The sequence below is a fragment of the Gastrolobium bilobum genome, unplaced genomic scaffold (genome assembly GCF_033153095.1).
Source record: "Gastrolobium bilobum isolate Gb01-03AN ecotype WA unplaced genomic scaffold, APGP_CSIRO_Gbil_v1 utg11941, whole genome shotgun sequence".
NCBI classification, from domain to species: domain Eukaryota; kingdom Viridiplantae; phylum Streptophyta; class Magnoliopsida; order Fabales; family Fabaceae; genus Gastrolobium; species Gastrolobium bilobum.
In genome coordinates, this window is record NW_026898164.1 from 219,958 (window position 1) to 364,136 (window position 144,179).

The following is a 144,179-nucleotide window of genomic DNA, read 5'->3' on the forward strand; positions in this document are numbered from 1 at the left end:
AAATATTTGTCATTTTAAATTACATAAACTTATGTCATTTTAAGAAAGAGATAAACACAAAAAAACCCAAAATTGCCATGGAACCTGGAACCAAGCAAAAATGGTTGTTGTCTGGCTCCTTTTGTTACAGGCAAATCTAATAGTTGAAAAGCAATTTTACTGTATCCAAAAAAAAAAAAAAAAAAAAAAAAAAAGCAATTTTACTAATTTGAATGAAGGACTCGGATTATGCCCAGTTGATTTTTCTTCGTTTTTGTAAAGCAAATTTGTTAGAAAAATATAATATTGAAAATTATTAATTCACCTTTATTTAACAACTTAAATTTTTGAATTAGAAATAATTTATTATATAATATTAAAACTTTCGTTATCAAGTGGTCAGAAATTTTGACAAATGTTATCGCAAAATCACTTCTCCTGCACAGCAAATGTGACTTCTCTTGTTCCACGCACTTCAATTTCCACACTTTACTGTCTCTTTTTTCTTCCTAACTTGAGGTGAACCCCGCCATTATTATGTCTGCGGGAACGGCGCCACTTCTTCTATGACAGAAGAAGAAGTGTAAAGCCCGTTTGTTATTAGATATTTATGCTTAATTTTTCTGCCAGTATAGCATTCCAGGGCAAAGCCTTCATTTCTCTTTTGTGAGTCTCATTGCCTTTGTTATGCGAGATTTATCTGCTTATGCCAGGTCACGTCATTCACTTAGTGACCTGGCATTCACTTAGTCTTGCACCTTTTGTCACTCATATACGGGATTTATTGTATTAAATTAAAAAATAATTTCAAAAGTATATTAAATTGATACTTTTTTAAAATATATATATATTTTAAGTTATTTTTTTATTTTTAGTTAATAAAATAAAATTAAGAAGTAAAAAAAAAAAAACGTGTCGGATGCGTGTCGAAAAAAGTTGACTGCGTGTCGGAGGAAAAAATTTATTATGATCCCAGTATTTGTTCTCATTCCAATAAGAATGCAACACTTGTATTTAATTTTTAGTTTTCTTTTTTTCTTTTTTTCTCTCTCCAACTTTTTCTTTCTTCCTCTCTCTTCAGGCCCACCCAATAAAAAATGCTCCTGGAGCACTACATTTCCGCTCGTGTCAGAGCGTGTCGGTGTCCGACACGCACAATTTAAAAAAAAAAATGAGTCGGTGCTTTAGAGGGTATTGTTACAACCACTTAGTGTTACTACCAATCAATTTCACCGTTAGATCGATTATGTTGATCCAACAGTTATATTTATTTTCATCTTTGTATGATTATGATTTATCATATTTAATACTTTATATTTATTTTTATCTTTGAATGGTTATGATTCTCCATATCTACTGCTTTCACATTAAATGTGAGGAATCATAACCATACAAAGATGGAAATAAATATAATCGTTAGATCAACATAATCGATCTAACGATAAAATTAATTGGTAGTAACATTGATAGTAACACTAATTGATTATTACAATATCCTACCTCATAAAAAAAAAGACAAAAACTTATATATGAAAAACATTGTTTCACTTAAAAATATAATTCCATATCTTCTTCTTTCTCTTCTCAATTCTTCCGCACTGAAAAAATCAATTGATCGTAAAGAGTTTAAGGTGTTGAGTGGCGCAGAGAATGAATGAATCATCCACCATTTCACATAGCGAAGAACTCATTGAAGATCTTTTCAAATGTTGGAAAGATCCATAGCGTGGTGTAGTTTATGGTGGTATGATCAGGGAGCTTTTACTCTCATTTAAGAGGGCACCTGGTCAAAAACCATTGTGAATAATCTTTTACAAGGATGGGGTAAGTGACAGTCAGTTCTACCAGGTTTTGCTGTATGCGCTTGATGCCATCCTTAAGGCTTGTGCATCCTTGGAACCTAGTTACCAACCTCCAGTAACATTTGTCGTGGTTCAAAAATGGCATCACACTATACTCTTCTCAAATAATCCCAATGACAGAAACAACACTAATAAGAGTGGGAATATCTTACCTGGTACTGTGGTGGATTCTAAGATATGTAATATTGTTGGAGATGAGGTATCTGTCATTGCACCCAACACTCCATCCCTTTATGAAGCTCATTTCGGGATTCCAATGGCAGGAGCTGTACTGAACACTGTTAATATTCGGTTAAATGCATCAACAGTAGCTTTCCTTCTTCGTTATTGTTCAGCAGCAGTTGTAATCATGGATCAATAGTTCTTTTCCTTGGCAGAAGAAGCTTTGCAAATCTGGTATGAGAAAAGCAAAGGCTTTAAGCCTCCAATTTTAATTGTCATTGGTGATGAGAACTGCAAACCTAATGAACTCAGATATGCTTTGGCCAAAAGAGCCATTGAATATGAGAAATTTCTTGAAAGTGGTGACCCTAAATATAAATGGAAACCTCCAGAGGATGAGTGGCAGAGCATTGCTTTGGGTTACACATCTGGTACCACTGCTAGTCCTAAGGGCGTGGTATTACACCACCGAGGGGCATATCTAATGTCTCTAAGTGGAGCTCTTATTTGGGGAATGCAGGAAGGTGCTGTGTATCTGTGGACGTTACCCATGTTTCTTTGCAATGGCTGGTGCTATACTTGGACACTTGCAGCTCTCTGTGGGACAAACATTTGTCTTCGTCAGGTAACAGCAAAGGCAACTGCATTTGGGATGTCATGTATTTTTATCTTTGACCCTGATATTGTTATAACTCAACCTCAAGGACGAGGTTGGTCTGAAGGAGGATGGAATGTAACGATAATGGAATATAACGGTAATGAGTATATCTCAATAACTAGTACTTATAGCAGTGCTCCTATAACAGTGTCCTTATTTTAATTCCTTAATTGTAATAGTGTTTTCTATTGTAACAACCTTCATGGTTATAAGTAGGTGTGTGACTCTTAGGAAATGATATCAGAAAATTGTTGGAATTTCTCTTCTCTCTCTCGTGACTCTTTCTCTCTCAATTCCCTCTTCTCCTCTTCTTATCCTTTCTGCATTTCTTTTCTCCTATAACAACCGTTACATAGCACACCTCTGTAGTGACTGTTACTGATCTTTGTTTATTTCTTTAATAAATTGTTTAATTCGTGCTGCTATTTATGAGAATGGTGCAGATTGAATTGCCTTTGGTGTAAATCGGAGGATTATGATTTCGGTTACGTGTCAGAGATCCTGCATGCCTGTAGTTACTCGCCGGAAGGACACCTTGAAAGCTTCGACGCCGAATTCAACCGCCTCCGAGAAATCTAAGAGTGAGAGAGATCAAACCATTGCCACGTTTGAGAATTTCAATGCTACAGATGTGTCGTATGGATCATTCAATATATTTTTTATTAAATATAAAAAAAAATTATATTATTCTTTTTTTATAATTATTTTATCATAGTAATATTTCTGCAGTTAATACAGATAAGTTATCTGTGTTTCTTCTTAAAATAACATCGTTTTGAGATTGAAAAATTAAATTATTATAATTATAAATACAATAATAACCCTGAAATAAATTAAAATTACAAAAATACCATAATTTTCGTCCTAAAATAATGTTGTATTAAGTTTAATGCAGATAACTTATCTTCCGTAACTGCAGAAAAGCGAACCTTAATTTTATTTTATATTCCTATATTTATCTTTTTAATAAGAAAGTATCTAATGCATGCGGGAATGGATCATCTTATGAAAAAGTGGTCTTGTTATTGATCACAATCACTCATTTAAAAATTATACATTTTTCTCTCTCTTATCTCATCATCAATAAGTGATTATGATTAAATAACATGATCATTTTTTCACATAAGAAAATCAATTCTAATCTAATGTTGTTGTACCAAAAAGATGCCGGCATAGAAGAGTGTTTTTTAAATGAAATATTGTCTTTTCACTGTAATAACACAATATTTTATCATTTATAATAACAAATATGTGTCTCTTATTAAATTTATTCTCAAAACAAAATGTATCTTCTTTTATACTTAATAATTCTCAATAAGAGTTAATAGATTATGAAGATAGTTATATATATTTATAAATTTTTTATTTACAAACTACATTCAGTATGAGTTGTTATATTTCAATCAAAAGTGTATGATCAGTCATACTTAATAGAATTTGTAAAAAAAAAATTGTAAACAAATGCTTTCCTGTAGATTATCATTATAATGCATGTCTTAGGATACACACATATATATTTATATATATAGGACTTTATTAATCTCCTTTTGCATAAGATACTTATATTATGTTGTAGAGAGAAAATGGATGTGTCCCATAATTAAAAGAAAAAAGAAAAAAAGAAAAAGGTAGAGTACCAAAATCGAAGTGAGAGAACATGAGAAAAGTTATTTTATGTAAAAGAAGAGTAATATTTTCCATATATATATATATATATATATATATATTATCACGCACACCGTTTGTTTTTCTTTGACAACCATGAACCATCCATCAAAAGAATTGATAGATTTTGTTTTAGTAAAATTTAACTTTGTGACCAATAATATCTATTTATCTTTTTTCATAACATGTTTGTAACGTCATGCATCGACTCGATCCAATACCTTTTATTATATCAATGCAGTGAGAAAATTAAATACAATTAATACATCCAATACCTTGCATGTCTTAGGACATCCTAAGCTTTTGGTTGGTATATTAATCAAGAATTATGAAGACTACGACTTTGGACAGGTAAACGCTACAATTTCTGCCCTATAAACTGGATTTTAGCATATAAGATGTCGTTAAAGGAAAAACTAGGAATAATGTACTTATCCATAAATTCTAAAATTTTGATATACTAAAGTAGACATCTTGAGGTTTTCAAGATATACTATTTGAATAAACATAACTCAAGATATGATTTTACGAAATTTACTGCTCAAAATTAGATTTTACAACCACAACATCCAACTTCACCGAATTACTGGGAACAAAGTTTCCACTAAAAAATTATAAAAATTTTCAGAATTAAAGATAATCCAATTAGTTTTCTGATAATGAAAAGTTCAGCATATTAGGACTCATATAACTCAACTTATGCAGTTATTAAAACAGTTATTAAAAATAGAATTGTTGTCGTCTAGACATTTGACTTGCAGGAATTTCTGGAAATATAAGACAACTGAAAATCCTTAAAATTTTCAAATTTGGAGGGCTTTAAGTTAGCTTTACATAGTCATAAATTTCATATAATTTAGACTTCTATATCTTAAGTTATTGTCAAAAGAGTGTAGACTGTAGAGATATTACCTAATAACCCAAAAAGAAACATCTATTTGCTCAAAATCCAAGTTTACAATTATGTTTGGAGTTACACATAGCTCCATGATTTAATATTTGTATAAAACGTATCAAAAACATAGTTTATATTCATCATTCATGCCTATAACTTACATAACACGACATTACATTTCAATTGTATACATAAATTCATACTCTCTATATAATATACCAAGAGTTAACATTCAATATGCAATAACATTGGTTGCAGTCTATTTAATCGCAAATAGTCAACGACATGATTTTCAAGCCTACTTTATTATGTGCCAAATCTCATACAAGGTACAAATAATCTCCTTAGCTTACATCTCTTCATAGCATAAAGTTTTACATTCAAGGAGAAAGTACGCATCCAAAACAATTTCAACAATAATTAGAGCACAAAATAACTAAACATTTAGCTTCCTTTTTCTCTTGAGGTAGTCACCATTTCATTTGCTCCTGAAAAACAAATCCCATAAAGGAGTGAAATATGCTTCTGAGTAAGCCACTAAGAAGTCCCTATATACTTGGCCCTCAGCCAACAAGTCTAGGGACATCTTTGCAATAACCCGCACCATGGTTAGTTAAAACAAACATGATTCACTTTATTCATGAATGCAAGGACAACCATGATTATTACGATGTTAAAAGTGCATAAAAAAGTGAATAAACATAAACTAAATTTGATAAAAAAGAAACTTTGTTTTCAGTTATAATTATCAAAAGAACAAAATATTGAACTCCTACAATAGAGGTTTTAAACAACACCCTTTTATAGATCAATTACAAGTCAATTCAAAATTCAAAATATTAAAAATGAAAAAATTCCTAAAGATAAACATAAATACTAAAACCAAGGAAAGAATATAAAAAATTATAATTGACTACAAATCAATAATCATTAAACAAAACTAAAGTAAGAAACAAATAAAAAAAATGCGCCTAAATCCCAAAACAATGTACATGCATATGCATGATTCTAAATCACTATACCCTGCTAGAAAAATATTCGTCTTTGAATATACTTCAACTTCATTGATGGTAGCTAAAAGTGGGCAGAACCCATGACACAATATTTGCTTAAATGAATCAAATGCTTCCTCATTACAAAAATTCTGCACAATACCAAATATAATAAAAGTCCACATATCACTTGAGGCTAACACCATCATCTATAATCATCAACCTGAAGATCTCAAGACCACCATTGTTTGTTCATTCTTACGTGAAAACCCATATTTCATATTATTTTGAGTTACCACCTAAGAATCCATAATAACGATCTTAAAATTATATTTCACCAAACTAAATGAAGAATTCAATGCCTTATTTGCAAGGCCCTATTGAGCAAGCCAAAAAGACATCATTTAGAGCTACTAAGTCTTTCACAACCATCCCATTAAACACCTTACATGCATCCTCAACTTTAGCGCATAAAGATTTGATCAACAACATGACCACAAGCTTTGAGAACATATAGAATCACGAATATGTTGTTGGACTTCAACCCTTAAGTTGTTTGCATCTCATAGAACATGATAAAAGCGCATTCTTCACACTCTGGTTCTCCATCAAAGTCGTCAAAGACTGGATCACCAACATAATCTTGCTCTCCATCAAAATCATCATAGATTGGATCATTGTCTGTTCTTCATCGAAATCAACATAGATTTGATCATCATCACAATCTCATTCTCCATCGAAGTCATCATATATGAGACTATCATCATAAACTAAAGTTTTAGAAAATCTCAATCGTCATCTCACTATCTTAAAAAATGGACTGATTTCTAGGCCATACTCCTAATGTTGTCCCCAATTTAGAATCCTTAAATGATTGAGTGATTGGTGTCCCCCTCTTCATTATTAGATGCGTCCTCTGATTCCAATTCTTATTTGGATTGAATGTCCAACTTTGTCTATGCAAGTTGTCGCTCCAAATCTAGGATTCACTTTCTCTGCACTTCCATAATTGTCACTCTAAATCTTGATTTTTGCCTTTCGATATCTTCATTTCCAATGTCCTGCAGGTCTTCCCAACACGGTTATCCGTCATCTTATCCACGTCTCATGACATCATGTTTCCACCATCCACGACCTCCACAATTATGTTCAGTCATTGGTTGAAAACAACCTAGTGCTCTTATACCTAATGATGTTAGAAGCACATAAAAAAGTGACTAAACAAAAGAAATTGGATTTCGTAAAAGAAAAACTCTTCATCCTCAATTATAATTATCAAAATAAAAAAATATTCAACTTCCACAATAAGGGCCTTAAGCACTCTTTAATAGACCAATTACAGGTCAATTCAAACTTTAAAATCTTAAAAATAATAAAAATTTCTAAAGATAAACATAAATACTAAAAACAATAAAATAATATAAAAAATTATAGCTGACTACAAATCAATCAACATTAAATACAACTAAAGTAAGGAAACAATTAAAAAACAACGTATGCATACATTACATGCACAATTCTAAGTGCATCAAATTACCATTTGATTACTTAACGCGATTCATACAAAATTCATTATCTATAGTTATAGTAAACTTATCAATCCATTGTATTACTTATTCCTACCATCATTTACATATGTGGCAAACAATAACATCATCATACCATTAGTTGCACTCATGGAAAACATTACATTCCATCAATTGCATTCATGGAAATCGTCAATAATTTGTTGCACAACATTACTATACTATAATTTGCATCCATAACAAACATTGTTTTCCATCATATTGGGCCTCGATTGTCTACTATTCTATGTGTTGAACTCAAACACCGATGGATGTCCCCATCATTTTAGACAATCATTCATTCATCGTGCATGTAGCACCAAGGTCACCTTATTTTATAAGAATCATGTCTCTTTCATTCTTTTTCTCAATTACCATGTATGTGTATGTGTGTGTGTGTGTGAAAGGTTATATTTACAAACTCTTATAAACTCAACTATATATTTTTGGGAATAGACTCAGTTAGGAATGCATTTTCGGGAATACATAGTGTAGTTTGTAAATAAAAAGTTTATAAATATAACCTATCCCTATATATATATATATATATATATATATATATATATATATATATATACAATCTACAAACACGTTCGTCAATGGCTCATACACTTCCATGATACAATGACATCTAAGATTGCTATTCGGCTAATCACATGGAAACACCACCATTGATAACAACAATTGTTTAGCAATTTCAAAGGAGAACTGGCTTGACCACTATATGGAAATCACTCGCAACATTAATCATTTAAAGAAGATATAGTCTGTAGTGAGTTTTTAACAAGAATGCATATGCATCCTTGTAGGTACAACCATCATTTTAGGCATCTAAGTTATCCACAAATCAATATACATATATTCAAAATTGAGAATGCATGTTACTTCAAAAAATTTGGATTTTGGATATGTTAAAGTAGATATCTAAAGCTTTTTAATGACATATAGATCATACAATTTGGATTAGCATAGCTCAAGATATGCCTATTTTAAACATGCTTTCCAAAAAAGAGTATACAAACAGAACAATAGACTTTGAACAATAGCTGGGACCAATTTGGTCACTATGAAATTTCTATATTTTCATATTTGAAGAGCTTCCAATTAGCTTTAAATTGATGCAATTTTCATTTAATTTGGACTATTCTAACTCAAGTTATCATCAAAATGGTGCAAACATGTCATCTAGTAACCATAGACAACACCAATTCACTTTTCATTTGTGAATAACCAAACAAGGCATTCATAATTTCTACATAAACATTTCTAAACATCAGCAAACACCATCTTAACTTTAGTTTCAACATGTATGTAGGATCTCAGCCCAAGCTCTACACTTTATCACACAAAACACTCAAATTTGGTCATATGTGGCTCGACTTGCCACTATTTTCTATACTATGCTAGGCAATTTCTCAAACACTTTACAAGCATGCAATTAGTTAGACTACATGTTGGTTAAAGAATAAAATGGGTATCCCACTACCACACTAACTACAATAAAATCTTGGATCATGGATATCAATGTCATATACATATATCACACACACACACACACGCACCTTATCACACACAACAAAGGAAGACAATCCCAAGAGTACCACTATTGTGACATTAAAATCGAGGAAGCAAGGAGAGAAAACAGCGTTCGTAGAACTTACTATAACTTGATTCCTTCACCTAGGCTGTGTTTCAGCCTTTTCAACTTTAAGGCACCCTTTTTCCTAGATTTTTGGATGCATGCAATGGTTTTTTCAAATTTTTTATCTTTCTTACAACAAATGCTTCAATCAACAAAAAATGAAGGTAGTGACTAGTTGAAGGAAGGTGGTCCAATCACATGAAAATGGAGGATTTTCTTGGCCATTCTTGAGGGGAAATCACGATATGCATGGATAAGACAGAAGATGTAGAGTGTCTTTTGTTGATGAAGATTAGAAAATGGAATAGAGGGAAAAAAGATGGTAACCATAAATGGGTTTGGGAATTTTCTAAGGTAGTTTAAACCCCATTTAAGTTTTTACACACAACTTACATTAAAAGTTTATTTCTCATACATAATAATAAATAATATTATTTATTTTATTCTTATCTTTTTTTATTATTTATTACTTCTTTATTTTGACATTTCATTTGTTAGAACTAATCCTATGACACCATTTTCATAAACCCATTACTAGTGTTATTAAACCCGGCTCGAACCAGTCGATTTGACCCGAAAACTGTCACACAATCGGTCAGAGTCAGTCACGGATCGACCATGCAATAGACCCAGTGAGAATCGATTCGACACAACCTATTTTTGGCAAAAATTGATGACCCGACCAATTTTTTTTAAACCGGTTGAACCCGTGGATCATGTAATTTACATTTTGTATTAAAAAATTGTTGAATGTTGTGTTTTTACACTAGTATCAGCAACTCAAATCCCTAATTTGCAAATACATGTATATATATATATATATATATATTTAAGTATTTGAATATTTTAATAAAATATAAAGTTGAATATATTTATCTGGTTAACCTATTTAACCAGTAACCAATTAGTTGAACCTGTGACCCAATAAACGAGTAACTTGACCGAGTTAATGACCGGGGCAGGTTTAATGACATTGACCATTACTCTTTCTTACCCACAAAACCATTATAAATTATAGTTAAATGAAGGTGTGATACTACTTCCTTCATTTTTAAAACTTTGTCCCTATAATTAAAGAAAAATCACTTATCACTACTCATTTACCAATATCTTCCCTAATTTCTTAACTCCGACGGTAAATGAAAGATCTAGTAAATAAGTCAGATGTAAATGCTAAATTTAAATTTCAAAGTTGTTTCACGGGTAACCAAATACTTTATATGCAGTAATACTAGTTTACCTGACTGCACACCAACAGATGCAAAATAGCCAATCAAAGGTATAAATTTGAGTTACTGTTTTAACAGAGGTTTATGCTAAATATTTTGCAATTTGAGACACCAATTAGATATAAAAGGAGATAAGATTTCTTAGAATGTATTAAAAGGCACAAGAGTTAATTTATACACTTAGTTATATATCAAGCAACAAGTGTTATCAAACAATCAAACAAATACACTTAATAATATATCAGATAGTCTTGAGAAACATTGATATACGAATCAATCTAGAAATTTCAATAGGTCAGTTTAATGCTTACAAAAATTCTAACATTTATTGAGACTTTCAAGTGCAAAACTATAAAAGGAGATAACCAAACCAAATTGAAAACTAATTTGATAAAAATGTCAATAAAGTGTGTGAAAGTATAGTTCTCACAATATAGCAATGAATCAACAAACCCAAATTTAGATAAGTTTATGCACATCTCAATCTAAGGGGTCCTGAAAGTTATACTGAATCAATATAATGTGCAATTGAGGTCTCAAGAAAGAACAGAAACAACAATACACATAGTTTCAAATCATATGACTCACTATGAGGTACAACAGAATAGATCAAAGTAATAAGATCATCCACAAATACAAGTATTGAATTTGGGCCAATTAGATCAGTACACCAAACTTTAAGTGTAAGCAAAATTAATAATTGATTTGCACTTATATGGACAATGCAACATAGATATCATAATTTTCTTGTAATATGACTGACTAACTCAATGAAACCCTTAACATTCAATCCATTTTTCTAGTTGGATCGTAATCAAATGCTATGTTCTGAGATAAACCCAACATCAAATAAGAATCAGATGTCTGGTGTACAAAGGAATGCAAAACTAAGTTCTCTCATGCTAATATCATTATGCTAAATGGAAATGCTAAAAGGATTCTTTAGTCAAGACTTTATTTAGCAGTAGTATTAAACTCTTTTGCAAGGATTCGGTTTTTCAAACAAAATTGCAATACAAAATCAGGTCAGGCATACACAATTCTCTCAAATGTAACCAAGTTGTACATGGTAACTCTCACTTAATGCAGTTTCAATACACAATCAATTTTTTGACAAAATCATTATGTTCAAGAGTCAAAGTGCACCTAATTCTCGATACATTGTTAAGAAGTGTACCACTCAATATATGCATTTTACACATCAAGTATATACTTCTGCTCACATTCATATTCATATACTCCAACAATTCTAAATGCAAGGTTGGTTATTCAACCCTACATATTGTGCAGTCGAAAGCAACCCTCAATTTCCAAAACATGACTAATGTATATTTACATACTATATATTTACATACTAGTATTTGTTAATCCAACAATGTCCGATGTGAGAATTATATAAGGTATTCTCTTTTTACTCACAAGATGATGAACTAAATTTTACAGCTACCAAAAATGTACAAATGTTTTTAAAGAGGTATTTATTACTTGTTTACATATACCTTTTAGCCAAATAGTCAAGTGTGTGTGTGTGTCTTATATATAAAAGCAATTTGAAAACTTATGCATTATAGAGAACATAGTCTACTTTTAAGAATGCTTGTCACTAAATTGTCCCAAGATCAGCAGATCCCCTAACATACGACATCATATTTTTGTGATTATAACCTAAGGGAAACTGAATTTTACATGAAAGAGTCCAGAGCATAGTAGCTATATTATCACCACATACACAACTTAATGCAGCTACGAGAAAATACCAACAAAGAATTCACTATGCCAAACCAAATTCCAAGAAATGATTCCTATTATTAATGTCAATTCAAAATTAAAGATCTCAATTACTTTTACAAAGCCTATTTCAGATTTTCAGAACAAATTCAAATTTAGATTGATAACTTTAGTTAATTGCAAGGAAATATTCAAGATTCCATTAATACAATTCTACGGGTTGCAAATTTCAAAAACAATTATATCAAATTAACAATGTTATAACATCTTGGATATCTTTGCAATTGATGTCTCAATTCAAAATAATTTCGAATACAAGACTTACAACAAAGGAAAATGAATCAATCAAGTAATTTTCATTAACAACTATCGAATTAACATATTTATACAATTCAATATACAAACAAGATCTTTCAAAATCTGATTTAAACCAAAATAAAATATTCAAGAACTTATCAGACTTTGAATAGGAAAATAAATGCAAGCACGGGCTGAAAATTTCAGGGAAAAACATATCAATCTCTATATGAAAAACATGTGACAACAGAGATGTAAATGATTGCTCACTCTACTCATCAGATAGAAATAATTTTTTGAATTACAAACGACTCCAGAACTCAAACAGTCACAATCTTTAAGAAGCAAAGTAAGTGTTTAACCATTTATACATACAGCGAGAAAATACATTCAACAAGTCACAATCTAGCAGAATCATATCAATTGCAAAAATGTGTATTCTTTTGTTCCGATCATGGAATAGATGAAATAACTAGAAATGCAACCACAACTACAATTTAAAATCATGTTTGCTTTTATTCTTTCGCAACATAATTGCAATATAAAAACTTGGATAAAAGGATAATGGATTACTAAGAGAAAAGGTGAAAATTTAAATACTAAAAAAAATTAAAACCTAATTCTTTATTCTTTTAGACTCTTTCTTAGAGTCAATGTATCACCAACAATTTAAAACCTAAATGAAAATCAATACAATAGAACTTCAATATATGACTTGACTCAAAGACAATAAACATCACCTTTGTACAAAATTAGTTAGGGTTAGCGACACACAGTCACTGTAATTGAAGGCACAACTTTATTGGTTTGAGATCTTTTGAATCACTATTATAAAGGCATGAACTCATTTTTTATGATCGCTCAATCAATAAACAAATTTACTCTCTTTATAAAAAAGGATGTTCAATCAACAAGATTTTATTTTTCAGTTCATCCCTGGAGTTGAATACCTCATTCAATAATTGTTTTTGATCAAATACAGGGGAATCAATAAGGCAAAGCCTTTATGATACACCATATCTGACTAGATCATTGATAGAGAAAATATATATGCTATTTCATGAAATCTTTATTTTGATTCAAAATCATGGTGTAATGTGCATTTTCTTGTCCTAATCATGGAAGAGATAAAATAACTACAGTTGCAAAAATAATTATTGCCCTGTTTCGATCATGGTATGGATGAAATAACTATTGTTACAACCACAACTATAATTTGAAACCATGTTAGCTTTTTATTCATTTGCAAATCAATTGCAATCATAGTTGCAATTGAAAACCTTAGATCAAAGGATAATGAATCACTAAGAGAAAAGGATAAAAATTCAACAATAGAAAATTGAAACAGACAACTTTATTCTTTCAGACTCTTTCTCAGAGTCTCTGTATCATTAACATTTTAAAGACTCAATGAGAATCAACACGATAGAACTTTAACACATGACTCGACATCAACACACTCAACATCAATAACAACATCACCTTTAATCCAAACTAGTTAGAGTTAGGCGACATAGATGACATAAAACACTATAATTCATAATTGAAGACACAACTTTGTTTTAAGCTAAAATACCACATTTAATGATTGTTTTCACAACCAATATCACGACTCATGACACTAAACAAAAGGAGAAACCCTTTTAAAGCTCTAGAGCCTTAACTCCAGATTCAAATTTCGCAAAGCAGGGTCATCATCATTCATGTCAGCCCAATTAACAAACTCATTGTTATCAATGGGTTTATCCAGCAGGTTGATATATGCCCTAGTTCCATCAATTGGAGACACTTCCATCTCTTCTTGGTGAATTGGTGGAACTTGAAACTGTGCCATTCCATTTACATTATTCCCAGCAGATGACATATCTTGTGGTGGAAGCTGGAGTGGTTGAAATGTTTGTGAAGCAGCAACCTGCAGGCTAGCATAGGAAAATGAGTTTGTTCTTGGCTGAGGCATCACCATAGGTTGTTGTGGGGGTGCTTGAAAAATCCTAGTGTCAGCAAAGTTTCGATTTTCCTGGATTAGCATTGATCTAGGAAAATTAGGTTGCAAGGGGTTGGGAATATGTTGTCTTTGGGAATTGTTATGATTTGATGAATTTAGCCCTCTAATGGCAAGATTTTCTTGAGCCATGTGATAATCAATATGGACCATGAGCTCTTGAAAGCAAGGGAAACCTTGGCCGCAAATTCTACATGCAACAATGTTATGCTCAGGGCGTTGTGTATAATTGAAGGACATTGTGATGATTTAGGTCAAAAAAATTATGAAAAGGCACAATGTGAGCATTCAACTCCTCAAATGAGGCTTTTTATAGCAAAAAAAATGTATATGCACATTAATTGCTATTTTGAATATTTGTGGTTACATTTATAGAAGTTTAATTATTGTCTGTCAGAACATTTATTATATTTGTCCAAATAAAAAGAAACGACTTGACTGATAATTTGAAAATATATTTCAATTAATACAAAATATTTAGTGTTGAGACCATATCATACTCTGAGGACAAGGTGATCGTAGGAGGTTGAATGAGAATACCCTCCAGATTATACCAAATAAATAAATAAATTATGGGAAAAATGTTTCTGCAGTTAATGCAGATAAGTTATCTGCATTTATTCCCAAAACGACGTCGTTTTAGTATTGAAATCTTAAAAATTATAAATATAAAGACTATTATAACTCTGAAATAAATTAAAATTACAAAAATACCATGATTTCTGTCCCAAAACGACGTCGTATTGGGCTTACTACAGATAACTTATCTGCATTAACTGCAGAAAAAACGAACCCATAAATTATTTTAAAAAAAGGATAACATAAACTATCATACTGCCCATTAAGGTATTAAATTCATTTTACTATGGTAATTATTTAAATTTCCAAAATATAATTTAAAGTTTGGCAAAATGTTTTCCACCTAAATGTTAAAGTTATTAATTGGCATTCATTCTTTCTCTAATCTGATTTATTATATTTGTTCTTCATTTTCGGTAGTTATTTAATTTTTTTATATTTAAGCTTGGTAAATGAAGATTAAAAAAAATTAAAATTTCAATATCAATAAAGTTTATCCATTATTACTAAAGCTTCTTTTGCCATAACATAATCTAGGATAGATTTACCCAGATTCAGGTCTCCCACCATTTAGAAACTAATTAATCTCGTTGTAGCTATTTTCTTTCTTTCCTTTTTTCTTTTTGGTAGGTTATTCAGTTTTTTATATTTAAGACATTAAATGATAAGTGAAAATTCATAAAAGCATTCTATATCTACTGTTTATCCATAATTACATAAATCATTTTTGGTATAACAATTCAAGGATGGATTTTAGCCAGATTGCAGATCTTCTAAATTAAATTACAAAAAAACAAAATCCTTTCTATACCAAGGAGCACCATAACTCGTCAGTTATTATTTAACCAGTATAATTTCATTTATATTTAAAAAAAAACCTGTTATGTTATGTCAACTGAAATTTAATAATTGTGTACAATCTATAACCTACAAATTCTAATAATGAAATATTTATATCTGAATTTATATTTATATTATATTTAATAGTTTCACACTTTCTCTCACCCCTCCCTATTTTTTCATCCCTATATAAATTAATTTTAAGGAAAACACTATATATAGCCATGGCTGTGTTGCCCAGGTGATGACCAAATGAGGTTAAACACCTTCCTTATTCTCAGTTTTGTTAAATATAATTTTTATTCTATCTATATATAATATATTATTCTAAATTTTATATTATTCTTAATTATCAAATCAGTTATAATATTATTTTGAATGAAATTTATTGAATAAATTGTTAAAGACTATTATATGAAAATGATTTTGTTTCAAATTATAAGAAAAAATTCATAATATAGTTAAGAATGAGCTAAATATGTGTGTGAGCAGGCGTGTGTGTATGTGTGAACATAAACTATATTGGTCATAGTTTTTCCCCCTTTAAATTGTATATAAAAGGTTAAGAAATGCATGTAAATTTGTCTAAAAAAAGTGAATTGTTTAATGTGTCAAATAAATATAGTGGTCTATATGATTATAAAGTTAAAAGTGTATCTAGAGATTATTTCATTCAGAACATTTTTTATTTAAAAAACAAAACAAACCAAAACCGGTTAAATTGTAATTACATGTACAAAAGAATAAAACACCAATAGAAATATATACATACATCATTCACTACTCTTCCATACTTCTCGCAAAAGCTCATACCGAACAACCTTACGGCCTCCTTTTACCACAGCAAAATTTTTCTTAGATGCAAGTGAGGAATCATCCATGCCAAGAGTAGAAAGGGGAGAATCTAATTCATCAAGTTCATCATCACTGGTATATAACTTTTTGAGCACAAATGACCCACTTCTTAGTAAATTTTGGGTTCCCACTTCTTGTAGCATGCCCACAATTGAAGAAGCTGGAGGTGGTCCATAGAATGTGGAACAGGCCGTGCATGGAAAGCTTGTGATGGAACCTTCATCATCCTGAATATCCTTAAGTCATGAAAATCCACCCCCACCACAAAAAAAAGAAAGAGTAGTTTCATTATTTGCTTTTGTTATTGTTGAAAGGGAAGGGACTAAAACAGTATAGAATGTAGACATTGCAATTACCCATTGACTACACCATAGTTATTGCTTATATTCACTGAGGAATGAAAAGCATACTAAAATTCAACCAACCTCGTTGTTCAAGGCCTCAAGAACAGCATCAGGGATAGGTCCTGGGGAGAACTCGTCGGGGACAAAATTGTTGAAAACATGTCTTATCAAGGATATACCAAATCTAGGGCATACCTACGTAAGTTTTTACATAATAAAAATTCAGAAATAGTTTCCCTAAAAAATAAAAAAATAAAAACACAAGTCAACAAACAAAAAGTTTGACCAACCTCTTTTCTCATAGACCCATCTGCAAGCATTTCAAAAGGAAGCATCATCAGATCACTTAATGCATTAAGGAGATGGAAAGGTTTGGAGGGTGGTTCCCGTTTTGGGTCATCATTTTCATTGCTATCTTCATGAGAGTCACTATCATCCATGCCAAATAAATCTGAAAGCCATCTTGACCAGTTACCAACCTGAGTAACAGACAATGAAAAGTTAACCAAGAGAACGAACATCACAAATCCTTCATGGAACTACAACCAAGCTTTATCTCAATAGGCCAGGTTGACTTACGTAGATCAATCAACAACATTAAGCTCTATTACAAACCAAATTTTCAGTAAAACCATTTACAGGAATGTCATTCTAATTAGTTTCTCAACTTCTCTAAGGTCTTTCTCCACCCTTTTTAATTGGACTAACTTCCTTATCCTCTTTTCTCACTGAAACCTCTACTGGTCTTCTTGTCACACGGTATCAACTTAGGCGAGTTTCCATCATCTTCTCCTCAATTGATGCTACTATAACTTTCTACCGGATACATTCATTCCTAATCTTTCTTTACTTGTGTATCCACTCATCCAGCTCAGCATGCTTATCTCTGCTCATACTTATTAATCTCGGATAGCGGCGCGTAGCGGTTAACCCTCCAAACTGCTATAGCGCTATAGTGGGTAGTGTTACATCGCTACTTGCAAAGTGTACGTGTACCTAAGTGATACACTAAATTGTACTCCACAAATATAAAACTTAAAATATGAAAATGTGACATAAAAAGCAAATTTGAAGGATCTCAAACTCAAACATAAATGATTTCAAACATTAAAATTCAAATCATAAGCAAATTGAAGGAATTAAAGTTTCAAATAATGTAACACCACAAAATAAAGTGACAAAATTAGTCAAAATTCAAATTGCCACTTAAGTGAAATGTCAAAATCAAAGAACTTAAGGAACTAATCATAATTGAAATCATGAACATCCAAATCTTCATCTGCACTTTCACTTGTATCTAAGTTGTAAATCTCTTCCTTCTACGACGAGAACACTTTTGCAGAAACTACTGTAGTGCCGCAGCAATAGCGCCGCGATTCAGCTGCAATAGCGGCCGCTACATCCGCTACACTTTGCCTGACCGTCGCGGTGCGGTTTGTGGCGGTCGGCCACTGCACCGCAACGCAACTCCGCTATAGCGCGCTAAAGCGGGGCTATTCACAAGTATGTCTCTGCTACATTAAATTTTGCTCTTATTAGCACTTCATTGCCCAACATGCACTACCATAGAACACGGCTAATTCTATAAGTAATAAAACTTATTTGATTTTGTACCATCATGCCACAAATTTACAAGGACAACGTAAGGAGTATGTCAAAGCAAAACTTCAAAAACACTCATGTTTTAATTTTATTAGTTATAGAATTAGCCATGTTCAGTGGTAGTGCATGTTGGGTAATGAAGTGCTAATAAGAGCAAAATTGAGTGCAGCAGAGATAAGCATGCTGAGCCGGATGAGTAGTTGCACAAGGAATATGTCTAAGCAAAACTTCAAAAACACTCACGTTTCAAAAACACTCTAAATCAATGTTAACTATGCTTCAAAGTTCAAAAGCTTTGAATTTTTAGTGTCTTTCAAAATTTTAATAAGTTTAATGAATTCAAAATCACACTCTGGAGAAATGAAATTTGTTTTTTAGAAGAAAAAAAACTCTGCAAATTGCTATTAAATATTTCTGAACTAAAAACAAAAAATAAAAAATTAGAGTTTGTATCTAACACCCATCCACAACCTTCCACTAGCATTAGTTTATTAAGACTCAACAACTGACAGATTGTTTTTTCAATAATTCCGCCAAAACCTAATACGAAACTTTACATCTTTGATCGGCTATCAAACTTCCTCAAAGTCATCCTAATGCATATGATACAGAGGAAGCATGCGTTGCAAGTAAACATATATAAAGTGGTGCATGAAACATTTGGGATATAGGACACAAATCAGAAGATTATGATAAATCTTGTGCATTAAAAAAGAAGAAAGAAGGTAAAGAACAAAAAAAGTTTCATCACTCACAGCATTTTTCAGTTGCGCACCAGCCCCAAAGCCTGATTTTCCAGCTGGAATAGGAAGAACCTTAGAATCACTAATGGGATCAGATATAGGATCCGTGGGCATCTCTTCAGCTGATTCACGAAGAATAGCATTGAACATTGCCACATCAAGTCTATTAACTAACTGCTCCATCACCTACAATCATAAGAGTCCTATTTCAATCAGGCTGCATTTCAATTTTTAAGTTTTAAAGATAAGAACTAAATAGCCCATATTATCATTAAGAGAAAACAAGAACATGTACAAAATCTATCCAACTTGAAAATTTTCAAGAATAAACCAATGGTATGACCAAGTGTTACGACTCGTTATACCTCAAACACCTGGCAGTTAGTCAATTAGTAGTTGTGGTTGTGGACTATTCATTTTATTGAGGGCTTTAATTACAGCTATGGGTAGTTAGTAACACCCTATTAGGAAGCTAGACAGTTAGATGTATAGGAGGAATTCACGAAATGTGCATAAAAGGGCATAGTTCCCGTTGTTAGGCACTTTTGGCTGAATTAGTGACTTACTGAGTAGCTTCTCAGTGTGAAGGGAATTCTCCCTTGTGAAGAGCATAGCTCTTGAGTTTCATTTTTCTTAATCAATAAAGTTTTTCCTTGCATCTTCAATCTTTTCCCTACTCCCCATTCAATTTCCATTTTTCAAATCCCCAACTGTAACACCAAGTCTATACATACAAACTATTAAGCAGAAGCAAATAATAAAATAATGAATGGATGGAAAAAGCCTATGTTTACCGCAACAATCAAGAATCACATCAACCCAAAAGCAGCAAGTCCCCGAATTGTTTTTATCTCTAACAAGCCCCTTCATCTTGAAACATAGACAAAGCACACCTTATATAAAAATTCAATTTATATGAAGAATAGGTGTGACGAGGATTGAAGTTATGAACACATGGTCAAAGAGGCTCTATCCCATGTCAATGATCAAATCAAGAAGAAGCTTAGGATGTCAGGTGTTGGCGGCTTGGCGCGAAAATGGGGTTTTATAAAGGTTCAAGGAATGAATGAACAACAGGATGCAAGTGCAGTCTATAAGGGTGTTCGTTACCATCTGCCTATATAATAAAGTACAAATAGTCAACTATAAAAAAACCAATCAGAACGCAACAAACACACAACCAGCCATGGATAGAAAACTCAATGCATATGTTGGTTGTCAAAAATAAAAATTAGAGAGAAACAAAATTAAGATATTCTCAGGTTTGGATTAGCTTAGCTAAGCTCAAAAAAGTATAATGATATAAAAAAGCAAAAACAGCAGTAAGCCTAAAATACCACCATATTCACAAAGCATGACAGAAGTTGCTTTAATATTTTCTCCTACCTATTTATTATCTTTCTATATTCTCACTCAAGCACAACACTTCCACCTTATGGTTTTAATCACTTTTAGCTTTCAATTTATGCTCACTTGTCTGTTCACATGCACATCAATACCCCTTTTTTTTAAAAAAATGAAAAAAATAGAGAATATAGAGAATAAATGATTTTATGATCTTAAATAAATACCCACTAACTATAACTTCCAACATTTCAAGATAAGTATTAAGCATCAAAGTGACAAAGTCATCAAGCCAGGAATTTTGCATGATTATAAAAATATTTGTACATCTACATCTATACACATGCATAAAAGCAGAATATAAGTATGAATCCAGCATTGCAACACATTGTATCAAGATATATCAATGTTAAATTGTACCAATCTAGCTATCACAGGCAAGCAGCCACAGTCATGTCCTCCAGCTCGAAGAGGGCAAAGCCTTTCACAAGCATCCTTGAAAGCTCTTTTCCATAAATCAATAGAAAAGCTTCCTTGATCTTGATCACCTATTCCATATCTCCTCCCAGAGATTTTCCTAGAGCTAGAGCTCTTAGCAGCTGCAGACTGCATATACGGAGTCAAAGTCTGGGGACAACAAACACCAAAAAGTATCAGCAAAAAATACAAGGGCATTCAGTTTCAAATCAAAGTGTTCTGAGAGGTGATCAAGAAGCAGAAGAAAAAGGAGGAAAAAATAAAGGGTTGATTCAACCTGCCACCACACAGATTCAACGATTCGAGAGAATATCCACGCTTCAACCTTTTCCAATGCAACTAAAAATGTTTCTGGATCCTCCCAGCTATGAATTTTTTTTTCTGCATTTTCTTTTTCTTCTTCAGGAAGAGGGGAACCATTTCCATCAAATTTCCTATTGATGCATGGACCGTCACCAAGGTGTATATTTTCAACTCCTTTGCTCACAATTGCTCTCAGCAATATTAAATTTGAGAACCAGAATGTCAACCTATTCATGGTTAAGAAACAATAAACTAAGAACTGGTACAACATGCATGCACATAATGAAAAGTGCGCAGAGGTCTTTTTGAAAACGATGTTAAATCAACCAGACTTCAATAGATGCAACAACAACCAAAGCTATTTTTAATTAATCCATTTGATCCATTTTTCTTATTGGAACCTTTGTTGGTCTTCTCCTCACATGACCAAACCACCTTAGGAGAGTTTCAATCATCTTCTCTTCAATAGGTGCTTCTCCAACATTCTCACAAATACATTTATTCCCAATCTTATCTTTTTTGTATGCCAAAACTTCGACAGACAAGAAAATTTTATAGCTGCTTTTCACAGATAAAGAACATTTACTCCATATATCAGAACATAAAGTTACTTTCTTAGGTTCAGCTTTTATCAAATCTATTTTATGCTGTTTAGATCCATAAGAACAAGATCATCAGTTAAATACTCCTGAAATTTTATATCATTTCATTATACTTAGAAAGTTATGAAATAAAGTTTTATATACCTTGGAACATCATTTCCACATGCTTTAGAAACCAAAACAAAACCAGAGATAGCAGTCTGAGCTGCACTAGCTATTTTAGCAGGGGAGCCAACACTACAAGCATTGAAATAGAATCTAGAAAGGCGTCGAGCAGGTGCATGGACCTTGTTTGATGAGCTACCATGTTCAGCAACAACTGAATACATCGAAACTTCAAGAGCAGCAGCTTCCATCAGCTCTTCTCGAAGCATTTCAACTTCAGCCTTCAATTCAGTTTTATCATTAGGAAAGCTTCCATTCAGATTAATTTTGTGACAACCAGTACCAACATGAACATCATTCAAAATATTAATTTCCTCCGCCTGATCTAGGGTCTGATTCCTGATGAACAGTCCATATCTCTCAGCAGATTGTGAAGGAAACGTTACATTTGTCACATCCTCTGCTTTATCATTCATCAAAATATTTGTAGGATGTTCATGTGATTTTTCACTTAGTAGAAGAGTATCACTATTTAATTTTCCTTTCCTTGTAGAATCATCACCAGAAAAATTATTAACAAGTTTATTTTCCAAAAGCTCATTCCTCATAGTAAACTGTTCTTGTCGTTTTCTTCTCTTGTCCATTTTCTCTTTGTCCTCCATAACTCCAGCGTTAGAAAAATTGCTAACTCTCTGTGGATCATAATTGTTATATCTCTGGTCTCTTGTGCTATCTTCTTGAGTCACGCTATCCTCTTGACTCACTTGAGATTGGGAAGATCTTTCAAATTTTGGTTGCATACTTGATGAAATGTATGAAGGGGAAGATATGGCTCTGACCATATCACCCTTAGTGACATTTTGCTCACAGGATTGTTGAATGATTTCTCGAACTTCAGAACTTGCATCAGCAACCTGGACACTTCCCTCAGAAATTTTAGGTAAAGAAGACCTGCCATTTGCAGCATTTCCGATATCTGAGCACAGAAAGACAGATGAAGAGGGATATTTGAAACTGTTGAACTTTGTGGATTCTTCATCGTCTGTGTTTCCAAGTAAGCTAGAAGAAGTACTTTCCGAGGGTAGAACAAATTCTCCATTATATCCCTTTGATCCTCCTTTGCTGATTTTGATGCAGTCTGAAATCAAAATGGCAACAGGCTATTAACATGGCAGAAACAGCTGCATTTCTGTATAAAATATTATTTGTCTAGATATCAAATAATCAATAGAAAAATTGCATCATCTGTAATGCGTTTACAATTTTACATAGTTCTATCTAGTCCCTTCACTATATATCTACATAACATATAAAAAGGATAATGTGTCAACACATTCAGAGTTCAAATATTTGATCAATTTATACTGGATCTAAATTGACAATTACAAACCAACCTTACAGGTAGTTGATATACAAATGTGCCATGAATAAACAAATATAGGATAATGTCATCTCATCTCCTGAATATAGTAAGACCAATGGAACATGAATTCCAGCAAGATACAGCTAAACACAACAAGCATGTTGATGTATATGATCAATGCATATTTTCATACCAAAAATAAAGAGAAGAAGAATTAATTAATACCATAACCAAAAGTAAAGCATCATAGCAGTTTTTGTTGAGCAAAATCCAGCTCAATACGGCGACAGCAAGAATTTGAGGTCAATTACTACCAAATCATAATAAACAATGTCCATAAAATGTAGAAAGTAATCCGTTTGCTAAAGTGACAATGATTTGATCATTTTGCATTAAACAAGAATAGTACATAAACAATTTTAGTACTTTTTAACTTAGAGGGGGCAAACCTCCTGTCTTCTCTGGAGCAGATCTGATACTTTGCAAGGAGGTATTTGAAGGAATGTCATCAATGTCATCATCAGTAAAAGAGGCAATTTCATTATCATCATCTTTTAGTGACTGTGATACAGATTCAGTTTCTTCCTTGTCTAGTGACAATTCTTTTGACAAGCTGCTGGTTGGTGATGAGCTGGAACACTCTATATCAAATGGCTGAATATTAACATAAAGAAATGGTTGGGTTGAGTTTCTGAAACTCCTCTTGCAGTTCAACACAACGTTTATGGCTTTAGTTTCCTTAATAATTCCAGAATCTGCAAGGTTAATTGTGGCTGTTCCCAATAGTTGACTTTTAACTGTCTTGTCATACAAGTAAAATTCTAAGCAGTTCTTCTGGAAAGTCTCACGGTGTTTGCCTTTCTTGGATGCTTCTCTCCACAAAAGAACTGAAAGCCTGAAAGATTCATTAAATTCGATTTTTCCATTGGCAGAACTGGAAGCCAGAGACCCAGAATTTTGATCACCATTTTCCCATTGCAGTAACACAGATTGAACAGATCTCAGTGATTGTGAAGGGGGCCATGGCTTGATCTCCTGAACATGGATGATGTAGTGAACTTGGATTGAGACACTTTTTCTACTCTTTGATCTTATTCCCAGAACCATCTTCACAAAATATACCAGTGCTATTCTTGGTGGGTATGCTGACCCACTCTAAATGATGAAACCTAAACACAGGACAAGAATTAGAGAAAAAATGAGGATGTTTCAAAACATTTCAAACGTACTTAACTGATAAATTATTTTAGATAAATAGATGACAAAAGGTGGAAAAAAACATCCAGCTTTGATTTGAAGAGTAATATGAGAACGTGAGAAGGTCTCCTTATTAATAATAATAATAAAAAATACATTAAAATTCAAAATACAAAACAAATTGTGAAGCCAGTGAACAATGCATTCCTATTAATCAGAAAAACAGAGTGAGACTAATTCTTCTTCTTTTAGTAACAAATGAAAATTCAGAATACAGCATAAACATCAATGAAAAAATATTTAAGAGGAAGAGACAAAAGCTACAGACCGGAATGAGGTAAGAAAGAAGAAATCTAGATGGAGAAACACATTCAGATTCTAGATTCTAGAAGAAACAGCTTAATACATACATGCAAATGGTAGCAGACAAGCATAAACAAACACTTAAAACTTGACAAAACTCAACTCAGCAATAACCAAAGTGATCAAATGAAAACAACTGTTAGAGAATAAAATAATACCAAATAATTATAATAATAACCGACAATTAACCAAACCAGTTAATTAATGCAATTCAAACCCAGAATGAAGGATGAGATAAAGATGCTAACTTGGAATGAGATCAACAAAAAAGAGGACCAAATTGGGCACAATAAAATTGACGTAGGATGGAGCCCATTTGAGAAAATAAAGAAATAAATAAAAAAGAGAAACTGGCGCGTGTAAAGGAAGAAGATGGTGATGAAGAAGAAGAAGAAAGTGATAGTGATTGATTTTTCAATTGATTTGAATGAATGACGTCAAAGAAGAATAATGTGGGTTGAAAAGGCACAAAACTGAGAGGCTAAGAAAACGAAAAGTAAAAAAGGGAATACATACATACATACATGATACATACAAGACAATATGAAAAGCATGTCCTTCGCACACAGAGAGGGATACTTGGAAAGCGCCAATTACTGGCTGGCCCACTCTGACCCCACACTCACATTCACATTAACCACTCTATAATTCTATTATTTTCATCTATAACTCTTAAACTTTTATCGGTGTATTTGGAGAGGCTCAACCTTTAGTCAGCACTGTTCTCCGCATTCTGGATTAGTCTCATAGCCGGCTCAAAGAGTCGAAGCTCGTGGGGATACCGGAGGGAGTCAACTCGTCTCAAGGAGATAATTAGGGTTGGGTAACTCCAAAAAAGAATTTTAAAAGATTTTAGAGTCAATTCAAATCTGTTGATATTCAATCAGGATCTTAGACAAAGGAAAAATAATCATGTGGTATTAAAAAATTTGACGATTTTAATGAATTTTCTATTTGTGTAGATTTCACGAGACTTTTTAGTGAGAAATATAAATAGGATGTCTCTCTTACAATCTCACTCTAATCCCTAGAATTTCTTGAGATTTTCTCTATTGCAGTGTCTTCGTCTTCTTTTGACAATGACCCGCTTGAAACTGGGTTTCGTCGTGGGAGCTTCGTCAAATCTCAAAAATAACATATTTTTGAGCGATTTACAACACAAAATAACCCAAAAATAACAACTCAATAAGATTTTAATCTAACTCATCTCAAAATAGCAGATTTTGAAGCAATTTTTTAGAATTTTTGAAAGTTTAAAAAATGATTTTTCAAGCTACTGGTCATTATTTTTTTTGGTACAAAAATGTGTGATTTTTGTATTAAAAATAACTTAAAACAGTGGGAAAACAATATGGGAACAAAAAACCCCCCAAACCAATTTTCATTTTACATCAATGAAACAAGATCAATTTAAACAAAGATTGAAACTTTCATAATATGAATCCTATTTTTCATAACAATACATTCATGAACGAAATTCTTTTGTTATAGGAAACGATTTCAAACAATTTTTGTATCAATAGATCACTACAACTTGTTTTTCAAAACCCCCAAAGCAATTTAAGGTTTCAATGTATCGATTGAAAATAATTTGAGAAATTTTTTAAACTTTCATATAATAAAACCCAGAAATTCAAATTCAATTTTTTTTAGAATACTCCATGAAAACATGCATATGATATATGGTTAGAAAACTCTCATCATGTAGAACAAAATCCTCAAGGTTTACAAGATTAATTGCAAAAAAATTCCAAACGAAAATTTATAATGAAATTTACTATTTGGAAAAATTATATTATGTTTTACTTTTTTTATTAATTTCATTGCATTTCTTTGTTATCTTTTTTTTATTGACTCTTGTAATTTTGAATGTTTGTTAAAAATTCATATGGTTTTTTAAAATCTTATAAATCTATATTGTCCTTTCAAATCTTATACATTCTATTAAAATCTTTTAAAATCAATCTTCTGAAATCTCGATTGTAAAAAAACGTTTTTAAAAAAAGTCTTTAAAGTTCTTTTAATTCTGAATACTGTTTTAAAATCTATAAGATTTTTTATCTTAATTTTTTTTTTAAAACCTTAATCCAATACACCCCCTAATATTATTGTATAATATTATGTAGTATGATGTACCACCTTGCTGTTCATGCTCTTATGTATTTTATAAATTTCCATCATAAAATATTTAAGAGATCTTCAATACAATGAATATTTGTTTAGTGACGGTTTGTTTGTTTATGATTTGGTTGAACGTGTGTACGTGACACAATGTTCAATTAAAATTATATATATAGCATCATTTAATATATGTGTCAAACTGATTAATTTATTGTGCGTTGATTAATTTATTGAGTGTGATAAAACTGTATATTAAAATTATATAATAAATATTGGAATATATTTTTAATATGATCAAACTGATTTGTCATATCTAATAAGGAGTAAACTACGAATATTATACTAATCTCTTCTCTAACCTATGTTCGTCCAGCATTGAATTAGTAAAAGGGAGAGATAAATTATTTAATATTATACTAGTTTCACGTCAAATAACTAAACAAGAAAGTTCGTGATTATTAGTTAACCAGTCCAATTACCAACTTTTAGAATTATGGTGGGGACTTGAGTCCTGGATCTTTTTTATACCAAACCAACCAATTATCTTTTTGAGACAAATAAGTTTATTTGGGTATTTTCATAAGTTTTGATTTTTGAATCAGCTATTAAACTAATGCCGAATGCAAATCGAAGATTAAGGTCTTATATCTCTTCTCAAGATGACATTGATGGAGAATCGAACCGAAGTCTTTAACTATCTACTCAATTTCTCTACACCAACTGAACAATTAAATTTGATTATTTATGATACAATTAACTTTGATTTTATGGGAATTACCTACGAGTACTATACAACCAAGAAAATGGGTTAAAGCTCTTTAACGTGGTCAGCTCTTTACCACTTTGTGCGCTAACTCGGGATGAGAGATTAGTCTTATGGCTATCGGCTGTGAAGATACCCGGATGTAATCCAAAAAAAAAACCAAAAAAATGGGTTAAAGCCCATACTGTTTTATTTAAATTTCCATTTGTGTTATTTTTCTCTCAATCCCAATATGAATTGCTCATAATTTCTCATCTTATCTTTCGATTTTATTTTCTTTCTATTTTGTGTAACAATCTTTTGATTTTCAATTGTTTCTGATTTTCGTTGAGATTATTTAAACCATTCACAAAATCGATAAAAACTTCAATATATCGGAACTCTATGCTCCCTTTTACTAAATAGAGAAAAAAAAATAGACTTAAAGAAAAATATAAAAAAAAAAAGCATAGGTCAAAAAGAAAAAAAAAATCATATTTAGTAAAATGGAGCACCGAAAGTTTTTCTCCACAAAATCCACCCCGTGATTTTCTCCTTTTAAATTTCTTCTATTTTTTAATATATTTATCTATTTGTCAGTTTAACTATATTTTCTTTTGCTTTTAATATTCATCTGTCTATTGTTTGAACTCGATAATGTGAATTAAACCCAAAAAAGTTGTGCAAGGTCTAAGAAATTTCTGAAGAAATTGGAATATGAATAATAACGAAATGAAACGGCACTCCAATATGTTAGAGCAATTGATTTTAAAAGAAATAATTGTTTAAAACTGTTCCCGAACATGTTATACCTTAAGTAACCTTTGAATGTTAAATTTTTTTCTATGTGCTGAATGCTATTTGACAATGTTATTTGAGATACCTAATTTTTTTCTAATTTTATCATGGAACAAGTTATTCTACCTACTTTTATTATGTCTATCCTTTTAATACCGTTAGATTATAATCACATCCAACGGTAGAGATTTGTGAAATAAAATAAATTATTTTTTTCCTTTCTTTTTCCTCGGTACCTCCCACACCTTTTCTCTCTCCTCTTCTTTCTCCATAATTTGTTTTACTGTACAACAAGTAATTCTAAACACCAAAACCAAGTTTAAGAAAGAGATACTTTCTCAACCATGGAGGTCTCCACCCTCATTCGCACCATTCAACAATTTAGAGGTCCCTGATCCAAAAATTTCCCTTTTTATTTATTGGATTTTCTTCATTTTGTCGGTGATTGGAATTATGGGGATGAGGCTGCATCTTTTTGCTATCTCTTCCTTAAACTTGGTTTAGGAGTTTAGAATTACTAGTGTTATAGTAAAACAAATTATAGAGAAAGAAGAGGAGAGAGAGAAAGTGTGGGAGGCAATGAGGAAAAGAAACGGAAAAAATAATTTATTTTATTCCGCAAATCTCTACCGTTGGATGTAATTATAATCTAACAGTATTAAAAGAAGTAGACAAAGGTAAGCAGAATAAAGATAGGTAAAATAACCTATCTCATATTTTATACTACAAATCTCCAACGTTGGATAAGATTATAATCTAATGGTGTTGAAAAGAGTAGACAAATTAAAAGTGGATAGAATAACCTATCCTTTTTATCATATTATGAGTTAATCGTACAAATGATTTTAGCATCTTTAAACTCAAAAACATTTTTTTTCTTAAGAAGTTAGACCCAACCAACTTGGCTTATTCTTATAAACATTTCGTTAACACTATGTACTCATTATTACGCATTATGTACTCTAAGTGTATTTAATAATTTCACTTTTAAATGTAATAATTTATTTAATAAATTTCTTAAATGATAAATTTATCTCCCCAACCCCACCAAAAAAAAAATCACTACGGATCTTTTGGTAAAAGTTGATATGACATTTTCTCTTCACTATATAACAAACATAATAAACACAATTAATCGTGATAAAATTTGTAAGGAAAAAAAAAAAAAACATGAAAACAATGAAAACTGGGAAAAAAGAAAAGAAAAACTTAAAGATTTTTTTACAGAAATTAAATTTGATAGGGAAAATTCTAGGAAATGTGCATATGAACAAGAATAACAAATATGCAGCAGCTCGCACCCTGTCCGAGGCACTTGCTATTCTTAGTTTCTCACAAAACAGATTTGAGGGGAACCTCTCTACAGCAACACTATTAGACATCTACCCCCAACAAGGCCTCTTCAATTGTGTTACTGCTTTGCATATTCAAGAGTTAAGAGTGCACAGATTCATTCTTAGAAGCACAATCATCCATAGCCTTTTCTTCACCTGCAGTTATGATATCTATTTATGACTAACACCAAATGCAAGAAATAGCATATGCATTATTATGAAGATATGCAAAAGGTTGTTATGTAAATTAAGATTTATAGTAGGACACAAAGATAGCTTCACATGAAAACTCTTTCTCAATAATACATTATAATAACAATAAGTTTTTCACAATGCATTATTACTAACATTGATGCTTAAACAGGGAATGCTAATATCATTACAAGAGACATCAACATCCATTTGCTTGAGTAAACCAAATTAATTAATTAAATGAATAGAAAACAGTACTGAACCTACCTAATTAATTTCAGAATGGGGCCTCAAGTGATTCTTCCCATACATCTCCACTGGCATTTGATAAATCTTCACCATCTTCTTCCATAGAAAGCCTAATATACTCTCTGTGTGCAAAACGATCCCACTCTGTCAAATTTGGATCCTCACGTTCCTGAACAAAATGGCCCCCCTTGTAATCAGAATTTACTAACAAAATTTGCTAAAAGCCTTCATTGATAATGAAATAGGATCTAAAACTTGCTTCTACCTGACGTATGAGAAATGGATCACGAGTCTCAAAAGCAATAAACTTGTTGAGATTGAAAAGAATATTGAAAACATTTCCAGAAAGTTTGCTGCCCTTCACATCTCGTAATGTGATATATCCTTCATTCTGCAAACATAGAACAGTTACCACTGGCTATACCTGCAGATGAATGAAACAGAAACAAGAAAAAAGAACAACCAAAGATGTAAGAATAAGAACAAAGGAGAGACCTCTGGTCCGATCATATCAACAATCTGACACAATATATCTTCAAAAAGCACTGGCTCTTGGGCCATGCACTCCATCCGATGTAACTGCTCCTCATAAAAGAACTGCATTTCATTTGGTGTCAGCACTCCATTTCCATCCAAATCTATGCATTTGAACCTACAAGAATTTAAAAAAAAAATTAAAAAAATCTTAAATTTCTATTTGAAAGCTGAGGAAGGGAGGAAAAAAAATTGCAGCTAGTGAAATTCAGAAAATGTGACAGACGATGAATCTACATTCTAGAATTGCATGGAACCCTCCAAAAACTTTTTAAATTGTGACTATTAGCAGTAAGCTCCGATGGATCTAAAACAAAGACCCAATTTAAATTAGGCATGGACAGCAGGCTTATGCAAGTGCTGTGTTGCTTAAATTAAAGTATGTTATGAAATGTGGAAATTGCTGCATATGATGGTGTGCTGTTTATGCATCAGATCATGTGACTTTACCAAAGACAAAAGATTATTTACACCAAAGCCAAACCTTGGCATATTATCATAACTAAATAAATGGACTGATGAACGGATAGAGAGGTATTAGACAATAACTAAAATTTTATTTTTCCATGATGAACCATAAGTGACGATTATAAAGAAAAGGTGAGCATCAAGTTATACAATTTAACATTAGCATGTTATATTGACAACATGGCATGATAAACAGGCAATAAATTAGAATGTCCCTAATATCCCTAAGAAACGTGAACTGCCAAAGCCATCCATAAACTCTATATCCTGCCATTAACAACATATATTAATGCCCATCAAACCCATCACTAGTAGCTACTACATTCTAGGACATTGTCCTTAGTTTAGACAGGTCAAAGGCATGATTGCTTGGCCCTTATTAATCAGTATACAGCATGTAATAAAACTTTAAAATTGATAATACTGACTAGTAAAAAGAATGCTTGAAATTATACGACATGTCAAAATCTCAAGAATCATGATTTAATAAAATTACCAATCGAACAATTACAATATGGAAGAAGAGCAGAAAATATCATGATTACAATATAAGGAAAGAACTAAGAGAAAGATCCACAAATGAAGTACCTATGTTTTGTAAAACAGCATGTGATATCAGTATTAAAGATGTTTTAGACACATTACAGGGGGAATTGATATCTTCAGACCCAAAGAGACCAACGTCAAGTTTATTTTTTCATATTAATAATTTAAAAAATTCTCCGTATAAATCAAACAGTAAAGAAAATAACTTGCTTTCATTTATTATCCAAGTTGTCATATATCAGTCAAAATGTATGATTTTCTATGCTGCTAAAATAATCCCCAGTATTTGAGAAGTCCAGGAAGCATACCAGTATTCTAGACTAGGTTCAGATGACTTATCTTCCTCTGCAAGTATGAAATAAACAAAATCTTCATAATTCATCTTCCCTTCAACTTTGCTGGTAAATTTCCGTGGAACCTGGCACAGTTTAAGAATAAATAAGACAAAAGAAATTAAATTATAGAACTGATTTGATTTGATTTGATTAAGGAATCAATTTCCCAGTTTGGAACTCATTAAAAAAACAAAATTGAATTGATTTGTAAGTCTAATTCCATGTTTGAAATACCATAAAATGAATGAAACTCATTCTTTTAATTTGCTTTATTACCCTTAGAATATGCAGAGTGAGCAAACTAATAAGGGCAAAATTATCAATTCAAATAATTAAAACTATAATCAAATCAATTCCAACCAAATTACAGTGGATTTCTAAATGCACACAACTTAAATCAAAAGGACTTCAAAATCAAATTAATTTCTAGCTTATAACTTTCCAAGCAAAGAATTTTATTTATAAGTCAAATTAATTCCTAAAATTTGTTCCAACCACACAATATAAATTTTCAGTATGAAGCTTGCTATAGCCGTGCACGGTAAAGCTGAACTTGGCACACTGAAAAAGATGTAAAATACCAACAGACCTGGGAAAAAATTCTATCAACAATCCGATATGTAAGAGAATGATTCCCATATTTAATAAGGTTCTCTCTATCAATGAAAAAGTCATGATCCGTGTCGAGCTCCCAAAATTTGCAGTAAATGACATAAAAATGCTCATATGAGAAGTACCTGAAATTTCGTGAAGATAATTAAAGAAGCAAATACAAAAATAAACAAAAGAAAATTTAAATTCTATAGAAATAACTATATTGGAAATGAAAGTCAATCAAGTGTTTGAAATATATCTGGGATGATCAAATGCCTCAAGATTGAACATAGACCAAGTAAAACATGTAAGAAGCATAAAGGAAGGTGCTAGCGTATTTAAGATTGTTTCTTCGCACCAAATATTGATATAGGATGAAGCTTTTTTCTTGGCTTCTCTTTGGTGTTTTGCTTTTTTAAGGAGGTTATAAGAAAGTTTTGACCCCGAAAACTAAAGGGCCATAATTTGGGTGAAGGATTCTGGGAGATTGATTGCTAGTTATGATGATTAAATGTTCCTGTATTATTCCTCCAGCAGTTCATATAAATCGAGGCATAAGCCAAAGGCAATTGATTCTATTACTACTAGGATGATTAAATATTCCTGTATTTTTCCTCCAGCATTTAGTATAAGTTGAGGCATCAGCTGAGGGCAATTGGTTGTGCTTCAACCTGAAGCCTTTCTATATTCTCTCGCTCGCTCTATCTAACTCACTGCCAAACTTTTCTTTTCTCTATAATTTTTAAACACTGCTCAGGGCTGCTTTAAGGGAGTTTCTCTCTTAGATATCCGAAGATTGGGCAGCTTACTGCATTTTTAATTTTCCTTGTAATCATGTTTTTAGCCTTCCCTGTTTTAGAGAAAGTTCCATCCTCCCCTCAGTTGATTGTCATCTCTTTTCTATAATATAAAATTTCTTCTATTAAAATGAAAAAATAAAAATAAAGGAAGGGAGATGTTTCTTATTTCCGCAATACAAGGGCAAGAAAAAAAACAATTCAATAATGGCAAGGAGCAAGATCTCTTTCTCTTGGCAAAATCATTATTCTATAGGAGTTCATGCTAACAAACATTAGCAGTAAATTTCCAGGAATACAAGGTTAAGCTTTCAGAAAAAAAAAACTAGTTGACTTTTCACACATTGTCAGCTAAAAGCCATTACCTCAGAACTTTGTTAATATCCTCTTCCTCATCTACATGCTGCATGGCATCAATTAGGTTCCCACGTTTCAATTCCCTCAGGGTAAGTCGGCCATTTCCTGATCTATTCATGTAGTAAAATATTCTGTGTATGACGGTCTCAGCTGTTTAAGCACAAAACATGTAGCATTAATACCTTAAGAACTTTTTGATAACATAAAATAAGAAGAATCATTAGATATATGATGTAGAAAAAGAATGGTAAACAAGAAATATGTTAAAAAAACTGAAATTCTGATGTTCAAGTTCAGTAAGACAAAATTTCCGGAGACATAATATGCCTTACATGGCAACTCTATGATCCTAATTCTACTAAGATGGCAACTGACCCAGACATAAGACTCTTGAAATCCCCAATTATATTTATATCAGCTTAATATAATTATCATAAAGATCATCCCCTTATAATGAATAAATAAAAAAAGGAAAGAAGTAGACATGTACGTGTTTGTATACACACACACACACAAATACAGCAAGCCTAATCTTCGAAATTAGTTGGTGATATAATCTTGCAACCCTAGTTCATATTTTATCTATCTTTTTTTTTACTCTCTCTTCATAGATGGTACCTAGAGCTGGTTTCTCAAAGGAACCCTAGCCACCATCAGCTCTGTAAAATAATAATAATAATAACAAGAAGAAGAAGAAAGGACTCAGAGGTCTCTTCAAAGATGCCAAATACCCTCTCTTTAGCCTCTAGAAGGCAGATTGACAACCACAGATGTGGTTTACAGCCAGATCATCATTTGTTCTCATTACAGATTGCACAGAGAGTGTCTTCCTAAGATCACGGCCTGATTTGAAACAAGAAAGCTTCAAATATCCTACATATTAGGCCAAAATGGCTTTTTAGGTTGAGTCCAGGTGTTGTTTTGTTTATTTTGCTCTGTTTTTGGAGATTTCAGACAAAATATAATTTCTTGATGATTGATGGCTGGTGAGTTGCTATTTGATGTGGGGCTGTTGATTTCTTGATGTGACAGTGCTGTTTTGTTCTTGTTTAATGTTTTGTTGTTGTGCATTGGTATTTTTATTGAGATTTTCCTCAAGTATTTGTCGAACTAACAGAAAAAAAAAATCCAAAAAAAATAAAATAAAATACTGTGGGAGAAAGTACAACTATGGCAGAAAGCAAAGCAATGGAGTTTATTACTAGGGTTATGGTTATTACTATTGCATCCAAAATCATCCACACAAAGTTGGAGAGTCACAGTTCTAACTACATGCAGTGGAAGTTTATGGTTGAAAGTTGAAACAAGTTTTGACACCATGGAGAGGATGAACATTTTGCAAAGCGTTGAGTCCAAAAGATGAGAAGACTGCAATGGGTGATAAAAAAAATGTTGGGACTTTGAATTATCTGTATGGGAGAACTCAGGATTGGATCATTCATTGTAAAACAGAAGGGCAAACTCCAATACACAAGGCTTCCCAACTTTGCAAAGGTGGGGGTAAGGGCTGATTTTACGCAGCCTTACTCTTCTATTTTAGCAAAGAGACTGTTTTTGAAAATCCCAGGTGTTTACCTATGGTGGGAGCAGCAATCTAAATAACATAGCATCCTTGAACATAGTTATACTTTCCTACCTAGTTACATTGCCACAAGGACTGCAAGTGGGTTAATGCGATGAAAATGAATTTTGATAGTTCTATTGCAAGTTTGAGTTACAACAGACTTAAGATATGCCTATACCTATACTTTTATCTTGTAGCCACGTTAACAACATTTTGTCTGTTAATTTCCTTTGTTTTCTAGCAATTGGCCATTTTACAAGAGTAGGATGTAAAGAATGCATTCTATCATGGCCACTTATTTTACAAGTAGCATGTCAGCCAGCCTGCATTCCAGCATGCCCATTGTGAAAGCAGAGAGTGGGAAGAAAAAGCAAAAACCAAAGGAAATCATTTTTATTTTTTTGTTAAAAGTTTAGATTAGAGTAGACACACCCCCTGTAAGGTCAGGGAAGACCACTGACCCGATTGAGGATTTAAAGTGGGAAGTGGGATTATATATCACCCACCAAAGAGGGAAACAAATTAGCTAAGAATTGAACCCAAGCCATGGCTAGCGAAATCATATTTTAATTGGAAAGCCTTATTGTCAGACATACAATTAGAAATTAGCCCAAAAATAAAATACCAATAACAAACATTCCAACCTGTCTAATCAGAATTAAAAACTCTTGAAAAATATTAGGCAAGAATTGTGACCTAGAGATCTACTGATATACCAAAAGAAACAAATTTAAAAAAAACAAAAACAAAAAAAAAAGACACACAAATTTATTAATCTAAATAGTATGGTCATACCATATCGTTCCTGAAATTCAGGCGTGCTTTGCAAAAACTCCAACCCAGGATGAGCAGACAAGAGTTCCTTCAAGACAGGTTTGAAATCATCCTACATCCAAAATAGATAACGTAAATGCAATTCTAATATGTAAAATTTTAGCGAGTACTTGGTAATTCATGTAGAGAGATAACAAATAGCAAATCGACTTGAGAGTAAGGGTACGGCAGCCTATTAAACAAAGCAAACCTGTACAAGGTATGTTCGATATGGTGGCTTCAGTATGGTATATATTTGTGTGGCTAAATCCATAGCTAACATATTGCCCTGAATCCAATAGTCAATAAATTGATCCCTACAATATATGTTAAAAAGTAGAGGCATTGTTCAACAGCGAGTAACATCAATACCAAATGTTGTACTCAAACAGCTTCATAGTAAATTATGATATTTAATCTGTTCATTATGAACCAACTACCCCAAAACTTAAGCTATTATGTGAACACACATGAATAATTTTGTATTATATCTCTCACATGCCTCCTCACGCAAGAGCCCTTTAGGCTTGAAGTATGGACAATACACATACCTACCTACCTTGTGTTGAAATTCAACTTCCTTTATTAGAAGAATGGGGATGGTAAGGATCGAACAGTATATCATTTGGTCATAGAGGCTTTAATACCATGATATGAACCAATTATCCAAAAAACTTAAGCTGTTAGGTGAAGACACATGAATGAGTTTATATTACATTACTAACACTGTTAAACTTCTATTTCTCTATGAAAGTCACACATAATTCATTGAGATAAAAGACATTTTGCATAAAAAAAAAAAAATTGTAATGAATTTCACAGTGGAAAGCTGAAGGGGATATTCACCCCAGCTACATGTTGAAAATAACTATAGCAATACATCTCAGAACAAACGAAAAAAATAACAGAAAATGTAAAACACTGAACAACTATCAAAAGGATCTTACAAGCAAATTACTCTTTATGCCCAAACGATATCTAGGAGGTACTTATGGGGGTCACAAACTAGTAAGTGGTATAAAATAAATAACACTGACCAAGTAACAAGAAAATGACTTGTACAAGCAAGGGTCCACTTGCCTCTTCTTTTTTAAGAAAAATAATGTCTTTTGATTAAAAAACATGTTTAAAATTTTTTATAATAATTAAAGTACGCTTTTTTCAAAAAACAAAAACAAAAACCTAAAAAATAAGTTTATTCTTTTAGTGCTTTTCTCATAAGCTAGAAAGAGTAGTTTCTGAGAAAAGACAAAAAAAAAAAAAAAAAACTCTAAAAAAAGTTATCATAAAAGCACTTTTTTTCAAAGTTTATCCAATCATTCCCTAAACTTCACTACAGTCTCAAGAACAAATCAACAACAGCATATGTGCCATATACTCCTCCAACTATATGGGCCTTATAATCCCTACATAGATTTATCCAGAGAAGTACCGCAGAGAACTAACTTGTACCCAGGTTAGTTCTTTTTATTGGTTCGTGAAGCACACATAACAAACTATCATACAACATAAATGTTATGATTTAGAATATAGGTTATGGGTTGATCTAAGGTTAAAATCTTTTTCTTTCCTTTGAGGGAAGGGATGGAACTAGTAAAAATCTAAAATTCATTAAACAGCCCCAACACCCAAGGAGCATAACCGATTCATCCAGCAAGTTAACACTTTCAACAGCTCATTCTATCTGCAAACATCTGGCAGCTCTATTTTTCTAATCATTTATTTATCAAATGTAACAGAAATAGTATATACAAAAAATTTAGATCTAAATCTAATAAAAATTCAGAATTATTCATCTTATGCAATAATCTAGTTAGATAGAATGATCCAACAAGAAATGTGGTACCTTGTTATGGTTCCACTAAAATTGACATCAATCTTTCTGAAAAGAGCAGTGGATAAAAAGGAGGGAAGTTTGCAGATCTCTTTCGTAACAGACTTAAATTCTGCAAATTAGAATACAAATTTACAACAAAAGTTGAAAAAGAACAAGTATTTCTCTAGAAGAATCTGTCATAATTGAGAATATAGAACTAATTAAGTCACAAATATCATGATCTCACCATGTAATTGTAGACCATCCAAATGGCCATAAAATCGATTATCAATCTCAAACAGGAAATGCTCTTTCATTTCAATTGGAGGTGGACGTCCATTTTTGAAGTAGAACTGCAAGCACATTCAAAGTTTAGCTAATAACTGTGAAACAAGGAGTTAATCCTTTCTAGATATAACCCAAAATAAAGTTTGGAGAAAAAATAATAAAGAATTACTTAAGACAATAACAAATACCTGAGGAATAATCTCCCTTACAGGTTCACTGACTAATTTTAGTGGAGAACCTAATGAAGAAGGACTAGTTCTCTGTTTCATGGTACGTGGGGAACCAGATGAACTGCGTGGAGAAAGTGGTGGTGTACTCCCAGCAGGAAATAAGGAAGGTAAAGAGTTGCTTGACAGAGTATTTGTATTTGTTGAGTTTTCAAGTGCATTAAAAGGTGCTCCTGCCTTTGCATCAGCAAGCAATGACTTAACCTGTGTTTATAATGCATCAATGACAATATTAACAGATGTAGCTTGAAAGAAAGAAACATAAAATACATCTAGAGGAATTTAAAAAAAATTAAAAATGGAATGGTGATGTTTTGGAGAGGGCAACACAAAATAGATTAAAACATGTCTAGTTCTAGTACTGCATAATTAGGAACTCTATGGTCATGCTATTAAGGGTCTGTTTGGATGGGCTTTAAAAAAAAGGACGTCATATTTCAGTAGTCATTACATCCCGCATTTTTCAGGTTCATGAATTTGAATGTTGTTTTTTCTTTTTTTGTTGTTGACACTGATCTTTCTCTAGTTATGTTATTACTCATAATAATAATTATTTTTATGTTTCTTCGAAGAGAAAATTAAATTTTCTTTTAATATGTAACTTCTGCTTGCTCTTAAAAATCTAAATTTAACTAAAATATGAATGGGTTACTCCTTCAGAGTCCAGAAGAAGTCCCAATAAAAACTTAATATTTAGCAAATCTTGCATAATTTAATTTAGTTTAATTTCTCTTCACAAATTAGGGATGTAAGTGCACTTTGCACCCTATTAGAGAGAATTGGTATATACACCAAAGCATCACCACTTGGAAAACCTCATAATAACATTGCCTAATGGCAATTAATAAATGTTAGTACCTAAGCCGGTTCCTGATGAAATACAACCATCTAGAAGCTCCAAAGTATCAATAGAAGCTCAACATTATAAGTATTCACCTCACATGATCTAGCGTGAAAGCATATCAGCACAAGCACTTTATAATTCCTAAACCATAACCTCTCTATCAGATGATGATTAAAATGAACACAAAAGAGCAGTTGTTTGTCTATTATCAGAACATGAAAATTATTCAGACTCATAGATTCACTTGAAGTAAAAAACGATTTTCTACGCTCCAAAAGTCATCTTGAAGGTGGAGGAAACTGCCAGAACTCTCTCTATAATTAAAATATTGAAACAGAGATGATCTTTTCTACTGTTGGGTCATTGGAGTCTTAAAGTTCCATCAAGGCATTAACATTAAATAAAAAGGGGTATTTATATTATTTAAAATTATAAAAGCAAATCTGGATAGTACGAATTCCCGAGATCAGACATCTCCGTCAAGTGGCAATGAACTAGAGGTTACTACAGTACACTCAAAAGGAAGGACAGGAATGCTTAAATGAAGACCAACAAGCTATTTACAAAAGAGCATATTCAGAACAGTAGATGAATACAAACGGAGTTTTAGTTGCAATCATGTAGCTTAAGAGATTCATAGGATCCAGTAGAATAGAAATGACTAGTCATTCACAGATTAAGGATTAAAACCTCATTATAATAATACAAGGGATTCTTTTTTCCTTCTACAGAAGTTTTCTATCTTACTTAACAATGTTTCGGTCTTTCCCTTTCAAACTTAAACACCTCTGGTCAAATTTTAGTTCAATTGAGAGTGTGAATAGCCAAAATCATTCATTCATATAAAAGTATAACTGGTTAAGTTCAAATCAACCGTGTATGTACCAGGCGACAAGTATCTGGAAGCGAAAGCCACTGTGAGAATAGCTCCTCAGCAACATAAGGACTCGATTTCAGTGCAAAAGGAGAAACCTCCTGAAGCTGCAACATATCTGGGTCCAAAGACACCAACTCCCTAGTTTCCTCCACATCCATCACAACCCAATTCTATTCTACCTCTCATGCACCCAACAACCCCAATTTTCAATCACAAATTCACAACACCACAAAAACCCTAAACCCCACCTCTTCAACAATCGCTATGATTCTTCCCTCTATCCTTCTTCCACCACTTGGGTCAGCAAAACCCAGTTACCAAGCTGGCAACTTTCAGCAAAAAACAATCATGGGTAGCCATGAACTACGAGAGAAGAAGAAGAACACAGAGGGCCCTTTTTTTGCTTCACTTCATTCGAACACTTGAATAAAACTAACACGACCCGGAATTGGAAATTCCAGGGAATTTGAATCCAAGGGAGAAAAGAATGGTTTTGCTGAGAATCAGAGAGGGAAACTTTTCGAAGGGAAGAGAAAATTTGACTGTGAAATAGATGAAAAAAAAAATGAAAAAAAAAAAAAAAGAGAGAGAGAATAAAAGGAAACCCTTGTTTGGTTTCGAGGTTTGAAAAAGAAATGAGAAAGAGGCAATGGAAAAACGGTAGTGAAGAATGAGAAAACACAAGAGAGAGGTAAAACAGTAGAGAGTTCTATTTATCTGTTGTTCTGTGTGCTATGCACGCACTGTACCAACTGAAACTGCCGAGACTGAGTGTCAATAATGAACGAGTGATTGCAAAACTGAATGAGTTGGGGGAATAATTTTGAATTTTTTTCAGGTGGGAAAAATGATAAAACTATTTTTTTTTAGCTTTAATTTAGGGCTTTTTTAAAAATGAGAATGGAAAATCTTAAGATGATTTATATAAATAATATGAAAAATAAATATTTTAATCTTTCATTTTGAATTTAAACTAACAATTTTATTACTAATAAAGAAGTGACCTTTCAATATATCATAAGCACCAGGACTTAACTCAGAAAATAAATAAGGGAACTAATTCATGTTTAGATTTTACTAATTTCCAGGATATAATCAATTTTTCCAAAAAAATTATCGAGTATGAATGTTTTTACACCATAAAGTATAAGAATAATTCTCAATCCAATATTGGTTTGGCCTACCTACCCACAAAATACTTCGAGTAAATTTGGAATCCCTGCGAGTAAAATGATGCGTCATTTAATTTAGAGGATTCCGTAATGTGGCTCGTTGCTACCAGCTTCTTACCCTTTCTGCATTACAATTATTGCGTCTGTATTGGGATTTGATGCATGTCTCAACATAAGAACCACGATTCGCATTTTAAACAAATGATTAGTGTATCAGAGTCTTGTTCAAGAAGAGGCAAAACTTACAATAGATCTTCAAATCCATATTTTAACGCTTGTAGGACTTTATAGCACAGCACCAAATTAGAAGTATTTCCTATCAAGCCTACCACAAGTGTCATTCCTCGTTTCTCTTAAACACCAAGTCTTGTAAATTCTGCTTGAACTGTTGCACGAGCGTCAATGCACATTATAGAACATAGAGAAGGATTTGAGGTAAAATACTGTGTAATCAGCCCACAGATACAAGAGGGGATAATCAGCACGTACAATGAGTAATAGCTAAAATATTATTCATTATACACGTGCTTCAAATCATTTAATTCTAACAGGCATAATAGTCAAACTGGCTAAATGCAGAGCAACCTCTTCTCTTTCTCTTATCCATAATTGGAGCCAACGATTCCATTCCCTCAATGTACATTAGAAAGAAATAGTCAGGTACAAAATACGCATAGAAAGGGTCCAAAACTAGCAAAGCATTTTTGCAGCTTCTTTTCCTTCAACAAGAAAAAGAGAATGTATTTATTACAAGTTGCCATATATTAACAAATTCCTAATACAGTATATCTTCATGAATGGGTCCATGCTGAAATAATCATGGAAGAACATCTGAAGAGGTATAAGAGGAGTCTGCCAAAGCTTCATGAAGAAATTTCGATGAGCTTTTAGCCTTGAATGGACCCAACATTGGATGGAAATATACAGAGTAATCAACAAGCATGGACATCTCAAAGGAAAGTATGAGAATAGAACTGAGACCTTTGACACAAGAAGTCTGCTGAACACACAGTTCTTCATTTCCTTTTTCCTGTACCAATTGACAGGAGCTCAAAGCTCCTGAGTGCATCATCCCGACCCCCTCTTGTCCCTGAAGCACGAGTAAAATATGTTTTGGACTCAAATCCTGGTTGAGACCTCTGAGTTGCAGATAGACGGCTACTGCTCGAAACCAGTCGATTGGAACGGCTTTCACTAGGCTCACCAGAAGAGCTTGGTCGGCTGCTTGATAAGACAGGCCTTTTTGAGGAACTGCCATTACGAGAAAAGCTGCGTGGCCTCTCAGAATCAGCTTGCTGCAAAGAATAACCATTAGTTAAGGAGTAAAGTTTAAGCAGTCAACTTACAATTCATAATAAAGTTTGAAGGTAACCAATCCATACACAGAAAACAATAATGACACATGTACTAACCACGTCTTTGGAAGATGGCACATCATCTGAAGACCTATGTAGAGCAAGCCCAGAGCCACTCCTCCTTGCAAATGCCTCGACTGCACCTGAGAATCTATCCCGAATCTCTGGTCCGCCTAAAATATAGGTAAAAAAATTCTTCGCTGATGAAAGTTTTTTTGGTACAGCTTGTAGCACTAAAATAATGCACTACTTCATCGAATAAAATGTAAATACTCAAATTGTTTAAACAAGTGAAAATAATATCAGTTCAAACCGGATGATGGGAATGAAGCACATAGACATAAAGAATAATAGAACTTTAAGGATTATGAATCCATAAGACATCAAAATTATTTATCAGCATAGCAGTAAGCTACAGGAGAAGAAAAAAAAATTCCAGATCTTGCTGTAGAAGGAGGAAACCTGAAGGCCGTTCTAATCTCTCTCCTGATTGTCCTGCATTTATGACTGGTTTACCACTTGGCTGTTGAAAATGCAGCAAAAAATTTGATTAACAAAAACCTTTACTTTTGCTAGAAATGCAATGAAACCACACTTCTTGTCTCTTCATAGATGAAAATCACAAGTACTCACTCGAGCTCTAGAACTGGATCCAATTTGTGGATACTTCAATATAGTCCAATCAAATACATAGTCAAATTGATAGCCTGTCATAGCAACATTTTCAACCTACTTGCAAATCCTTAAAAAATCTGTACCCGGAAACAGCAAAGCTTATATATACAAAGTTAACCTTCTCGGATGAATAGATCCCGAAAGAGTCTCTTAAGATACGAATAATCAGGCTTATCTTCAAACCGCAATGAACGGCAGTAGTGGAAGTATGATGTGAATTCCAATGGATATGACTTGCATAAAACCTGTCTCAGAAACTCATATAATAAATTTTTTGCACCAGATAAAATTGCGGAAAAAGAATTTATTTATTGCAAAATCAATTGTAATTAATTAAAGAATATACATACATACACATACACACACATATATGATGCAGAAAAATACTTGTAGTGAACAAATTCTACCAACAATTAAATCAGCAACAAACCAGCAGTCATCCTAATATGAACAAATACCAATTATTCTTGTTAGAATATCTAGAAGATGTCATAGAATATCTTAAAATAAGTTTAAAATATCTTAGATGTTCTCCTAGGATTGGTTTCTATATTTCATAATTATTTTTCTTGTTTTAGGAGTCTACTATTAGTATAAATAAGGATTAGTACTTTATAGTTTGTGTCATGTCAGTATACAAAAGAGATTATTAGAGTCTCTATTATCTTCTTTTCTTCCTCCACTCTATATCTAAATTCATATAATTTTAACATGAAATCAGAACGGTTTCATACTCCATGACTAGCCCTGTCACAATTCTTCTACCGAGCTCCCCCACAGCTAGAGCTCGTCAACTTTTACAGTGAGTTGTGTCCTTCTGGCTGTCTCGCAGGCCTTCTCCAGTCACATTTGTTGCTGTCTCTTGCGTGTTGTCTTTCTAGCAGCAATTCAGTGTCTTCCGGCCACCGTCATCATCAAAAAAATTTCCACAAACCTTTCCAGTTGGTGACCCAACGATCTGGTTCGTCCATTCCAGCCTGGTCGACCCATGCTCGCATTTTTTGCCCAGTTGTCAGTCCTGGGCGTGGAGCTTTGTTTCCGGCAGCACACCATCAGTCTAGCTCCGTCATCCAGGTCTGTCCCTGATCTATGCTTGTTGTCCCCCTCCCCCTCGAAGTCTATTTGGAGTGCTCCTATCTCTATCCTGCACTGTTCATTGCACTGTTTATGGTGGTTCATCAGGTGGTTTGTTGCATTGTGGTGGTTGAGTGGTTCACTACTGGTTTGTGGCTTGGTGTTTGCTCCTTGTCATTGTAAGCTGATTTGCCACTGATGATTTGTGTCATAGTCATCATTGGTGGTTGTCGTCCATTGTGTATAGTGTGTTTTGGATGTTAAATCTTGAATCTAAAAGATATCATATAATATCTTAAAATAAATTCAGAGTATCTTAGATGACTCTTTGGATTATTTTCCAATGTTTCCTTATATTTCATAATATGTTTCCTTATTTTAGGAGTCTACTATTAGTATAAGAGGAGGGATATTCTTACTACCAAAATTTTCCACTACCAACTTACTATCTATCTAATCACCATTAGATTAACATTTTCTCTCTTTTCAAAAACTTTTTAACATTCTTTCTATTTGATCCAATGGTGATGTCATAGGTAGTAAGTTAATAGTAAGAATTTTTGGTAGTTAGAATATCCCCACTCTTAGTATAAATAGGGATTAGTACTTTGTAATTTGTATTATACAAATGAGAATATTATTTAGTTTCTATTATCTTCTTTTAGTCGGAGAGCCTTGTACACCGGGATTTGCCTTTTTTTATATTATCTCCTTTTCTTCCTTCCCTTGATACCTAAATCCCTATCATTTCAACAATTCTAATCATCAAAACATTCACAAAAAAGCTGTTGCGAAAAAGTAATAATACCTCTATTGGAGTAAGCATCTTCTTTTCACTTATCCTATCGTATTTTTGCTTTTTAGTGCCAGCTTTCAAGCCTTGCCAAGGGAGACTGGAAAAAAATTGCCAGTGTATATTAAAATACAATGAGAAAGATGATTACAGAAGTAAGAATCTCAGCACTGCAATCAACCTTCCTCTCAAAAAGTACATCAGCACATAACCAAGCGATTCTAGATCATCTCTTCTGCTTTGTTCTGCAAGAATTATCAAAACAGGACATACTATGAATTTGCATCCATTTTGAATTTGAAAATTTTAAGAAAAGCTTATTGATCAGGAGCTGCAGCCTGCAACACATTGCCTCACTCACCAACTCCAAGATGAGTGTTGACACTTGCATACCGAGCAGTTCCCGTGAGGTTTTTGTTTTCCCTGAAAGAAAAGTATTGTGACTATTCATGAAAGGAAAGGATATGTAAACAAGTGATGGATTCAGAGGATGACACATAAGAGAAGTTAGAAGTGAGCAGATGGGAGGATTTTCATGCTTAGTCAGGCAGCAGGTGCAGGTTCAAGTTTAGGAAATTAGGAATATTATTTTGGATTTTGGTTCAGGTTCAAAACTAGTAATACTCAAGTTGCACACACCAGTTTAAGCCCTAGTAAAATAAAACCTGTTAGCCATCCCAGGTCCAGCAACAGATAATATTATTCATCGAAGACAAGGTCAAAACAACCCGAGGAATCCAAAAAAAGAAAAGGATATCAAGTACCATATTTATTTAACCTAAATGAGCTGGAAGACAGTTAACAACGCAGTAAAGTTCCAAAAATAGCAAATACAAGAGGGAACAACATTTTCGAGGAACCACATGAAATAAACTTTGTAACTTCCTAAAGTAACGAATGAAAGATAATATTGGACCACATACTCAAGGAAAGAAATGAAAACAAGCTACAGATCCTGCCCAAACAAAAATCTCAATTTTGGTACCTGTATGGTATATGCTTATGGGTTTGGAGATCCCGGTACTTTTTTGCAAGGCCATAATCAATTACGTATACCTGCTATGTATAAAAAACAATCACAGATAACAACATAGGATTTAAATTATTGATATAAAACAGGGGTAGCTGCAACATAAAGCAAAACCAACTTAGCATGCATATTTTTGAAATTTTGGAAACAACCCTTACAACCGGAGGACAAGAAGGGCATTGGTGCAAATACCACTTGAGATGTTAAATAGGTGATATGAGAGAGACAGAGAAGCCTAAGGACAATTTTTGGCTGCTATTTTAGGAGCAGGCAAAGCATACTATCTTTTTTTGGTTAAAATAGATGACGCATGTCCAGCAGTAAGAAAATTCAAAGGTACATTGTCAGTTGACCTCCTTTTTCTAAGTCACATCTTTCGTACTTCTTAGGTCCTACGACATTGTTTCAATCTGAATTTGTTTGGTAAACTTAATGCGCAACCTGATTTTCAAGAATATATTGGGCTCACCTTAAGTTGACCGGGATAGTGAATAGTTTGGTTCTTAGGCAATACCAGGAGTATAATTTTTAAAATTACATAAACTTCCTTAAATTATTAATTTAAAAAAAAGGAGTTAGATGTAAAAGCAAAGAAGGTGAGTGGGGTAGAGTGAGAAAGAAAATCAAAGATATGCTAAAAAAAAACTATAAAAGTAACAGGAATCAAAGAATTAAAGGTCGAGTAGCAAAGTCATGCTGTGGTTTACAACAAAAAGGAGTAGAAAACTTCAACTAACAAATTCCCTGTAGGAAGAGCTGTCTAAGTTGAATCATTTTGTATGTCTGTGGTTTATTGGGCATGATATAGTATTAACCAACGAAAAAGTTTATTTACAATGTTCAAGTTCTGAATACTAAATTACCTATCCTAGGGCTACTACACACTAGAGATCATTAGGAATTTACAACCAAATTGAAGTCTCCATATATTCACTAATCTGAATGAAATAGCTTTGATCATAATCTTAAATCACAACTGATACTTTAGAATACAAGTGAGCAGTGAGTCATGCATAAATACCCAACCAAATAAGGGTGAATTCAAATAAATTCCAGAAACACAACATACCTGATTTGCCTTACGGCCTAAACCCATTAAAAAGTTGTCAGGCTTTATATCACGGTGCAGAAAACCCCGGGAGTGCATATACTCAACTCTGTTTATCTAGGCAAACCAAATTGAGAAAAAGATTAAAATACAGCAGCTGTCTGTTAAAAATATAGTTTTCTTGAAATTAATACTTACTAGCTGATCTGCAAGCATCAGAACTGTTTTCAGAGAAAATTTCCTATTGCAATAGTTAAACAAGTCTTCAAGACTTGGGCCAAGAAGATCAATGACCATGACATTGTAGTCACCCTCAACTCCAAACCATTTTAAATGGGGTATACCAGCTTCAAAAATTAAAAAATGAAAATGAACACACTAATCAGACAAGCTCATACACTAATTTTACTTCATGACAGTGAAGTAAACAAATGTATATCTTGCCTACAAGAAAAGAAATTGAAGAAGTATAAATTAGGAAGAAAAAGGAAAGAATGAAAACGTACTTCCCCCTTGAAGAAGTATATACAATTTTGACTCATAGTGAAGTTGAGGATGCTTGGTCTTCACAGATTCCTGGCAAACACAGGAAGAGAATGGAAAAAGAATTGACAATAGCTTAATTTTGAAAAAGCTAGGGAACAAATTGTCACAAAGTGACAAAACTGAGGCTGATTAATACAGGACCAAAAATCTGTATCATGTTATGCTCAACAGAAAATAATATATGAGCAACAATAAAAGTTACAAAGTATTAAGCCTTGCATTAAAGATTTGAAGCAACTGAAATTTGAGACATCATCACAGTATCAGTTGTTTAAAAGGTCAAGCTAATGAGAAAATATGTTGGCCCAACAAATGTGCATAAATATTGAAGCATGAAACAGCATGTCAAATAATGTATGCAAATCAAATCTTAGACTATAGCTTTTTCTTCTATCTTTTTCCTCCTTTGCCAATACATATAAACACAGTCCAATGATGATCACATAATATAATTTATGCCTAATGCCAAGACTCTTGGTTCATCATATATAATTATTTAAATATTCTCCAATCATGCCTCGTAAAGGCATGTGACATTTCCATTAATTAGTAGTATATCTCCATGGGATTTTCACTGCTGTCAGATGTCACAAAGGAAACTGCCAATCTCCCTTTAGTTTTTCATCATCAAAATTTTCAACTCAACAGTTATCCCAAAAATCCCTTTCTTTTAAAGGTAACTTCTAAGTAACACAGCGCAATAAGTGAAGGTCATGCAACCAGTAAACAAAACCACAGCTACTACCATAGCCTTAGTGACAGGCCTAATGTTTCAAAAAATAACGAGATACCAATCATTTCACTTCGACAACAATAAAATTCCATCTATGCACTAAAAACAAAATATAATAAAATCAAAGGATGAGATAATACTTACTACTTTTTTTTTTTTTTTAGTATCTCTTACTACCAAATTTTAACCGTTGATTTCCATCAATCTAACGGTTTTAATTTATTGAGTCACATTTATTAATTAATTATTAATTCTCAATAAATTATAACCGTTAGATTGACAAAAATCAACGGTTAAGATTTGGTAGTAACAGGTAGCAAGAAATAAAGGTAGTAAGTATCATGGTAGTTAAAATCTCAATTTATCACTACGATAGTACGTTTTTACGGAAAAAAATTATCAAAATAATTTTATCAATATTCCAAAAGCTTTTATATTTTTACGATTTTTTTACGTTTTACTATTTTTTATCGCCTTTTCGATTTTGAGTTGAGTACAATCTCGATTTTAAATTTTTAACTACCTTGGTAACTATAACCTCCCCCAAAATCAAATATCAAACATTTAACATTCCCAAACATCAAATAGAAGCCAATAATTGCACTCACCAGCTTGACAGCCACTTCCTCTCCATTTTGTACATTAACACCTGAAACAAACAAAAGCACCAGAAGACCAAAAGAGTTGTGACGTCCAAATCATTTAAAGTATACAACGCTACCAAAGGAAAAAAAAATACTTGATAATATGCATACCCAAATAAAGCTCTCCAAACGATCCACTCCCAATCTTCCTCCCAAGCTTGAATTTTCCACCAATAACATGATCCATGATTACAAACGCAATCTCTTGATCCTTGCTAAATTACAAAACCACTTTACTATGGGGGGTGGGGGGGACAATTTTTGCCTATTCCGAGTGTCTCATCAACGATCCACCTTTCCTTCCAGCACAATCTCAGATCCAACGAGATTTAACATTAACATAAAGATCAGAAATTGTATTGAACAACTCAAAAATTCAGCTTATATTAATCCCAATACCCAAAAAATCAACGAAAAAAAGAGAGAGAGAGAGAAAAGAGCTAGAATCTACAAAACACTCAGTGCTTGTTAAATCGAAGCACAACCACGATACCGGGATCATTCAATGAAACATCTTTTCCACTTCGGAGAAAATAGCTAAAATACCGAAAAAGGGTGCAACAAAAATCGGAGTAACTTTGAGTAGATAAAATATAGTTTGCTCCACAATAGTGAATACTGTGCAAAATGTGAAAGTGTAGGAAGAAGAAGAAGAAGAAGGGAGAGAAATCTAATGGCTATAATAGTCTCGCCCAAACTGTGTTTTATTTGGTATCCCCTTTCGGATCTGTCTTCGAGGACAAGGAGTGAATTTTCTAGGAAAATTTTGAGATTCCGGGAAAAATAGAAAGAAAAGAAAAGAAATTGGGATGAGAGAGAAAGAGAAAATGGAAAGAAAAAGTGATGTGAGGTGGGAGGAGGGAGGAAGGAAAAGAAATCGGATGACTGTCCAAACTAGTGTGTCATATTATATCACTTTTTGTTTATTATATTTTAAAGTAGTTTTGTTAATTTTAATTTGTAATAATTATTGTTCATTTTCTAATTAAGAGAAAATTTAGGGTCTTAATCCAAAATATAAACATACTTTACCGTCAAAGAATCACCAATCACTGATTGGTAATCACAACAATTGATAGTATTAAACTATGGATTTTATAAAAATTATGTTACAGAAAAAGTGATTATGTAATATTATAGAGATTCGTTTTGTGTGCCGTAGTTTTTTGTTCTTTTTTTTTTAAAAAAATATGGATCCCACAAAATATTGTGTGTGTAAGAAAATTTGTTGTGTCATGTTAAATGATAAATGCAAACCCTTTAAACTATTAATTATCTTCTAAAAAAAATAAGAGAGAGATCTTAGCAATAGCTCATTGTAGATATTGTTAGCCGCGTCTTAAGTTTTTTACTTTATATATGGGAAATGTTTTTAGAGAAATTTGTAGCTCATTTCAAAACTATGTAGCAGAATATCAAATCAATTTTTAGGGAAATTTGGTATAGGACATTGAGGTTGTTGTGAAGCATAGATCGCTGGAGTGAATTGGCGTAAACCAGAGAGAAATTCAGGCTTCGTGAAAGAAAGAAAAAAATAGAAGAATTCACAATTTTGTAAAGTAAAATCACGGCTGGTGCTTTAACAAAAGAGAGTATTTTAGTTTTAAAAATATTAAAGTAGAATTATTGTATAATTTTCCATTATTGGAATTTCAAAAATATCACTCACATGATAGTTTTATTTTACGGGATTCTTGTTTACAATTTTAATTCCCAAAAATCTCATTTTCTCTTAAAATTTTTAAGAATTCTTACATTTAAGGTGAGTAAACTAAAATTCCTAATGTGAGTGTTATGAGAATTAGGACAGTTAAGTGATTGTGATGTCTTAACATAATAAAAATAATTAACAGATACTTATGAGCTCAAGTACAAGGGCAACCCCTCTAATGCCTGCAATTGCCTGTCCTTATACTGATTCAACTTTTATACGGCAAGAAACCAATTTGCAAATTTTATAGTGAGTTTTTCTTTTTTCTTTTCTTTTTTATACATAGTGAGTTTTTCTTTTCTTTTTTCCAATAATATTCATTAGCAAGATTTACATTTATTTTATTTTTTATTTTGGTCGGTAAGGTTAAATATTCTTTACGTTAAATTCTTTGTTGTTTCTGTGATTGTTAATAGGATTGTCAAATTGGACAATCCCAACCGGTTTATAATCAATAAATATGAATGAGAATGTATCAAGTGAAAAAAAAAAAACCCCCCTAAAGCTCTTAGATGTATAGCTTGATTTTATAGCAAACCTTATTGTTATTTTAAGAGAAAAATATTTATTATTTTAAAGAACACAATTTTGTATCATTTTATATGAAATGAAATTATTTTGATATATATTTATTATCTTTTATATTCGTTCTCCTCCACAAAATTAAAAAACAAGAGTATTATGGAGAAAAAATATATATAAAAACGAATAAATATGCATCAAAATATGATTATTTTATTAGAAATGACATAAAATTATGTCTTTTAAAATAAAATAAAAAATTTCCTTATTTTTAATGATAAATAGATACAAAGAAAGTCATCCCTTTCAGCGGAAGAAAAATATATAGATACATAGATATTTAATGTGGAAAGTTTTTACAGTTCCATTTTGTATGTGATTGAAAATTATTTTTACATAATAAAAAGTATGTTAAAGTTTTTTATAGCGACACATTTCAAGATTTATGTAGTTTCTGTGTGAAAAAACTCTATCAGTGTTATTCCACAGAATTTATATGCTTCCAGCTTTATCTTGTAAGCACATGACATAATAGGCTAGGGAAGTGTAAAAAATATTGGGTATGGACTGGCCTATTAGTCTATGTAGGCTCCAGATTACAGGTCTAGTCTGACCTATATTTAAAAAACAAAAGCCAAGGCCTAAGCCTGTTAGCCTGTTTAAGCCTATGAAACATTCAATAATTAAAAGAATAACTAAAATAATATTAATTTATTATTCAAAATTATTAAAATAATAGTTTTATATATTATATTTTAAATATATAATATAATATAGGCCGACCTTAGGCTTATTGGCCCGACATGTACAAAAAAAGCCTATGGCCTATTTTTTAAATAATTTTTTTTTAAAGCCTAGGCATGTTCTATTTTACTATTTATAATAAGGTTCAATCTAGCCTAATATAGGCTAGTCTATAAGTCCCTGTAAATCGGTCTAACTCATTTACACCCTTAGCAGTGATGTCATAGCTAGATTCAGGATTTAGTCTGCCTCAAAGATAATGGATTAGATTTTGATAATCATAATTCCTAAGCAGGGTAGAAAGATTAGTAAGGCCCAATTAAAGCGAACTTTTTTAATACGCTCAAAAAATTGACACTTGTATTATTATTATTTTTCTCTTTTCTCTTTCCTTTCTCTTCAATTTTTTCTCCCTTTCTTTCACCTCAGTCCCACCCAATACTTTTTGGTCCTGGACCACCGGAAGTTCGCTCCAATCAAAGACACTGATTAGTATTTTTTTTTTTTTAAATACAGATTTTTTTTATGGAAAAAGTGTTTGTCATTTTAAATGACATAAAGTTATGTCATTTTAAGAGAGAGATAGACACAAAATAATTTTTTTTATTTAAAATTTAAATTAAAAAAATCACTCACTTTCTCTCTCCCATGATTTTCATTTTTTGTGTCTATCTCTCTCCTAAAATGACATAACTTATATCATTTAAAATAACAAACACCAAACTCTTTTTTTATCAGAAAATATGTGGTAACTAAATATCCTTGAAACGTGAGATATTCATGCCATATTGCTGTACGACGTAGTTTTTTTTTTCTTTATAATTTCTTTAGCCACGAATCCTTATTCTAGCAATCCATACTCTTCCTGTCTATTACTCCAGCGTTTGACAGAGAATAATTTTTTTAATCCAAGAATTATAATTTTTAGGAATATAATGAAAAAATCACTTTTTCATAAATGTTACCAAAATACTATTTGGTAAATCAAAATATTACTGAAATTTTATCCCAGGAAAATATAAAATTTTTCCAATATCTAGAATTCCAAGAATACCACCTGGTGGTATTGGATGGCATTTTGGAAAAAAAAGTATACACAAAATAAAATCCCAAAAAAATCAAATTCCTGAAAAGATTTTCACAAACCTTATACCAAACATGGATAAATAGGATTATCACTGCTACTTTTTTCAAGAATTTCAAAAAATTTCCCCTACCAAATATTTCTTAAGGGGGTGTTTGGTACGAGTATTTGGTAGGGAATGATAGGAAAGTGGAATGAAGAATATTTATTTACCATGTTTGGTATGAGTATTGTGAATAAAATGTCAGCAAATTTTTTTACCCGGTATTATCCATTTGAACTACACAAAGGCAAATTTATTTCCCACTTAACCTTTAGTATTTATTTTTTCCTTGATCTTGGATTCTCAAAAAATAACATTTGATTAACTTTTTCCCAAAAAAACGTAACATTTGATGATGACTCTCTTGGCATATTCAAAAAATTGGTATTTTGATAATTTCATTCACATTCCCATCAATATTTTACCATCAACCAAACATAGCGTCAGTAAAATTAACTCAACTTTCCCTGCAAAATTTTGGCCAACCAAATACTTTTTTGTAACTTACCCGGGATAAAAAAATTCTTACCAAATCCCTAACAATCTTATTTTCTCGGTAAAAAAAAATATCTCTTATACCAAACGCTCCCTAATATTAAACTTATCAGCTTGTTATCATAAGCATGAATAAAAGGCGGAATTTTAGGCTTTGGTGCTAAATCTAATTTTTCTTTTACCTCTATAAAAAAATTGCCTGATATGGCTTTTGAGGCTATCCCAATTTAAATTCTCTCATCAGATTCCTTCTTTTTGAAATAATACAAATATTTATCTTTTGTAATTTATTTATATTATTATTCTTTTTTTTATATTTCTATATTATTAATATATTCTATAATATTCATATATTATAGACTATCTTATCTTACATTTATATAATAGGTAAGGATCATTTTATACCAGTATAAATTATACTTTCAATCTTAGTTGTTGATTCTCTTTATATTTATCGGCTCTGATTTATTAATTATATGAGCCATTAAATGCAAGCAAATTAATGATCAAAATTTGATGTAAAATTTCTTATTCTTACACTGGTACAAGATTAATCTGCCCCTTGTATAATAGTGTATATATATAATGGGTTAAAACTTTCTTATGTTACATAAAAATGTCCAACTCATTCATGCACAAACACAATAGCATGGGTCCTATGGAATTTTTTATTTTTTTTTAAAAAAGAAAGTTGAAAGCAACGTGTTTTCTATCTGCAGGAACGGAGAGAATTCCTATGTAACATAAGAATTTCAATCCCCATTTATAATAGTATATGTAATTTTAGAATTAAAAAAAAAATCTTCTTGATGAGATAGTTTAGGAATCGAGTTCCTTTAGTACTTGTTGCATAAGTTTTACCTGTTCTTTCTACTTGAATTTATCCTTTCCCAGGCAGTGTCATCATTGACATCGTACCTAGAAGAGTAGCATTCTTGCGGCACTGTTGCACAATTAGGAATGTGATGCGGCTAATATATCAATTATGGTGCAATTTGTGTTCATTTGGCCAAAATACAGTGTTCATTTGCCAAGCAAAACCAATGTGAAGAGATAATCTCCATATTATTGTTTGCCACATTGTTACGTGGTTAGTTACCATGGTAGCCCATGTGCATTTTCATTTCACCTAGGTTGATAGTTGTGCTTTCTTGAAGAAAATAATAGATAAGGAATTAATGTTGTATATCCAAAGATTATGTAATCTGTCATGCCATAGGGCGTCATTAACATGATAGATTATGTTATGTAGGGTGCCTTCCTCCTCCCCCAGTTCCCCATATGAAAAAATAAATAAAATAAAAATAAAAAATAAACTTGTGGCTTTAGATAAAGAAAAAGAAAAGAAAGTGAGAATAAGGATTCCATTTGTAAAAAATGGAACTATTGGAGTCAGATAAAAAAAGAAAATATTGCCATAAAACTAATGAATCGCTACATGATAGTCAAAGAATGTGAGAATTGCACATCCTTGTCAGCACTTCAGCAGTAACTTAATTACAAGGAATAACTTAAATATTTAACACCTTGCAGCTAGATAAATGGTGAACAAAAGAAAACACCTTCAACTAAAAATGTAAAGAATATATATACCTTAAAAGATTTTTCTACACAGACAAATATCCTAGTCAAGCCAAAACCCAGCTATCCAAAACCACAAAAGTTTCAGAGCCTCCGCTCCCATAACCATCCACGCCAAACTAACAAAAGAATGTGGTGAAGAGTAAAACAATCAGTATTCAAACTGGCATTTGGTCGTATCTCAATGGCCTTCTAAAATTCCTGTAAAATATTATTAGTTTATATCATTGCGTTTCACTCTTCTCAGGAACTTCAAGTTGAGTAGGTCAGAGTTTTATGAAGCTCCCTTGGACAGGTTGATCGGTAGCCATAGCCGATTCGTCATCTGTCGCATGTAATTAGCCCAATTTATTAAAGAATGGAGAAATCTGAACCCAATTTATTAAAGCGTGTAATTAGCTCAATTTATTGAAGTTTTCCCCCATTTATGCCTCAATGTAATGTTTTAAGTAGTAGTTGTCTCTATAAATAGCTCTTTGCTTTTTGCACTTGACGTTGAAGTGTTCAACATCAATACTAATTACTAATATACATTTACTGTACCTAGCAACATATTTTTCCAATTTCACTAGTTCTGTATAGTTCTATCTTTGATCCAGGATCCCATGAGTGATACTTTAAGCAAATATATATTTTTTTTAACGTTTTCCCAGGAATTGCTGATCTATTACTTGAGACAACCTTACTAACACAAATCTTTAGTAGTTGTAGTTTATTATCATTAACATAATTTCAAAAATATTACCAGATAAAATTTTCGAAAATTTCTGAGATTTGAGAAGCTACCCTGTAATGCCAAGTATGTATATTTCTATAACGGAGTCATTTGGAGCAATACTAGTAAGTGAAATGAACCATTAGATCTTAAGCAAATCATCAATACTTTCACAGTACAGGAAAAAAAAATTCAAGAGAAGAGGAGAACAATGAGGAAATTCTTCTTACCAAATAGGGTTTTAATAGATGGCCGTTTAGGTTTTGTGCTCTTCTTCTTCAATTCAGCTGATAAGTAACAAATTATTTATGAAGATCAGTGCAATGATGAATCAACTAGGAAAAGAATAATAAAATTTGGGACTTGGGGGAGAAAATCATAAAGACTACGAATGCATAAACTATAATAAATAGCAAGGCTCAGCAGAATGACCTTAATCGAAATCACAGTTCATTGAAATTAATGTCAATTGATGCATCAACAAACAAAATTAGTCACTAACATTAGTTTCCAAATATAATATACGCTTCATATGCATCAAATGCAATAGAATGACTGCACAAGAAGCCTAAACGCAGGTAAACAAGAAATATGCAAGGGGTGGCAATAACGATCATACTTTTCTTTCTTTACTAAGCAGATGCACCAATTTTTTATCAAAGAAATGCTGCATTAAAGTCCTTAATAAAATGGGTTCAAAAAGCTGACAGCCGTTGACAAAACTTAAAAAAGTAGGAACCGGTTAATTAATTATTAGGGTTTAGTGTACGAGATAAAGTTATCTTCTATGATCCCAAAATCATGTTGTTTTACGGTTTGAGAAGAAAACAAATATAGGGCATTTTGGGAAAATCTATGTTGCAAGTTATAAGTAAAATTATCAAAATGCCCTCTATTTTGTTTTTTCCAAACCCAAAATGGCGTCATTTTGGGTTGCAGGAGATAAAAATCTGTCACAAAAAAAATATTTTTCCCTAATTATTAAAGGGTTTTAAACTTCTCCTGCAACAGGAGAAGTTAATCTCCTACTGAAGACACAGTTGTGGTGGGACCCACCACCTATTAAAAAAAAAAGAGTTGCACGAAATTCAATGGGTCACATGCAGGATAAAACACTTCTCCAACAACACGAGACGTGTTTTCCCCATTATTAAAAAGTAAAAGATATTTGCATAATCTATGCGAGGTAATGTGCACAATCTGGACCATTCAGAATAAGGGTTCGTTAGTTTGTATTTTTAGAAGAAAAAAAGTGAATTTTTAATTAAAAATATAGTCTTTTTTTTAATGTATGAAATTAGATAAGGTTTTTTTTTTTTCAGAAGCTAAAAAAAGGAGCTTATGAAAAAATGCTCTAAGAAAATAACATGTTTCTTAGTTACAGCCAGACCAAGGTGTTACCCAATGGCTCACGTGAGAGTATGTGAGGAGTGTGTGAGTGTAAGTTTATGCAAATATCATTACTCAATAAGATTTTCCATCCCTTAGTAATGAACTCCTCATTTTCTGCTCCACAATATGAAGCTCAATCATTCAAGGTTTGTGAAATAAAATTGATAGAGCATAAAACCTTCCATTAGATTCACAAATTTCACAGGTACAAAAGAATATGAGTACTAGAAAAAATATATGAAAGCGGAACTTTTTTATTATGGAAAGAAAATAATGAAAATTAGGTGAAAAGGTAATATAAAGGAATTGCAACAAATATATACATCAAATTGAAGATGTACAAACCAATTCCAGGTAGTTGATCATCATTCACGATTTCAAAGTTCTTATATGTGTAGCCAACGAAGTTAACATCTTTAGATGACAGCATCTGCAGCAAATAACACGTCAAAGTTACATACACAGACTTGAACAAGTACATTTTCCTCATCAACACTGATGATCCATGAATTTTAAACAAGAGGTATTTGTATTCAGAGCTACTGTAACCAAAAGTAGTGTGAAATTCCAGTGTCAATTGTCATATAAGGTAAATCAATTCATCTGTAAACTAAAGGTTTCTATTGACAGTATGCTACAAGCATATCCACAAAAGTGATCCAAAAACAACTAACTAACATTGAAAGTTACTCAAACTATTCAAAGGACCTTACTTCTTACTTATTACATGGCATGTTAAATGTCCAAGATATTTACATAAAAACAGAAACCAAGGCAGATAAGTAATAGACAGATTACTAGATAGATAGACATAAAACAGGAAAAACACATGACAGCGGCTTTACATTGGATAAAGATCCCAAAAATCTCACAAAATATCAGTTAAGCATCATAGGAGAAGAAATGGGCTAATGGAAGAGTCAACATAGTAAAAATCATGCCCATTAAATTAACAAAGCCACAATTACACCAACTATATAAGAAATTTCAATAACAAGAGCGAACCTTTCTCCATGGGCCTGATTTTGAGGAAGGTTGAGTTTGGTTGTCCACCTGCATGTCATTAGTACATCACGAGAGCATGATATTGGTTAGCAATGACAGACTATAAACTGTTTTATATCCTTGGACATAAACGTACATAATATACCTCTTCAAACTTCTCAAAATTTTGAGTATCTAATTCATCATTGACCTCAGGAATAAAAGCAGCTTTCATTTGGTACAATTTGTCCCATTCAATACCTTTGAACCATGGGTGAGCCTGGAAATAAAAGATCAGTTTGTTAATACAACTGTAACCTAAAGTAAATTATATATATTCAAAAAGAATGAACACACCACAATACCTTTATTTCATCAGCCCCTTTGGTTCCAAGCCTCTGCTCCACATTACATAGGAGTCTACTAATAAGATCCTTTGTCTCTGCAGATAGTTTAGCTTCTTCTGGAAATTTTAAATGAGTTCTCCAATTTACTATCTGCAAATTTGAAGGAATGGGATAGATATGATCATAATTGATGAAGACAAAAATGTGATAGACAGCAAAAAGAATATATACAGGGAATTAAGATGGACACATTATAAAATGCCAATCACAAAGATCATCTATTACTATAAAATATCAATTCTAGTCAATGAGAGAATGGTCGAAATATATTTAGTGAGAAACATGCTATTATAAGGGGGGAAAACAGGTTATATCATGGGAATAGAAAGATGCAATTTCTGACATTGGTATCGGGAAAGCTCATCATTTTTTTTTCTTTCAGATAAAGCCAATAACTCTTAAGGCTTTCAGACCTATCCACAGGCAAATGTCAATGATAAGGTCATATAGAATATTGATAATTTCTACTCAGTATAATATATGAATATAGGCTTCCTCTAAGCACAGGAGCCTACCCAAATTCAATGAACTCAAAGTTCTACACATGTGCTAAACCTCAATCCATATACATGCATGATTTGTTGTGATTCATCAACAGCTGATCGGGACATTACCTTTCTACACGTCGACATTGGTTCATCTGAATAAAAGGGTGGATATCCCACTAGCATTTCATACATTATAGCTCCCAGAGACCACCTGGAAGCATCAACATGATCTCATGATTCTCATCAGAATATATTGAAAGAATAAGAAGTTTATAAACCTAGGGAACTTTGAAATTAAAGCTAGAAAAACACATTACCAGTCACATTCCATGCCATATCCTTTTTTCAGTAGAACTTCAGGGGCAATATAGTCAGGTGTTCCAACCGTAGAATAGGCCTGCAGTATTGTAAGGAAAGAAGAGCTTCAAATGCCATAAATATTGAGACGCCATTTGATCACAAGAAAAATTAAAAATTAAAAATATAACCAACCTAGTCAAAACAAGAGGTCACCAAATTTATAAACATAATGAAGAATATCGAATAAAAACAAATAATCCAACACTTAACATTATAGAATATGCATAGTTTGAAATTAATAAGGTAAGAAGTAAAAAGGACAGTCAACCTGAAAGTTCGTAAGCAATAAAACTGTCGTGCCTGTTCATGTATATTAAGTGACTTACAAGCATTCGCCTATTTTTCTGCCAATGCTGCAGTTGCTCCTGCTGAGTTCTTTTAGGAGCCACAGGACGTCCATCACTCTGAAGGGCTCCACTTCTGTTGCTCCCAATAGAGAAGTCCTTCTCATTAAGATTACTGCAGTCTAGTGGCTTACATAATCCAAAGTCCGATAATTTCATATGACCATTTCTATCTAGCAGCAAGTTGTCAGGTTTGATATCTCTGGAATGCATATCAAAATCAGAACATCAAATGATTTTCATATTAAATTTTTTCCATGATGTAACATTATTATTTAAGCTTGAGCTTACCTGTGAATATAATTATGTTTATGAATTGACTCTATAGCTAGGACAGTCTCCCCAACATAGAACCTGGCCTCATCTTCTGTCAGTATATCCTTCCGCATGAGCAATGTCATCATATCACCACCAGGTAGATACTCCATTATGAGATATAAATACTCTTCATCTTGAAAGGAACAATAAAGCTTTACAATGCAATTGCTGTCAACTTCTGCAAGTAGGTTCCTCTCAGCTTTTACATGTTCAACCTAAAAATACATAAAGGTAACCAATGAGGATGACAAGATAATATTCATTTTAAAATTTCACGAGGTGAGTAAGTTCTGATGATTTCAACACCTGGCCTCTGCGAAGCATCTCTGATTTCTTAAGCTTCTTCATAGCATATACATGACCAGTTGCCTTCTCTCGACAGATTCGGACCTATGCATAAAATAAAATAAATTTGCAAAGCCATAAAAAATCATATGACAAAATTTCCACAATAGAAGTTACAGATCCTACTAGAAACCTGAGTTATTACGCATCGAGAGAAGCAAAAAAATTATTACTAGAAGCCAAAAAGTTTATGCAATCAATACACTAGTCACTAATCAGACCTCCTCATAAAGCTCCAATGGATAGTGTATGATGGAAATGGCTAACATACGAAACAAGGGCCTGAGGTTGCTTTGCAAATGGAATAATTCAAAAATTCATTATGATAGACAGTTTAAAATAATGAGAAGGGTCTATATACCAAGGTTATCAAGATTGTAAAATGAGTTATTCTTAATGGTAAACCTCCACTACTACTGTCAATTTTGAAATGTAAAATTGCACTGCTGTTAACAATGTTGAGGTGCTACTTCTCCCTAGCTGGCACACCCTAGGCTATAACTTCAATCTGCATTTTTCCACCATAAGCATTGTAACTTGTAGAATACATATGGACTCAAACAGCTAAAGTGATTTCCATTACTCCCAATCAAATTAGAAAACTTTGGACTCCTGTGCACTTCTAAATATCATTAACAGCCAAGACATAAAAAAATACAGGAACCATATGAATGTAAAATAAAAAAAAGTTAATGTCTTAATGATAGATTTTTGGTTTCAATCAACATCTGCAGTCTCCACACGTACATATCAAGTCAATTCCTTTTATTTACTTAAGGAAACAGTAATGCTATCACCAAGAACTATGATACTAAGATAAAAATCATTAAGATCAAAGTAACATATGGGAAAGATCAGAAACATGGTTTTGCTTGAATGAAAATAAAGGTAGGCTATACCTCTCCAAAAGCACCCTTCCCTATCATGGTCAGGGGCTCAAAATCATCAGCCCCCATCTTATGCCTTTGAAGGCGCATGTATTCCCTCTCCTTTTTCTCAAAATACTTGAGCAAGTTGTTCTGCTCTTCCTCAGAGACTTCAGCATCTGCCAACTTTTTTTCTAGCATATCACGTCTGCAAGAATAATGTTTTAGACTTGTTAAGAACTTACAGCAATCTCCATTGGCAGAATTTATTTGTACATAATTATAACAGCTCATCAGAGACAATATAGGACAAGATGTCAATAATATCATACAAAACTATATTCCAAAGTCAAAGAATACTAGTTGGCACCTTATTGAGCTGGGGCAACAAAGAGCAAGGACATTAAAGAAATCTCATTTATATTTCCTTATAGATGACTATAAGTATGCTTAAACAACTACTTTAAATGGCACAAAAATCATCAGTAACATTAGATTGCACAATCATATTGACCCAAAATATAAGTTGAAGTAAACATACCGTTCCTTTCTATCCTGCAGGTCCTTCATCTGCTTCTTATAATGGTTTTCTATGTACTGCTTTGCAGCTGCAACCTTCTGTTTGGTCACATTTGAAGGTGCTTCTTCATTTGTTGGGGGTTTTGACCCTTCTTTTGCAATGCCTATATCCTTGTTTTTTGAAGTTGGTGTTTTTTCCTTTGACTTAAACTTATTAAACCAGCAACTATCCATTTTATTAAGCTCTTAAGCTGCTGTGTAATATACTCTAATTCACCAACCACTAGAAAATAGCAGCTTTGTCAACCAAGAATCTAATTTTGCCAGCCATGAAAATCAAGGAGACATTGTTCACCATAAGAATCCAAGGCACGTTAACTCTTACTTCTGTCCAAATAGGAGAATAAATGGCAACGAATCAAAAAACTTTAGCATCGATCATATTTTTTCAGCTGATCAGAAGCAAAATTTCAACAAAAAGATAGAGTATAAAAATAATCTAGAATCATCAGATCAGAAGCGACAATGGATACTAACAAACAAAAATAAACAAAGAGAAGTTTAGGAGCTGATTTGGTGTAAGAATAAAGAACACAGCACAAAGGGGAAAGGGGAGATAAAAAATAATCCTATTTGAACTAGATAAATTGTGAGAGCAAGTGAGCAAATGCTCTACTAAGAATGTAATTAAACCTAAACACAGCAAAAGTGGAACAACGCAGCATAAAGTTCAGAAAATGTGAACTATTCGCTAAGATCCTTATTTTGTAGCAAAACTAGACTACAAAAATCTTTAGTTGATCAAATTTGCAATGCTTGAAAACTGATGGAAACAAATTGATTATCCTCTGTTCAGTTCAGAACAGTTTAATAGCACAATTGAACTTGAGGTAAACTATTAGATTTCCCAAAAGCCTAAAACAACGTAGAAACCATGGAATTCAAAGCTTCAGAACCTATTTTCTGTCCAAACAGTGATCCCCACATGCTCATCACCCACACTCCATTTCACACGGTACAAGTCAAATCCCTCAAATGGGCAAACAGAAACACGGTCAAATCATAATTTTGAACAACCGCAGTGACCCCATCACCATCACCATCACCAAAAAAAATTGACTTTTACTTCACTTCTCACATGTTCTAACCAACCAAACCAAACACAATCCTAAAAAAATTAAAAAAATTAAAAAAAAAAATCAAATTCAAATTCAAGATACCCATCATCGAAATCGAAATCAAAACCAATCAAGCAGCACTTGCACAAGTAAACCAACTTGAAATTTGGACTGAAAAAATAAAAGGGTGTTAGAAAAAAAAAAAAAAAACCTGAAATTGAGAGGAATCAGAAGGTTGTGGAAATGGAAGGAGTGAGTCAGATATAGAGAGAGAGAAAGTGTAGAGAGAGAAATTAAAGGAGCGAGATTATCGGGGTTAAGAAAGAAGGTGGAAGGGACTTAGAGAGGACCACTTTGCGATCATCATTCTCATGCCCCATTCGTTCCCTCGTTTACTCTTTTTTTTTTTTATTACTATTATTTTATTTTATTTTATGTTCATAGTTGGAAATCATTTAATGTCTCTCCTTTTTAATAAATCTTTTGGTACTTTCTATTAAAGTGTATTCCACCAATGAAAATATTACATGTCAGTTAAAAAAAAAATTGTCACTTTTTTTTTCTCTCCTCTTATATGTAATGCTTTTATTGATAAGATGCACTACTTAGTCTTGGTACAGCAGTAGTACCAAAGATTTATTTCTACTTTTTGCTTTTGGACCTATGGTAGCAGGATTTTTTTTTGTTTTCCCCTAATTTCTTAGTTGGGTAAATAAGAATGCATCGTTTAGTACATAATTTTTTAAATTTTCCCGAAAATTTGATTTTCCCGGAATTTTCTTGTGTGTAAATTTTTTGAAAAAATCATCCAGGAATACCATCCAGAAGGTGGTATTTTAAGATTTATATGGCAAGGGAAAATTTAATACAACTAAACACAACATCAACAAAATTAACCCAATATTCCAGGAAATATGTTAGTATACCAAACAACTTTTTGGTAACATTTCCAGAAAACTCATTTTCTCATCATTTTCCTGGAAATAGTGATTCTCGGATAAAAAAAAATTTCTCATGTACCAAACGCCCTCTAATAAAATCTCTCTCTTTCTTTGCTATCAAAATTTATATATACACCATGAATATGGATAAATTTTCATTTTTCAATTAATTTTATTTATAGTTTATTAAATTATATTTATTTTTTATAATTTTTTCTTTTTTGCCATTATAAATTAGTAAATAATTTTAAATTTTCAAATGATAGCTCATTATTTAATTCAATGATTAGTACCAATCAATATTTCAAACAGAATTAATCTCACACCAAAGAATGTGATGATACCCAAATAGGAAAAAAAATTGGTAAGACCAATCGATGAAACTGTAATTTGCTTTATAATTACTTACTACTAAATAGGGATTTAATTTCTTAGACAGTTTTAACTATTTGCCTAAATAAAACTTAGAATCCCAGATAATTCATATTAAAAATGATTGGACAAATAAGTTTGCGAATATTTATGGATTGGAGAATTAGGTTTTCTAAATGAGAAGTGGATCCTCTCGTATTAAAAAATATATAATATGATTATGTGAAAAATCATATTCATACAAAGGTGAATCAATGATAATAAAAAGAAAAGAGAAAAAAAATATTAAAATAGATACTTACAAAATCATCACCATTTTGATTCAGTTTTGGATGATTGCAATTTTTTCACATGATCATATTATTTCTTTTTAACATGAGAGAATCTATTCCCCTCTAAATTTGGTAATTCTATCTATTCGATTCTTATAAATTTTTAAAATATACTATCTCTCAATAGTCAATTCCTCTTATTTTCAATTTGTTTATGGGAAAAATGTTTGTTTATTTAAATGATTCAGCATTTCAACTTATCTAAATTTACATTGGAATAATAATTAAAATAAAATGGTTATCAAATTAAATCAACATTATTATCTAACGATTTTATTCATAATCTTATCTGTATATCCTAAATCCTTGTAACATGTGCATTATATTATTCCAAAACAAAGAGTTTTATTTATTACACATCCTCAGTGCCACCTCATACTCCAATATCAATATCATGGTTACCATATGCCTACCGGCTTCATTGGCTTGCTTTTGACCATATTCACTCTACGCCCACCACCCATTAAAGCCTTGATATTAGATATTATTCTCAACACAATAATAGCAAAAAATTAATAAAGCGAAAAAACAGATGAAAATAAAAATGCATGTTTATATATTACACATAACTTATAAGTGACAGGTCCTTATGTATACATACTTGTATCATCAAGTCTACTATGTCTTGGTTATTAAGTGTAGCTTACATAATACCCAAATGCAGGCAAAATTTTGAATAGCCTTATCCCAAAAATTGAGAATCAAAAAGAAGGGAATGAAATGAAAAGAAAAGAAAAGAAAAGAAAAACATTATGTAATGCTACAAAATGAAGTCAACCACTGCCTCCCCCCACTTGGGACGTGCTTTGATCCCTTGTAGCAGCAGATAATATATAAGAAAATGAAAATGAAAATGAAAATGCAATGGTAGCCCTATTCATTATTCCGTATCCCTAAAGCTTTCACTGGTCAGCCACAACTTCTTCTGGATGATAAAAACAACTTGATCACCATCCTGTACAGAGTCAGAACTGGAATCTGCAGTTGCAACTGCTTCCCAGTGGAAAGCAGTTAGGTACTTCTTTATAAAATCAATAACCTGAGGCTTATCATGGATGATTATAAAACCAGTAGGCCTAAGCATGCGATCCATCTCAATTAATAGGTCCTCCAGACTGCAACCTTTCTTTTCTAGGTCAGAGAATACAGTCCATGCATGGAGTAAATCATAAGTCCGGGGGTATGTTGAAAATGCTTCACACCTGTTTAAGATGTGTCACATCAAAAACTCAAACTTTGAATCCAATCAATTCTCATCATTCATAGAGGAACTACTAATAAAAAATGACAGCTGAATTTATAATCTAGAATAAACAACAATTCTCAAGAAGTGCTTAATTAGTCAAATCACCCAACCAGCTGGGTCAATTAAGATCTCTGCATATTAATATATTTTATTTAGTCTATATAAACCTTACAAAATCAGAAAAAGAAAAAGAAGACACCACCCAAGAGATTATTTGACAAACAGCCATGAAAAATGAGACCCCGCTTAAATTCTATGGTTTTATCCCCAAAAAATAAAAATAATATATAATTAACACTCTTGAAGTAGCTATACAGTAGAATGCAAGTTAATATTTACTTTCAAAATGCAATTTTTGTGTAAAATCACAAGAGACATAAATCAAAAATCTGGATTGATTATGCTTTTTAATGAAATAAATTTTTTATTCTAAGATTATGACAAAAATATTATTTTATTTGATTAAATTATCATTATGTTAAATTCTGTAAAGTGTCTATTTGGAATAAATATACAGAACAAGAACCATATGAAAGATACTTTAGGGGGGGGGAAGCCTCATTGGAAAATGAATCTAGATATCAGAAGTCAGAACATGTATAGTTCATAAGAATAAAATGCCTCAAATGCATAGAAAGATATCGAAGAAGCAATAAATTTATAACGCAAGTAAACCAACTTCAATACCAGTCATGAGTAGTGCCTATGAGGCCTCTGTCATATATAAGCTTAAGTGTGTTTGGTCCATCTTGAGGTACAACATTCATCACCCAAACATCCTTGCGTCTTAGAGCAGCTGCAAATGAACCCATATCTGCTTTCATATCCATAATATTTCTCAACGTGTTTGATTTGATTTTTGGACTCAAGAGATTCCAGTACTTCTCAACTCTCCTTTGCCATAGTTCCTATACCACGTGACAAAATTCAAGACAACATTTGGTTTATCAAAATGTATACTGTTATTATACAAAATCTCTCTGAAGTCTGATCACAGTGAAAAAAAAAATAATTTAAAAAGTTAACAAGAGGATCAATTGTAATTTTGAATTACCGTGTTCTTTTCAAACATTTCATTTGAATAGCCAAAGTCAGCTAATCTAGGAGGAGGACTGCTCAATCTTGCCGGCCATGGAGCTAATCCACTACCCTTGGCTCTGTTGTCATCTGTTAAATCAACAAAAGTTTCAGTAGGTAAGTTTCATACACACAGCTGTAGTTAATTATAAAAGGCTAAAACTCTTCAAAAAATTATCCTCTTTAATAATTAAACAAGATTAAACAAAAAAACTAAAGCAGGATTTTAGCAGCTTGAGATACAAGCAACATGCACTTAAAGCAAATTCACAAGGCACAACGCAGAAAGGCTCACCCTTGCATCCATACAGTAGCATAGGATGGGAAATTAAGAATGCACTTGAAATTAATAGATATTGAGGATTTCAATTAAGTGCACTCAGCAACAACAGCTCATAGCAGGTTATATGTGGATGATATAAACCAAGAAGACTGGTGAAGGGGAAGTGCAATTGCAGTCATGATGGATGCAGGTCTATATTAAAACACATCTTCCCATTCTTCTTTAGAGAGAAAGGAAATAGAAACACCGTAATTCACTGTTTAACAGCAGTTCTCGTAAGCTAATATTCCTCTACCAAGAGAGAAGTAGTCCATGGACAGAGTCTCAGTATGCAAGCAAGCCTTATTTCTCAGGTCCATTTTGCTTACTTGGATGAAATCAAACAGTCCATTGCAACTAAAGGAAATAAACTCTTATTGCCCGAATGGGCCATAGAAACCATAGAATAAATATACAATTGGAAAATACACCAGAAAGAAAAAATGCATGGCAGTAAAGAAGCCACTATTAAGCCATACAATGCAAAAACCACCAAATAACACTGTGATAAAGGTACTCACGATCACTGTAAGGTGTTATGCAAGCTTCCATATTTACTCCCCAAACTGCATCTGGATCATCATCAGACTGGCAAAGAGGAGGGCGAGTACCAGGTTCTCTGTCCATATAGCAGTCATTTGTCAGAGGCTTTTGCCAGATGACAGTTTGGTTCTTTTTTGCAGCTACTTTCCAACACATACGCCCCACAAGGTCACTCATTTCTCTCCATATCCTTAGATCTTCTTCATCCTGAGCATATGCTTCTGGAGATGAGTATGCAAAATAACCTCCTGGCCTGAGCAATCGGTCAAGTTCAAGAAGTAGTATGCCATCTCTTTGAAGCCAATCAATTCGACAACGAGAACAATGAGCAAGTTCAAAAGATCTGCTGGGGTAAGGGAGTCTCTTAGTTCCTAAGACACCAAGATATGCAGGAATTCCTCTTTCTAGGGCAAATTGAATTTGATTTTGATGTACATCATTCGGTGCCAAAGACATTGTAATGATATCGGATGAAAGAAGATAGGCTCCAAAACTTGCAACACCACAACCAACATCAAGCACTGTCCTTAATCTTCCTTCATTATTTAGAATATTGTTTGAAAAGTTAAGCATCTGCAAATGCAAACTGGAATGTTAAGATAATGATTTATACATGAAATACAAGCAAATCTAGATAAACAGAACACATCAAACAACCAGCACTGGTATTGAAAAGCATAATAACTTATTTAAAGAATATGAGTGTTATATGTCTAATACATCCCCTCATACAAGAACCTGTTAGACTTGAAGTGAGGAAAAAGAAATGCCCACTTTTACTTTGTGATGAAATTTAATTTAATTATAAAAAACGGGGAAGCAAAAGTCGAACTCTTGACCACTTGATACAAAATAAAGGATTAATTTCTCTAGAAGCTTAAGCTACTAGGTGGAGAGTGGAGACATATGAAAGGTTTACAATATCTCCACCAGTAAATGAAAGCATATTACACAACTAGATGTGAAAGACACTACATGTATGTGCAAATAAAAAAATATTGAAATAGTGATAAAATGAAAGAAGGTAGGAGAAAGAATAAGAGAGAAATAAACAAAGTGGAGATAATATATAAGGTGTAGGTATCTAAAATAAACTATTATTATATCATTTTAAATTAACCAATTACACATAAAACCTTATATGTTTCATTAATTTATTAAAAAAATAAAATAGGGAATATTTGGAACTTCTAGTTTTTAGGCCATTAAATGAAGATGGAAAACTGCAAAAAAGTTCTCATTATTAGCAGTAGGCATACAAATAGATACTTGCATAAACACACATAAAATACAACGGAACTCCGAATCCGAAAACAAAAATAAACGATTTCATCTTTCTTATAGAGAAAACCAATAAAGCGAGATGCAGACTTACATTTGCAATTGATGCAATGTACTTATCAGCTCCATAGTGAAAATGAGTCCCTCCTCCAGGAAACACTATCTTTTCACCTTTTACAACCATCCAATTCTGGTCAGACTTCTCATGTGCAAGGTGAGTATGCGGGATATTTGCTTTCCACACCTCATCTCTGCTTTGTGGCCATTTAATAGGGATCTGCAACATCAAGGAACAACAAATGTTTGAGTAAAATAATACATATGTATCAGACGATATGTTGAAAATCATATCTACTCTTAGCAAATCTTCACCTTGTATCCTGATGGAGGAGGAATCAAGCAATTGTATCGCCTTTCTGCAGGAGGACAATGCCTCTCGTAGTGTTCCATCAAAGACAGGTCCAGCTTCATCCTCATTTGATAGATAAGATGTCTATCTAAGCAGGGAATCAACTCTGAATGACGATCATCACAAACCTTCGAAAACAGAAACAATGTAAGTGCCATTAGATTGATGATGAGCCAAAAGGATAGCCACATTAGGACAATGTGCATGAACTTGATTGTGTCTGCTTATTTATGTAAAACGAAACTAAAAATTTTATTTTCACTATGCAAACAAGATTCTTGTTGCTTGATTTGGATACTAATCGTGGGTGTGGAATTGGTTTTCTTCAACTCCTAATTTTCCATTTGACGATACATTTTAAGCATTTTACTTAACTGACATCTAGCATTTATCTGAAATTCACTAAACTTGTATACTTGTGCTGATGAGTTTGGCAACCTGAATTTGAATAAAAACACTGTTTAAGAGAGTTGATTATTATTATTATTAATACAAAGACAAATTAAACCAAATTGCGAAAGCACAAAATGAAAGATCAGAGCAATGACAAGAATGTTGCGTGAAGACATAGAGTGAATGTGCCCTAAGTCTAAGCTCACAAAGCAACTTACAGGAAAACTCTTTGGAACAATATCGGTCCCATCTCCCTGCCTGAAACTTGATGAAGATTCATCTTGCTTACCATCAGTGTCATCATCCGCACCCAAATATGATGACCCAAGTCTTTTCAATGAGTTGCTGCCATATCTAAGAGCAGATGAACCGCTGTTTTGGGAACCAAAGATGGATCCTCTGTACACATACAGAAAACCAAGAAAAATTGCCACAATACATATGGAAGCAACTAAGCGCTTCTTCTGAGATCCATCATATCTTCCCCTCGACATTTATAAGTTGAAAGTAATACAAATCCAAATTGCAACTTCCACTGTTCAGTTATGAACTAAAAGATTTTGATTCACCAGACATTCAGCGTCAAATTCACCAGACAAACCCCACTAAATGTAGCAACCCCAGTACTTCAAATTAGAATCATAATTCAAAATACAACTTCCTCATAACACACTTACTTAATGATTAACCTGCAAATAAGGAAGGGAACAGCAGTCAGCAAAATAAATACAGAAATTGGTTACTCTGTTGTGTTATTGTTATGATTTTTAATTAAATCACATAGATGATTACCAAAAAAAAGTAAAAAAAATCAGATAGATTAAAGGAATAAACACTATGAAATCACAAGAGCAGACCATTATTATACTTTTCCATCATGAAAACGTTTAAACTAAGATAAGGAAAACAGATCCATATATAGAAACTAACTTTAAACTTCTTTATTTCCTGGTAGGAAAAAACTCAATTAGAGAGGTAAGCAGGGTAACCATTCAGCAAAGCAAGCATTATCACATCATTGAGGATATTCAGAAACAATTAGAAGGATAACGGCAATCGATTGGCTCAATGCATTCCAGCTAAAGCAATCCCTAATCCTAGTAACATTAGGTCAAACAAGAAAATGATGGCCAAGGAGAAGTAACCAAATCACAAGGAAACCGGGATTTATAAATTCATAATATATTGCCTAATCTAATTAGTGATCAAGCATGCAAAATCCTAGAGTGTAAGTGAAATAAAAGTTACAACTCAACCCACGAGATTCATTCCTAGTTTTCAACCAAATTCTTTGGACAAAACGTGCCAGAGGAGGGAAAATGAAAAATTAAAATTAAAAGTGAAAATTAGCAATGATGACAATCATGCTAGCCATCCAGCAAAGTGACAGCAAACCAGTGAAAATTGAAAATGATGGACCCATATCACCCCACATGAAAAGAAAACATGATCTAAATTGACAAGTAAACGATTCCTTTGCAAAAATATGATTAAGGAAACCTCAACGGTTTTAAATCGAGTAACATTAATCATCTTAAAGACAAACAGTAATCATAAAATTAAACTGAAGTCCCAGATCTGGCCCAACGAAAAACAATAACTAGCACATAGGTTCAAACCTCAGAGCCATTGTACACACACACACACACACAAAAAAAACAATAACTAGCATTGAAACGAGTAACACTCATTAATAACAGCAATCAAAAACTAGAGTCCAGGATACATTCAATACATCAGTTGCCACAAATATCACCATGGGCACTAAAACAACCAAATCGAACACACCCATATCACCAAAATGTTCCAGATCCATCACAATCCCAAAAAAAGGGCAAAAAATAGTAGAAAGACATTAAAAGCTTACTGGGTTCAGATCGAAATCCAATTGGGTATGAGAAAAGGAAATAAAAAACCCAGCTTTACTATAGAAACGAAAAAGGCTATATGAAGATAAATAGAAATAAAGAAGAAGAGGAGCAAGAGGGAAATTAGATCTTAATGGGACACAGTAGAGTAGCGTTAACTGTGAAGGGTTGAATTTGAAGGTGGTGTGTGTGGGTTTTGTAAGAGTTGCAAGCTGCAAATTGAAGTGTGTGATTAAGACTTTAATGGAAAATGAATTGAATAACGTGTGGGTCAGGTCAGTGTCAGAATCAGCAGGGTTACCACTTACCAGTTACCACTACACTACAATTCCATTTTTGGAGAAAGTGGGTTTCCACTTAACATTGAACAATTAATATTCATAATCAAACTGGCCCACACCCACTACTCCTTCTTCTAGCCGTCGGTGATGTTTATTTTCTGCAACAAATTGAAAATCAGGTCAAAATTTAGAGGAGAAATGTTTTGAAATATAAATAAATAAATAAACAAACTAGAAAAAATGACCCTGTTTTAATGCTGTTTCAAAAAACAGTTTTTTGATTTTTAAAATAAAAAAATTTGTTTGATAAGATTTGTTTTGGGGAACAACATCTCTCAATTCAAAGGATATAACTTTATATCATTTTAGATCTTAACCGTTGATTTCTGTCTATCAAAAGTTATAATTTATTGGATCAAAATTATTAATTAATTAATAATAAATTTGGCCCATTAATTTTGATCTAATAGATTATAACCGTTGATAGACGAAAATCAACGGTTATGATCTAAAATGATATAGGGTTATATCCTTTAAAAGGATAGATATTTTTTCCTTTTGTTTTGTAAAAAAAGTTTTAAAAATTATAATTATAATTTTATTTTTAGAATCAAATTTGAAAAATATATCTGAGTTATTTTTATTTTGTGTTTTGACTTTTATTTTTTAAAATAAAAAAATACAAAAAACACATGTTTTTATAACTTCTTCAAAATATTTTTTTAAAAAAAAAAAGAAAAAAAATGATCAAACAGACCCGATATTATCTGTTTTTGAAGACATGTTTTTTATTTTTTATTTTAATTTTAATTTTAGGTAAATATTTTTATTTTTATTTTGATAGACTTTTGAAGACATGATTAAAATGGGAAGAGAGAGAAGATTATTTAGCTGATACGATGAAATATTAATGGTTTTGGTATGGAAAATTGTAAGTGACGTCTGGATGGAAAAGGTTGAAAACTGGAATTTGAAATGTTTATTATTTAAATTCATTCTTGAGGAAAAGGTCATTAAATCTCAACTTCTTGTTTTTTCAATTAGTGATAATTAGGGGGTGTAAATGGGCTAGGCTGATCTACAGGAACTTACGGCCTAGCCTATATTAGGCTAGGCTTAGTCTGTTACAAATAGTAAAATAGAACAGGCCTAAGTTTTTAAAAAAACATATTTAGAAAATAGGCTATAGATTTTTTTGTACATATCGAGCCTATAAACCTACATGTCGGCCTATATTATATTATTTATTTTAAATAAAATAAATAAATTATTATTTTAATACATTTGAATAATAAAGTAATATTATTTTAGTTATTATTTTAATTGTTAAATGTTTAAAAGGCTTAAATAGACTAACAGGTCTAGGTCAAGGCTTTTATTTTTAAATACAGGTCAGGCCAGACTTGTAATTTGGGGCCTACACAGGCTAACAGGCAAGACTAGACCCAATATTTTTTACACAAACTTAACCTATTTAAGTCAAAATCTAGCCTATTTACACCCTCAGTGAGAATACATTCATAGATTTAGTTAATTGGATAGGTTATTTGCCATTTTTTTCCGTTTCAAAATTTACATCTAACTTCATTTTTTTGTTTCCTATGGTTTAATTAACATCACATTTTTTTTTCTTTAAAAAAATCTGTATATAAAATTAGTAAGTATTTTGTTAGAGAATTATGTGTTTATCTAACAGTTTAAACTTTTAGATTAGATTGATTATTTATATTTAGAAAAATATTATGTATTGCATTGATATTTTTGAATTTTAATGAAATATAAAATACAAAATAAAATATTTAAATAAACAATTTTAAAATATTTTAAATAAAAAATATAACTATGATATGTATAATTAATTTAAATAAAATTAGAAAATTCAATTATAAGAAAATATTAAAAATAATAAATTATATACTCATAATTAATTTAAAAAAAGATAGACATGCATAAGCTAGGATTTTTTTTTTTGGTGAATGCATAAACAAGGATTTAACTACTCTCAATAAGGCAAACTATAATTCAATGTGTAGAAGTTGTTTTGTACAAAAATTTGATAGAATAAATTTTATTTTTTTCCTCAAATAATTTTTTAATTAATAATTTGATCCTTCAAAACATCAGTTTATATTCAAATAACAATTTTTTGATATCAAAATTATCTAAACAAAAGTATTATTCACTGTAATTAAATTTATGTATAAAAATTATTTAATAACCAACATAATTTCACTAATCTTTCAATGACCAAATTTAATTTTTAATATGCTCTCTACTGTCTTTGCATGATTCTAATAATCAATATAATTTCACTAATCTTTCAATACCGTACCAAATTTAATCTTTCTTTTTTTTTGGTAACATAACCAAATTTAATCTTTAACCAGAGTTTCTACTATCTTCCCATGATGCGTGAGAGTAAATGAACTAATTGAGTGTCTACTCATTTTCATATATCTAACCATGTGTTAAAGTAAAATAAAAAAAATTGATAAGTTTTAAAAATTTATAATCAAATTAATTTATTAATCATATAAGCCATTAAATGAAGACAAATATGTTTCTCTTTATTTATCTTCCTTCATGATTTAATATGAATCAGATGATATAATCACGTTTTATAGGGGGGTGATTTTCACCATATAATTATATGACATACAATTCCCATCAATGAAGTGCATGCTTGTGTAGGGGTGTGCAAAAAAACTGGTTCAGTTGCTCTGCTTTTGATCAGACCTTGATCTGACCCATAAATACTTATTTTTTTTGAATTGGTTTAAATATTGAACTATTTATATTTGAGTCAGTTTTAGACTTGACTTGTTTTAATAATTGACTCATTGACCCAAAACTTGACCCAGACCCATTTTGTGAAAAAAAAAAACCAAAAATCACCGTAAGACAATTTGAGGTTTAGGTTCTCTCTTCTCTCGATAAGAATGGAAACAAGCTTGATGAGGTGTTGGAATACGGGCCAAGGTATCTTGTGTGATCTAAATTTTAGTAATATTATCACAGATATGGTAGAGAGAGAAATTGGATCATATCATAGGAGTGATCGGAGATCAATGTGAAAATATATTTGTGATCTAGTGACTTTGAATCCAGAAGGGATTACAAATTCATAGGTTTTAATTTTGATACAACATGTGATAGGATAATAGTTATTTTGTCTACCTGGAGATTTTATGTGCTATAAGCCTCCAAGATTCCATGGGGTAGTCAAGAAATGGGATAGATTGGAGACACTAAGACAATTTGAGGTTTAGGTTCTCTCTTCTCTCGATAAGAATGGAAACAAGCTTGATGAGGTGTTGGAATACGGGCAAAGGTATCTTGTGTGATCTAAATTTTAGTAATATTATCACAGATATGGTAGAGAGGGAAATTGGATCATATCATAGGAGTGATCGGAGATCAATGTGAAAATATATTTGTGATCTAGTGACTTTGAATCCAGAAGGGATTACAAATTCATAGGTTTTAATTTTGATACAACATGTGATAGGATAATAGTTATTTTGTCTACCTGGAGATTTTATGTGCTATAAGCCTCCAAGATTCCATGGGGTAGTCAAGAAATGGGATAGATTGGAGACACTAGTGTTGATTAAATAAGAGTTAGTCATACTACAGAAATTGTTCGTAAATATCTGTTAATTTTAATTTCTTACATTGAGTAAATGAAATCTTTACGCTGATATTTTATGGGATAATTTTCTGTTTGAATTGTTTTTTTTTTTTTAATTTATCATCAATTTGGAGCTTTTTAGTGATCCAATAAAATCATGATAATTGCTAATTGCAAATATCAATTATGAGTTAGAATGAGCTACCCATGACACTGATTAGTACCATGGAATAGTAATATTAGCACCTTTTTTGAAGAATTGGTATTTATTCAACAAATATCAAATTTATTATATAATTTATATATATATTAAAACAAATAAATAGTTAAATTACTTGAGTTTAAAAATTAAATCAATAACTATAAAAAAATCAAATAAAAAATAATTTTTGAAACCAAGACAAAAGTGGGTCAGGTCGGATTTGACCCGATTTTGAAACCAAGTCAAACCCAATTCATAAACCAAGTCAGGTCAAATTTGATCCAGTTCTGCTGAATCAGTTAAAAAAAATTCACATCGGGTCTGATCTGACTTAGATCGAATTAAACTGGATCGGGTCAAAATACTTAACCTATAAAATTAAGTTGGGTCGGATCAACACAAAAACTCGACCCGACGTGACTCATGCACTGTGCGTGGTTCCATAATTTTTTTGAGAAACAACTTTTTCTAACATAAGGCTGTTTTGGGCAAAATGTTACGCTTCCAGTTTTATTTTATTTTCAATATATTATAATTTATAATTATAATCCCTTTGATTATTTGACTCTCGTTGATCATTTTTACCAAATTTACATTAAAATGTTAGAATTACATAATTTAAATAATATCTTTTTATAATTTAACAAATAAAAGAAATTTCTTTAAACAATCCAAACAAACAGATATCTTAAGGGGGTGTGTTGGATTGAGATTTCAAAGAATTTTAATGCATTGTTTTTGGACAAAAAAATCCGTTGGTATTCGATTAGGATTCTAATGGATTGAAAAAAAGTCTCGTGGTATTCGATTAGGATTTTAAAGGATTATTTTTGAATCCCTCCAAATCCGTTAGTATTCAATCAAGATTTTAAACAATGGAATCACAATCTCGTCGTATTCAAAAATCCGACAATTTTAATAGATTTTCTATTGGTGTGGATTTCGTGAGACTTTTTAGTAAAAAATATAAATAGGATGCATCTCTCACAATCTCACCCTAACCCCTTGAATTTCTTGAGATTCTTCTATTGCAGTATTTTCTTCTTCCGTTAGGAGGTTGACTGCTCGAAATTGAGTTCCGTCATGAGAGCTTCGTCAAAACTAAATAAAAACATATTTTTGAACGATTTTCATCACAAAGCAACCCATAAACAACAAACCAACGAGATTTTAATATAATCTATCTCAAAAATAACATATTTTTGAGAAATTTTGAAAGTTTAAAAAGTGATTTTTCAAACTATGGGTCGTGATTTTTCTTGGCACAAAAAGTGTGATTTTTGTATTAAAAACAACATAAAATAGTGAAAAAATAACAGGGAAACTAAAACCCTCAAACCAATTTTCATTTTACATCAATGAAACAATATCAATTTAAAGAAAGATTGAAACTTTCATAATATGAACCTTATATTTCATAACAATATATTCATGAACGAAATTTCTTCACTATAGGAAACGATTTCAAACAATTTTTGTGTCAATAGATAACTAAAAGCTTTTTTCTCCAAGGCCCCAAAGCAATTTAAGGGGCCCCAAAGCAATTTAAGGTTTCAATGTATCGATTGAAAATTTTTTAGAAATTTTCTAAACTTTCATGTAATTAAACCCAAAATTTAAGATTCAAAATTTTCTTATAATATTCAATGAAAATGTGCATACGATATATAGTTAGAAAACTCTCATCATGTAAAATAAAAACCCTAAGGTTTTCAAGATCAATTGCAAAAAATTGCAAACGAAATTTTATCATGAACTTTGATACCAAATGAAGAAAATAATTTTCAACCCATTAGATATGTGAAAAGCTGTTGTTTAGTAATTTTGAATGTTTGTTAAAAATTATATTATTTTTTACTAATTGAGAAAATTATATTATATTTTAATTTTTTATTAATTTTATTGCATTTCTTTGTTTTTTTATGGAGAAGATTATACTTACAATCTATTTTTGTTTATAACCTTTTACAACCATATCTTACCTTTGATTTTCGTCAATCAACGGTTATTATTATCGCAAATCAAACTCATTAATTAATATTTAACTTGCAATGAATGATAACCATTGATTGACGAAAATCAACGGTTAAGATATGATTGTAAAATATTGTAAACAAAAATAGGTTTTAAATATAACCTTTCCCTTTTTTATTGACTCTTGTAATTTTGAATGTTTGTTAAAAATTCATATGGCTTTTTAAAATTTTATAAATCCATATTGTCCTTTCAAATCTTATAAAATCTATTAAAATCCAATCTTATGAAATCTTGATTGTAAAAAAAATCTTTTAAAAAAGTCTTTAAAGTCTCTCCAATTCTAAATAGTCTTTTAAAATCTATAAGACTTTTTAGCTCAAAAAAGTCTTTTAAAATCCTAATCCAATACACCCCCTAAAACTGTTTTTCGATTAACAAATTCAAACATGAAGTTAATTTGATTATAATTGGTTTTAAAGAAAATATTTAAAATAAGTTATACAAATAACCGATTATCAAATAATTTTTTTTTGCATTTAGTTTTTATAAGAATATTTTTTGCATTAATTAAAATTAATGTATATTCACTGATACACTTATAGTTGACACATTGCACATGACTCAACCATCGATTCAAGAAGCTCAGAGCCAACTCAAATTGTGGCACAATAAGTTTGACTCAATTGTTAAAAGAAGCATAAATTTGAAATATAATAAATTGAGATCAAATCCAAGTCTAAATGAAACAACATATATGATCGTGATTTATTTGCTAAGAAAATGAAAGCTATACATTTAACGTAATTTGAGATCAAAGATTTGGGACGTGTTTTGAATGATTTAATTATAATTATTTTTTTTAGAAGTTAATTAACATTATATTTATTTTTAGGAATTTTTCTTATTTTTTGGATTTTAAATTTTAAATTTTGAAATCAGTATATAAAAAGACGCTTAAGGCCCTTATTATATGAGTTTAAATTTGTTATTTTGTTAATTAGAAATTAAGAATTAAAGAGTTACTCTCTTGTGAAAATCTTAACTTTCTGTTTAGCCATCTTTTTTATGCGCTCTCAACATCATTTTGTACCACAACACTAGGTTGTCTTCAACTAATGGCTGAACAAAAGGTTGAGGATGGCGAAGTTATGAGGGTAGGGGACATGAATTCATTCCTAAAAACGATAGACAACCGCATCAGAATGACCCACGAGACATAGAAATGAAGAGCTCGGAAGGGGGATATATGATTTTGAAACAACAACTTGAGCAGGAGTCAGACAAGAAAATTCAAGTTTTGGAGTGTTTACTTGTGCGAGTGTAGAGCAAGAAAATCCAAGATTTAGAGTAATGACTCGTGCGAGCGCATAACAAGAAAATTCAAGTTTTGCAATGACAACTTGTGAAGGGGGAGATCATGAAAATCTAAGATTTGGAGCGGCGACTTGTGTGGATAAAGTTGAGCATTCAGTCCAAAGAAAGAATGGAATTAGAGAGTGCATTTGATGACGAAGAAGAGGAAGTCAATCTGTTGGGGATTCTAAACCAACGACATAATTGGAAAGTACGATCTGAAAATCAGTCCACTTTTCAAGATATTTAGATGCAAATCAATATTACTAACTTTAATATCAATAATCATAACATAATTTATGGTGATTAATTGGATTTATGATTATTATCCCATTTATAATGATTATCCATCTTAAGATGAAAAATCAGTTTATATTGATAATCTAGTCTATGATAAAGTTGATGGAAAATTTGATGATAAAGGTCTAACAGTGGAAGAATTATCAATTGAGTTTTTACCTAAAAAGATTGATATCATTGAAGATGAAGAAGATTCGAGAACATTGCACATAGCTTAACCATTGATCCAAGAAGCTTGGAGTCAACTAAAATTATAGCCCAATAAGTTTGGCATAATTATTAAAAGAATCAGTAATTTGAAATATAAAGAATTGAGATAAAATTCATGTTCAAATAAAGCAGCATATATGATTGTTATGTTTTTAGTAAGAAAAAGAAAACAACATATTTGACATTATTTGAGATATAAGATTTGGGAAGTGTTTTGAATGATCTAATTGTAATTATTTATTTATTTTTAAAATTTAATTAACGTTATATTTTTTTTTTAGATTTTAAATTTTGAATCAATTTGTAATTAGTATATAAAATGGTGCTAAAACCCTTATTGAAGAAGTTGAATTTCTTTATTTCGTTAATTATAAAATGAGAAAGAGTTACTATTTTGTGAAAATCCTAAATTTTTGTTTAACCATCGTTTTTATGCAATTTTAGCATCATTTACCAATAGTTATAGGAGTTTCAATTTGTCATATTGCAGGAAAGAAAATTGGTCATGTAAAAAAATATAACTATATGTACTACGAGTAGTACATAATTATAATATTAAAATATATTTTTTCTCTCTCCTTAGAAGGTTGTCGGATGATGTTGCGGATAGAGAAAAGTAACTTTAATATTATAATTATATACTATCCATAATACATAGTTGTAATATGTAACATAATCAGATTTTCCTTCATACAAAATTATTCTTATATTTCCCATAGTTAAATGGTTATTATCTAACATTGAACCTACTCCGTGGGGTTATTTATTTAGTTGTATCGACACACAGCAACTGTTATATGTATTTTTGGATCATTAAATTAAAATTGAAATTAACAAAAATATATAATTACAAAATTTAGCAATTTGAAGATGGCCATTTTTTTTTTAAAAAAATATAGGGATTGCGTCATGAAGTTATAATAATGTCCACAAAAATTCTTCCCTCAATCGGACCCACATCATAACCCTGAAGGTAAAACTAGTAAAACAACCAGATATAGAGAAGTAATTAGGCCTGGCCCTCTCCTTACATGATGTTCACAGTAAACCCACCACTACCGAAAAGAAAAGAAAAGAAAAGAAATAAAACTAATGTAAAGACATTGCTTTAACAAATTCTTCCCACATCCTTTTAACTTTTATAATCGAACATGGAAACATTTCGACACACGTAGGGCATCTGTATGAATGATCAGCATTTAGTGCTAGTTGAGAATCCCAATTAAATCCTTCATCTTTGAAAATGTATATATTAGGATATTAATTTCAAAACCTCACATATAAATATTTCATTATGCAAAAGTATATTCATGAAAAAATTTCGATCAACATTTCTCTGTTTCTCTACAATCTCATCTCAAGCCACCTATATCAATGAACGATAAAAAGACTTTGCCTCCATATTTAAACACAAGGTGATTTATTATTTTAATATAGTTAAAGGCCCAAGAAAAAACTGCATCAAATTACTAACAGATGAGCTTTATCAATTATATATGGTCAGCTCAAAAATATTCAGATCATATATCTCTAAGCCAAATTATGAATAACGTCCAAGACAATCGATGAACAAGGGTAATTATGCAACATACGAAACATTCCTCTAAAGTGAGTTTATTTATAAAGTACACAAGTAAAAGTATATTTATCATTGATTTAGTTTTAAAGAGATTGTGATTTTAACTTACCGAAATTCAATAGTAAATACACATTCACTTGTATATTTTACAGATAAGTTTATTTTAAAGATTTTATTTTTTGATTTGCTAACCTTTACACTTTCATGTGACGGTCAGTAATTTACATATTTTATTTTGAATTATCAAATAACTTAATCTTAAGAGTTAAGAGTATTTTCACTATTTCAATTATTGAATTTAATAAAGAAATATTATACTGACAGTTAATTTTAATAATAAGTTACCAAAAAAAAATTAATAATAAAAAAATACTTGAATTCAGTTTAAATGAAGAAAGGAAGTCTCACTTTCTTATTAATTATATTAAAATATGTTGCGATATTTAATATATGAATTTATTTATTGAATAAAATAAAAAAACAGCATATAAAATCATCAAAGAAAAACTTCTAAATGAAAAAAGTTTGATTAGTTAGAGATAAGTTGATTTTTATCATATTTTTTTAACAGTTATATAAATTATAAATTTTTATATTTACATCTAATAAATTTTCCATCTTTATGAAAATTCTACTTTTTAAAATGATTAAATTTTAAATTTTTATTTATTTAATGAGAATAGTCATATTCTCTTTTTATCACTAAAATCAAAATTTTCGCTCTTTATTAAAATTAGCATATATTTTTTCAACCAAAAATAAATAAATTAGCTTATATTTCTCTTTCAAATCCATTATCCACTTCCTTTGCAATTTCTTTTTTCTTGCATAAATGTTTAACAATCGTCATGCTTCTAGGGCTAAGTATATGACCTTTTGCAAGCCCAACTAATCAAGTATAGGTTCTTTACACATTTGAAAATATGCTAAAATCCAGAGATATATGCAATTTTCTGTCACACCATATAATGATACAATCAACTGAACATAATAAGCAAGTAACAGAAGGTTGTGTCTTAAGAGTACATTTTTTTTTTTTATGATTCACCCAAATGTTAAAGACGTCTTAGGTTTATATTGCCTTCAAAATGTATACGTAATGATCAGTATGTTGGGCTTCGTATGATCATGCATGCAGTAACATAAGAAATTTACGCCTACACCAATAATCAATAGAGCTTGGATACATGAATGTGATGAATGTCTATGAGAAAAAATAATTGGTCTTTATTTTTTTCGGAGAAGAAAATAAAGTCAAATCTCATTATAATTATTGGAAAATCATTGTCTCATTTTACACGAGATAGTTATCTCATGTTCCTCTCATATAAAAAATTGTGCCACCATTTTTATTTTTTTTAATAGATGGTGAGTCCCACCACATCATGTATCTATGGTAGGAGATACTTACCTTCAACAACATGAGAAAAATAGAACCCATAATTATTATATGTATCATATAAACATGATATTAAAGCTGAATCAACAATATATGGAGAAATTAACTACATTTTTAAATATTAATTGTTTTTGCATAGTACGTGGCCAGTACCAAGTTTCAGGCTTTGACCAAAAGTAAACAAATAGCACCATTATAGGAGTATTTAAAATCATCTAGCGAATGCAATCTCTTTTCTTCCACTGAATTAGACAATATATCAGAATTCAGAGAGATATTGGGTGCACAAACTTCAAGGCACTACTTATCTGATGATGCTACCCATTGCATGACAGTTTGAAGCATTACTTAGTACTAGTCTAGTCTCTACACTGTATATTCATAATGAAAATATGAAACTACATGAAATCGCTGAACTACCAAAATGACCCAAACATAAATAAATCATGCTAGACAAGTTGATGATGATATTGAGTGATATTTTCAAAAAGCTACAAAGTAATCAAAGGGAAAAGAAACTAGAAAGAAAACTTAACAGCAGCATCCAAGGAAGATATAAGTAAACATGATCTTGAAATCCATTATTTTCGTCATAACATCTTCAACAAGTACAAACATTTTTTTATTTTATTACAAATTGGACAAATGTGTGTTGGTCTGTCACATAGCCCTCTTCACTTCTTCACAGTCTTCTCACTCTTACCACTATTGCCAGCTTAAATTACATTAAGACTGTTTTTTAGGTTACACATTAATTTTCTAATCAAATTCCAAATAATGGTGTCCCCATATTCCATTGTCCCAGTGTCAAATCACAAGTTCTGCACAAGCAAAATATAGAAGTGAAAAATGAAAATTAAAAAAAAAAAAAAAAAAACATAATTTAGATATATGCAATGTTAAGGCAAATTATAAACTACTATATAACGGAGAAGATTACATGACTTAATCAAGAGGCTAATATTAACATGCAGATATATATTGTGGCCTTACTAATTAATTTAACTTGCATTTGATGGTGGCAATGCAGATTGGGGACGTTTGCGCTTCTTTTTCTCGTAGCTAATTCCTCTAGCTTTGGCTTGTGAATCACGCACTTCACGAAGATAGAGCCTAACAGCACGAGCACCAAAAGGGTTAGCTTCAGGTTTTCCACCATTCTCTTCAAAAGCAGCTCTCAAGCGACCTATGAGAGCATCAAGGCTACCCCATGCTTGTCTTAGAGGACAAGGACATGGTGCTGGTGGGTTTGGATGTCCAAAGAAGGGACAAACATGTGTGTGAACCTTAGTTTTCCCAAACTGGTCAAGGTATCTGAGGAATTCAAGGACATGAGCACCACTGCATCGAGAGAGAGAAAGTGGTGGTCTGTGGTTTCTAAGGTACTGGCCAAAGGTGTTCCAGTCACGGCGTTTCTGATTCTCATAGCGACTGAGAGTACTGGTGGTGGATGATGGTTGTGGTTGTGGTGGTGATGATGATGATGCTGAAGACAACAAGGGTGTGAAATTGGAACTGTTCGCTACTGTGTTTTCCGTGGTGTTTATGGCTTTGTTGTCTGTGTCTGATGTGGAGTCAAATTCTTGAAGGGGATTCATGATTAGCGTTTGTGATCTAATGGATCTTCGATCTTCGATCTTCTTATACTGTTTAGTGAAGGTTTTCAGATTGGTGGGTCGGTGAGGAAACAGTAGTATATAAGAAGATTGAAGAGGTAATAATAATAATAAGGAGCAGAAAGAAGATCTCACGAACAGAAACAAAGAAAGTCTAGTCTCAGAAAAATGGCTTTGATCAGATTTCAGCAAAGAGAAATAGAGAAAGTGTGTGTGTGTTGGATTGATGGACACAATGACAGGGATAACGTAATAGGAGTGGAGTAAAACTTTTGTACTACCCGAGTACTGTAGTTAGGTGAGTATTTTCTTTTTTCATATTTGGTAAAATTTTCACTATTTTTTTAAAAAAGTTTCCTATCACGTTGAATTTTTTTTTCCTTTTGAAATAAAATAAAATATCCAATTGGATATATTCGATGCACATAGGAGTGAGGGTAAAAGAACAGTGTAGAATAGTAGAAAACCCTATTTTCCCACAAGGCTACCTTCTCAATTCCTTTGGTTTTTGATAACTCCTAGAATACTTGAAAGCGTAGGAATGCTATGGGCTTTTTGGCAAACCCTGTTTTTGTGATAACATTTTTTAGGAATTGACAGTTTTTTTTTTTATTTTAGGAAAAGGGACAGGAGATGAATTGGTTTGACCTAGTGTCAAGCAAAGAGAGTGACCAGAGGGGCTAAATTGAGAAAGGAGCTGTGTATTGGTCTTTAGGGCTTTTGTGGAAATGGAAATAGGTTGAAAATGACAGTGAGATTTGATTGATGCTGACATATAAAGCTAATGGGTAAAAAAGAAAGAAAGAAAGAGAGAGAGAGAATAACATGATTTTTTGCTGCTTCTCTCTCCTGTGTTGATTGACAACTCCTTTTTTGAAATGACTTGTTTGCCCTTTCTTGTCTCATTGGTCGTCTAACTTTAGTTTTGAGAGTGGAATCATCAAACCATAGTTGCATTTTTTGCTGCTAATCCCTAGATATCTGTGTGCAGATCATTATGATTTCAATGATGAAAATCATTGACTGCAAAGGGTTTCAATGAAACCACCTAGTAAAGAAGGCTTATACGATGCAACTCAAAAAATAATTAAGCTAAAGAATTATATTCCATATTATATTATTAGATTAATCTCTTTTTATATATTAAAATCAATTTATGTCCACTATTTAAGGAATAAAAAAAAGTATAATTATTTTCTTATAAAACTATTTTTTATATTATGAGGTATCAAAATTCATATCATCTTTTTTTTTAATAAGTGAAGAATCTCACGACTTATTATGTTTATGATATGAGAAATACTACCTCATATTATATGAGAAAAAAGAAATCTATAAAAAAAATCATAATAATGATGTCTATCTAAATTTGGGGGGAAAATTATATTTATAATTTTTTTTTCATACAAATTATATTAAGTATATGACTGGTTAGACTTCAACCAAAAGGGTGTGACCGGGTAGACATAATGTAGTTTGTAAACAATAAATTTGTAAATATAATCTTCTCTTAAACTTTACATGTTAAAATACTTTTATAAGACCCGACCCGTTCGATATTGAAGATATTCAGACCATGCTTATTTGCCCGAATCAAGTTGTTTTGATTGTCAATCATAGAATGTCACTTCCAATTATAGCATACAAAATTTGTTGGGAGAAAAACTTTGCAAAGCAATTTACTTTTTAAAGGTGAATTTTTCTTAGAATAAATCGCCTTGTGTTAAAATTTTATATGATCTGATTATATAAAATTTTTATGTTTATCTCTTTCTTTATTAAAGATAATTAAATCTCGTCTATTTAAAACATGTGAAAAGAGAAATAGATATAAAATATTTACATAACCAAGTCATATAAAATTTTAACATAAAGAGAATGTTGATATCTAACAACTAGCTCCATGAGAGATTAAAAGTTGCTAGTGGGGCATTCCATAAAATTAGAGAGTTGACCCTAATGTTGGCTTGAATTGTAAGATAAATCCATTTATATTTTGTGGGATCGAGGTTTATAAGGATAAAGTCTATACAAATATCATTGCCCTTTTGAAATGACAAATTTGACATGCAGATGATTTTACCCTACATAATTTTTTTTTTTTTTTTTTTGGGGGGGGTGGTTTACGGTATAGAACATCTTCTGAAGCAAAAAGAGCTGAGTAAATATGAGCTAATTTGACAAATGTGAAGATTTGCCTGTATTAGAATGAGTATAGTATAGTTCTTGCATTTGGATTTGGGTGTGTGCTTTCCCCGCATGATTTGAACTTTGTTATGCTAAAAACTTCATTGAAATCTTTTTGAAGGGAAGGTGGTAAAGGTGATGAAGCCCTTGTAATGAATATGTAAGAATAGGATCACCAAGCTCACTTGTTTCACGTAATTCATCTTACTCCATTCATATGAGTGTGAGCGGAAATGCACGTTCCATGCCAAAATTTGTTATGAAAGTGCTGCGATGATTAAAAGACTTGAATTCTATCAATTTAGATTTTTTAATAATATTCTCCCGTGATAACATAAGTTTGTTACAAAAAAATATAACATAAAAAGAAAAAAAGGTGAACCAAAAAGTAATAAAACAACACTTGAGAAATAAATTGTGATAAGGGCCGAGTGGAAGAAATTAAGCTACTTCGTTATAGAAAGGTAGATTCTTTATTTCCTACATTTTAGATGATTTTTTAATCTTTTTCCCGGTATTTATTTCTTCTTTATTTTTTTTCTCTTATTTTTTATTTTTATTTGAATTCATCAACTGCCCAATTAATTTGGGCTGGAGTTGATGTTGATGATAATTTTATTATTGGGTTCGTTTTTTTTGCGGTTACTGCAGATAAGTTATCTGCAGTAAGCCCAATATGATGTCGTTTTGGAACGGAAATCATGATGTTTTTATAATTTTAATTTATTTCAGGGTTATTATAGTCTTTATAATTATACTTTTTTAATGTTTCAATCCAAAACGACGTCGTTTTAGGAGTAAATGCAGATAACTTATTTGCAGTAATAATTTTCGGTTTATTATTATGTATAATTAAGTGTTATTTGGAGTTTATGCTAGCATTAAGAATTGGGTAAAGGATTTTTCCAGTAAATAGAGATAAGTTATCTCCAATGAACCCAAAACGATGTCATTTTGGACGAAAATCAAGGTGTTTTTGTAATTTTAATACATTGTAGGATTATATTAGTCTTTATCATTTTAATTTTTTAATCTTATACTCCAAAACGACGTCGTTTTAAGCTCACTCGAGACAATTTTATCTCCGGTGACTGGAGAAATACTTTTCCGTAGATTCTATAATAATGGGATCACTCAACTTGATCTTTATTTGAATGAGTCAGGGCTTATGGATTAAAAATAAATAAATTAATTGTTTAGTATCAGAATATGCATCAATTTTTAGATTTGGCAATGGTTTATGAATCATGATGCTTTATGTACTCCAAGAGCTACAGTAGTTTCAGAATCGGCTTCTAATATGGATTCGTCACATAAATTGCTTTTTGCTGCTTATAGTAAGATGATATTGAATTCTTTTTTTAAGTTTGTGAATGACTTTTTGTTGCTTTTGTGTTGGTGTTCTCAATAAGCATAGAAGTAATTTAGCTCCCTAAAAATGTTCAAGTTGTCATTTGCACGTTTGTTTAGACCATTTCAAATCCACTACTAGCCCCATTGGCATTAATGATTAATTGTTTAGTTTTATAGATTTATTGTTTTATTACAATTAATTGACTAGCTATAACTTGTGGGTAGTAAATGAAAAGAAATAGATGAATGTAAAATTATGGAATCAACATGTCCAAATATCATTGTTGAGGAAAATAAAGATGGAGCCGAAAACTGCTTGGTTTGGAAATTTAGAACCTTGGATTATAATATTTGTAATTGGTTGTTGGTCCTCCATAATAGTCTGGTGCGCTAATATGTATCACGATGGTATGCTTAACATAATGCACTTACCACCTCATGATGATGCACTTACCATTGTCTATCCATAATTCCATATACATCTAGCCACTGAAACAGTAAGGTAAATGCATTGATATTCAAAAAAATTCTGTCAAAATATACCTATTTTCTTGTAGTATTAAGGTGGGAGATATTTCATTAAATTACATTTATTTGCATAATTAACTTTAATGGGGGGAAAAACACAGAAGTATTCATTCATTCGATGTAGCTCATAGGTAATACAGTGTTTTGTATAATAGTTGTGTCATCAAAGTCAACCAGCTGCAGATCCACATGAAACATAGTTTTACAATTTAATACAAAGAATGCAACGCAAATCTAAGTAGTGTATATAAATTGCACGTGTTTGAATACAAATCCCAGGAGTCCTGAGACCACAATTGGACAAAATCTAAATAGTATTTTTTCAGACCTTTTTATCTTACACCAGTTTCACAATTGACCTTCCAGAAGTGATAATTTGAACCCACTAGTACATAGAGAAAACAAAAAAGCATATGAAATCAACATATTCACAAACTACCCCGTGGGATCTGGATACTTCTAGTATAGACATTCTTCTGTTTGTCATTTCTAGCTGTAAACAAATTTTAACTGAAGATGCATTTTCATTTTTCATGATAAACATGTGTAGTGTACTACTCCTTATGCAACAGGCAAAGATCATTGCAAGCTTCTGGCCACCGTGTCAAATCTCAAACATGATATAGCTTTATGATCTGATCTATCTTAGTACGACATACTGGGCAACCCCATTTCTTTGTTTTGACCTCGTTCAAGCAAGACATGCATCCAGCAACATGGCCACAGGGAATGCATGCCCCCTCTGCTGGAGCATCTAAACATATCACGCATGATGAACCACTTCCACCGGCATTTTGTTCTTCTTCTTTACGAAGCTTCTCAACAACTGCAGATGATATATCAACAGGGCTTAAATCAATTGAAGGATAATGAATGGGACCATCTATTGGAATATCATCAGCAATTGGAGGAGCCGATGGATTTAAATCCAGAACACTAGCAGTATGGCCAGCAGAGACATTGTCATGGCTTTGGACATCCTGACTATTGCCACTTAGGTCAGCTTCATGTACAGGTTCAATATCCATTGTCTTTGGATTTGGTGTACCCAGAAAACCATGCTTGCTTGCATTTTCTCCATTGCTTGAAGAGCTTGCTTCAAAGTTTGGCTGGGTATCAGGAACGGGTGGCCTCTCCTGAAGGGCATGCTGAATGGATGCATTGATAGCCATAGCCAACTCTGGGTCTTCAGCAGTTGGTGGTGCTGTGGGTGGAACTGTAGCCACATTATTATGCAAAAATGCTGGACTTGCCTGAAAAACCAGAAAATTAAAGATTCATGTAATGAGCAAGGGAGTCATGCATCAAAAATTTATTATCTGCAAACCTTTGTAAACATTTTCTGGGTTGCTAATGAACTAAGGTGAAATAAAAGAAAAATACCAGAACTATGTTTGTTTAATCATTTTGAAAAGCAACAATTACAAATTGGATACAAGAAAAATGTGCTTCTAGAAGATAAAGGAAATTAAAAAAAATGCGTAGGCATAAATTGGTACTGAAATCAAGGCCAACAGCCACAGGCTATAATAACTAAACAAACATTCTGATGGAAAGGGAATCAGAATATTTGCACCATTCTGATTAAAAAGCAGAGTGTGTTTGCATCATTCTTTGGTTTTCCGGAAAATCAGATCGAGATATCTTCCATAATTAAGTACCTTAACACTGCAATGACTTGTTAGATGTCAAGAAGCAAATCAAATTGTGATTTTCTATGAAAACATAAGATCCCTCCATGTTTCAGGATAACATTACTAGAGCACCAAATGCTGTGCAAACATAGTGCATGAGCTACTTGCAGAAATTTTAATTTCGCCACTCAATTATTTTTCTAAAAAGAAAAAGAAAAAATAAATCTAACTTCCTGACAATGGTTTTAATAATTATCAACAATGGAAAAACTATTTTGAGAAAAAAATACAAGTTACCCTCCCCTTTATGACGCAAACACAGTGAGAAATTAGGCCATTTGCTAATTTACGAGTTGGATTTAAACCCAAAATTTCAGCAGCATATCATTGACACTTTTGTATCAATTGTTTAATACAACTTTGTATTTGACCCTTCTGAGCTGCTTTTGGGCAAAATCTTTTTTGCAATTCCTGACTTATTCATTGAACTTTAATAAAGTCTACTTTCCATCTAGGTCAACCCCTTTGAAAGTCCAAACTCCCTTTAAGGTCAAGTCCTGTATTTGGACTGTAGTGCTTAATTGAATTAATACTAAGGACATGTTGTAGGTTTGTAGGCCATATAAGGTTCTTTCCCCTGATATGTATTATATGTGGTGCTTGCTCAAAATCGGTTCCTTGTATGCTCTTACAATGTTTCTCTTTGGAACTCTTTGTTCGCCATTTTTGGTGAATGTTAGGGCGTGTCCTAGATCCTTGTACCAATTTTTTGTGATTAGCTTTAAAGGTTTTACTAGAAGTAAAGAGCCTAGATTTTTGTGGCAAAGTGCAAACTACTGTACATATTGCTGCATATAGTTGGAGTGTAACTCTAATATCTTTAAGGAGGTTTCTATGGCACAACAACTGATTTGGGATAAGATTAGATATTTGGTTTAAAGCACATGATCTTTTTAAGGGGGTTTCCCCAACAGAGATGTTGAGGGATTTGGCAGCTTTGTATCATTGATGTTTTTGTTATTGCTCTTACATTAACGAGGATTTCTTATTCTCCAAATTCCTTGTAATTTCTTCTTTAAGGAAAAAAAATAAAATCAGTACCCCTCCTCAGGTATCAACATTTAAGTTACATACAGACAATTATTAAGCACAATATTCCAAAGAAAAACTCAAAAACAAAATACGGGAGAGATTCTACAGTGGCACTTTACGTAAAGCAAAACTTACAAACAAAATTACATCAGTGTACATAGCATTTGATATACCTGTGGAATTCCTTTGCAAGCATTAGAAAACCACATAAGTTGTTGCTTGTCATTCTGATTAGCAGGCCCAAGTTTAACGCGTGTTTCTGGAAAGAGGCAGAGAAAATTTTAACAGTGTCAAAACCAGTCAAGAAGGAAGGAAGCATTTCCTGTATGGAAAACCACGTTGTCAAACTCTCGAATTAACTCTAATGAGTTTGAGATCCTAGGACAAAAACTTACATTGCATGTAAACTCGTATTTTTTGTCAAACTCATTTGAGTTCAAGTAAACGTTGACATAAAACAGTGAACTCTAGATTTTACCAGTGGATTTAAGAGTTTGGATTTGCTCTTGGTTTGGGCCTTAAAAACACACAGCTTTTGTTGATTTTGTGGCTTACTTCAAATGAGTTGCCTCTGTTCTGCAATGTGTATTGTGTCTATTAAGTTGATTCTGTGTTTTTTTATCTTTTGGTTTTTTTGTTTTTTTTTGTTAAACTCTGGTCACTGGTTCGAATCCGGGAAATAGCCTATGCAAAGGTAAGGCTACATACAAGTATTGCCTTCATCCATACCCTCATCAAATGGGTTTAATGTAACTACAAAACTACAAAATACTGAAAGTCACTGCATTAGTATAATATAACAGTTGGGTCTAGTATTAAGATGTGTTTTTTATTTTGTTACTTTTGTTTGCTTGGTTGTGTTGAATATTGATTACAGATATGCCATTAAATTATGTTTGGGTACTAAGACATATTTTCTAAATGAATTTTTGAAGTATGTAAACTTTTACAAGTTTACAATTCAAGTTCACTAGACTCCATGAGTTTACCCAAACTCTGGAGTTTGACAACCTTGAGTAAATCACAGGCTGGGGGGATGGTGTAACTTGTGAGTACAGCGCAAAAGTCCACAATACATATTGAAGGACCATTATATTTCTGGCTCATGGAGAAAAGCAAGGTAGATTTCAATCTTCACTTAATGTCACAATTTTTTTAAAAAAAGCAGTGTACAGTTCAAATATTTGTTAAAAAATAAATAAAAATTATATGGTTAAAAAAAGGTATATATAAATAAAAATAATATAAATTGAGGTTTCTAAATTCCAACACCCCAAACCCAATACTTTTTCTCTAAACTTCCCTTATCTTTTGACGGGCATTTAAAGTTTGTTGATAAACATAATAACAAAACGGGAGTGGTTAAGGAGAGAGACAAGGAAGCGGTTGGACAGGGGGACAGCTGGCAGGCTTTGAATGGTGAGCATGATTTTGGGGTTACTGGGAAGGAAGGCAGAAAGGAGGGGGTATCGAAGAAGTACGGAATATTGGGAGTATTTGGGAACTTTACAGGAATTGGGTTATGTTCGTGTAGAGGAAGCTGGGTTGCTGTCTTTAGTATTTTTTTGTATTTCCTTTTAGTCACTGTTGCATTTGCTTTGTCATCGTTAGATTTCTGTAATTAGGGAAAATATTCTGTAATCATTACAATGCTTGGTTGAAGCATTGCCATAGAATTTTCTGATTCATCATGTTTCTCCACTCTTATCTCCACTAATTTTTCTCTTAAATACATACACGTATATCTACCACCTTCTATTGATATTAAAAACAAATATAAATACCAAAAAGTGATTGTGATAACGGATGGGTGAACAACACAGCAAAATGACAGACAGATAAAGAACAAGAATTTAGTATAGGAGATTACTGGTAGCAATATCAACAATTGACACTGACACATCGGATTGGTGAAACTTTGGTTCTTCTAAATTGGCCTTCCACAGAGCAATAATTGTACGTGGATGTGCATCCTGTTCATTTAATCATATGCTTTAAAAAGGACATTTAAATATAGATTATGATTGTGCAAGAATATCCAGCAAAAGAAAAGCACCAACTCAAATTTTGTCTTCATTTTAAGTGCAAACAGATACTAGTAATTTCAAGTATTTCAATATCCCTATTATAGTTTAATGTTTTGTCCGCATTCTAGTAAGTTAAAATGAGGTAGCAGTTCAAATAAAAATCACTCCCCACTAAACCTAAACTTGCGAGGGCGAGGGCAGGGCAGATGGAAATCCTTATACTCAGCCTTACCCTTACATTTTTTGCAAAGCAAAAGAGACTGTTTCCTGAATTTGAATCCGTGACCTTTCAGTCACCAAGGAACAACTTTACCAATGCTCTAGGCTTGTGCGCTATTTCCTTTTAATGAAACACAATTTAACTATTTTCTTTGTGTGTGTGAATTTGTGGAAGAATACTTAATTGACTATGGAATACCTGCAAAGTAGAATATATGGCAAGCTCCAACTTGAAAGGTCTGGCATTGGAACCAACTGGTAAAACAACCGCCCAACTGCAAAGAAAATTAATCAATAATGAGCATAATCACAGATTTTATATTAAAAGTTTCTCCCAAAAAAACACACACACTAATTTGCAAGTTGTGTGAGTGCAAGCCCAACCATGTAGCAATAAATCTAGAACAACTAGCCACAAAATAGAAAATTCAGAAGTGAACTGAGATGCTTCAACAATATGTCACATGATACTCACACTTTTCTTGATACCAACTGAGGAGCTACAACTTCTAGAAACCCAGGTCCATGAAACTCCCGCAGCCAACCAGAGAACAAGCATAGATGACTCTTCAAAACAATAATCATTATTTGAACATAGATGGTTCAGGTATCATGATAAAGAGAAGAAAGAGAAAACATTTCAGTTCATTCAACTTATATAGCAACAAAAGGAAATTACATTACAAAAGTTTAAATGTACCTCAAGTGCACGAACAACATTGCTGTGCCCTTTGGCCCTGGCAACCTCAAGAGCAGTTTGACAATCATCATTCAAGATCAGAGGATTGGCTGAAGAGTTGAGCAGTAAATCCCATATAAATAACATTCATTGGAGTTTCTAAGATTCAAATGAATGGAAATAGTCACATTTTTGCTGTTATATAGACACTTGATCATACCTCCATGCAAAAGAAGTAACTTAACCATACTTTCAAGGCCCCTTTTAGCTGCATGATGTAATGGAGTCCCGGCATGACGACCTAAACAATAGTTGAAAGTTGAAACCAATAGATGAAGCAAATGGAAAAATAAATAAAGTTCATTTTTCAATATCCACTACAATTCATGTTCAGAAAAATTAACGATATCAGCAGAGACAAGCAACCATCTCAACTAGGAATCTACAGGCTCGGTAAACGTCTAGAACTAGGCAACTCATGCTCCCAGATAGAATTATCTTACTTCATTATCAGATGATTTTGATTGCTACTTTTACTATTAAGTAATAATTTTTCCCAATGCCAATTACCCACAACATTCTTGTTTCTTAGAAATTATAATCATTCAATTCCAATCATAGCAATCAGCATCATTACCCAATACACAAATTAATCAAATCAGAAACCATAACAAACCAAAAGGAGACCAATACCAGGACGGTATGCATTGACATTGGCTCCAAGTTGTATCAAAGTTTTCGCAACATTATACAGCTCAGGATTCATGCAAGCAACAATCAAGGCTGTCTTTCCTTCTTTGTCCATCCACTGCATCAAAGATCAACAAAATCATCACAATCAACAACAAAATCCAAAGGATCGAAACCCAGAATCGTCATCCCCTTAACCACTACCACAATAATAATTATAATAAAAAAAAAATTCACATTTTTTCTGGAAATTTTGCCACAGTTCATTTACCTCTAGGCCAGCACCCTCTCTGTGAAGGGCTTTGATTCCTTCGCAGTTCCCATAACTGACTTGCTGGTAGAGCAACTCGCCTTTGGATTGCCCTTGCCCCATCGGATATACACAAATTCAGAAGCAAAATTGGATTTTTATTTAATTTTTTTTTTTTTTTTTGGAGGGGGGATTTATTTATTATAGATTTTGCAGGAATTCTGAAGTGGGTTTTCTGGTATTAGGGGAAGGAAAACTGGGTTTAGTTGAATAAAAAAAAATTCCAGGAAAATTTCGAACTTTCCTGGAAAACGTATCTGTTAGTACGAGGCAAAGATAGGGAGAAAACATTATATTGGAAAGTGAAGAATAATAATTATAATTGGGAATGTGAGGGGCTAAAATTGTAAATATGCAAGAAGATGCGGCAAATGATAATGACCTTTCTAATTCTAATGCAAAACAATCCGCGTTATTTATAACGATATCTTAACAAAGAAGCAATAGAACCATTTCTGTGAAGTCGCAGCTACAAAACACGCAAGGTTGAGTGTTTCTTGGAATATAATTTGAGTAAATACCCTTTTTTTTTTTAGTCCTGGCAATATTCACGAAATCTTTTTTAGTTCCTGGCAATTAAAAGGGTCAAAATGGTCCCTGAAATTACAAAAAAAGAGTTACGTTAGTCCTTTTGTCAACTCCACCGTGACGGCTCAACTAACGGTGTCCATGTGGCACGTTAGTGTGCTGACGCGGCTTGGACGGTTGACACGTTGGAACTACAAACGACGACGTTTTCTTCCAAATGGTACATGGCTTTCCAAAGTACCACACGACGTCGTTTTATGTTTGACAAAACTCAGCACCAACACTGGAAGTTACCGTAGAAAGTCGTTTTTATTTCACTAAGTTTTTACATATTATTGGAACCCCATTGTTGACCTCTGAAGCTTCGTTGAACGGTGAGGGTTGTCGAAGACGGTGGTTGCAGGTAAGACAATCGAGCGTGGACGGTGAAGGTTGTCGAAAGGCTGGTTCTCTGGTGGTTAAGGGAAGTTCGAGTGTTGGTGTTTTCTTACATGCATTAAGGTAAGTGTTTTGTTAGAAATTCTTCAATATTTGTGGTCCCCCTCACTACATGTTGTATATTCGCTAATGTGAAGCAGCTCTCTTGAACTGACCAGACGCCTGCCTAGTCGCTAACTGCTTTCCCTTACCCTTATCAGCAAACCTCCTGTCCTTCCAAGAAGTAGGAGCAGGAGTGGAACCACCTGTTCCCTTGCTGTCCTCAACCTTGGCCATCTTGGCCTTGCTTGCCACGCAAACATCATCGATGTCCTTACACTGCTGAACCAGTGTACCAAAGTCCCTCGAAGCAGCACCAGCAAGATGCTCAGCAATCACCTCACTAAGTCCCCTGCGGAACTTAGCTGCCAGAAACAACGGAGTAGGAGGAACCATCCGGAAGTGTGCAAACTTCACTAGCTCATTAAACTTAGCCAGGTACTCATCAACAGACATCGAGCCATGTACCAAACGATCAAACTCTCCCTGCTTCCTCTCCTGCGCATCATAGGGAAAGTATCGGCCCAGAAAACACTCCTCAAAAAATGGCCACGTCATGACACGGCCCTGCCTCTCAAAAGCACGAGAGGTGTGTGTCCACCACTCATGGGCATCGCCCTCCAGCATGTAAGTCGAGAACATCAGCTTCTGTGGGTCTGTACACTGCATAACCCGAAAGATCTTGTCCAGCGACTCTAGCCATCTCGCAACAGCAATAGGATCCAAAGACCCCTCAAACACAGGTGGCTTATGCTTCCTGAAAGCATTCAGCCGGCGATCAATCACATCACGATCCTCAGCAATCCCCACAAGGGGCTCCCCCGTCTCAGCGGCATGAGTAGCACTGCCGATGTAACTATGGCTCTCCTCCTGAACACTAGGTGGTGGCGGTGGCGGTGGTGGCGGTGGTGGTGGAGCATGGCCTACAGCAGGACCAGCCCTCATCTCCTCCAACATGACTCTCATCATCGTCATGTTCGCCATCCTGTTCGCCTCGAGGACTTCCTCAGTGGTCCTCCGATTCGCTTCACGAACCTCAGCTGCGGTTATCCGGTTCGCCTCGCGAACAGCTTCCATCATTGCCGCGTTGGCCAATCTAGTGGCCTCCTGATCGGCTAACCTAGCCGCCTGCATCTCAGCCAATGCAGTCAGGATAGGATCAGATTGATCCTCAGAAGTCTCCCGTGTTCTCCCGGACCTTACCATGACTCTGCACAAGTTACACAAATTATGAGTTGATCAGGCCCACGCAATGTGATCACATATACATCATCATAATAAAATTCGACGGAGTAAACACAAAGACAGACACAACCAAACAACCTAGCAATTGCAATACATACAGGCTTTTCCCTCGAACCATTGCTCTGATACCATAAATGTAACACCCCGTATATATCCGGTAATGTTATCATAATATCGTATTAAGCTGCGCTTAATTAAAATGCGGAATTACTTTTTCTTTTCAATTATGATGCCATTAACATTACCAACTTGCTTAATAATCAATTAATAAAACATCGCCTGTATGTAATTGCAATAAAACAACTAACTGAAATACCTCATAACATAGATAATAAAAGTGTGGCTCTAGTCACGGAACTACAACAACGTAGACCGGACCATCTAATAGTTTAAACAACTCCAAATCAAAAGCACTAACATAAAGTGTCATGGACAATCCCCATGCTCACTCAAATAAGGCAACATGCCCAACATCAGTCTCAACAACAACATATCATAAACAGCGGAAAAACATAAACAGCATCCAAATCCAGTCATGCTAACATAAAGCAGTAAAACATATGCCGCCTGAGGCATCAGTACCCATACTACCTGATCCTGAAATAAGCATTCCCCAACGTGGGGTAAGATCTCTAATCTAGAAATCTCAGTAAGTCAGTGAGTCCTCAAGGATCTTCCACCCCAAGCTCACTTACATGTGCAATATAAGTTCAAAAACCGTTTATCATTTATCATTTCTAAAACAATGCAATGTAGCAGATAATCATGCCATGTGTGTCAATACTAATCTACTGGCCAGAGACAGTGCAGGTATACGTCTATCACCTACACATTGTGCAAGTACCACTTGCATTCACCCCGGTACACCGTCTTGTATGGCGCTACATACTCAGGCTTCCCGTCAAGATGAAACAACACATGCATATTAAAAGCCATTACATGTAAAGTTCAATCAACATATCAAATATCCAAAAGCATGTACACAGCATGCATAAACCATACCCCCATGGGACATGGTGGAACCACAACATGGCTAAACCGAGGACACGAAAGCTTACCTTGCAAGCTAACTCCAAAAGCCAAGAGTCCACAGCTCAAAGTCCAAACACAGCAGATTCACAATCTGTCATGGACCAACAATACATCAACAACATGCACCACAAGCATACAATATTAAGACAACGCCTTTTCATTACGTTTCCAAGTATTAAAGCTTCTAACAAAGCCACAAGCCCTTAATCCCATGATTCTGGCTTAATCCATTAAATACAGAAGTTCAACTTCATCAAACTAGGGTCCATAAACCCCAAATAGCCTACTGTACACACAGTACAGCTGCTGTTCTGCGAAATCCCAGAATATCCGGATATCTCGCTGTCCATATCCGGATATGCAATATCCGGATATACAGATTCACATATCCGGATATCCAATATCCGGATATCCCAAAACCACGTATCCGGATATCCAATATCCGGATATCAGTTCGACAAATATCCGGATATCTCACGACAGAATGCAGTTTCTGCATTTTCGTGAAGATATCCCAAAAAGGTTCCCTTTTTACCGATTTTAATCACCTAATCATGCATTTCTAGATGTGTTAAGCCTCACCCAACAACAAGTTATCATCTTTTAACCTTAACATGCATGAAGCTTTCATTTTTAAGATTTAAACTCATGATTAAAGGTTGGTATACATACCAAAGCTCAAAACTCAGAAGTAAAGGCTCTTGGAGCTCCACACTCTGCCTCTCCAAGTCTGACTTGAAGGGTACACGAAAATGCTACCAAAGCTTGGCCCTTTCCACACAAAGGAAGCTCCTTGGAGCTTCACAAGCCAAGAGCAAGACTCTCACCACCTCAACTCAAGAGGACAGCCCCTCCAACACTCACAAACAGCAACCCCAACACAGAACAGGGTCAACAACACAACCCCAAAGCTACTTTCACCCCACACCAAGTGTTTAGGAGAAGGATTTGTGAAGGAAGTTGCCTCAAAGCTCAAGAAATGGAAGAGGAACACAATGGAACAGTACTCAGCAGTTGGCCAGCCCCAAGACTCACGTAGAGAATGTGTTATGGCCTAGGGTTTTGTGCTAACAAGCCTATATATAGCCATTTAACATAAAACACACAGTATTAACTTTAATTTCTACGCTTAACATTTTAATCCCAAACTTTGAATTATGAAACTACATAATTTTCTAAGATTTATCATATTTTTCTTATAATTTTCTAAGCACTTTTCCGGTATGCGCTTTTCCAAGCCAGTACCGGTTTTCAGCACCAGTTCTCATTATCTGGACTTGAAACTCGTTTTACAAGTCCTACATATTATTCTAGTAATTATCATGCACTTACATTAATTTTCTGCGATACTTTTTTGGCGCACATTTATATCGACTAGCAGAACCGGTATCTGCACTTTTCTTCCGAAAAACGACTTTCAGCATTCTTAATCACTTATTACGATTATTAAGCCTCATAAATAATTATTAGGGTCAATTATGGAATCATTTCCTATTTTCTCGTAATTTATTAATTAAATTCCTTAATTAACGGTGCAGGTTCTTACAGTTAAGGCTGCATTAAGTAATGAGAATTTCATAGAAATATATTTTGATCATTTCATTTCCATCCCTGATATTATTGCACCTGCACCTGTGGAAGGCAGTGATGAGGATGAGAGTGGCAGTGATGGTGATGATGATGATAGTGGAGATGGTGATGGGTTTTCTACTGACTCAGATGATAGTGTGGAGGATGAGCCATATAAACCTCCTCCACCTATGTATGATACAGAAACAGAGAGTGAAGAGGAGCACAAGGGGAAGGGTAAAGCTGCTGGACAAAAAAAGCAAAACAAGAAGAAAAAAAAGGAGGTTGAAGATGTGGCAGGGGAAGATACAATGGAAGAGGAGGAGAAGTCAATGTCTTTCGAGGAGGGTGGGTATGGGTATAACTCTGAAGAGTTGAACACGCCTCCTTCAAGTGGTGCTGAGGAGGATGAAAAGGTTGTCAATCCAAAGTTTAATGTGGATGAGGAGTTTGGGCATGTACACTTAGAGCTGGGGATGGAGGCAGTAGATGAAATCCCATTAAGTCAAGGAGGCCTTCAACAGTTGGTAGTTCTCAGCCACATGAAGGCAATTTGAGAGGAGGCAGCCCACCTCCTTCAAATCCAGAAGAAGCAAATGTAGTGTTGACTGAAGAGACAATGAAGGCAGCAAGCAGTGGCACACAAATCAGATTTTTGCTTCATGACAACACCTGGTTTCAGGCTACCAAGGTCATCCTCAAGAAAATGAGCTGCTGATGAAGAAGAGCAAGGGAGTAGTGCATGAGCCAACTGACAAGGAGTGGATATAATGTGATTTTTTTTGTAAATTATGGCCATATATTTTTGGAGGCCTTATACAGTTATAATGTATTTTTTTTTTTTATGCATGGCCATATTGTATTTATAGGCCTCACTTTTGATTCCTATCAGTTGGATTTTATTTGTAATGCACTACTGGTTTCTAGTTCTAGGAAGACAATTATGTGTAACTGGTTATATTCTGGACATGCATGTTATGTGGCAAGGTTGATGAATGTGATAATTTCATGTCCATTTTATGTTTTTATCATTTAGCTGTCATATTTTCTGGTTACTGATTTGTGCAGGTTTGTGCTGGCCATATTTTCTGGTTATTGGTTGATGAATGTTGCAGGTTGCTGAATGTTGCAGCTATTATGTAGCAGGGTTGATGCATGTCATAAGTTCATGTCCATTTTATGTTTTTTAACTGAGTTAGCTTGTTGTTGGTCATTTAGCTGCCATATTTGCATTCTGGTGCAGGTTTGTGCTGTGTTACTGGCAAGACAAATCATGCCCAATTTTCAGGTTGCAGGGACCAATTAGGACCCTGACAATCATTGTCAAGGACCAATTTGGACCCCTACATACTGCATTTCTGATGTCATGCACTTCTATTTTGTTGATCTGGACTGCATAAAAGCATATAAGTCAGGGACAGCAAGTATATCTGATGTAATGCACTACTGTTTTTTTAAAATGAGTGCTGCATTTTGTTGATTTGGACATCAACAACTCATGTCCTATAATTCTGGAATCAGGGACCAATAAGTGCCCCGTGCACTTTGTCAGGGACCAAAACGACCCTCGAGTAACATTGCCAGGGACCTAAATGGTCCTCGTGTTTTGCAATCAGTAACAAAATATGCATAACAGTACGCAACTTCTGTATCAGCAATGTCATGAGTTATGCGTCTATATCAGTAGCAATCTATATCTGTTTGTGATATAATGTAGCAATCTTTTATCCTTCAATCGATGCCTAACTATGCAATAGTCCATATTAAAAGAAACTTAGCATCCAGTACAACATTTGACCAAGACACAAATATATAATGCCATAATATATAGAGGAATACATTCAAGGCTTTTTTATAATAGGCCATATGATAATACACACAAACAGATTCGAACTAACACATAATTTGTATAACAACAAGAAGGAGTACTCATTACAATTCACTGAAGGAAAAATACATTTGGGTCACTTGTTTTCACTTTTACCACACTAACAACAAACATACAGATCATGATCACACCAACACAAGCACCTAAGACCCTAGCTGACCTATCAACTGTCCTAATTTTTTTGTCCATCCTATCTAACTCCTCCACCATCTTCAGGTATACATCATTCAGTTTTCTTTCCTGCTGATGAAGCTTCATTCCTTACTCAGTAATCTTCACATCTTGCTCTCTCATCATCATCTCCACATACTTCAACTTGAAGTTCATTTCAGCAACATCCAACTCCACAGTGTGAATTCTTGCTTCTTCCAGCTCCATGGGTTCATTACACATGTCATCTACCCATCTAAAAAAATCACAATAGGGCTTCTTCTTCTGCAAAAAAAAAAAAAAAAACCACGGTTAGCAAGTGTTCCAACTCAATAAAAGGGGCAGAATACAAATTCATACCTTGAAATTAGGACAGCCAAGGAAAGCTCTGTTTGGGTTCCTCTCAGTTTTGGAGGTATAAACAATACTTTGTCTCCCACATTTGCACCTCCGACCGGCGATCCTTGTCATTGTTCTTCCCCCCATTGATTCACTCCCACTTGATCCCCCATGCCAAAAGAAACACTCATCTTCTCCCACGCCCACCAAATCTGGTTGATGGGTTTTTACTGTCGTCGAGTTTCAATCATCAAAGTGCAGACATTTTGGGGGCGTATTGCTGTTTAGGGATTTGCTCATCAATTTGGGGGATTTTTTTCCGGTTTAGGGTTCGATTGAAGGAATTTGGGTTTTTTTCATAACTGGGGTTCATTGTCAGAACAGCAAACGACGTCGTCCTATCCATTACACACATTGCAACCCATTTTGAAGAAAACGTCGTCGTTTGCTCTTCCACGGTGGCAGGCGTCCAGGCCGCGTCAACACACTAACGTGCCACATGGGCACCGTTAGTTGGGCCGTCACGGTGGAGTTGACAGAAGGACTAACGTGGCCCTTTTTTTTGTAATTTCAGGGATCATTTTGGTCCTTTTTAATTGCCAGGGACTAAAAAGGATTTCGTGGATATTGCCAGGGACCAAAAATGGTGTTTACTCATATAATTTTATCTTTATATATATATATATATATATATGGGTTAACATTTCTGCAGCTGTGCGTGCAGCAATTAAATACTTGCCATATATATACTTGAAAGGATTAAATGCAAGGAATTGTAACCATACAAATGATGAAAACATTAAATATAGGGAATCATAACCATACATCTATCGTTGCTGTATGTAAAGCGGCTGCAGAAATGATTTTACCATATATATAGGCTTTAATGTTTCTAAAGTGAATATAGATAAGTTATCTACATTCGCTCCCAAAATGACGTCGTTTTGGGTTGAAAAATTAAAAAATTATAATGAAAAAGACTATTATAACCCTGAAATAAATTATAATTACAAAAATATCTTGATTTCTGCCTCAAAACGACGTCGTTTTGGGCTCACTGTAGATAAGTTATCTACATTGACTGCAAAAAAAAAGCGAACGCATATATATATATATAAAATATATGTGGGGTTATCGATTCTCAAGCTGCGTAAGATAATTTTATCTCCAGCTACTAAATCATAACTGTACAAAGATGGATCAATGGTGATAAAGGAAGAGAGAGAAAAAGGAAATCATAACTATTCAAAGGTGAATCAATTAATATAAGGAAATAAATAAATAAAACGACGTAGTTTTGAGATAGCCAGAGATAAACTTATCTCAAGCTGCTTGAGAAATGTTTTTCCCTATATATATATATATATATATATATATATATATATATATTTATATATAAATAAGGTAAGATCATTTGACAACAGTGTCAAATTTGAAGTTTGACACCTCATCTGAGAGCCATTAGATCAAAAAAGATCAAAGGTGTCACATGCTTATAAATCAGAGTCGTTAATCTTTTTTGATCTAATGGCTCTCAGATGAAGTGTCAAATTTAAAATTTGACACTAGAGTCAAAGGATCCTACCCCATATATATATACATATATATATATATATATATATATATATATATGAGTTTTATAAGAGTTATGTTGTAGGAAAAGTGATTGTGTAATGTTATAGAGATTCGTTTTGCGTGCCGTAGTTTTTTCTTTTTCTTCAAAAAATGTGGGCCCCACAAAATGTTGTGTGTGTAGGAAAGTTTGTTGTGTCATATTAAATGACAAATGCAAACCCCTATATATATGTATATATTACTTGGGAAAAACACTTCTTATGTTGCATAAGAACTGTTTTCTCATGTTGTGACTCTTCGATTTGTGTGCAAATTTTTTTTTTTTTAATAAGTGTGGGACCCAAAACAAGTTGAGTCACAACATGAGAATTCAATTCTCATGCAACATGAGAAAATCAAAGCCCATATTACTTATTCATTTTAAAAATAAATTCACTTTAAAGTATTATCTTCCAAATGAAATTAGGGTTTTGATTATTTTTATGTTGTATGACAATTTTCATATTGTGATTCAATGAGTGATGGATCCTATACTTATTAAAAAAAAATTTACACGCAAATCAAAAGATCATAACATAATATGAGAAAACACTTCTCATCTAATATGAGAAGTTTTTTCTTATAAAATTATGGGCAATGGTTTTCACATGTGAGAAGAAGTGCTTCATACACATACATGGAGTTGTGTGCCAATATTTTTTTTATTAAAAAACAATGGCCCCAGTTTTTTTTTTTAGTAGAAAATAATTATTTGTTTATGGTAAAATGAAAAAAGTTTCCCCCTAAAATTATAAGGTTTTGTATCCTCCGTGTTGCAGGAAAAAAGAGTTTTATCTTAGTGATTCGTACAAAATAGAGCTGCTCCTTTTTTGTTTTTTCAAAACCAGTGGCCCCACAATAATTTTCTGTATTGCATGATGTATAAAGTTTCGTGCAACATAATATTTATATTTCCCAAAATTATATAGAGTCTACAATTTGTGGTTATTCTTTTGGAAGCAAAGTGGAAACACGTGGTTGTTATTGTCCAATCTAATTATACAGTTTCCAAATTTGATTTTTATATTGAAAGAAAAAACATCATTCCACATGGAAAACGATATGGTGGAATTTTTTTTTTTTTTTTGATAGCCAATATGGTGGGATTTTACTGCAACTTGTTCCCCTCCTTCTTGAATCGATTCGATTTGATTTAAAAGTTAATTATCGTATTTGGATCACATCCTAAAAATTAGGAATTGAATCGATTGGTAAATGAATTTTATGTTTAAAATATCTTAAATGAAAATTATTTTCTTTCAATAATTTTATTTTTCCAGCCTTAACTAAAACAGGTATAATAATAAAGTTATCATTGTTTACCGAAAAAAAAAAATATCATTAGAAACTTTTAGAGTAAAATCAAATCAAATCCATGTATCAAAAAAATAAAATAAAAATCAAATCCACTCAAAATTGAATAACTTTCTAAATGAACCCAATTTAAATCAAAATGGTTTCAAATGAAATCAATTCGTAATTTAAACTTTCCAAATGAAAAAACAAAATCATTTACAAACCAAATAAAATCCCTTTAATTAATTATTCCACACATACTCCATGTTCCATACCACATTCGATACTATACTATAGAAATAAAAGAAATGACACTTCAGTGATTCTCTAGACAAGTGATGTGCCAACGTGACACCAAAAAGTTATATAAATGGGGACTTGAGAAGAATGAAATTATATCAAACTAATGTGCATCAAAGCTTTTAGTATACCTTCTTCCAATCCATTCCTTCACTTCCCAACCAAGAAACTTTTGTTGAGATGGCTCAGGTGAGGCTAGGAAAGAAGCTTAAAACTGCTAAGAAGGCTTGGAAGAGTTTCTCCAAAACACTCAACATTCCAAAAGCCATCAAAGCCACCTTTACATGGCTTTTACCCTCCAGAGGTCGTGCTACAAGACCATATGCTGCTGCTGCTTCTAACTACAATGTTCATAGCAACAACATATCTGCCGTACCAATAGATGGCCTCTTTGTTGAACCTGCTTCTGATTCCATGCACGTGCATGCCTACTACACTCATGCACAAGGGGAAACAATCATTGGCAACGAGGTGATTGGAAGCAGTGTCATTGAAACTCTTGAGGATGCATGGAGGGTTGTGGTTGCTAACTCACCTCAGCTGCAGGTTAATGAGAGGGCAGAACAGTTCATCTCCATGTTTTATGAAGATTTAAGGATTCAGAAAGAGATGTCTCTATTGGAATTCCAAGAAATGCTAGCACGAGGTATCTGAAATTGATGTCCCCTACTCATTTTATCTGTCACATCATGGTATGAGGTTCATAGTAATCTTTGGAGCATGGTTGTTTGGGATTTGCTTTTCTTGGTCTTTATTTTGTGTTCTGTTCAAAGGGAGACATAAAAATGTTTTGCCAAAAAGCGTGTCAAGATATACCCTATAAGCTTTTGTAAGGGGAGTGTTTTTTCAGTTTCCCTTGTTTTTATTTTTCATTTCCTTGGTTCAGAGAGTCATATGAACATCTTGTCAATAGTGCATTAATCTTATGTGATGAATGATGTTCGTATTAAAATATCTTGGATATTAGAAAGAGCATTTTTGATATGGTCGGTAACCAACATAAAAACTAACCAAGTATGTAAATTGATTTATTTTGAGGTAAAAAAATGTTTTCTTTTAACAGCACTTTAATATCAGATATTGAAGATAGCTTTCCTCATTTACTTGATTCTATTTATAATCAGATATTCTAAAAAAGAAAAGAAAAAAAGAATCGATTCCAAACATGTCGTTTAGCACCCTCTCCTCACCGACACCTTATTTCCATGTTGGGAAACACCAATCAGTGTAAAAGCCAAAATATTAACAGTTAATTGTTGGCAACTTTGTTTTACAACATTCTTTAAAACTCATAGCAACCGCCCCAAAGGTTTATACACCTAATGCAGAAAATCTTTCATGGGATCATCATGATGAATCTTTTTCATGCGATATGCCTCCATCTCCTCAGAAGTGACCTGCAAAAAAAACATTCAAACACAGAAAATAAGTCTCCCCCAACATATATGAATGCATTATGGGTTAACCAAAAACCGAACAAAATAGAACATTACCTCATCATTCCATCTTACGTTTCCTTTCATCTTTCTCCTCTCTCTTTCTTTCATCCTCCTGACCAAATAGAGAAATGGTTTGTTTAACAAAATAGGATAATGAAATCATTATTTTTAACCAACATATTTTCAAAATGACAAACTCCAACTTAGGCAATGACGGTGAATTATAAGACATCTAAATAGGAAATGGAAATTCAAAAGATAAAAGAAGAAAAATAAAATAAAATCCACAATGACCTTTTTAAGAGCCTCAGCAAGTTTTTTCTGGTTCAGAACAAGGTCATTAGGTACATCAGTTCCCCAAGTAGCAAGCGTTTTCTCCTCTGCTGGAATAGGAGCATCTGCATTTGTTTTTGGAAATCATGCATGAGAATCAAGCAGTTGCTTGTTATTAATTAGATTACATTACATATATGATATAGCAAGCACTTATATAGTCAACAAAAAACATAAATCATACCAAGTTCAAGGAGTGTCCATATAAAGAAAATGAAAACAACAGAATTGAATGAGATGAAATAAACAAATACTAGGTACATCCTATGAAAATGTTACAAATAAAGAATGAACAGAAGAATATTCTAAAACGGGGAGGGTTATATTTACAAACTCTTTGTTTACAAACTACATGTACTCCCGGAAGTACACTAGGTTACATTATGTACTTCCTGGAGTACATAGTGTAATTTGCAAAAAATTGTAAAAAAAATTTGTAAACGGATCTTTCCCCTTCTAAAAATGGATAAAGAGGAAGACATGCCTTCAGATGCTGCTTTCCGATCAATATTTGCCTTCATTAAATCGGTTACTGCCTCTGCAGCCTCAATACCTGCCGCCCCAGTGCAGTAACTGTTTCATATAGTTTGCTTACAACATTTGTAGCCCCATTGGTGATCCTTCCACCATGAACCCCATACACTGGTGTGATTATTAATGTATACATCTTCTTCGTACTTGCTTTTTGGGAGAAATGTCTCCTACATATATACAACCAAAAAGTCAATCACCAATTCACCAGAAACCTTTTCCCACCAATTGACACATTATCATGATTAAGGACAAATAAAAGAATTAAAAAATAATGGATAATAGAAAAATTTGCACAAATAAATAAGAATAAAAAGTTAAAAACCAATCAACACCACTTTACTTTTTAAAAAAAAATGAGTATAACATCTGCAAAAAGAAATCTACAATGGATCAATTTTAGTTTAATATGCATGCAGACGGAGGAATCTAATTCTAATAGCTTATTAAATCATACAGCAGCACTTTGATCTCTAATTTCAGAATGTACAGAGAAACAAGACAAAAGATCATGCAAGAGCACCAAAATCCAAAAGACGCCTTGTCAATGGTAAGTCAAGGCCTAAAAAAAAAAAACCATAACAATAATATTAAATCTTCTTAATTCATAAAAAGAAAAAAATTTGACATGAATTTGACATTGAAAAATACCAGGCCTTTTATAATTCTGCCAGCACGATCATATTCGACTTGTCTCTCAGTTTGTCCCAAAAGAAGCTCCTTTGGGAGCTCTTCTTGGGTTGCTGCATTTCCATACTTCTTCATAATGGCATCTTTTGTTTGAGACTTCAACTTCTCTTTGATTATCTTAAAATTCTTATACAGCAATTCAGCTTGGGAAGGTGCAGCTTGCATGTGGATATCCTGGCCTTTCTCAAATGCTTCCCAAGCATGAATGTTAAGTTGCTTGAACTCCAAAGCTTGTCCACTCATTCTATATTGGTTGTCTCCCTGTCAAAAAGGAGTAAACACATTACATTAAGTAAAGCATTTTCAAAGTTTTATGGATCTAACAACCAAATAAAATCTCCGATGATACTCACTCCATAGAACTTCTCATTAGGATCAGCATCGGGAAGGGGGTCTTCTCGCATAGAACGGGTCTTTGGATCATAATAAGCAGAATTGACATCAAGATTCAAAAGGTATTTTGCAATGTCCTCCCGGATAGGCAAGTTTCTGAAGCAAACAAATAGAATCAGAATAATAATCACAAAATGTGACTTTTTCTAGGGGCTTGGAAGAGAGTGAGTGAGACTATGTGCTTCTGCTCTGCTAAACAATACAAACAAAACAGGAAGAAAAATACAAACAGAAAACAAACCTTACAGTTCCTGTACTGCCGCCTCCTGTAGTTCTAACACGCTTCTCAACCTTGGCAAAGTCCACCTGTTTGCTCTCATCAACCTTAGCCTCATCAACCTTAAGAGCATCTTCATCTTCATCTTCATCATCATCACTAAACTCGTTTTCCCCTTTTTGCTTATTGTTTTTCTCCTCCAGTTTCTTTAATTGCTGTTCTTTTAAGTACTTCCTCCGAGCATCATCCCTTGCCTCATATCTTTCAATGACACGAGCATAGGTTGCTGCATCATAACCATTCCATCGATCTCGCTTTCCATCATAATCAAGTTCAAATGTTTCTATCTTCTCATCAGGAGCAATATGCATGTTGGTCCATTTTGCTCCTATCTTTCGAGGCCTCTCCATACATGACTTTGCATTATGTGTCATTGCGCCGCAGCTTAAGAACAAATAAAAAAAAATCAGTGCAAAGAAAATAATGTCAACCTCAAGTCTCAACTAGTAATGAAATAAGTTAAATAACAAATCCAGAGAACACAAGTTTAACAGAAAATATTGATAGAAAATTAAATAAACCACAATTAATAACACCATCACATCTTTCATTTTTATCAATGGGTATCAGTGACTACAGAACCAACTCAGAAGAGCAACCCCACACAGAGAAAGAAAAGAAAAGAAAGACGAAAAAGAGAGGAAGAAAGAAACCCTAAATAAGGGCAAGCTTGCTTCTCTTTAAGAACCACTTCTTTGATTCCACCTTTTTGTTACTAATAGTAATATCCAAACTTTATAACATCCTCATGTTTGTAATATACCAAAAATTGCTTGGAAGAAAAGATAATCAATACAAAATTAACTTAAATGTTTCAAATTCTTGATTACAGAAATGAGAGATAAAGAGAAACTAGACCATTAATGATGACAAGATGACAATACTAAAATATCAGAAAGGCTAGAAGGAACAAGATCCTTGGCTAAAAAAGTTGAGGATTTCTATTTAACCTACTACTTAGTACGTCATTACTAGATTTCACAGAGACATGAAAATGAAATGATATAATAGATGCCAACTTTGGAAGTGAATTTGGGACGCAACATATCCTTCTACACAAGCACATATTTGAGTAGGAAGAAAATGGTTGAGGAAAGGCTTGATTGACTTTGCATAAGAGAAAGCTAAACTAAATATTGCATACTAGGATGTTTGGCATTAACAAATGAGGAGGCTATATATCCGTTATGGTTTCAATTACCGACGGCACCTAAACATCAAAGTATATGGTTATAAGTAAGCTTTAATTCATCCATGAAACCTTAACCAAAAATAAAGTTGTCTCTCATATATTAATTCCATAATAGAATAAGCAATGCCACATCATGCCAGCATTATGATCTGATTAGAATCTCATTCACAAAACTATATATTAAGGGAAAACATGAAAAGGATAAGTTCTACCTTTGAACATTAACATTACATAAGTTTACCAGCATATTAACTCCATATCTAAGTCATCGTCATATTGCACCTCATTGCAACTAAAGAAAAAAAACCTGTATTCAGTTAAATTACTTCACGTATCAAGACGCCAATTCCAAATCAGATAGCTGCAGAGACATACAAGAATTAGAAAATCTTGATAAAAACAACAAAGTCCACTTACTTTTCACATGCTCCCTTCCTATACTTGTCAGCCTGAAATATTTTTGCACCTCTGTCATACCAAGATTTTGTATAATTTGGATCTGATTTCCATTTCCTTTGATCTCTGCCAAGAAACAATAGAAAAAGTGGTCAGAATACAGAGTTTCAACGACATAACAAATAGGGATTGAAAAGAGAAATAGAAAAAGGTAGGTAGTAGAAAGTTGAGAAGCTTACAGGTTTCTCAGCATTCAAATACCATGGAGCAGAAGACATATACTGCGGGATATGAGGGTTAATCTCTTTCCCATCTTCATCTACTTCAGCTGGTGCAAGCCCAGCTTTACGCGCCTCCTCCAATTCAAGCTGTTTTCTATGGTCCTCCCTAGATTTGAAAACCGCTGCAACATGAGAGCAGGTGTATATAAGTATGTTTATTTTCTTAAGCATCGTCTAATGCCTTCACAGAAAAGATATGTAAAATTACACTGAAGACCATGATTCCACAACCATTCAGCTTAACATCATCAACTTTATCGTTAACATGTTTCTTAATCAAAAACATATTTGTGTCACTAATAATGGTTTACCATCATTCAGTTTTCAACTTTAGATGGTCTTGTGTCTTTCCACAATCTAATCATTCAATTATGTTGATGAATTTTTTCACTTCTTTTTGAGTTTTATTTTTTTCAAATTAAAAAAAGAGCATCTATTTGGAATTCAATTTAGAATGATCTGAACATTTTTCCTTTGGAGCCAAATTGAGGCCTTAGCCCTACACTATGTTTGGATTGGTGGAAAGGGACAGAATGAAATTGAACTTGCTGGAGTCTATTCTATCCCATTCCTTCCCATACTCACACTTTCTTCTCCCCAAATTTGGGAGGTATGGGATAAAATCACTCTAATAAAGTTTTAACTCTTACCATTCCGTCCACTTATGAAACAAGGGAATGAAAAATTTACTCTGTTCATCATAAAATATCCAAACAATGGTATGGTAATTTTATTCCATTTCATAGCATTCAACCCGTCATTAGATATCCAAACGTAGCCTCAGGGATAGGTATGTGGTAAATAAACTTGCATATCTGAATGCAAGCCTATAAATAAGTTCACTCATTACAAGCTATAAGATGTAGCTACTTGACTCAACGATTACCACTTCAATCTGGGAATTGAACACATAACTTAATACAAACTACCCGAATCTCTCACCACTAGACCAATCCAAGTGGCTTTGCCTGAAACTTGACTGAAACTCAATGGAAAAGTGGTCCCATTCATTGTATAACATAAAACCTCTTAGCATCCACGGAATGTTTAATTCATTTTATGCTACCCAAATCTTTTAAAAAACAGTCTTGAAGAATAAGAGATCAAAATTGATGATTTGTTTTGATAATCAATGTTGACGAACTCGACAAGTGCACCGGTCGTACAAGTAATAAAGTGATAAAGTAGAGTTGTCGATCCCACGAAGACTGATGACCAAGCAATAATCTATTTATTTAATTAAAGTTGGATCGATCATTAAAGGTTTTCTTGAGAATATTGTGATTAAAGTAAAAACAGAATTTATAAACTTATTTTTGGTTTTTTAATATTTTAGAAATTTAATTCAGAATTAATTAAAGCTAAAAGGAATTGATTTAAGTTTTCAATAAAAAGGCGTAGTTAGGATTCAACTTCCCCAATGGTTTCTTAACGAGTTTGCTTACTCTTACGATTACATTCAAGATTAAATTATTAACAGCTCTTTCTATAATTAACTAAATCCCAATCCCTTGGTAATTTAATTCTTTATTCTAATCCAAAGCCTAATCCCTTAGTACTTTTTTCATAAAACAAGCATTAACGCCAGAACTCACAGTTATAAAATTCACAAGTCTATCCCTAGATCATGCGAATTCTAGCAATCAACCAATCAGAATCATATACCAACATCCCTGTTGTCATATATGACTCATGTGTTTATCTACGAGTGATCAAGTCATAAATAATACTAAGCATAAATATCAGATTGATTGCATAATTTAGAAACAAGAATGTAATTCATAAGAATAAACAAACATCAACTAAGAACTCATTGGTTCTGTATCTTCCTAACTACTAAAAGTAAATTAGCTAGACATAATTATAAATGCAGAATTGAAATAAACAGTAAAAGAAATAAGGTTCATCGTAAAACTTGATTAATGGAGACAAATGATGATGCAAATTGCATTCGTTCCTTCTCCTCTGCAATGCTCCAGCATTCCTCTTCGCTCCTGCCTTCGTCTTTGTCTCTGACTTCGTCTTTCTCCGTGTTCCAGCATTCCTCTGAAATAAGTCCTCGCACCATTTGCTCGCTTTAGCTAAGAACTTTGCAAGCTGCTCGCCCACTTGCTCGCTTTAGCGAGCAGTGGAGCGAGCGTTACCAATTTTATTTTATTTATTATTTAATCGCTGATTTCCCCGTTGCTCCGCGTATTCGTTGCCTCATTTTGTTACTTTGTTATTCCAGTATTCCAATCTCAACAACCTGAAACAACAACAAATATTTAGAATTTGTTTATTTGTTGGCAATTCATTCTGTTTTACTGTTTTATTGTTTTAATACTATATTTTTAACTATTTTAATAATTATTTAAACTCTTTTTAGCCATAAAAACATAGTGTCTTAGACACTTATCAATCAATAATTGAATTCTCTTACCATTTTCTAAATTGGCTGTCACATTTAATTACTCATCTATGACAGTCATCCTGCAACTTGCTATTAGCTAGCATGAATGTTTATGTTGTTTTTTGGGGAAAGTCAAATAATTGTTTTAGAATGTTAGTTTCATGCATCTAGATATGGAATGCTGAATATTTGACGTGGTATGGTTAAACCATTTACTAGGACTATAAAGACAATGGAAAACCATTTCATGCCATTTAATGAAAATATTATTCATTGAAATATAAAGCATTTAAGAAATAAATGAAAAAAGTATGAAAATTCGGAAAGCCAGTACCTGACGCAGTTGCCATGTCTGATGTTTACAGAATGAGACTTGCAAGAAAACAGAAATAACGATGGACGTTGTAGAACATTCTTCAATGTTCGATGAATATACATTATGTTCCTGAAATACTAATAATAGAATGGGCCTTGGACTTTCATTGGGCCTCTTGTGTTTATTCATTGACCAGCCCAACACTTCATAGTAATTATTCAATCTAAATAGCTTCACATGTCTCTTCTCTTACATAAAGTAAAAAATCAAAATGGTGATCTTGGTGTACGTGAGTGAGTTGAGTAGGTGGAAGTGAGAATATGCATTTGATCTGTCCCGAACATAATTGTCTCTCGTGAAAGATATATGTAATTTATAAAAAAAAATCAAAATATTTTAAATGTCATTACTTCAGTGTCAATATGATTAAAAAATGAAGATATCAAGACCAGAAAACCTTACATAAAACAAGAAGAAGAAAAATGACTCCATGAAAAAAAAATTATTCTTGATATGAATAGGTTGATCTCTCCAAATTAGGGTTATATTAATGTTATTATTGAATCAAGAGATGCTCTCGAATACTAAGTTAATGCGAGTTGAGGGGAGAGAGTTACAACTTTTTTTATTATTTAAATGTATAAATTCAAAATTTCCATTTTTTTTACACTTACTTGTTTATTGAAATTTTCAATAAATCAATGATGTCTTAATAAATAATAAAGTAAATTATTATTACTTGAAAAATTAAAACCGTTGGATACCAAATTAAGTAATAATATAAGTAAAGTTTCTTTTGGACCTTTAACAAAAAATACGATCCTTATTTTCGTCTCCAAAAAAAAAAAATAACTATATTAATTATTTTTTAGGGATTAAATTGAATCTTCATTGAATTTCTTGAGGAGTACATTTTCAAAGATCTGAAATTATAGAAGGATTAAAAATTAACTTTTTTTTGTATGAGATAAAAGTGAAGATGATATTTTTTTATTAAAAACTTAAAAGAGGCTTTACTCTAATGATTATATTGTAGTTTTTTATATGGGGATTAGGCATGTTAACAGAATGTTCTTTGTCCGCATGGTGCAACCGATCAGCAATCTTGATTCTTGTCATTTGATATTAAGGAACCAAAAGCGATGTCGTTCCATGATGTTTCGGGGGCGTTTGGTACAAAGATTTTGGCCAAATTCTTGAAAAATTAAATTTTTTTAAATTTTAAATTTTTAGATATTATCGTAAATTGAATATAAAAATTATATTTTTAAAAATCAAAATTTCCGAGAAATTTTTTTTTTTTTTTTTTCATCTAACAAACGGCACCTGAGGTTAAAGCGTGGCATTGGCATCTTCACAAATAAAAAAATAAATATTAATTACATTAAAGTCTTGCTGCGTTCACACTCACTCTCTGATCATCACTAATATTCTCTTCCGCTATTGCACTGTGCCCTTCTTTTTCTTCTTCCTATTCTTCATCTTCTTCTTTGATACAAAACCAATGGCCAAAGACCCGATTCGTGTTCTTGTCACCGGTGCTGCTGGTACTTTATTCAGAATCGTCACTTATACTTTTGTTTTCTGTTTCATTCGCCTCCATATTTTATGTATCCGTGTTTTTGGTTCGGTTCCCTGATAATAAATTCTGAGTTTATGTCAAAATGATGCCTTTGTTTTGTTTTGGAGATCTTATATTCTGATATTGGTTCAGATCAGATCGGATACTATGATGTTTCATGCTTTAGAGTTGTGATAAAGCTTGAGACTTTTTTTTCTTCCCTATATTTTTCGGGTAGAATGGTTGATGAGTATTTTGTCTTAATTGGCTTTTTTATGAGCTGGGTTTGGTTTATACTAGTAATTGTTCAAGATGGTGTTGTGTTGGGACCGTTTTGCACTAGCACTTGGTATCTCTTGTTGTGCTTTCTCTTTGAACGAATAGGAAACGTCTAATTCTGTGACTTTCAGTGTGGAAAGTTGACTTTGTAAATGCTCCTGGTTGCAAACAGTTGAAATCTTTTTGGAAAATTTTAATAGATTTACTTTCACTGAATTGAAAATAAATCCCTTACAATGTTCAATTTTTTTGATAGCACACTTCATTTTGTAGCATTTCTGTAATGGTTTTTTGAAGTCTTGTTTTGAAAGAGGTGCTTTTGTACTCTCTTTTCTTAGTTAGGCCAGGATTTTGTGAACGAAATATTGAAGTGTTTTTTATCTTGTTTCCTGAAGAGTTGTAGCAACTTAGGTTTAAGATAATCCTTTGAAGTTGGTGTGCCAGTATGCATCAATGTGGTTTTCAGTTGCACTGTTATATTAGATTTTTATGTTTGTTGGAAAAAATTCATATTTAGTGCCACTATCTGGATCTCTTGAAAATCCTTTTTAAATCTATCTTTGTACTGTTATAAACTTTCTAATTTGACTTTCTCAAACTTTTCCAATGCCATTTTGTTGAGTGGTGTTTTCTCTTGTATGAGGATTGGGTTTTGTAGTAAGATGATTTGTTGCTTAAGACCCTGTTTGGCCTGGATCTGGACACAAATAAAAGTTTGCTCGTGTTCATTTTATAAAAGTAATATTTAAATTAGTTTGATACAAAAGCCTTGGGATTTTGCTGTACTGATGAAAATTTTCGCCAATTTTAGGACAAATTGGGTATGCTCTTGTTCCTATGATTGCTAGGGGAGTAATGCTGGGCCCTGACCAGCCTGTGATCCTCCATATGCTTGACATTCCACCTGCAGCAGAGTCACTGAATGGTGTTAAAATGGAGTTGGTGGATGCTGCATTCCCTCTTCTTAAAGGTTTGAATTTCCCTCCTTGTTAAATATTACATGAACTTCATGGATAACATCTTTTAGACTTGAGATTGGTTTGTTTTGGTTGTTTAAATGATCTACAAGACTGATGTCTTAATGAAATTATTTGTTTCAGGTGTTGTTGCTACAACCGATGTGGTTGAGGCATGCACTGGGGTCAATATTGCGGTAATGGTTGGTGGGTTCCCTAGAAAAGAAGGTATGGAGAGGAAAGACGTGATGTCCAAAAATGTATCTATTTATAAGTCCCAGGCCTCTGCTCTTGAAAAGCATGCTGCCGCAAACTGCAAGGTGAACCTTTAAATCTGAATCCTTAGGCTCTTCTCTGCATGGATTTTAATTTCTACCACATGTATGATAAAATTATGTCCAATTTTGTACCCCCCCCCCCCCCTCCTCTTTTGGTTTTTATGCATCTCCGTAGTATTGATTGAACATTATTAATGTCATGGTTTCTATTTGGCGATGATAGATGTAAAACCAATATATATATTAGTAGCTTTGCGGATTCTAATTTTCGTGTCAATGAAGAGATTTATAGTTCAAATGCATTTGGTTGTATCCTTGGGATCCTGTTGAATTCATGTACTTAAGATGGAAATTTTCACTCGAATAAGCTGGCATGTTTTTTAAAACGTTCCACGTAATTCACATGTATAATTGGATCTTGTGTGTGAAGTCTTTGTGATTCCATCCTGATGAATATATATATATATATATATATATATATATATATATATATATATATATATATATATGAAAACAGATATTCATAATTCTTTGACTCTATATTGTCATGCAGGTTCTGGTTGTTGCTAACCCAGCAAACACCAATGCTTTGATCTTGAAGGAATTTGCTCCATCTATTCCTGAGAAAAATATTTCTTGTTTGACTAGACTGGATCATAACAGGGCACTGGGTCAAATTTCTGAAAGACTGAACATTCAAGTTTCTGATGTAAAAAATGTTATAATCTGGGGTAACCATTCATCAACTCAGTATCCCGATGTCAACCATGCAACTGTTATAACCTCTGCTGGGGAAAAGTCTGTCCGGGAACTTGTTGCTGATGATGCCTGGTATGGGGATGGGCAACTACTATGACTTACAATTTGAACAATTTTTATTTTGCATTTATTGAAGCATTGATGTAATTTTTCATTATTAAGGTTAAATTCAGAATTTATAACTACCGTACAACAACGGGGTGCTGCAATTATTAAAGCTAGAAAGCTTTCAAGTGCACTGTCTGCTGCTAGTGCTGCTTGTGACCACATTAGAGATTGGGTTCTTGGAACTCCTGAGGTTGGTTCTGTCTTACTAGATCTTTAATTTAAATTCCTTGTAATATCTTCAGCTCAGCTTTATTTTTTCATTTCAATTCCAGGGAACCTGGGTATCGATGGGAGTTTATTCTGATGGATCTTACAAGGTACCGGCTGGATTGATCTATTCATTCCCTGTCACTTGTCGCAATGGGGAATGGAAAATAGTTCAAGGTAAGAGTTTGGTTAATTAATGGCAAGAATGCAGTGAAACATATTGAATCTTTAATATGAACAGAATTTTTCTCTCACATTCTTAAATTTTATTTAACCATAAAATCACTATTGTAGATCTTAATACTTCATGCTCATATTTTGTCTTTGTTTGCAACTAAAATTGGACCACAATCGTCCTACTCCCTGGTGTGGTTGTGGAAAAGATGTAATCTTGTGCAATGAGAAGTTGAGATTAGGTGCTTTGTTAAAAGACTATTGCTATCCTATGTGAAATCTGTATGAGTTAGAGAAAGGTGGATAAGGGAAGCTCTAGCTTATCTGTCTGTGTTTGTTCTTGTTAGTAGACTGATAGTATGCAGAGAAATAAGGATAAACCCCAATTATAAAGATCAAAATCACTCACAAAACAGGAAAACAAAAGATGTGAGAGTGTCTCCCCTACCTTTCTCTTCCTTCTATCTTTGCTTCTAACCCTTTCCCTTCCTTCCCACCATCTTTGCCATGTAGGCAAGGTTGCTACAACCCAAATCCCTCTTCTACCCCTTATTCATAATTCCCATGTGGTCTAGCATAGGAGTGCCTAACATAGACCCTAGCTCGGAGCAGGAATAGAATGGTGTAATCTTTGTTGAAATTAGTATGAGGTAGAGGATGGTGGAGCAAGATTCCAAACTATTTGGCACAATAAGCATATCAGTTGATCCATTTGACTCCACTCCAAGTAAACATATGTTTTGGGTAGAGTCAAACAACAGCGTGCTTTATTCTCAGTCAAACTGTTGAGAAAAATAACGTATGCCAAATCCAAAAAATTATTTTAGGACTTGTAGTGTTGTGCTCAAGCCTTGATGTGTACTAATTAGCCATAATTTTTTTTTTTTAAAGCAATTATAGCTTTGGTGTATGTATATGGTGTAATTTCTCTAATTTTTAACCCAGGACTTCCAATTGATGAGTTCTCAAGGAAAAAATTGGACTCGACAGCAGAAGAGCTTTCTGAGGAGAAGGCTTTAGCTTACTCATGCCTCTCTTAGACCTCTTGTTTCTTTGCTTAGTGTCATTGCGGGTTCCCTTGTTTATCTATTCAATTTTCAATAATGCTCCTATAAGATACACACAAACTATTGTGGACATTGCTTGTATTGCAATGTCTAATCCCTTCTATGAGGATATTTGAGCTAATGTATTGGCGCATGTAATAGGCTACAGGCTGCATATTCAATGGGATTAGGCTTAACTTCCAATGCACGAGACTCCATTCCAATGCTTTATTTTCGTTTTTGGTCGGGTAGTGTCTGTGCAAGTTCTTAATTTGATGTATGAAAGTGCACAGGTTTGGTTGTATTTTTGTTTCGACAGATTAAAATATAATGCTAAATTTACAACTCACAAATAGGGGAAAAAATAATTAGTATGTAAAGTAATTGAGTTTTACGTTAATGTGACATTATTTTGATCTTGTCATAATTTGAATGTATCTAACACTTGAAAAAAAAAAAGTATCATTAAGAAGTAAACAGGTAGAGTTATTTTTCTATATTTCCACTGGATAAGATTTTCTTTTAAAATGAACTTCCCTAATTTAAGCACGTATATGTTTATTATTTTTGTAATTCAAAGTGCATGGTGATTTTGACTCATTAATTTCAAGGATAAATTCATCATCATATTTATTTTGGTATTCACCCGCACTACATGTTCGTCAATTCGTTTTTATTTTTCGTGAATATAAATATAAATAATAAAGAGTCTTTAAAATTATATATGAGAAATTGAAAATTGTTAGGAGGTAAATCCGATAGGAGAGTTAGAAGTATTTGTTATTATTTCTTAAATATCTTTTTAAATATTTAATGAATAATAAGATATATTTACAATTTTATTTTGTTTATATTTTTCTTAAAAAGATTAAATGAGTAGTTAAAAATAATAAATTTGAAACATTAAAAATTAGACATCAAGTGAGAAATCCTTTTATAGTATAGATATAGATACTGAGAAATGTTATACTTACAACTTTTTTTTTTACAATCTCTTATAATCATATCTTAACACCGTTGATTTTCGTCAATCAACGGTTATGATTTTCGCAAATTAAACTCATTAATTAATTATTAATTCACAATAAATGATAACCGTTGATTGACGGAAATCAATGGTGTTAAGATATGATTATAAGAGGTTGTAAAAAAAAAGTTGTAAGTATAACTTTTTTTTTGTAGATATTTATATATTTAGGATACTTCAGAATATGTGGCGCCTTTTGAACAATAAAAATTACCTTGATTCTTCTTACGAGATACGAGAAAAACAAAAAATGGATTTCTTATTTACTTTTTCTTATCCAATTAGATTATGTTAATCACATTCATCCAACTACAGATATCTCCCCTTTAAAAACTTTGCATATGCATCGAATCTTGTGACGTCATTGGGTGATATCTTTCATGGAAAAAATAAAAAATTCTTATGGTCATTCTAAATAAAAAGATACAGTCTTCCCCAAACACTTTTTCATTGGACTTGCTACATGAGCATCTCTTAGTAGATAGATGACTTGTCGTGTTTCAACTACATTTTTAACCTTGACTCCATTATAAAAGTTGAATTTCGTGTGACACACCTGGCATTATATGTCACTTTGGTAGGGCATATTGGCATATTCCTCATGATTTTATTGCCACCTTTCTTATTCTCATGATCAATATTTATATTACTTCATAGACTATCCAAAATATATAGGAAGACTTGTTTTGGAAAATCATCCGCAGCGCACTATGACTTGAAGCAAACAAGAGAAGACACCACCTACATTACTTGGAAAATTTCACGGAATTAAACCAGAAAGACTAGCTAGCATGCGGCACAAAGGACAGTAAATTTTTTTGGGTACAAGGAACATTAATTAATTGAGCTCAATTGAGAAAAAAAATAGAGTATTATAGAATCAAGCAGCTTTGCAGAGGATATTCGTGCAATTTTCTCAGCCAATTGTTAATGTTCAGCTTTAGGAATGCTGCACAGTGCTGAACTCTTGTAACTTTTTGCTCAAAAGACTGGAAACATTAATTGTCTATTAGTGGGAATTGAAAAATTAATACAGTATAGTATAGTCTTCTGAGTATGCTTTCGAGAAATTTAAGTGAAGTCTCGGTCTAGCAAAACCTTTACAGAGTCAGTCTTCCATTTATATATCTTTAAAGAGTCAATAAAGAATTTAATTAGGCACTGAACAGAAAACATTTTTCATTAGCTCACCAGTACTCATGACTGTGTGTGGAACTTATGTAAGACTTTTATGAGATATATACATGTAAGTGGTTAGGTTTTCTCTCACCTATTGGGTAGGATATTAATTTTCGCTCAAAGTGTTCACAGGCTTAAACTATTGAGATTGTAGAAGTTCTTCAGGCCCTGAACTTAACCTGACTTACCAATTGCCACACCCTTTGCCAGTACGCAATTATACTCAAAATTGTTTATTAATTTGCGTTTCAGTTTGATACTCTTTAAATAATATTTAATTGCATTTTGATTTTCTATCAAGGGAGTGTATTCGATTACAATTTTAAAAGACTATCTTGAGATAAAAAAATCTTATAGATCTTAAAAGATTTTTTAGAATTGCAGTGACTTTAAAGACTATTCGAAATTACAAGAGTAAATAAATTACAAGTTGTATATTTCATTTTATTTCTATTTCTTGAATAAATTTTCTTTGAAATTTTGTTCTGGTTACCTGCTTCCATCTTGAAATCTCAAAGAATGTTCTGGGAAAGAAAATTATTTTTATTTTGGTGCAACTGCTAGAAGCTTCATATTTAAACGATTTTGTTTCCTTTCTTCTCTTTTAGTTTGTTCATAACGAAATCTTAGAGGACATTCAGCTTCATTTTCAATCAAATGATCTATTCATTTGCACTGCTAAACTTAGGGATATTGATCGGTAGTATTAGTGGAAATTATATGATTTTAGATGTGTACTGTAGATGTAGGAATGCACACCAACAAATCATTAACCGAGATGGTCCCTTCCCATGTGGAGAAAACAAATTGGGATCACTATTTTGCAAATTAAGCAGCTAGTACTAATCAATAACAGTAGAATAGAAAAGTTTTGCTGCAGATATTGTGGGCTTTATATTTTATCATATAGTCTTATCATCTTTTTTTCTTGGAACATGTTTTTTCCTTGGACCAAAAGTTGTGGTTTTATGTTGGGAAATGTATTTCTCTTTCCATCGAGAGACTAGATTTTTTACAGCAATCAATTATAACTACGTCTATTTATAAAAAAAAATTATAATTATATCTTATCGGTAAGATATTGTTATAATTAACCCCCAAAGGTAACTCAGTTGGCAGCTGAGCTCCCAAGGAATTGTTTGGTGCAGGGATCAAACCCTGCCTCAAGCATTTTCTTGGAAAATCTTTGGGGGCCAGAGGATAAGCCAAAATTTTTTCGGTTGGGGGATTAGTCTCGTCCTTTCTCCGGTTGCGAAGCTTAGTGCACCCACTGTTACAATGAGGGACTAGCCCAAACGGGCCGTACCCCGAGGGCATGGTGCCCGGAGAAGGTTGAATGAGGATACCTTCTGGAAATGTACCAAAAAAAAAAAGATATTGTTATAATTTTAATTTTTTTTTTCTCTTCTCATAAAGCTGTCGGCTGATGCAATGAAGAGAGAAAAAATAACTCTAATTACAACTATATCTTACTGATAAGACATAGTTGTAATTGGTTGTTGCACAAAATTTCTTCTATAAGGAGAAGTTGGGACCCTTATGTTTCATAGATTTTGATGTTGTGGTCTGTAATTTTGTCCTAGTTTCTATTTTAGTTCAAATTCAACCTCTATCTCTGAAACATGGTTTAGTAATTATTCAGTTCAACACAGTTTTGTGACCTAATTTAACAAAAATTCTATCATAAAGACACCATTTTATTAATTAAATTTGTGTATCGTTGATTTATTTTCTTTAAACTTCCTCTCCCTCTATTTATATCCTAACTCAGCTACTGCAGTTAGAGGGCTAACTAGCAACCTATAAATTCTCTTAACAACTTTAACAAACTATATCATTCATGTCATGCTCATTATAATTTCTCTCGGTTCCATCAAGATATCTTAAAATTAATTATATAGTGTTTATAGACAAGAAAATGTTAACAAGAATTTTGCCTGTTTGAAAGGAGAAACATCATAGATTATTTGTTTATGATAATCAGCAATCATTTTCTCCTTTCTTTAACCTTAATTTGTTTATTTTTTAATTTATTTTGACTGCTGGTTGTACTGCTAGGTAAGCATAGTTGTTCTGACTATCCTAGGGTTTAGTGTTGTATTGCTGGAGTTTTTGTTGGTCTACATTATATATATTTTTCTTCTGAAACAGGTAGAGAAAAACGATCTTCCTGAAGAGAAACTTGTTTTGAGAGCAAACAAAGAAAGGATCGAGAGGCAGTTGAAAGATTTTTCGGTTTCATCTGCAGGGTTCACGAGATAAACAAAAAAAACATACTTTGGCTTTAAGAAAAAAAAACTAGGGCAGATTATGATACGCTGTAATAGAGAAATTTCAAAAAAAATCTCAGGGAATAGGATAAAATTGCGAGAGAGACATATTATTTATACTTCTTACTAAAAAAAGTCTCACAAAATTTACACTAATAAAAAATCTATTAAAATTGTCATATTTTTAAATACCACAACGTTATTTTTCCTTTATTTAAAATTCTGATTGAATACTATTGGATTTGGACAGACTCTAAAATAACTTTTTAAAATCCTAATTGAATATAACGTCACCTTTTTACAATCCTTTAAAATCCTAATTGAATAACAATGGATGTTTTTGGTCTAGAAATAATTCATTAAAATACTTTAAAATCTAAATCCAACAAACGTAACAGGGACAGTGGCCAAAGTGCCACTGTTGGCAAAAAAAAAAAAATACCAAAATGCCACGTTAACAGTAAATTTTGCCAAAATATCACGTGGCATATTTCGCTACACTGTGTAGCGAACTATGTGTGCAAATAATTCGCTACACGGTGTAGCGAAATATTCTACGTCAGAACCAAAAATGCCACGTGTCAAACAGGGAGAATTTCGCTACACAGTGTAGCGAAATTCTCCCTGTCTGACACGTGTCATTTTTGGTTATGCGCATTCTGACGCGGCATATTTCGCTACACCGTGTAGCGAATTATTTGCACACATATTTCGCTACACAGTGTAGCGAAATATGCCGCGTGACATTTTGACAAAATTTACTATTAACCTAGCATTTTGGTTTTTTTTTTGGAACAGTGGCACTTTTTGGTCACTGTTCCAACGTAACACCACATCCACTTGTCTCATTGAACAGTTAGTTACCTAGGCAGCCCAAGAGTTTACTTTCCGTCATCTACTAAATCACTTGCAAGTTGCTATTAAACAAAGTTCGCATCCATTTGACCGCAATTATTCTTCCAAGTATAATCAAACTAAAAAAACATATATATATGAAAGAAAATGGATAAGAAAACTCAAAAAGGGGCATGAAAATTTTGAATGCTTCACACACTGAAATACATCATTTATTGGTGTTACAATCAAATAACTCTAACCTAATTAAACATTAATTTGTAAAAAGCAAATGTTAGAGATTTGCTGTTTTGCACAATATACATTAAAAAGAAAATAAAGGTCAGTGTTTCCCTTGTAAATTACATATCCTTAGCATATCCCAATACTCTCTAGCTGGTTGGCTTTGTCAATGGATGACTCTAGCTCTTGCAGCTGTCCCCACATTAGAAATTAATGTACCCTTTCATTGCTTGTAACGGTCAAATTCAAGTTACCATGTTATTTAAATAATTTTGTGACGAAATTTCCGTCTTTTGCAACGTAAAAATTTCGACAAAATTTTGTGAGAAAACCAAGTCAAAAACGGGTCAGGTCAGATTTGACCCAATTCAGAAACCAAGTCAGACTCACTTCAGAAACCAAGTCAGGTCAGATCCAAACTGGTTTTGAACTAGTTCAACAAAATCCAATCCAAGTCAGACTTGACTTGGATCAAATTAAAGCGGGGCGAGTCAAAATACCTGACCTATAAAAACCAAGTTGAGTCGAGTCGGACAAAAACCTGACCCGACCTGACCCATGCACAGCCCTACTGCACAGTGCTGAACTCTTGTAACTTTTTGCTCAAAAGACTGGAAAACTTAATTGTCTTTTTAGTGGGAATTGAAAAATTAATACACTATAGTATAGTCTTCTGAGTATGCTTTCGAGAAATTTAAGTGAAGTCTCGGTCTAGCAAAACCTTTACAGAGTCAGTCTTCCATTTATATATCTTTAAAGAGTCAATAAAGAATTTAAGGCACTGAACGGAAAACATTTTTCATTAGCTCACCAGTACTCATGACTGTGTGTGGAACTTATGTAAGACTTTTATGAGATATATACATGTAAGTGGTTAGGTTTTCTCTCACCTATTATTGGGTAGGATATTAATTTTCGCTCAAAGTGTTCACAGGCTTAAACTATTGAGATTGTAGAAGTTCTTCAGGCCCTGAACTTAACCTTACTTACCAATTGCCACACCCTTTGCCAGTACGCAATTATACTCAAAATTGTTTATTAATTTGCGTTTCAGTTTGATACTCTTTAAATAATATTTAATTGCATTTTGATTTTCTATTAGGTGAGTGTATTGGATTAGAATTTTAAAAGACTATCTTGAGATAAAAAAATCTTATAGATCTTAAAAAGATTTTTTAGAATTGTAGTTACTTTAAAGACTATTCGAAATTACACGAGTAAATAAATTACAAGTTGTATATTTCATTTTATTTCTATTTAGAAATTTTGTTCTGGTTACCTGCTTCCATCTTGAAATCTCAAAGAATGTTCTGGGAAAGAAAATTATTTTTATTTTGGTGCAACTGCTAGAAGCTTCATATTTAAACGATTTTGTTTCCTTTCTTCTCTTTTAGTTGTTCATAACGAAATCTTAGAGGACATTCAGCTTCATTTTCAATCAAATGATCTATTCATTTTCACTGCTAAACTTAGGGATATTGATCGGTAGTATCAGTGGAAATTATATGATTTTAGATGTGTACTGTAGATGTAGGAATGCACACCAACAAATCATTAACCGAGATGGTCCCTTCCCATGTGGAGAAAACAAATTGGGATCACTATTTTGCAAATTAAGCAGCTAGTACTAATCAATAACAGTAGAATAGAAAAGTTTTGCTGCAGATATTGTGGGCTTTATATTTTATCATATAGTCTTATCATCTTTTTTTCTTGGAACATGTTTTTTCCTTGGACCAAAAGTTGTGGTTTTATGTTGGGAAATGTATTTCTCTTTCTATGAGAGAACAGATTTTTTACAGCAATCAATTATAACTACGTCTATTTATAAAAAAAATTTGTAGCTATATCTTACCGGTAAGATATTGTTATAATTTTAATTTTTCTTTCTCTTATCATAAAGCTATCGGCTGATGCAATGAAGAGAGAAAAAATAACTCTAATTACAACTATATCTTACTGGTAAGACATAGTTGTAATTGGTTGTTGCACAAAATTTCTTCTGTAATAAAAGGAGAAGTTGGGACCCTTATATGTTTCATAGATTTTGATGTTGTGGTCTGTAATTTTGTCCTAGTTTCTATTTTAGTTCAAATTCAACCTCTATCTCTGAAACATGGTTTAGTAATTATTCAGTTCAACACAGTTTTGTGACCTAATTTAACAAAAATTCTATAATAAAGGCACCATTTTATTAATTAAATTTGTGTATCGTTGATTTATTTTCTTTAAACTTCCTCTCCCTCAATTTATATCCTAACTCAGCTACTGCAGTTAGAGGGCTAACTAGCAACCTATAAATTCTCTTAACAACTTTAACAAACTATATCATTCATGTCATGCTCATTATAATTTCTCTCGGTTCCATGAAGATATCTTAAAATTAATTATATAGTGTTTATAGACAAGAAAATGTTAACAAGAATTTTGCCTGTTTGAAAGGAGAAACATCATAGATTATATGTTTATGATAATCACTAATCAGCAATCATTTTCTCCTTTCTTTAACCTTAATTTGTTTATTTTTTAATTTATTTTGACTAATGGTTGTACTGCTAGGTAAGCATAGTTGTTCTGACTATCCTAGGGTTTAGTGTTGTATTGCTGGAGTTTTTGTTGGTCTACATTATATATATTTTTCTTCTGAAACACGTAGAGAAAAACGATCTTCCTGAAGAGAAACTTGTTTTGAGAGCAAACAAAGAAAGGATCGAGAGGCAGTTGAAAGATTTTTCGGTTTCATCTGCAGGGTTCACGAGAGTAAACAAAAATAAACATACGACTTTGGCTTTAAGAAAAAGACTAGGGCAGATTATGATACACTGTAATAGAGAAATTTCAAAAAAAATCTAAGGAAATAGGATGAAATTGCGAGAGAAACATATTATTTATACTTCTTACTAAAAAAAGTTTCACAAAATTCACACTAATAAAAAATCTATTAAAATTGTCATATTTTTGAATACCACAACGTTATTTTTCCTTTATTTAAAATTTTGATTGAATATTATCGGATTTGGACAGACTCTAAAAGAACTTTTTAAAATCCTAATTGAATATAACATCACCTTTTTACAATCCTTTAAAATCCTAATTGAATAACAATAGATTTTTTTGTTGTAGAAATAATTCATTAAAATACTTTAAAATCTAAATCCAACAAACGTAACACCACATCCACTTGTCTCATTGAACAGTTAGTTACCTAGGCAGCCCAAAAGTTTACTTTCCGTCATCTACTAAATCACTTGCAAGTTGCTATTAAACAAAGTTCGCATCCATTTGACCGCAATTATTCTTCCAAGTATAATCAAACTAAAAAAACATATATATATGAAAGAAAATGGATAAGAAAACTCAAAAAGGGGCATGAAAATTTTGAATGCTTCACACACTAAAATACATCATTTATTGGTGTTACAATCAAATAACTCTAACCTAATTAAACATTAATTTGTAAAAAGCAAATGTTAGAGATTTGCTGTTTTGCACAATATACATTAAAAAGAAAATAAAGGTCAGTGTTTCCCTTGTAAATTACATATCCTTAGCATATCCCAATACTCTCTAGCTGGTTGGCTTTGTCAATGGATGACTCTAGCTCTTGCAGCTGTCCCCACATTAGAAATTAATGTACCCTTTCATTGCTTGTAACGGTCAAATTCAAGTTACCATGTTATTTAAACTATTCTATCTGCCAAATTTAATAATACCCTCATTCACTATGTATATGAAAAATTCAGAACTCTGGCAATTCTATTGGATCCACAGTTCTGATGAATATGTCATACCAGAAATCCATTCCATCGTCAAAGTTTGAATTATTACCATGACAATGTTGGAAACTTTCCTCATAATTAAAGGGGTATTGAAGTTGTATCTCATTTGACATTGTCAAAGATTTTGATGGCATGGTGGTGGTTTCATCCATTGCTGCTGCTTCTGACCAAAAGCTCTCGTCAATTTCAGGCATTGTCTCCAGAGACTCTATGTCTTCACTCTTGATATTTTTGCTTTCACCAACTGTGACTGATGAGAAATCACTTGAAGTAGTAGTGCATGTTGATGTAGTCTCCATTTCAGGGAAATTAACAAGACTGGCAGGTTCTGATTGAGTTATGGTGCTGGAATTGGAATCTGAACGTTTCATTTTTGGTTTAGAGACTCTTTTTGCAACTGGCTTGGTTGGATTTGTTTTCAGCAGCTTCTTTTTCAAATGGGTGTGCCACACATTTTTTATTTCATTGTCAGTTCTTCCTGGTAATTTTGCTGCAATTGCTGACCACCTGAAAATAAGGACCAAAATGATTAATATATTTGTGAAATAATTGCACGAGATTCGCGTTCAATTTATTTACTATATTGAATCAGAAAACAACAAACTTTGATATTGTCTTAATTGAAGATTACATGGACAGTGAATCTCATGCACACATTGGTATGTACGTCTAGCACATTGTAGTTGCATGTGCCATAAACTGCCATACCAAGTTTCGTGCGAAAAAATCATAGATTCTTGCAGCCCCACTTCTTGTTTTTTTAATTTGGTTATGATGTTTTAGATTAATTTTCTTTTTTAAAATAAACCAAAGGTAAAGGGAGGCAATATTGTTCCGGACAAATACATGATTAAGTCTTTAAATTCCTTTCAAAGATGGTATTAGGAAGGATCGAATACATATTCTCACCCTCACCTGCTCCCATGAGCCAATTGAGCTTACCATCATTTGGTAGATTAATTTCTATCTTCCCACTAATGACAACTTAACCTCACTGTTTGTATTTTTTCTGGATATATATACAGCAACATTAGTTATAGCAGCATGTGCCATAGTCGCATATTTTGGATACATTATTTGTCCTTCACTCTTTGCATCACTGCACCATTAAAGGTTGGATCATACCTAGATTTTCTCGCACAATTAATGGCTCTACCCGCGTCCCCATCATGGAATAAATATTAGTTAAAACAATCTTTTCATTTTAATTTTCTTAAAAGTTGACAATTAATGCCCCAATAGTCCCCACCACTTCCACTTAAATCTGGTTTATCTATCATAGAAATGAAAAGAAAAGAAGGATGAACCACACAAAAGCAACTTAAAAAAAAATAAAAAAACATGAAAGAGCATAATGTAAACTAAGAATTGGATTGGAGGCATCATAATATGCTAGCTTTTTGCCGAGAAGTAAACATGAATGTCATATCATATGGATTTGAGGAAGGAAATCCGTGAATACCTGTTCCCCAACATGTCATGGAGCTTAATTATAGTTTCCTCTTCTTCAATTGTGAAATTTCCTCTCTTAATATCAGGCCTCAAATAGTTAATCCAGCGCAGTCTGCAGCTCTTCCCACACCTTAACAAGCCTAACCAATTGATAAGAGAAACCAGAACAAAATCAATACACATATCATATCATATATATAAAAAATGGTGGAAAGTTCAAGAAGCTTAAATTTGTGAACAATCAAGTTTATGGCCATCTAGGCCTGTTATTGTATATTAATATTTAATGTCATAAATTTGTTGAATATAAATAGTAAAGTACCTGATTGCTTTGGAAGAGCACGCCAGTTACCATGGCCATGTTTTTGTATGTAAGAAGTGAGGATTTGATCTTCCTCAGGAGCCCAAGGACCCTTCTTCAATCCCATCTTTTCACAACAAGGAGCTCTCACCATCTTGTGTTTTTGGGAAAAAGATGGAAGAATGTAACTAGTGTGCTATCTATAGCTAGTCTCACTCTAGCTAGCTAGCTAGTTAGTTCCTTCTATCTCTCTCTCTCTCTACTCAAATGGGATTCCTCAACTTCGTTTTGAAAGAGCCATGCTGGCTATTTATCCTTGGATATTCCGCACGCCATGACTAGAATAGTCCAAGACAAGAAAAACATATCTGAATATTCAAACTATTTAGCAGTTTCCGCGAAGGAGGATCTCTCTCTCTTTCTCTCGTGTGAACACACACAAAAAAATAAAAAAATTGGGATTTACAAATTTTTTTAACTTCAAATTCTTACAAATTACACTATATATTATGAATAATATATGCTCAAATAATATGTATTACTCATAATACATAATATAATTCATAAATAAAAAATTTATAAATATAACTTCAATAAAATTAATAGTTTTGTTTATAAAAAAAAAAATTTAATAATTTGTTTATATGACTAAGTGAGACTTTGGAGTTAATAGATTTCGTAACCTGTCACATCTACTAGGGAGTAGGGTGTTAGCGCACACATGGTAATTTGCCAACCAATTGCATACATTTCTATGTACTTAATGTGACGTTGTTTTATGTGTCGACTCAAGTCGATCTATTTTTTTTTTTTTTTTTGATAAACTAACTCAAGTCGATCTTTATTAAGTAAAAGGCGACTAATTCAATTCAAATTGATGATGTTATTAATTTATTCGGAATTTTTGCTTACATAATCTTTTTACAACTCAGAACAGCCAAATTAAGTTTGGTCTTTATTTAATTAGATCTAAACTTAATTTGTAAAATATTGACATGGGTTTATTATCCTATTACTTATCATAAGATTTATTTTAGTTTATTTTTTTGAATTTGGCTTAGTCTTTTAAATGCCTATATTAAATAAACTTGACCTGATCACTAAAAAAACATATTTAAATGCCTATATTATATGAAGACTTTTAATTTTAAATAAATTAAAACTTAAAATTTAAATTAAATTAAACAAAATTAGTATGTTAAATATAAAATTGATATATACTTAATAAATTATGTAACTATTGTAACAATAAATAAATTAAAAAATGTATTTTTTTAATGATTAGGCTTTAGTCTATTTAATCAAACACATCTTATGAAAATTTTATTTTTTTTATAAAAATTTTTCAAGAATGAAAACAGTGCAATATGTTTCACCAAAAAAAAAACGGTGCAATATGAATTGTATATGGACTGAAATTTAGCAAAGCAAAGTACGACTTTTAATGCTTACCAAAAAAAAAAAAAAGTACGACTTTTAATAATATTTTAAGCAAGTCAAGTTGGCCAAATAAAATATCTGGCAAAGTTGAAAGTCAGGAAAAAAAGGAACCAATTGGCGTAAAGGTGCATTTAAATAAGATTAACAAATTATTACGATAGGGACTTTTTAAAAGTTAATTTTCTTACTTTAAAAAAATATTAAAATTAATTTTTATAAAATACAATTATTAATCATTATTATTTAAAAAACAATCAAACAAACAAACGAATATGTCATAGGTGGTTTCATCATGTGGTTTGTCTCTGAATGAGGCCAAAGGGGAGAAAGGCATGCACTCGTAGATTCAGCCACTTGTAATTCAATCACGTGCTTTGATTTCTGAGAGGATACGATACCAAGTCGCCAATGCACTCTGCAATTGCAACCCGTTGTTATATACTCTCATCAGAAAGTGTTAGAGAATAGAAAATATAAAATAAAACTAAAACAGATTTGCATGTAGGCTCTCTGTATTAAATTATTAATTAGTCCTTTTTTTATTTATATGTTAATTATTTTAGATAGGTACCAATCTGATGCTGATTCTTGCGAATATTATTAAACTGATTATATCATGTAAACATTAATTTAATTTGGTACGATTTACCCATTTTTTGCATGGTCATTACTATTATATTTATATATTTTTTTGGTAAGGTATTTTTTATTTATATTTTAGGATTAAAATCACTTATATTTTAACAGTCCAGATTAAAAATGAACTTTGCCTCATGCAATTTATAATTTCGTAATTAATTTAAAAACATAAATAATATGTTATTTTAATATTACTTTTAAAAAGCAGAAAATAACTTCATCACATTTTTTTCTCATCTTTGACATTCTATGTCCCCATTTATTATTCCTTTTTGTTAGAAGAAATCATTTTCTATTTTATTTATCTTTCTCTTATCAAATAAGGTCCTCAAATAATACAATTTTTAATTAACTCTCAATATTTAGTAGTTGTATACATGATTGAAATACGAGAAAGCCTATGTCTCCATGTGCATTAATTATATATGAAAATAACGGGTCTACACGAATGGGTGAAATGGATGAGGAATAGAGGTGCATGTCAAATTTGAAAGGTGGATATTGTGTTTCGGTTAAGAAGTTGTCAATGTTGACATGCTAATATCGTGTTTCAATTATTAAACTGTCTTGTCGACATGCAATTTTATGATGGCTAGTTAAATGCATGAATCATTGCAGATTTCACGATGATATATAGTTTATTTTGAAAGAAGGGGTTTAGAAGCCTATTGTTCGCACACTTTGTATAATTGAAATAAGTCATGACTGTTATTATATATAAATTTTTTTCTTAACAATATAAGTTATACTGGCAATTTATAAAATGTATATATTGTGTGCTATTATACGGACTCAACCTTATAGTAAATAATTAACTTCACTTTTTCAGTATGTTGGTGAGAAAATTTATTTAGAGGATTATTCAAAAATGTATAATATCATATAAAATAAAGTTAGAAAAAAATTAATGTTGGGATTGAATAGAAAAATAAAAAAAACGCAAATATTTGCCATCCTAGGTGCTTATTTATGATTACAAAGGTATCTAATTCTTGGGCCAATTCAAAGGCTCCAAATAAGTCAAAGCAGAGCATGTCACCGGGGCCTTATGTGTCTCTAAGGAGTAATTGCTTTCTAAGGTAAGACGTGTACCTATCAAGCCACATTATTGGAGTGACTGTCATATTATCTATATCACCTTGGGTTGCTACATACACCAAGAACAATCGAATTGAGCAACTCTAGAAGTTGGGAAGTTTTATTCGATTATTAAAATTTAAATTTGACAAAACTCCTTTAGCCTATGAAGCACCGACATTTTAAAAATCTTAACGTGTCGTGTCCGACACTTTCTGACACTCTAATACTTGTTGAAAGACTCAAAGGTTACGTTGCGTTATATTCTGAGTTCTAACTATTAGATTCATTAGATTATAAATACGATTTTATTGAATTTAATATAAATATTTGGGATATATTATGTTTCTTTGCAAAATTGATGGGTATTATAAGTTTAGCTTTATTTTTTTGTTAAATTATTGAATACTAAATATAATATACACTACATAAATTAAAAATATTATATAATATCAAAACGTGTTCTAACGTATCAAAATTTAATATTTTTTAGAATTAAAGTGTCAGAGTATCGTGTCGTGTTGTATCGGTGTCGGTGCAACATAAGGCACAGGTGGCAAGAAGTCTGGCCCCCCTTAACTAGAGGTCTCGAGTTCGAGCTCTGATAATGGGGAAAAAAAAATTTGGGAGAGCCACCCCAAAAGTATCCGACAGTGCTCAATAGAAATTAATCTTCGATTATGCCAGAGGATATACTTGAGATTACTCAAAATTTAAATTTGACATATTCAATTATGGAGAAATTTATAGAAACGTTGTGCTTCGTATGTTACTTATGAACCCACTCATCCACTTTGGTTCAATATTGTGGACCGTTATCATACATTTGGTCACCGATTTGAGTTCATTATAAGGCTACTATTAATAAACTGTGGAGAAATCTAAGTGTGAATGATTGAGTGAAAAAGTTTTACACTGGTTAAGAATGGACTAAGTGAGCATCATATAAATGGAAAGACTCATGCACCTAATACTTTAAGTTTTTTAATTTAATTATAATATTTTGAGTTCATTTAATATTGCTACTCACTTAATTCATAATTGACGGTTTCTTCGCGGCACAAACAATGGCTTATGTCAGATTCCAGAATTCAATATATGGTGTTTTACAATAACAGTGTTAGATCTCATGGCAATAGTTTCTACCATAGGTGGGCCATACTTTCAAAATATGTTGCCACTTTAATTTGCTCGTGTCTGTATTCAACTCGAACTCAGTAAACCTCTCTGGTGTGACTTCCGGTGTTGTAAAGAATTTTGGGATACATTATTCCAAAAGCTAGCTCAAAGGGTGAGAGTGTCCAAAGTCACATTAGTTGTTGTTCATACAACTAATGTGGGACTATATATCTCAACACGCCCCCTTACACAAGAGCCCACTGGGCTTGAAGTGTAGATTATGCACAGGCCCAATTTTTGGTCTTTGTGCTTTTTATTTTAATTCTACTTTAAAGTGGAGGGCGGTGATGATCGAACTAGTGATCTTGTAGTCACTCAAGCTCTGATACCATGTAAAGAACCTTGGGATACATCACTCCAAAAGCTAGCTCAAAGGGTGAGAGTGTCCAAGGCTTTATAAAGGCCACATTAATTATTGTTCATACAATCAATGTGAAACTATATATCTCAACCGGTGTTATGATCATGTATGCCTAATATAGACTGGCCTAAAAAACTGGCAGAAGTGTGAATAATGGATGTACTTAGTTGTTAAAGATTTAATATAAAATTATTAATATAAATTTTACCTACCAACTTAATTTTTTTTGTGAGAAAAATGGTTCATGACACGGTATCAAAGGCTCAATGATGAAATAATACAAAATTTATCCATGCTTTAATCCCTAAAATAACTCCATACAAGTTTGTTATATAAAGGGCTAGCTAGTTTTGTGGTGTGGGGAAGGAGGCTGATGATATAGGTATGTTTAGTGTGAAACAAACTTTTAAGACGTCATTTCTAATTTTCTTTAATAAGTGATGCTGCTGATCTGAGCTTTGTTGTCTTAGCTTAACTTGCTCTTATAAAATTTATATAATCAACATAAACATAAATAGTTTGGTATAATATTTGTAAGTTTCAATTAACTGCAATAAAATTATACCAAGTCTAAGAACACCAAGATAAAGTTTTTTTTATTGTATAATTTAACTTAATAAAAAAATATTGTAGTATAAGTCTCCACTATAAGGTGGAACAAAAATAAAATAAAATTCCAATTCATATCATCACGTCAGAGACAGAAAATAGAATACGAAACTAATAATGAAGTACACATATTTGACTTGCTCAGTAACGTTTAAGTAAAAATATGTGTATTCAAAGCGTCGACTTGAAATTAAAACATGACATGTGCACACAATCTTTTTCGGTCACACTGGCCGAAATATGACTAATTAATAATGGGACCATAGACTATGACTAATATACCCTCATCATCAATTACTGGCGATAAAATTCATAATTTTATGAGTAACGCGATGAAACTATGGCCAATCGTAGTCAAATATGTTTGACTGTAACTAAACAAATATTGGAATTTATCAATTGTCTTTATTAAAGTAAATGATATTCTTTAAATTTTCTTTTCCTCAACTTGTTGCTTGTTTGCCTAAAAAATCCATGCGCACGGGTTGAATATAAGATTGGAATCTTTAGGAAATATTATGAATAAATTAATCTAGTCTCTAAAGTTCATTTTTTTATTCAATTTATGGTTTTACGGGGATTTTGATTTTAGCGGGGCAGAACAACTTATGGGTCTATTGTATTAGGATTTTAAAAGTTTTTTTTAGATAAAATTTTTTATAAATTTTAAAAAATTATTTAAAATTGGACGAACTTTAAAGATTTTTTAAAAGACTTTTTTTTTACATAAGATTGAATTTTAAAGGATTTTAATATAATTATAAAATTTGAAAGAACAATATGAATTTATAAGATTTAAAAAATCATATAAATTTTTAACAAACATTCAAAATGAGTCAATAAAAAAAATAAGAAAGAAATACAATGATATTAATAAAAAATAAAACCTAGTATAAATTTTTCAATAAGTAAAACATAATATAATTTTTAACAAACATTCAAAATTACTAAGCAACAACTCTCCACATATCTAAAGTTATACTAGTCCTCCATGTATTAGCATTTTCTCGTTCCTGTTCTTGGGTTTGACCAATGGGTTAAAAATTATCTTCTTCATTTGGTATCAGAGCTATGTATATATGATTATAAGATCCAATTTTTATTTATTTATTAAAATAATTCTAAATTTGCATATAGAACTTAAAGTTCATGATAAAATTTTATTTGGAATTTTTTGCAATTTATCTTGTAAATCTTGGAGTTTTTGTTCTACGTGATAAGAGTTTTCTAACCATATATCATATGCATGTTTTCATTGAGTATTCTAAGAAAATTTCGAATCTGAATTCCTGGATTTTATAACATGAAAGTTTAAGAAGTTTCTTAAATTATTTTCAATCGATACATTGAAACCTTAAATTGCTTTGAGACTTTTGGCAAGTTTTTAGTTATCCATTAACACAAAAATTGTTTGAAATCGTTTCCTATAGCAAAAGAATTTCATTCATGAATGTATTGTTACGAAATATATGGTTTATATTATGAAAGTTTCAATCTTTCTTTAAATTGATCTTGTTTCATTGATGTAAAACGAAAATTTATTTGAGAATTTTAGTTCTCTTGTTGTTTTCCTATTGTTTTATGTATTTTTAATACAAAATTCACATCTTTTGGTGCCAAGAAAATTCGGGACCCATAGCTTGAAAAATAATTTTTTAAACTTCCAAAAGTCTCCAAAATATGCTATTTTTGAGATGGATTATATTCTAAACTTGTTGGTTTGTTGTTTATGGGTTGTTTGTGATAAAATTACTCAAAAATCTATTGTTTTTAAGCTTTGACAAAGCTCTCATGACAGAATCCGATTTCGAGTGAGTCAACCCGCCAAAAGAAGAAGAAAACACTACAATAGTAAAATCTCAAAAAATTCTAAAGGTTATGATGAAATTATGAAAGAGACATCCTTTTTTTCTATTCACTTTTGATAATGTATAAGTACATTGACTAAAACAGCTTTTGAAATAATTTTTTTTTCTTTACACTTTTTTAAGATTTTTTTAAAAATTAAAATTATTTTATGTTTGAAAAGAATACAGAAAAAGTAATTCTGAGTAAAAAGTTATATGAATGTTAAAATTAATAAATATTTTTTATATATTAAATTATTAAAAATATATATGATTATAATGGTTGTGAACTGGTGATAACAGGATGGGATTTATTGGGATGAGGTTGAGACAAAATTGAATTTTTAAATAAATATTTGTCTCTTAACTTTTATTTTTTATTTTATTTTTCAAAAAAGTTGAATCCAAATATGCATATTAAAAAAAAGAACTTTTATTTTGAAAAAAAATTATTTTTTAGCAGAAAAAAAATTCATCTAAACACATTCTAAGATAGTGATTATTTTGCCATTATTTTTTTAAGTATCGGTATGTAGAGTAAGTTGTTAAATTTTTATATAATATTATTTTTATTTAATAAAATTTTAAATATTTATAGGGATAAATTATTTCATACTCATTTTTTATACTCTTCTCCAATATTATTAGATCATAATATTAACTGACCTTCATATCTTCTCTCTCCTCCCACAATTGGTTGAGATTGTGATCTAATGATATTAGAGAAAAATATGTAAAGTAGGCATAAAAAAAATAAACATAATATCTTATCTCCTATTTATAAATAATTAATACATAAGGTGCTATGTACTATTAAGAACTAAGTAAAAAATACATAGTAAATTAAAATGAATAGAAAATCTAAAAGCACTACATATGTGCTACAGTATTAATAGGGCCCATTTCGATGTCTTCTAGAAAAAGTATTTTTTATGCCTTAAATTTTTAAAAGCTAAGATTATTTTATATTTAAATGTAGCAAGTGAAAATCACTTTTAACTAAAATATTTATTTGGACCTTAAAATAAAAAATTATTTAAAAAGAACATGTAAATGCAAATTATGAAAGCAAAATTTGGTAGTGCCAATAGTGATAGTGAAAGTGGTGACGGTGATGATAACAACGATAAGTGGTGGAGGCAATAAAGACAACGGGTGATGGTAGCAGAGGTGGTGGCATGACGGTGGAAGTGAGGTGGTAGTGGCAGGATGGTGACAACAATAGTTATGTAATAGTTTAAGTACGATTGATATGTTGATGCACAATCAAAATATAATTTTTTTGGGTAGAATTTGTGGCGTATGGGTGCTGTGACAATGGTGGGGTGGCAGTGGTAACGACAATGAAATTTGTTGAGGTTGGGTTGGAGCAATTTGAATTTTGGCTTCTTCTTTTTTTATAAGTTAAAAATTTTAACTTAAAAAAATATTTTTTTTATAGCTGACATCCAAACACTCATTTACAACGAGAAGGATTTAAAAAAAAAAAAAAAATTGGATGAAAAGCAACCATCAAAACAAGCTACTAGTTAGTGTTAGCCCGTATGAGTTGTGGCTCTAAATAAGTGGGTTAAATTGAGTGATAGAAATTTTTTCATTTTTATTTAAATATATTTTTAAATTTTCTATGCCGAAAGAAAAAAAAAAAAAAAAAAAGAATGCATATCTAGAAACAACTTCACTAAAAGATAATAATTTGGTATAATATTTGAAAGTTTCAATTAACTGCAATAAAATTATACCAAATCTAAGAACACCAGGATAAAAAAAAATTATTGTATAATTTAACACAATAAAAAAATTGTTGTAGTTATGTAGTATAATGTCTCCACTATAAGTTGGAACAAAAATAAAATAAAATTCTAATTCGTATCAACACGTCAGAGACAGAAAACAGAATACGAAACTAATAAGGAGGTACACATATTTTGACTTGATAAGTATTGTTTAAGTATATAATATGCAATATGTTAGACTGTAACTAAACAAATATTGAAATTTATCAAGTGTCTTTATTAAAGTAAATGATATTCTTTAAATTTTCTTTTTCTCAACTTGTTGCTTGTTTGCCTAAAAAATTCATGCTCACGTGTTGAATATAAGATTGGAATCTTTAGGAAATATTATGAATAAATTAATCTAGTCTCTATAGTTCATTTTTTTATTCAATTTATAGTTTTACTTGGATTTTGATTTTAGCGGGGCAGAACAAATTACTTGTTGCAGTTGGATATTCCACATTCATATAAATTTCAGCCTTAAGCTTTAATTATTGTTTAATTACTGTTTACTCTCTCCCATTATATAATATAGCATGATAAGAAAGCATAGACAAGAAAATATTAATTTCATTATTTAGCCTACTAATCTAAACGAAAATTAAAAGCAACTCTGTCCTAATTGCAATTATTCCACTATCATCCCTGTCATTATCAGTATTATGTGGGGAAAAAAACATGATTACATGAGAAAATCATAATTATACAAAAGTAAATCAGCGGTTATGATTTCTTAACTATCTATTTTAATATTTTTTTCTCTCTTCCTTTAATATTTCCATTATACACCTTTGTACGGTTATGATTCTGTACATAATCATATCATATTTTTTTTTCATACAAGAGGATCTAGACTCGTTACTGCCATTTAAACATCATAATTAGGGGAAAAGTTATATTTACAAATTTTTTATTTATAAACTTTTATAAATTACACTATGTCTGACCGGTCATACACTAATCAAGAGTGTATAACTGATCATACTTAGTGTAATTTGTAAAAAAATAAATTATAAATGGATCCTTCCCTCGTAATTATTTTTCTTGCCACTACTATCATCTTTCTTGCTAAAACATTATTATCGCCAAATCATCATTATATGTCAAGATGAATGTTTCTTTCTCCAAATAATAGCATTTTGAATTAGTTTTTTTTTTTTTAAGTTTATCAATAAAATTTTGACTATACGTTGTTTTAAATACAAAATAAATTAATAAAAAAATATTTCTGTACTGCAGATAAGTTATCTGCATTTACTCTTAAAATGACGTTGTTTTGGAATTGAAATATTAAAAAATTATAATTATAAATACTATAATAACCCTGAAATAAATTAAAATTACAAAAACACTATGATTTCTGCCTCAAAACTACGTCGTATTGAGCTTACTGCAAATAACTTATCTGCACTAACCGCAGAAAAAGCGAACCCATAAATTAATTTAAGCATATATTGAACACTTATATACTATTTAGTTTCTATTTATAACTTAACATAGTTTGATATATATATATATATATATATATATATATATATATATATATATATATATATATATATATATATATATAGGGATAAACATTTTTACAGCTACTTTAGATAAAGTTATCTATAACCACCATTTTTAACTATGTTCTCCCGGGAGAACATAGTTATAATATTAAAGTTGTTTTTTTTCTCAGTTACTTTTCAGAACTTGTTTGCTGACGTGGAGAGAGAGACAAAATCAACTTTAATGTTATAATTATGTTCTTCTGGGAGAACATAGTTAAAAATGGTGGCTGTAGATAACCTTATCTAAAGTGGCTGCAGAAATACTTTTCCCATATATATATATATGTGTGTGTGAGTGTATGTGCGTGCACCCGCGATTGCGCACGCCGCACGCGTGCGTGTGAACGTGCATGCATGGAAGGAGATATATACATTTGTTAAAAATATATAAACCTTTCATTTTCTTAAATGAAACTTAGCTATGCTGTGTACCATAAAAATTCACTTTTGAGTTTTTTGTGCATATATATATATATATATATGGGTTTATCATCTATCATTTAACATGACCACAAAAAGTTTCCTACACACACAACATTTTGCGGGGCCCGCAGCAAAAAAAAAAAAACTTCGACACGCAAAACGAATCTCTATAACATAACACAATCACTTTTCCTACAACATAACTCTTATAAAACCCTATATATATATATATATATAGGTTTTAGTTTTCTCCTTTTATAGGAGAAAATTCTCATGCGGCTGATACAAGAGAATAGGTGAGAAAAAATCTAAGGTGAAAGAAAAAAAATCTAAGGTGAGACCCATTTATGATTGTATCTGTAGGAATTGATCATTTTCTCCAATAGCAGAAGAAAATGATACCCCTATATATATATATATAGGGAAAAATATTTCTGCAGTTAATGCAGATAAGTTATCTGCATTTATTCCCAAAACGACGTCGTTTTGGTATTAAAATCTTAAAATATTATAAATATAAAGACTATTATAACCCTAAAATAAATTAAAATTATAAAATATTATGATTTTCATCCCAAAACGACGTCATATTGAACTTACTGCAGATAACTTATCTGCAGTAACTGCAGAAAAAACGAACCCATATATATATATATGTGTGTGTGTGTATGCACGCGTACGTGTGAGTGTGCATGCGAGGAGGGAGATATACATATTTGTTAAAAATATATAAACCTTTGATTTTTTTAAGCGAAACTTAGCTATGTTGTGCATCATAAAAATTCACTTTTGAATTTTGACTTTTTCTTTTTTTATAAGTTGGAAATTTTAGCTTACAAAAATATTTTTTTTTAAAGCTGATGTCCAAACACTCATTTACAACAAGAAGGATTTACTTTTGAAAAAAAAAAAAACTTTTGGATGAAAAACAACCATCAAAACGAGCTTTTAGTTAGTGTTAGTTGGGTTGTAGTTCTAAAGAAGTGAGTTAAATTGAGTGATAGAAGTTTTTTCATTTTTATTTAAATATACTTTTAAATTTTTTATGCCGAAATAAAAATACACAAAAAAAGAATGCATATCTAGAAATAACTTCACTAAAAAATAATAATTTCAAATATAAATTAACTCTAATATGAACTTAATCCACTTCCTTAAACCTTAAACTAAGGCTCCACAACTCAATCGCACACTAAAAATTGTTACTTAAATCTAAATTTCAGGTCTAAGATCCCAAATTATTCCTAAAATCTTTAACAAAAGCTAGAAATAACCTGATAATTTTTGTTACCTTACCAATATTTCTGAAAAGCCAAAAGGTGAAATTAAACACAAAACTTCAAAGCTAAACTTAGCCAAAGGGAATTTGTATTTTATATATATATACCCAAAGGCTTGAATACAGAGACACAAATTCTCCTATATGACTTCCTTGTCTAACATTTTTTTTCAATTTCCTATCCATTCCCTTCTTGAAGCTCTATGACTCATCCTTGTATTTAAAATTTCAATATAAGTGTTTTATCCTCCAACATTATGAAGAAGAAGGTTATACTTACAACTTTTTTTTTTACAATCTCTTACAACCATTTTTTAACACTGTTGATTTCTGTCAATCAACGGTTATTATTTATTATGAATTAATAATTAACTAATGAGTTTAATTTGCGAAAATCATAAGGTGTTAAGATATGATTGTAAGAGGTTGTAAAAAAAAAAAATTATACTTTTTAATATGGTTATTCCCAATAACAAACGCTCATCAAAACATTAATTTTCATAACTTCAATTATGAATCATCAATAAAATATTTGAAGGCATACCATCTAAAAGTTACGAAGCATTTGTTCTCTTTTGACATTAACTGACAGTCGCAAAAGTACAATGCATCTGGATATGTTTAAAAAAAGGCTTGTATATTTACATCACGTAACTAAATTTGCAAACTAAAATTGATATCTATTATTATTATTTTTAAAGAAAAGTTTAGATTGAGAGATTTTAATTATTATTATATGATTATAAGTTACATAAAATGACCTAGAGGAGAAGATATAAATTAGCATTACGTTATGTAACCGGACATTAATTTA

General features: G+C 32.2%; 11 protein-coding genes and 1 pseudogene across 18 annotated transcripts; 3 read left to right on the forward strand and 9 right to left on the reverse strand.

Annotated features, from left to right (window-relative positions):
• The first annotated feature begins 1,717 nt into the window (after positions 1-1,717).
• LOC133313440 (probable acyl-activating enzyme 6) lies at positions 1,718-3,240 on the forward strand. Its single transcript, XM_061514815.1, has 4 exons — positions 1,718-1,723; positions 1,798-2,109; positions 2,203-2,810; positions 3,105-3,240. Exons 1-4 carry the CDS (start codon positions 1,718-1,720, stop codon positions 3,238-3,240), a joined length of 1,062 nt encoding a protein of 353 aa, XP_061370799.1.
• A 13,552-nt stretch (positions 3,241-16,792) lies between these two features.
• LOC133313429 (uncharacterized) lies at positions 16,793-24,996 on the reverse strand. 2 transcript variants are annotated; one of them, XM_061514804.1, is made up of 8 exons: positions 24,283-24,996; positions 22,510-23,608; positions 21,738-21,990; positions 21,404-21,610; positions 19,652-19,825; positions 17,585-17,773; positions 17,376-17,489; positions 16,793-17,177 (listed from the first exon to the last, which is right to left on the reverse strand). In XM_061514804.1, the coding sequence occupies exons 1-8, from the start codon at positions 24,938-24,940 to the stop codon at positions 16,869-16,871; spliced, it is 3,003 nt and encodes a 1,000-aa protein (XP_061370788.1). In that variant the 5' UTR covers positions 24,941-24,996; the 3' UTR covers positions 16,793-16,868. The 2 variants fall into 2 exon arrangements, with proteins under 2 accessions (XP_061370788.1, XP_061370787.1); XM_061514803.1 differs by having other exon boundaries at positions 16,793-17,186.
• A 5,156-nt stretch (positions 24,997-30,152) lies between these two features.
• LOC133313420 (serine/threonine protein phosphatase 2A regulatory subunit B''beta-like) lies at positions 30,153-42,704 on the reverse strand. 4 transcript variants are annotated; one of them, XM_061514788.1, is made up of 14 exons: positions 42,682-42,704; positions 40,898-41,027; positions 39,130-39,372; positions 38,901-39,006; positions 38,684-38,783; positions 37,049-37,154; positions 36,820-36,910; positions 34,469-34,610; positions 33,302-33,449; positions 32,686-32,795; positions 31,325-31,481; positions 31,095-31,220; positions 30,848-30,998; positions 30,153-30,544 (listed from the first exon to the last, which is right to left on the reverse strand). In XM_061514788.1, exons 1-13 carry the CDS (start codon positions 42,702-42,704, stop codon positions 30,858-30,860), a joined length of 1,623 nt encoding a protein of 540 aa, XP_061370772.1. In that variant the 3' UTR covers positions 30,153-30,544; positions 30,848-30,857. The 4 variants fall into 4 exon arrangements, with proteins under 4 accessions (XP_061370772.1, XP_061370773.1, XP_061370771.1 ...); XM_061514789.1 differs by lacking the exons at positions 40,898-41,027; positions 42,682-42,704 and adding an exon at positions 42,078-42,146; XM_061514787.1 differs by lacking the exon at positions 42,682-42,704 and having other exon boundaries at positions 40,898-41,746.
• A 370-nt stretch (positions 42,705-43,074) lies between these two features.
• Positions 43,075-50,807, reverse strand: LOC133313421 (casein kinase 1-like protein 10). 4 transcript variants are annotated; one of them, XM_061514794.1, is made up of 14 exons: positions 50,098-50,807; positions 49,924-49,964; positions 48,543-48,612; positions 48,235-48,383; positions 48,058-48,153; positions 46,944-47,014; positions 46,320-46,381; positions 46,140-46,203; positions 45,974-46,058; positions 44,210-44,336; positions 44,050-44,123; positions 43,879-43,939; positions 43,474-43,589; positions 43,075-43,341 (listed from the first exon to the last, which is right to left on the reverse strand). In XM_061514794.1, the coding sequence occupies exons 1-14, from the start codon at positions 50,144-50,146 to the stop codon at positions 43,078-43,080; spliced, it is 1,329 nt and encodes a 442-aa protein (XP_061370778.1). In that variant the 5' UTR covers positions 50,147-50,807; the 3' UTR covers positions 43,075-43,077. The 4 variants fall into 4 exon arrangements, with proteins under 4 accessions (XP_061370778.1, XP_061370777.1, XP_061370776.1 ...); XM_061514793.1 differs by having other exon boundaries at positions 50,071-50,807; XM_061514792.1 differs by having other exon boundaries at positions 43,075-43,356; positions 50,071-50,807.
• Positions 50,808-55,978: 5,171 nt separating this feature from the next.
• On the reverse strand, positions 55,979-64,347 carry LOC133313418 (uncharacterized). Its single transcript, XM_061514785.1, has 14 exons — positions 64,207-64,347; positions 62,900-63,264; positions 62,392-62,566; positions 61,454-61,537; positions 61,121-61,362; positions 60,812-61,031; positions 60,443-60,522; positions 60,252-60,336; positions 59,596-59,727; positions 59,397-59,510; positions 59,252-59,299; positions 58,592-58,676; positions 57,085-57,141; positions 55,979-56,464 (listed from the first exon to the last, which is right to left on the reverse strand). The coding sequence occupies exons 2-14, from the start codon at positions 63,109-63,111 to the stop codon at positions 56,406-56,408; spliced, it is 1,593 nt and encodes a 530-aa protein (XP_061370769.1). The 5' UTR covers positions 63,112-63,264; positions 64,207-64,347; the 3' UTR covers positions 55,979-56,405.
• A 1,877-nt stretch (positions 64,348-66,224) lies between these two features.
• Positions 66,225-72,951, reverse strand: LOC133313431 (probable methyltransferase PMT3). Its single transcript, XM_061514806.1, has 8 exons — positions 72,779-72,951; positions 71,130-71,600; positions 70,482-70,646; positions 70,204-70,386; positions 68,807-69,401; positions 67,941-68,053; positions 67,574-67,794; positions 66,225-66,842 (listed from the first exon to the last, which is right to left on the reverse strand). The coding sequence occupies exons 2-8, from the start codon at positions 71,403-71,405 to the stop codon at positions 66,521-66,523; spliced, it is 1,875 nt and encodes a 624-aa protein (XP_061370790.1). The 5' UTR covers positions 71,406-71,600; positions 72,779-72,951; the 3' UTR covers positions 66,225-66,520.
• An 11,445-nt stretch (positions 72,952-84,396) lies between these two features.
• Positions 84,397-85,384, reverse strand: LOC133313425 (protein LIGHT-DEPENDENT SHORT HYPOCOTYLS 4). Its single transcript, XM_061514799.1, has 2 exons — positions 84,705-85,384; positions 84,397-84,532 (listed from the first exon to the last, which is right to left on the reverse strand). The coding sequence occupies exon 1, from the start codon at positions 85,307-85,309 to the stop codon at positions 84,713-84,715; it is 597 nt and encodes a 198-aa protein (XP_061370783.1). The 5' UTR covers positions 85,310-85,384; the 3' UTR covers positions 84,397-84,532; positions 84,705-84,712.
• Positions 85,385-89,560: 4,176 nt separating this feature from the next.
• Positions 89,561-96,315, reverse strand: LOC133313432 (putative E3 ubiquitin-protein ligase XBAT35). Its single transcript, XM_061514807.1, has 9 exons — positions 96,008-96,315; positions 95,740-95,854; positions 95,267-95,347; positions 95,068-95,156; positions 94,843-94,934; positions 94,567-94,642; positions 93,992-94,094; positions 92,269-92,380; positions 89,561-90,643 (listed from the first exon to the last, which is right to left on the reverse strand). The coding sequence occupies exons 1-9, from the start codon at positions 96,107-96,109 to the stop codon at positions 90,007-90,009; spliced, it is 1,407 nt and encodes a 468-aa protein (XP_061370791.1). The 5' UTR covers positions 96,110-96,315; the 3' UTR covers positions 89,561-90,006.
• Positions 96,316-106,664: 10,349 nt separating this feature from the next.
• On the forward strand, positions 106,665-107,138 carry LOC133313441 (uncharacterized). Its single transcript, XM_061514816.1, has one exon. It carries the CDS (start codon positions 106,665-106,667, stop codon positions 107,136-107,138), a length of 474 nt encoding a protein of 157 aa, XP_061370800.1.
• Positions 107,139-107,803: 665 nt separating this feature from the next.
• LOC133313444 (pre-mRNA-splicing factor SLU7-A-like) lies at positions 107,804-114,758 on the reverse strand (annotated as a pseudogene).
• Positions 114,759-116,114: 1,356 nt separating this feature from the next.
• LOC133313445 (malate dehydrogenase) lies at positions 116,115-120,394 on the forward strand. The gene is made up of 7 exons (XM_061514818.1): positions 116,115-116,271; positions 117,376-117,534; positions 117,665-117,840; positions 118,352-118,629; positions 118,720-118,855; positions 118,938-119,049; positions 119,992-120,394. The coding sequence occupies exons 1-7, from the start codon at positions 116,229-116,231 to the stop codon at positions 120,084-120,086; spliced, it is 999 nt and encodes a 332-aa protein (XP_061370802.1). The 5' UTR covers positions 116,115-116,228; the 3' UTR covers positions 120,087-120,394.
• An 8,774-nt stretch (positions 120,395-129,168) lies between these two features.
• On the reverse strand, positions 129,169-131,419 carry LOC133313417 (transcription factor MYB15-like). The gene is made up of 3 exons (XM_061514784.1): positions 131,199-131,419; positions 130,887-131,016; positions 129,169-129,931 (listed from the first exon to the last, which is right to left on the reverse strand). Exons 1-3 carry the CDS (start codon positions 131,329-131,331, stop codon positions 129,385-129,387), a joined length of 810 nt encoding a protein of 269 aa, XP_061370768.1. The 5' UTR covers positions 131,332-131,419; the 3' UTR covers positions 129,169-129,384.
• Between the last annotated feature and the right edge of the window lie 12,760 nt (positions 131,420-144,179).

Bases quoted from the DNA above. Each gene is read 5' to 3' on its own strand.
- LOC133313445 (XM_061514818.1), top strand. From the start codon at position 116,229: ATGGCCAAAGACCCGATTCGTGTTCTTGTCACCGGTGCTGCTG. The intron at 117,535-117,664 runs GTTTGAATTTCC...TATTTGTTTCAG, and splicing joins TGCATTCCCTCTTCTTAAAG to GTGTTGTTGCTACAACCGAT. The intron at 118,630-118,719 runs GTATGGGGATGG...TTCATTATTAAG, and splicing joins CTTGTTGCTGATGATGCCTG to GTTAAATTCAGAATTTATAA.
- LOC133313425 (XM_061514799.1), bottom strand. From the start codon at position 85,309: ATGAATCCCCTTCAAGAATTTGACTCCACATCAGACACAGACAACAAA.
- LOC133313429 (XM_061514803.1), bottom strand. From the start codon at position 24,940: ATGGTTCTGGGAATAAGATCAAAGAGTAGAAAAAGTGTCTCAATCCAA. The intron at 23,609-24,282 runs GTTTGCCCCCTC...TTTTGATTTCAG, and splicing joins TGCTCCAGAGAAGACAGGAG to ACTGCATCAAAATCAGCAAA. The intron at 21,991-22,509 runs GTATATAAAACT...AACCATGAATAG, and splicing joins TGTGGAAATGATGTTCCAAG to GTTGACATTCTGGTTCTCAA.
- LOC133313421 (XM_061514791.1), bottom strand. From the start codon at position 50,146: ATGGATCATGTTATTGGTGGAAAATTCAAGCTTGGGAGGAAGATTGGG. The intron at 49,965-50,070 runs GTATGCATATTA...TGTTTGTTTCAG, and splicing joins GTTTGGAGAGCTTTATTTGG to GTGTTAATGTACAAAATGGA. The intron at 43,940-44,049 runs GTGAGTACTTGT...CATTTTCAACAG, and splicing joins GATCCAGTTCTAGAGCTCGA to CCAAGTGGTAAACCAGTCAT.
- LOC133313441 (XM_061514816.1), top strand. From the start codon at position 106,665: ATGGCTCAGGTGAGGCTAGGAAAGAAGCTTAAAACTGCTAAGAAGGCT.
- LOC133313420 (XM_061514788.1), bottom strand. From the start codon at position 42,704: ATGTACATTGAGGGAATGGAATC. The intron at 36,911-37,048 runs GTTTGCTTTGTT...TTTTGGATGTAG, and splicing joins ATCGAACATACCTTGTACAG to GATGATTTCAAACCTGTCTT. The intron at 30,999-31,094 runs GTAGAAGCAAGT...CATTTTGTTCAG, and splicing joins ATCCATTTCTCATACGTCAG to GAACGTGAGGATCCAAATTT.
- LOC133313431 (XM_061514806.1), bottom strand. From the start codon at position 71,405: ATGTCGAGGGGAAGATATGATGGATCTCAGAAGAAGCGCTTAGTTGCT. The intron at 70,647-71,129 runs GTAAGTTGCTTT...CTGTTTTCGAAG, and splicing joins TTGTTCCAAAGAGTTTTCCT to GTTTGTGATGATCGTCATTC. The intron at 69,402-70,203 runs GTAAGTCTGCAT...TTGCATTTGCAG, and splicing joins ACATTGCATCAATTGCAAAT to ATGCTTAACTTTTCAAACAA.
- LOC133313432 (XM_061514807.1), bottom strand. From the start codon at position 96,109: ATGGGGCAAGGGCAATCCAAAGGCGAGTTGCTCTACCAGCAAGTCAGT. The intron at 95,157-95,266 runs GTATGATCAAGT...TCAACTCTTCAG, and splicing joins GTTACTTCTTTTGCATGGAG to CCAATCCTCTGATCTTGAAT. The intron at 94,935-95,067 runs GTACATTTAAAC...ATTGTTTTGAAG, and splicing joins ATGTTGTTCGTGCACTTGAG to AGTCATCTATGCTTGTTCTC.
- LOC133313417 (XM_061514784.1), bottom strand. From the start codon at position 131,331: ATGGTGAGAGCTCCTTGTTGTGAAAAGATGGGATTGAAGAAGGGTCCT. The intron at 131,017-131,198 runs GTACTTTACTAT...TCAATTGGTTAG, and splicing joins TGCTCTTCCAAAGCAATCAG to GCTTGTTAAGGTGTGGGAAG. The intron at 129,932-130,886 runs GTATTCACGGAT...CCTTATTTTCAG, and splicing joins CATGACATGTTGGGGAACAG to GTGGTCAGCAATTGCAGCAA.
- LOC133313418 (XM_061514785.1), bottom strand. From the start codon at position 63,111: ATGGATAGTTGCTGGTTTAATAAGTTTAAGTCAAAGGAAAAAACACCA. The intron at 61,363-61,453 runs GTGTTGAAATCA...ATGTATTTTTAG, and splicing joins AGATGCTTCGCAGAGGCCAG to GTTGAACATGTAAAAGCTGA. The intron at 57,142-58,591 runs GTTTGTACATCT...GTTACTTATCAG, and splicing joins TGATCAACTACCTGGAATTG to CTGAATTGAAGAAGAAGAGC.
- LOC133313440 (XM_061514815.1), top strand. The intron at 2,110-2,202 runs GTACTGAACACT...ATGGATCAATAG, and splicing joins GGATTCCAATGGCAGGAGCT to TTCTTTTCCTTGGCAGAAGA. The intron at 2,811-3,104 runs GTCCTTATTTTA...AGAATGGTGCAG, and splicing joins AGCAGTGCTCCTATAACAGT to ATTGAATTGCCTTTGGTGTA.